This window comes from Apodemus sylvaticus, chromosome 6 (assembly GCF_947179515.1).
Source record: "Apodemus sylvaticus chromosome 6, mApoSyl1.1, whole genome shotgun sequence".
NCBI lineage: Eukaryota > Metazoa > Chordata > Mammalia > Rodentia > Muridae > Apodemus > Apodemus sylvaticus.
Window position 1 is genome coordinate 92,934,701 of NC_067477.1, and position 144,179 is coordinate 93,078,879.

General features: G+C 40.8%; 3 protein-coding genes and 1 pseudogene across 4 annotated transcripts; 2 read left to right on the forward strand and 2 right to left on the reverse strand.

Annotated features, from left to right (window-relative positions):
• The first annotated feature begins 13,709 nt into the window (after window positions 1-13,709).
• On the forward strand, window positions 13,710-19,617 carry LOC127687958 (HIRA-interacting protein 3-like; annotated as a pseudogene).
• Window positions 19,618-43,426: 23,809 nt separating this feature from the next.
• Window positions 43,427-90,707, reverse strand: Sh3yl1 (SH3 and SYLF domain containing 1). Its single transcript, XM_052186003.1, has 10 exons — window positions 90,240-90,707; window positions 82,775-82,885; window positions 78,680-78,793; window positions 76,689-76,753; window positions 65,980-66,092; window positions 64,529-64,657; window positions 62,652-62,814; window positions 61,902-61,980; window positions 46,597-46,653; window positions 43,427-43,776 (listed from the first exon to the last, which is right to left on the reverse strand). Coding segments are annotated over exons 1-10 (1,023 nt in total). The 5' UTR covers window positions 90,241-90,707; the 3' UTR covers window positions 43,427-43,585.
• Window positions 90,708-90,845: 138 nt separating this feature from the next.
• Window positions 90,846-105,365, forward strand: Acp1 (acid phosphatase 1). 2 transcript variants are annotated; one of them, XM_052186004.1, is made up of 6 exons: window positions 90,846-90,977; window positions 97,214-97,287; window positions 97,373-97,486; window positions 102,866-102,927; window positions 104,128-104,233; window positions 104,397-105,365. In XM_052186004.1, the coding sequence occupies exons 1-6, from the start codon at window positions 90,935-90,937 to the stop codon at window positions 104,472-104,474; spliced, it is 477 nt and encodes a 158-aa protein (XP_052041964.1). In that variant the 5' UTR covers window positions 90,846-90,934; the 3' UTR covers window positions 104,475-105,365. The 2 variants fall into 2 exon arrangements, with proteins under 2 accessions (XP_052041964.1, XP_052041965.1); XM_052186005.1 differs by lacking the exon at window positions 97,373-97,486 and adding an exon at window positions 97,525-97,638.
• A 1,062-nt stretch (window positions 105,366-106,427) lies between these two features.
• On the reverse strand, window positions 106,428-116,151 carry Alkal2 (ALK and LTK ligand 2). The gene is made up of 5 exons (XM_052186006.1): window positions 115,346-116,151; window positions 113,346-113,399; window positions 113,185-113,265; window positions 110,264-110,329; window positions 106,428-107,084 (listed from the first exon to the last, which is right to left on the reverse strand). The coding sequence occupies exons 1-4, from the start codon at window positions 115,599-115,601 to the stop codon at window positions 110,265-110,267; spliced, it is 456 nt and encodes a 151-aa protein (XP_052041966.1). The 5' UTR covers window positions 115,602-116,151; the 3' UTR covers window positions 106,428-107,084; window position 110,264.
• Between the last annotated feature and the right edge of the window lie 28,028 nt (window positions 116,152-144,179).

Sequence of the window (144,179 nt, forward strand, 5' to 3'; positions counted from 1 at the left end):
GATCCTTGCATGTGAAAATATAGGGAGGGAAAGCAACTTGTACGACTTTCAAGACATAAGTCATGAAGGATGATGTCTTTATTTCTTAGTTTGACGATGTAATATAGGAAATCAAATTGCTGAGGCAGAAGACATTTTTGTACTCTTGGAGGATATAAATACAAGTTTAGAAGCATAGATTACAGTACTATTTTTGGTGGATTGAGAAATCATTTTGAATTCACGGGATCTTTTATCTTCAGAACAAAATTAGGGAGGACTCTTAGGGAGTCCTAGGGAGACACAGGTGCATTGTGGGTCTGGGAAAGGGAGGGAGCATCTGGACTCTGTCAATTAGTCTTCTTTAGCACCACAGTACTAAATCTTCCTGAATTCCTTGGCACAGCTCTCTGAGGGCTCCAAAGAACAATCTGGATATTTAGCAAGATGCTGTGGATTTTTTCTCAGATCTGTCTAAACACTATAAACTCTAATTCTGATGTCTCATTTTACTGTAACTGTTGGTTCTGCAGTTTCAAATTATGGCTTACTTTGGGAGATCTTTTAAACACTAAAGTAACTTTGTCTGAGAAAAGATGCTTTTTTTTTTTTAAACTCTAGAATGATTCTAGTGAATAACTTATTTGAGAACAACTGGTCTATTCATGACCAATGGAATGAGTAACTTGTCAAAATGTTGTTTGTCCACAATCTAAAGTATTTGCTTGTATCATCCAAGTCTCTACTTATCCTTGCTTCATAAGAACAACCTGAGTCAAGGTCATGTAATCTTTCCTCAGTTGAGTTCATACAGGCTTCTTGTCAGGCACCAACTCTAAAAGTTTCCCAAACTTACCAAATAGCACTACTGGCCAAAGACCAAGAATAAATTATCAGAGCTTGTGGGAGATGCTTCAGACTCTAGTTATAACAGGTTCTAGGAACAAGCAGGCAGTATTTGACTGGACAGCATGGGAGGTGATGGCCAGACTTAATGTCTTAGATGCTACATATGGTGTAATCACTATTTTCTATTTTTTGCATCTTAAAATAATCAAATTCATAGGATATAAAAATAAGTCCTGAACCTTTCAAAAGAAGTAATAATAGCTTTATTTTGGAAAATAAACTTAATCAAATAGTGACACTTACTTATACTGAAGAAGAATGTTATTAGCTCCTTTGTAGCTCATCCCTGATTCACTGATAAACTACGACTAAGCACCAACCATGAGGGTAATCCACTGCCCCCTCATTTTGGTTGAGATTTAAAGTGGGGGAGTCTGATTTGAAAAGGAAAGACATAATTCACTTGTGTAACTGTTTCTGTTTCTAAACCCTTGAAATTATAAAAATCGTGAAATCAGTTATGCATAGGAGAAATGATAGAAAACATACAAAGACAGGATGCATTAATGGCAAAGAGAAATGTGAACAGAAAGATATGTAAAGGAATCTCTGAAAGATACAAATCAAATGACATTTGACTTTAACGAAGTATGGTACAGGAGAGGAGTGATTAAACAAAGCAGTCACGTCCTGTGATCAAGGATGCCCACCCACCAGGATGGGTCTCATCGCATTGTACATATGCTTAAAGCCACATCCTTAAAAGAAGAAATCTAAAATCTAAATACCCAGTTACAATGGGGTGACATTGATAGTATACTCACATAATAAATACAGTTACACCTAAGGTTAACCAATTGTTGCCTTAAGTAACAACAAAAGTTGTGCCAGCGTACAGATGACTCAGGAAATTGCATCCCTTGGAGCCCCTGAGGACTGTGTAACAAGTAGGCAGCTCCACAAAAGCACATGTAAGGTCCCTAAGCTCCCTAAGTCCAGTGAGCATCCTTCTTCCTCCAGGCAGGAATGCTTCAATTCAGAGAAAAGCAGTACACAACCCTCCTCCTGTGCTGTGGGCACCCAGCAGACACCTCAGGGATAAAGGAAGCTGCTGGTAGTAAATACACTGGAGATGCCTGCACTGGGACCCCTTGTCATTCTCTGTATTTATTCATTACCTTATGGTTCTGGGGACGCCAGACAGTACACAGCTTTTGCAGCAGCCACACTGCCACTACAATCTCTCACTTGTGTTGAGCAAAGAATGGAATTCATTTCTGCAGGTGGGAGACATGGCCTTGTCTCCTCTCATGAGGAATTCATGAATATCTAGGATTCAGTAAACCATGTCATTTTTCTTTTCTGATAATATAAGGTCTCTGAAAATCCCCAAAGATATATGGATCCTCCCATTCTCAGGCTATGAACAGGTAGCAAGGATAAAACATGACAAGTGAAATTTTTCATGATGTCACACTCAGTGGCCCAGAGTGTTGCAATTCAGAACATAAAAGCAGAATAACTAGTAAAATAAGATCAGTATTCTTGCACTTTATCCTTTGGGGTTCAATGCAGGAAGCCCCATGAATTCAGGGTTTGAGTATGTGGAGCTAGATCAGACAAACATAATTATCTAGATGGCTCCTTGTCCCTATTCTGCCATCATGTGGCCAAATGTGGAATGTTCTCTGAGGAACTACAATTTTTAACAAAAGTAGAATTCCAGGGACTGAAGGACTACCATTACTCTAAGAAGATAGATGTTGCTGTGTGCTGCTGGTACCAGACATCACTATAAACATTGGGAAAGAATCGCAGCTTCCAACATGTATACCTGTGAGATGCACCTGTGAGTGAGAGCACCTGAATATTTCAAAAACACTTGCCAAATTAGACAGACATAAAGAAAGTGGAAAGAATATCTGTTTTGAGCCACCATGAGCCCTTCTCTAGAAAGAAGACAAAAATGTGATTGAAAAGCTATGACTTTGTTCAGGGTTCTTCCCATGGAAATATTTTGACAAATCTTTCTTTCTGTTGTGAAGAAGACTGTGGCCTACATGGTTTCACACTTGTCCCTCACATCACTCCACCCTGCACTTGACCTCTGACGTGACGCTAATGAAGCATAAAGCACAGGATCATCAAATCCTGAGTGCACCATGCAGGAGAAACCCAACGACCTTGGTGTGAGATGGCCGTTCACTTGCAACACCAGAAGCATTATGCATGAAACAAACAGACAGTAAGGCTCCCCTAAAACTAAGAACTGATTTTCAAAAGGCAGTACTAAGAGAATGAAAAGAAGCTATAGACATATATAGACTGTGACATACATGAGTAAGTATGCTGTCCTCAGTAGGGTTACCACTGCTGTGAAAAACATCATGACCAAAAAGCAAGTCAGGGAGGAAAAGGTTGACGTGACTGACATTTCTGCATCACTGTTCATTTTTGAAGGAAGTCAGGATGGGAACATGAACAGAGCAAGAACCTGCAGGGAAACTGATGTAGAGGTTCTGGAAGGGAAGCTGATGTAGAGGTTCTGGAAGGGAAGCTGGTGTAGAGGTTCTGGAAGGGAAGCTGGTGTAGAGGCTCTGGAAGGGAAGCTGATGTAGAGGTTCTGGAAGGGAAGCTGATGTAGAGGTTCTGGAAGGAAAGCTGATGTAGAGGTTCTGGAAGGGAAGCTGGTGTAGAGGTTCTGGGAGGGAAGCTGATGTAGAGGTTCTGGAAGGGAAGCTGATGTAGAGGTTCTGGGAGGGAAGCTGGTGTAGAGGTTCTGGAAGGGAAGCTGATGTAGAGGTTCTGGAAGGGAAGTTGATGTAGAGGTTCTGGAAGGGAAGCTGATGTAGAGGTTCTGGAAGGGAAGCTTATGTAGAGGTTCTGGAAGGGAAGCTGATGTAGAGGTTCTGGAAGGGAAGCTGATGTAGAGGTTCTGGAAGGGAAGCTGATGTAGAGGTTCTGGAAGGGAAGCTGATGTAGAGGTTCTGGGAGGGAAGCTGGTGTAGAGGTTCTGGAAGGGAAGCTGATGTAGAGGTTCTGGAAGGGAAGCTGGTGTAGAGGTTCTGGAAGGGAAGCTGGTGTAGAGGTTCTGGAAGGGAAGCTGGTGTAGAGGTTCTGGAAGGGAAGCTGGTGTAGAGGTTCTGGAAGGGAAGCTGATGTAGAGGTTCTGGGAGGGAAGCTGATGTAGAGGTTCTGGAAGGGAAGCTGGTGTAGAGGTTCTGGGAGGGAAGCTGATGTAGAGGTTCTGGAAGGGAAGCTGGTGTAGAGGTTCTGGAAGGGAAGCTGGTGTAGAGGTTCTGGAAGGGAAGCTGGTGTAGAGGTTCTGGAAGGGAAGCTGGTGTAGAGGTTCTGGAAGGGAAGCTGGTGTAGAGGTTCTGGAAGGGAAGCTGATGTAGAGGTTCTGGAAGGGAAGCTGATGTAGAGGTTCTGGAAGGGAAGCTGATGTAGAGGTTCTGGGAGGGAAGCTGGTGTAGAGGTTCTGGAAGGGAAGCTGGTGTAGAGGTTCTGGAAGGGAAGCTGATGTAGAGGTTCTGGAAGGGAAGCTGATGTAGAGGTTCTGGAAGGGAAGCTGATGTAGAGGTTCTGGGAGGGAAGCTAGTGTAGAGGTTCTGGAAGGGAAGCTGATGTAGAGGTTCTGGAAGGGAAGCTGGTGTAGAGGTTCTGGAAGTGAAGCTGATGTAGAGGTTCTGGAAGGGAAGCTTATGTAGAGGTTCTGGAAGGGAAGCTGATGTAGAGGTTCTGGAAGGGAAGCTGATGTAGAGGTTCTGGAAGGGAAGCTGATGTAGAGGTTCTGGAAGGGAAGCTGATGTAGAGGTTCTGGGAGGGAAGCTGATGTAGAGGTTCTGGAAGGGAAGCTGATGTAGAGGTTCTGGAAGGGAAGCTGATGTAGAGGTTCTGGAAGGGAAGCTGGTGTAGAGGTTCTGGAAGGGAAGCCGATATAGAGGTTCTGGAAGGGAAGCTGATGTAGAGGCTCTGGAAGGGAAGCCGATGTAGAGGCTCTGGAAGGGAAGCCGATGTAGAGGCTCTGGAAGGGAAGCCGATGTAGAGGTTCTGGAAGGGAAGCCGATGTAGAGGCTCTGGAAGGGAAGCTGATGTAGAGGCTCTGGAAGGGAAGCCGATGTAGAGGCTCTGGAAGGGAGCTCCTTACTGGCTTGTTCAGCTTTCATACAGAACTCAGGACCACCACCCACAGTGGGCTGGGCCCTCTCTATCAGTCACTGATTAGGAAAATTCCCTACAGGCTTGCCTACAACTCAAGTTTATGGAGGCATGACTTTAGTAGCCATCACAGATGCATATAGAATAAAGTCAAAATACAATGTATTAAAGAATTAATACAATATTTTAAATAGTGAAAGAATAGAAGGCCATGCACCACACAGTGTTCTGCACTGAATGTGAGGGGAGCTTCTGTGACCTTCTGGGCATTATCAGATCTAAATATGCCTACAGAAAGAACTAAACATAATACTCTTATCTATTAACATCAAGGTAGAACTAATGATTTTAGAGACTATTAAATAAAACCTTACCACTAACACTCTTCCAGAGATAAGAGGAAGCTTTATCATAGTAAGCTCCTGAAAATAATGTATTCAAGAGAGGAAAAAGACCACATCCATCCATATATAATGCCTATACTGAAATTACCTCAAATCATTTTGCAAACTCTTGGCTCAATAATCTCCTAGGTGTGCAGCACGGCTAATTCATTAGTTTTTTTGCCTTGAGTCTGAGTGCGTGCTTGCTAAGAAGTGTCTTGAGATTCTGCCACCAGAGGGTGCTAGGAGACTGTTAGGGAACAGGAATAGAGAGGTCTGTGGGCATTATGGATGGACTCTATTTCTACAAATAAAATATAATAAAACACGATCTTATACTTTTTTAGTGTGAAAATGACATAAAAATAACATAAAATGGCCTAAAATAACAAAAAAGAATTTGTTTGAAACAAGCAGAAGATAGTTTTTCTTCCATCACTGCAGAAAACCTGGGGTTCCTTAAGGAGATTAGATGGGACCTGCTTTGGCTCAATCTTTAGTGTTTACTTAACATGTACAAGGCCCTAGTTCCACTCCAAGACCGTAAAATAATAATGATCATTATTGTGATAATGATAACAGTATTGTGATAGTTAAATGATTTCTGAAGTGGATTACAATTTTTAAACATTTAAGCCTGTCACTCTACTTTTAGTTATAAAACAAACAAACCACCACCACAACGAAAAGGAACCCCAAAATTTCCAGATCAAAGTGAAAAGACCAAAGTTTCCCTTAGAGTATTGCTTTCCCTTCCCAACAGCCTGTCTAGTCCATGGCCACTGGTAGGTAGATGATTAGCAGGAGAGGAAGGCGACTTGGTGTTGTTACAGCACTGAGGGATTGTCCCAACCTATAAAAATGCAGCATGGCATTGTGTACCTAAGACCCAATTTGTCATCCAAAAGCCTTGAGACAGGCATCTAAAACAGAGGAATTCATCAAAATCTTCTGATTGGCTATTCCTTATGTCCTACAACATGCTACACTCATCAAGTAAGTATGGGAGAACCATAGCTGTGGGGCAGTGAACAGTGCCAGGAAACTTGGTAAGGGTGAGCAGGTTGGAAACCCTGTAACCCAGAGGGGATGGTAGGAACTTCACCTGCTTCCAACAAGGCCCCTGTCATGTGACCACACTTTCTACAGAGGAATGTGACCTATGTTCATGTAGATCAGAACAGAGTTCTTCATGCTAATGAGGTGCCTGGAGGAGGGTTTACCCAATAAGCTTCCCTTCCTGGACATTCCTTCCTGTAAAAGGTCTTTAATCTCTGGTCCACCCTGAGGAGGTGCCAGGCACCCATTTTCCATGATGAACAATTAATAAACAGTTTGGAACGAAGGACTATCCCTCTCCTCAAGAACAACCCTGGGGAGCATGGAGGAAGCCTTTGCCTACAGAGCTATACCATCTAAGTCTTCCACAGAAGGCTCCTCTGGACACCGCTGAGCTAAGCTGATATTCCCCATTCCCTGCCCTGGGCTCATCCTCAGCCCGCAGGCCTCCTCGGTTCTCTGCTCCTCCGAGACTTCCAGTGGCATCTGGATGTCCAGGAGTTTGGGAGCCCCTGGCCCCAGGCTCCTCATCCCAGGCCCATGGACTCCCAACCCTCTGCTCCTGATTCCTCTGCATGGTTTCTAGTGGTGACTGGACACCTGAAGTCAGGGAACCCCAGTTTTGGCCTCCCATATTTAGACTATATTTCCCCACCCACTGAGTGGTATATTGGTGCTTCCCTTGAGCCCAGTACCTGACCCTGGCACAGGGTAAATGCAGTCTAGCGTTTCAGGATTTTGCCTGCCCAGTGGCGTTTTGACACCCTAGCAGGAGGTAGAACCCAGAACCATTCAGAGCCAGAGCATGCCTCTGGATAAATGAAATGGTCTAGACCAAGGTATTACTTAGTGTCTGAGAGGCTAACTCTAAATGCAAGACCACGAGAGAATCTTTACTATGACATCACATCGACTTTCCTTATTAGATCATCCAATGAACACCAAGGATGACAAGTATAGGCAGGAGCTACAACCACAGGAAAGACCAAAGTTGAGAAGCAGATAAAATTATATGTCAAAAAACAAACTCTCTAGCCACAGGAGAAACAAGTAAGCCTTATATCATTATTCACTTAGTAGTATTGTCTGAGGTTTCAACTTTATGAATATATCACTTTGATATGTTCTTAACTGTTGGGATCAACCATTGGATATTGGTTGACATTGGCTGATACTTAAATAGTTATTTTACATGTTTGACACATTATGTTGGTGAAAATAGAACACAGTTGATTCAAAACCTGCCAGCAAACAAGGATGAAGCAAGATGTGGAAGGTTGTATAAGTACACAATAATGAAAGATTATTATGAACATTTTACTGGTCTGAAGTTTACCCAACATGAATCTCCTAAGAGAATCTGGAGATGGAGCTTTGGAAGAGAAGCAGAGCCAGTGAGGATCTATAAACAGAAGTAAAAAAAGGAGAAAGTTAAATACAAAGCCACACGCCTAAGAGGTTCGATGTTGTAAGAACTAGTGCAGTTAGAGAACATCATGTGAATAGACTCTCAACTGACCCACGGGAACGTCTGTGACACCAATTCCAAGAAGGAAAAACTTGAAGTCTTGTGAATGTGAGCAATCAAGTAGCAACCCAGAAATCTACACAAATGCCCACGGTTAGAGTCTGAAATGGATTTATACCCCCATGAAGACACAGGTAGGAAAGGGTTTACTTTTGTCCGATGTGTCTGGGGACTAAATCAGCAATTTTTACCTGCATACACATATGGACACACACACACACACACACACACACACACACACACACACGGACACATGCACATAAATTCACACAGGTGCACAACCACACATTCACATCCACACACACACTATTGCACACCTATTCATGCCCACAAGTGAAGGATAAGCAAGTAGCCTGCTGGCTGGAGGACTGTGGGACAAGCGCTTTGAGACCTTTCCTTGCCTGAGACAGGATTCTATCCACATACTTCTGACCATGTCCTGTTGGATCTACTCAGTCACCTCAGGATAAAAGGATACTTTGGATGCATGGGCAAATGATTTTTTAAAATTTGTTGTATACAGCTCTCTGAAAATGAGAGAGGCATTTCTCTTGTGTGACAGAAAAGATGCACATGCTGTGCACGGATAGGGCAGATGCTCAAGGGCAGCTCCCATGTTTTCTGATGTCTGCAATAAATGCATGTGAAGAGTAAGACCACTGCAAACCAGAAAATGCACCCGAGGTATAGCTCCTCTATATAGGCATCCACTGCGTCTGAAGAAACCTAACACCAGGTATCCTCCTTTGAAAAAATGGATGAAACATGCACCTTCCAAATGAAGTTTATTCAGCCTCATTGAAATTTCCATGAAGTACTTCCCTCCCCCTTTCATGTCTTCTGTTCAAATAGCAGTTACTTCCTATAGAGAGGTGGCATGGTTCTCTTGCAGTATCTTGACTAACTCTGAGGTGGTTGTAGGTTGTAGAAGGATGGTCTCTTCTACCTCTCAAATATTTTGATTCCTCCTTCTCATGGCCAATACTGAAGCACCAAGAGGCTAGGCTCTGGCCCAGATGTGATGGAATGAAGCTTTTTTTTTTTTTTTTTTTTTTTTGTGGGCCCCATGGTAGTCACAATGTTGCCCAATACGGTGGCCATTATAACTGTGATCTGACTTTCAGTTAGATACCTAATCACTTTTCATTCAAAGTGTTAGGATCCTCTAGCATTTTATTAACAAAGTTATGTGTTTTATTATATTTTATTAACATGCAATATGTTATTAACAGAATTATAAGTTTTGGAAATGTATAAAGGAGGAGGAAGATAAGGAAGACAAGGAAGAGGAGGAAGAGGAGGAAGAGGAAGGAGAGAAAGGAGGAGGAGGAGGAGGCTGTTGTTGAAACATTATGGCACCTGCTGAGAAAGAATTCCACAGAATCCTTGCACACTGGGTTTACTCACTAACGATGACTGAATATAAACCCTGTAGCTAATACTTCCACAGGAATAAGAACATACAGTAGTAATCCCACCTGGAAAGAGTGTCAATTGAAAATCTTGTGTCCTCTAATTTTAGAGAAAGTATAAGTTATATGGGGAGAGGGTCCAAGCCTTTCTGCATGGTCTTTCTGCATGGGGATGGAGAAGGATCCATGAATAGACAAGAAAACACACCAGCCAGCACCTGAAAGCTGTAGGAATCCCAGCACCAGAGATGAGTCTTGCTACTGTGAGATACCATGACCTAGACTTTATCAACACTTCACACTAAGCAGACTTCAGCTAATGCCACATAGCTCATGCAGTTTCTAAGTTTTCCGTTTTTGAAGTTCTTTGAGAAAACTGGGACAAGGAACTTGCCTACGGGCATGACCACCCAGAAGGCCAGGCCTGCAAATCTCTGCACCATCACCTCGCTCTTAAAACCGTGTTTAGATTTTATAGATTTTTTGCTAGATTTTGTTATGTGAGAATTGTATACCGAAAGGTTTTAATTAAGGATTTTTGAATGCTGTGTGAAGTGTTCACTAGCCTGATCTGTAACATACACACATACGCAATTAAACTTGTCATATCATTTATTTTCTCTAAAAACAAGCCTCTCATACAAACTGCACGTGTAACTTTTATTTAGACTCCAAGGTCGCTTGTAGCTTAATGTCATGTAAACAAAGTTCTCCAAAATGCTAAGGTCATTGTTTGGAGTTGTGAACTCTGACAAGCTAAATCTTGACATCTAGATATTGAGCAAACAAAGCCGCCGCCGGCCTGAGGACTTAGGGGCCAGCTGGAATACAAACCACTGAGCCACAAGCGCCCAACACAGCTGGGGAGACAGACACCCCCTTCACCTAGGCATTTAGGTCTGACAAAGGCATACATTTCTGTTATGAGGGAAGTTGCAGAAGGGCTGTCTTGATGGAATCTCTGAGCAGGGTAGAAACCTTTAAAGAATCTGTATTCAGAATTAGCTTGATGGAAGTTTCAAATGGGATATATCCCAGGCTTGCTCTAGATATCTGTCTCCAGGTCCCCTTGCCTCATTCCCCTGGAACTATAGATACTGATTCCACACACACCTAGTTGTAAAAGAAAGTATCATGAGTGAGGTTTGTATATGATCTTCCAAAGAGCATGGATGGGAGCTCTTCTGAAGGACAAAAATGAACACCACAGTTATGTCACTCACCAATAGAAATGTGGCCCGAGGGGCTTGGAAGATTGCTCAGTAGTCAAGAATGGATCCTGCTCCTGCAGAGGACCCACATTCAGTTCCCAGAACCACTTTGGGTGACTCAGAACCATCTATAACTCCAGTTCCAGGGGATCTAATGTCGTCTTCTACACTGCCCAGGTAGCTATCACCACTCACAAGTGCACACACACACACACACACACACACACACACACACTTAAAAATAAAAATTAAAAAAGAAATGTGTCTCAAGCATAAAAACATTTTTTAATGACATAAAGCTCACATAACCCATTTTGAGAGGATAAACTAGCCATAAAATGGTCACTTACCACCCTGTAAAGAGGGCGGCTGGCCACGAGTCTATAAGCTGCCAGTGAGCACCCACTCCTGAAAGGTCTCCTTTCTAGAAAGGAGGCTGCACTCCGGCTTACTGATAGCAAATGTAACATGGCAAAAGAGTGGCGTCTTTCATGTCTTTCAGAGTGAGGTCATCAGAGAGAGATGAACTGCCAGTGCTGCTTCCTGCCTGCTTATTTAACAGAGGCAGATGTCTTGTTGCCTACAGAGGAGCTCTTAAGGTGCCAATCTTCAGAGACTGTGTTCTGCCTCCAGCCAGGCTATGGAGTTTTGAAAGAAAACACTGAAAAGAATTCAATGGCAGCTTTGTCTTGAGGTCAAAGCTCACAGCTGAGCTCTCTACCTGGGTTTCCAAAGTCAGAGACCTTGTTCCAACTGGTTAAGCCTCGGGGGTAATTGTCTGTGTCTCATTAGGAAAAAAAAATGCATACTTCTGCCCTGGGTTCTTACTTTTAAAGACTGTCTACTTAGTACCTAGGGGGAGATGTGTCTTCAATAGATTCTTTAATGATTTATAAAAATAATACATATCCACAAAAATGTAAAAAGACAAAGAATGAAATGTTTAAATAACCAGTAGAAAGAAGTGGTTGTTTGAGGTTCTCTGAGAAAGCATTTAAATTTACATCATGATTGAGGGTTGTAAAATTAAGGAAAGGGACAAATTTAAAGGGGAATGATTAAAGCTGGTAAAAATGAGATCAATAAGTATATCTATATATCTCTATCTCTATCTCTATCTCAATCTCTATCTCTATCTATATCTATCTATCTATCTATCTATCTATATATATATATATATATATAACCAAAGAAATATACAAAAAAAAAAAGGAACTTTCATTTCTTGATCAAATGTGACCTCAAGGCCACGTGTCAAGTTTTAGAACAGACCTAAGATGCAGGTTTGGGAATCTCTTGCTGTCATCTATCCCTGTGTAGTAATACCCATCAAAAGACCTGCTTGCATTACACAAAAAGGAGAAATCGTATAGAGTAGAGCGATGAATGATGCCATTTTGTTAAATTCACCTAGCAATTTTAATTAGAAAAATCTGAAAGTTCCTGCAGGCTCGATGAGGATTTAAAGGGGAGGCCTCTGGACTTGCTTCCTCCTGACAAATCTGTGTGCAAAAAAGGTGAGTGTCCTCAGACCCAGATCCTCACAATGCTGTCCCTACCCATGTTTCCTTATCCACTAAAGATCTACGATGTGTGAAAGAAAAATGCACCTGTATGTAGCAGACGGATATTTTCCATGTTTTCTTTTCCTAAATACGTAGGAACTTTCACAGTATACTGAGAATAATAAAGAAAAAACAGATTAAATTTCTTGGGAAGGTGGATACAGCTCTGTGTGAAGGCTTCTTCTGTCTTCCAATGGGGACTGGAATATCTGAGAGGTCTGAAATCTGAGATACCTAGTGCCTGGGGGACCTGGGGATGACTAATTCCAAAAGGAGTTGTACCCTATGATCCTTTGGATACATGTCATGTGGAGAATATTTGTTCCTACTGGTGCTGAACTTTGCACATTTGGTAAAGAAACAATTGGGCGATCTATGTGTAAGAAGGTTTATACAGTTTTGCCTTAATGTTTGTCACTTGGCAAACAGTGCTTTGAGGAAGACATAAGGACAGACAGGCACATGACAGTGCCCCTTTATACAAAGCGCAGGGTGGGATACAGGTGCTACCTGGAGTGATTTGATTTAGTGCACGGAGAGGGAAACCTTTTAAAATGTGAAAAATCTACTTCAGTTTAAAAAGAAACATGAGGATGGCAAACCAGTGTGATCAATCACATTATATTAAATAAAAAGACTTTAAGACAAAGCAAGTTTTAAGTATAGTTATACATTTCCAATTCAGCCATTGACTGTATTGCAAACATGTATATACTAAGAGTAGACAACAAATAATACACAATACTTCATTTCCTGGTTAGATAAGTAGGTATGGCTTATTTACTCTTTTCTTTAATAATTAAGATATTAAAATATGAGTTATGCTAAAAATTGTTTTTAAAGGGGCACAAGTTTCACTTGCTACAATAAGCATCAGGGAAAAATTACAGAGTTTTTTATTCATTGCCAAAATTAAAAATCCAATTGCATAAAGTTTATTTTTAAAGAATATTTATAAGTGGTCTAGGGAGATATTTTATTTTCACTTTCTTAAGTTCAGTACACATGTCAAATATTATTGAAATGAGACTAAGTTTGTTGTTTGCAAACAAATTGCACCTGCATGTGACCTTCTTATCACTTGCTGATAAGATTTTAAAGCATAAATGAAGCAAGCTTATATCTTCCTAACATATCAAAATTTTCCCTTAGAGTCAGGGTTGAAGGTTTTGTTTGGTTGATTGGTCTTCTTTTTTTCTTTTGAGAAATGCTGGTCAGAACCAAGAGGTGACACCATTTCAAAAACATTAGAATGGTCAGTTTCAGAGATAGAAAACAAGTATAAAAGTGTAGGAAAATTAGAACCATCTTCACTGCAGGTGGAAATTTCAATGGTACAGCTGCTACATAAAACTAGAAACCCAACTCCCTGCCAATTAAGCAACCACTATCACATGATCCTATAATTCCAGATCTTAAGGCGGTATTTGCATATCTACATTCACAAAAGCCAGCAGATGTAAGCAATTCAAGTGCGCCGAGATGGACGGTGAAGAGAACACAACACACTAGATAGAATACTGAGCAATCTTAGAAATAAGGCAGTTAGAATAATTGGCAACATGGAGGATGCTGCCCCTCCTGAAGGACATAGTGAGGTGAACGAGTCACAAATGACAGATACCACACAGGACTCCATACGAAGGATCCTAAGTAGTTAAATGCATGAAAATGAGGAATGGAAATGTGATTAAAAAGAACTGGAAATAAGGAGAAAAATAAGTGTTTAATGAGGCTAACATTTTAGTACTAAAAGATGAAGCTCTGGTCAAAAAAGGGTCTAGAAATCTGGGTATAATAATGAAATGTAATTAAAGTGGATGGAAAGAAAGGTCTAAGATAAACGCTATGTTACATGATTATAAATGCAGTTAAAAAAAACCCCCACAGAACTCTAAAACTGCAAGAGTATGTTAACACATACCCAGTCTAGTCAAAGCTGCAGAGTGTCAACTTGTAAAGACTGTAGCATAGCTGATGGTCTCTCATCTCAGTTCCAGACAGCCAGTCCTCTCCCCCTGTTCCCATCCACCACAAGGGAGAACAGCAGCAGGCTATTTCCAGGAGAAAGATATATGAGCTGGAGGTTGCTTGGTCTAGCAGCACACAGCACCTCTGTGGATAGCAAAGAAACCAGAGAACTGAGCTGAAGGGGACACAAGTTTGACTGTAATTGTAATGGCGCAGCAAGGAGAAAAGAATATGGCCTTTGTTTGACATAGTGGCAACACCGCCCTAGAAGGAAGGAGTATTTCCCATGCATCTCTTTATTCAGACTTCTGAGTTTCATCCTCTGCTACGGAACCTAGGCATTTGCTATGTCAGAGACCTCATGTGGTGCTTTTTTTTCCCACTGAGTCCTTACAGGGCCTCTATTTGTTTGCACACATTCAGCCCTTCCCCATTTTCACCAAGTAGCTGAAGACAACATAGACAGAGTAGCCGGAGACTTGAGACACATTTTCTAATGGATAGTCATTGTGATGTCTACTGATTCAGTGGGTTCTTCCTATGTTCTAGTGAAGCTTAGGGTCTTTTCTTGGTTCCTGGGAAGGTGGTTATAAAGATGTGACTTTCTGGGGAGTGGTCATTGACCCTGTTATTTAGATTTGTTTAGGTGTATCTTTTGGCTCCCGTGTGTCCTGTGTGTCCCCTTTGTACTATTTTGAGAACTGTGCTGAAGCATCCATCCCCACAGTACTTTGTGTTTGGTGTCAAGATTCCACAGAGCTCTGTGAAGAATTTGAAGCCATGATGGGTACACTGGTGCTCCTTCAGCCTTTCTCATCCCCCTCCAGGCTCAGGGCAACTATAAATAGGACATATAACCAAAGTTCTGTCATTCAGAATTATGAATTCCTCTTGGGGACTCCTCACCCCCAGAACATCTGACTTCTAATGTTTTCTAGCTTTGGGGGATGCAGAGAAAGAGATGCTTATTTTAGATTAAAAAAAAAAACCTTCCAATTTTACATGGTCTTGGCCCTTCTCCTGTCTGTATAGTCATTTCCCCCCATAACCAATAATATTCATGAGGTGAATGGGGGAGTTGATTTAAAAAATCTGGGAGATATTTCATTTCTTTCTAGCTGATAGCTCGAAAGCAAGAGAGAAATGACTTCTATTTACTGACCCAGTGGATAGCTACATAGGCTGCACCGGTGTTGGGGGAAAGGAAGGACACAATGGGCGGCACATGTCAGAGTCTGTTCCTGTCCGGTTAGAGCATCAGCAGGTTACTAATGCAGAAGCTCAGAACAGAAGGGGCTGGAAAGAGACACCATGCCCTCCAGAGAGGTACATGGTGAGTGCATGGACAGCATTCATAGCCTGTGTTTCCCCTGCATGCATGTCTGACACATGTGCTGCATCTACAGATATTGTATTGAACCTTAAAGATAATCTGATATAAAGATACTATTATAAAATAATTCAGAATAATTTTACTTATTTTGTTATTCTCTGCCTTATGAAAACACTTGTGTTTTTCCTTTATTCCTTTATTCTGCATTCCTATATTAACATGTATATGAATGTATACATATGTATGTATATATGTATACATACATATATAATGTTTTATCTTATGTAATAAATATTTAGAAAAATATACTGAGATATTCAATTTACTTCTATTACATATATTTTAGTGTATTGCTCTGTAGTTAGGCAAATGTACAAGGATTTTTATCTTTCTGTTCCTCTCGTGTCATGTGATTTGTGGCTATATGTTTAAATGTGGTATCAGTCTCCCTCAACTAAATATTTGTAAATGTATACATTACAGAGTTCTCTCAAATACTATTGAAAATCAAAAACCCATATCAACCTTACAAACACACTACCTAGATGACCTTAGTTAGGATGGTCAGTCAGTGCTGATTTCAAAGGTAGAAAAGACTAATTTTTTGATACCTATAGTTACATCTGTTGAGTAAAAGACACTTGATAGTTAAAGATGTTTTTAAAAGATGTCCATATTTCTGCAGGGATACAATATTGAGCTATACTGTAGTGTGCTCTTCTCGACCAAGGCTCTTGGGTACAATGTCCCGGCACTGTTTTTTTAATGTTGTTTTTTCAGGCTCTTCATTGTAAGTATAGCTTGCCTGGAGGCACTGAGGAGAGATTTGTGATTCTTTGGGAAATGTAACAAATAAAGCAGAGCAGATAAAAATGCTGCCTATAGCCAGGCAGTGGTGGCTCACGCCTTTAATCCCAGCACTGGGGAGGCAGAGGCAGGAGGATTTCTGAGTTTGAGGACAGCCTGGTCTACAGAGTGAGTTCCAGGACTGTCAGGGCTTCACAGAGAAACCCTGTCTTGAAAAACCCCCAAACAAGCAAACAAACAAATCAAATCAAATGAAGCTCAAGCAGAGGATGGACTTGTTGGTCATCAAAGGGAGGAGAGGCCCTTGATCCTGAGAAGGCTGGATGCCCCAGTATAGGGAAATGCCAGGACAGGGTAGAGGGAGTGGGTGGGTTGGTGAATAGGGTGAGGGGGGATTCGATAGGTTGTTTTTGGAGAAAAAACCAGGACAGGGGACAACATTTGAAACGTAAATAAAGAAAATATCTAATAAAAATTGGATAATAGAAAACACTATGGTGGGCAGATGCCCACCGGGGAGGAAAGCTAGACTCTATCAAAGTGAGGCGGCCTTCCTGCTCCCTGCAGTCACCCAGAGAGGAAAAGGTTCTGCTTCAATTCAGAATCCGGCTCTACACCATCCAGTCCAGACAACCAAGAAGGCACGCCCAAGGAGAGCATTACAGGAACACAGTTGAGAGCACAGACGAACAGCTAACAGACCTGGGTGCAAAGATGGCATTGGAAGAGAGCAGCGAGGAGGAAGCAAAGGGCCCTGTCAGATCAGGTGAGGTTTGGGAGGCAGAGGACACTGAGGAAGAAAGATGGTGCCAGAAATGAACCCACACACCTATGGCCACTTGATCCTCGACAAAGAGGCTGAAAACATCCAATGGAAAAAAAGATAGCCTTTTCAACAAATGGTGCTGGTTCAACTGGAGGTCAGCATGCAGAAGAATGCGAATTGATCCATCCTTGTCTCCTTGTACTAAGATCAAATCCAAATGGATCAAGGACCTCCACATAAAGCCAGACACTCTGAAGCTAATAGAAAAGAAACTGGGGAAGACCCTTGAGGACATCGGTACAGGGAGAAAGTTTCTGAACAGAACACCAATAGCGTATGCTCTAAGAGCAAGAATTGACAAATGGGACCTCATAAGGTTACAGAGTTTCTGTAAGGCAAAGGACACCATCAAGAGGACAGATTGGCAACCAACAAATTGGGAAAAGATCTTCACCAATCCTACATCAGATAGAGGCTAATATCCAATATATATAAAGAACTCAAGAAGTTAGACTCCAGAAAACCGAACAATCCTATTAAAAAATGGGGTACAGAGTTAAACAAAGAATTCTCACCTGAAGAACTTCGGATGGCGGAGAAGCATCTTAAAAAATGCTCAACTTCATTAGTCATTAGGGAAATGCAAATCAAAACAACCCTAAGATTTCATCTTACACCAGTCAGAATGGCTAAGATTAAAAATTCAGGAGACAGCAGGTGTTGGAGAGGGTGTGGAGAAAGAGGAACACTCCTCCATTGCTGGTGGGGTTGCAAATTGGTACAACCACTCTGGAAAGCAGTCTGGCGGTTCCTCCGAAAACTGGGCACCTCACTTCCAGAAGATCCTGCTATACCACTCCTGGGCATATATCCAGAGGATTCCCCACCATGTAATAAGGATACATGCTCTACTATGTTCATAGCAGCCCTATTTATAATTGCCAGATGCTGGAAAGAACCCAGGTATCCCTCAACAGAAGAGTGGATGCAAAAAATGTGGTATATCTACACAATGGAGTACTATTCAGCCATTAGAAACAATGAATTCATGAAATTCTTAGGCAAATGGATGGAGCTAGAGAACATCATACTAAGTGAGGTAACCCAGACTCAAAAGGTGAATCATGGTATGCACTCACTAATAAGTGGTTATTAACCTAGAAAACTGGAATACCCAAAACATAATCCACACATCAAATGAGATACAAGAAGAAAGGAGGAGTGGCCCCTGGTTCTGGAAAGACTCAGTGAAACAGTATTCAGCAAAACCAGAACGGGGAAGTGGGAAGGGGTGGGAGGGAGGACAGGGGAAGAGAAGGGGGCTTACGGGACTATCGGGGAGTGGGGGGGCTAGAAAAGGGGAAATCATTTGAAATGTAAATAAATTATATCGAATAAAAAACAAACAAACAAACAAACAAACAAATAGCTGGTTACAGGCATAAAACAGAGACACAGACCAATGGCAAAAAAAAAAAAAAAAAAAAGGACAGAAGGGCGGGGCTAGAAAGAAAGCCGGGGCCAAGAACAAGTGAGCATCACACAAAGCAGATTGGAAGCAGGCAGGCTAGGGAAGAGAGTGGAAGCACTGAGGAAGAGGCTGTACAGAGCAGAGCAAAGGTGGAGGGAACCGCAGGTACTAAACACTAGGAGGAAAGTAAAGACAGCCAGGAGAAGAAGAAAGAGCACGGGGAGCCCAGACCAAGAAGCAATAAATCGGGAAGAATAGCCTGGGAGAGAAAGAGCTGTAAGCAGAAAATCAGGGCTGGGAGGCTGACCAGAGGCTTGGCAGACAGTGAGGAGGAGGGTGGGCATGCGCGCAGAGGTTGGGGGATGTTGCGGGGGAAGGTTGAGCAGTAAGGAGTTGGGACAGCATTGGGAGGAAGAAGAGCACTCAGCGAAGAGAAAGAGCAAGGACAGGACTTGCTCTTCCAGACTGAGAGTGGGAGAAGGCAGAGCACAAGCAGTGGGGATGATGCTAAGAGCACGCAGGTGCAAGCAGCTGCTCCAGGCACTACAAAGACAAGCAGCCTAGACAGCTGTAATGGTGACAGTGGCATGGAGAGGGGAGTGAGTGACTCTCAGGAAGGACAGAACACCAAAAAGGAGAGGAAGAGCCGCTCTACCAAGAAGAGCTCCAAGAAAGGCAAGGCTTGGTGTTCCTGTTCCTCATCAGATGCACGTCCAGAACCCACAGACCAGAAGGCTGGCTCCGGTCGCTGTGGAGAGGATCACCCAGCCGTGCTTAAGCTAAAGCGTTGTATTTGGGCTTGTGGTGCCCGCTGAAACTACAAGCGGCTAGACTCCTGTAGCTCCCACAAGGAGCGCGTGAGTGTCCTCAGGGCAGAGCTGGAAGCATTGGGTGTGAAGGACAATCCTTCCTTGGAGAAGCGTGAGGAGCATCAGGAAGAGGCAGCTGCAGGGACTTCCTTGGACATGAAGACAAAATGCCTAGAACCCTTCAGAAAAAGGAATCTCCCCAGGGGAGCTCTATCACCTAACCCTGGACTCAGAAGAGGTGCAGCCATGCCAAGCTCCCCCAGACTGGTCCCATATGTGTGGTGTCATTAGCAGTGATGGTGAGAGTTGCTGAACCCCATGCCCAGAATGGACCTTACCCTGTTATACAAGGGTCTGTAGCACTGAAGTAGCACTCAAAGGCAGACTACAGCCACAGGGATCTAAGTTGTTGGCACACTACTCAATTTCATGGTCCCTATAAGGGAAGTGTGCATACTACTACCACCATCACCACCACACCACCACCAACACACCACCACCACCACCACCACCACCACACCACCACCACCACCACCACCACCACCACCACCACCACCACCACCACCACCATCACCACACCACCACCATCACCACACCACCACCACCACCACCCCACCACCACCACCACCCCACCACCACCACCACCACCACCACACCACCACACCACCACCACCACCACCACCACCACCACCACACCACCACCACCACCACAGCACCACCACCACCACCACACCACCACCACCACCACACCACCACCACCACCACCACCACCATCATACCACCACCACCACTACCACACCACCACTACCACACCACCACCACTACCACACCACCACCACCACCACCACCACTACCATACCACCACCACCACTACCACACCACCACCACTACCATACCACCACCACCACTACCACACCACCACCACTACCACACCACCACCACTACCATACCACCACCACCACTACCACACCACCTCCACTACCACACCACCACCACTACCATACCACCACCACCACTACTAACACACTACCACCACTACCACACCACTACCACACCACCACCACCATCAAAATAATAAGAAGTAACAATCCATGGTCAATAATATCTCTCAACACCAATGGACTTAACTCCCCAATAAAAAGATCCAGGCTAACAGCATGGATGGGAAGACAGGATCCACCATTCTGCTGCATATTAGAAACATACCACAGCAATAACGATAGATATTACCTCAGAGTAAAGGGTGGGAGAATAAGTTTTCCAAGCAAACAAGAAGCAAGAAGAAGAATAGCCGTTCTCCATTTTATCTAATAAAAAAGACCTTCAACCAAAGTAATCAAAGGAGAGAGTGAAGGACATTTCATACTCATCAAAGAAAAAAAATCTATCAAAATGATACCTCAATTCTGAACATCTATGCTCCAAACACAAGGGTGCCCACATTTGTAAAAGAAACATTGCTAAAGCTTAAATGACACGTCAAATTCCACACATTAATAGTGGGTGAGTTCAACATCCTACTCTTATCAATTAACAGGTCATCTGGAAAGGAAAAAAACAGAGAAATAATGAAACTAAGAGACATATGAATCAAATGGACCTAAGAGACATCTATTGAACACTTCACCCAAACACAAAAGAATGTACCTTTCTCTCAGCACCTCATGCATCTTTCTCCAAAACTGACCATACATTCAGTCACAAAGCAAGCCTTAACAGATACAAGAAAATTGAAATAATAATGCCTCGTATCTTATCAAGCCACTATGGATTAAAGCTGGACTTCAACAACAACAGAAAGCCTACACACTCATGGAAACTGAACAACTCTCTAACAAAAATTGCATGGGATTGGTATTGGAAAGGACAGCTTGATCAATGGAATCCAAATCAAAGACCCAGAAGTAAACCCACATACATATGGACACTTGATTCTTAACAAAGATGCCAAAACCATACAATGGAAAAAAAGTATCTTCAATAAATTGTGCTGGTCTAACTGGATGCCTGAATATAGAAGAATGTAAATAGATCCATATCTATCATTCTGCACAAAACTCAAGTCCAAGTAGATTGATGACCTCAACATAAAACTGGATACATTAAGTCTAAGAACAGAAAGTGGGGAATAGCTTTGAATGTACAGGAAACAACTTCCTGAACAGAACACCAATGGCTCAGGCTCTAAGATAAACAATTAATAAATGGGACATCATGAAACTGAAAAGCTTCTGCAAGTCAAAGGGCAGTGTAAATAGGACAAAACAGCAGCTTTCAGGTTGGGAAAGGATCTTCACCAATCCTACATCTGATAGAGGGTTAATATCCAAAATACATAAAGAACTCAAGAAGTTAGACTACAATAACCCAAATAACCCAATTAAAAATGGGGTATGGAGCTAAATAGAGAATTCTCAACATAGGACTCTTGAATGGCCAAGGAAACTTAAATGTTCAAAGTCCTTAGTCATCAGGGAAACGCAAGTAAAAAATGATTCAGAAATTCCATCTTATGCCCATCAGAATGGTTAAGATAAAAAACTCAAGTGATAGTACATGCTGGTAAGGATGTGGAAAAGAGGAACACTCACCCATTGCTGGTGGGAGTACAAACTTGTATAACCATTTTGGATATCAATTCAGTGATTTCTCAGAAAACTGGGAATAGCCCTACCTCAAGACCAAGTTATACCACTTCTGGGAATATGACCAAAAGATACCTCACTATACTACAGGGACAAATACTCAACTGTGCTTATTGCAGCTTTATTTGTAAGAGCCAGAAACTGGAAACAATCTAGATGTCCCTCAACTGAAGAACTTATACAGAAAATGTGGTACATTTACACAATAGATGACTATTCAGCTATTAAAAACAAAGATATTAGGGCTGGAGAGATGACCCAGTGATTAAGAACACTGACTGTTTTTTCAGAGGTCATGAGTTCAATTCCCAGCAATCACATGGTGGCTTGCAACCATTTGTAATGGGATCTGATGCCCTCTTCTGGTGTGTCAGAAGACAGCTACAGTGTGTACACATAAATAAATTAGTAAATAAGTAAATAGATCAATCAACCAACCAACCAATCAATCAATCAATCAATCTTTGGGCTGTAGAGATGGCTTGGTGGTTAAGAACACTGACTGCTCTTCCAGAGGTCCTGAGTTCAATTCCCAGAAACCACATGGTAGCTCATAACCATCTGTAATGGGATCTGATGCCCTCTTATGGTGTGTCTGAAGACAACTACAGTATATTCATATAAATAAAATAAGCAAATCTTAAAAAAAACCAAAGACATCCAAAACTTTGTAGGTAAATGGATAAAACTGAGAATATCATCCTGAGTAATGTAACCCAGACCCAAAAGGACAAGCAAGGTATGTACTCATTTATAAGTGGATATTAGTCATAAAATACAGGATACCCATGCTACACACTACAGGTGCAAAGAAGCTAAACAAGAAGGAAGGCCAAAGTGAGGATGTTTAAATCTTACTTAGAAGAGGAATAAAATAGTCATAGGAGGCAAATGGACGGAGGGAAATGGGAAGGACAGAAGATGGGGAGAGGAATGGGGTACTTTCAGGATCAGGTGTGGGGAAGACAGGAGAGACGGCCAGATGGCATAAAAATGAAAGAAAATTTGCAGCTGACAGGGGTGGGGGACTGCAGGCATCTTGAGGCTGTGCCAGAGATCTGGGATAGGGGAGGCTCCCAAGAATCAGTGGGTGTGTTCTTAGCTGAGACTCAAACCCCGGGGATATGGATCCTGAAGTAGCCACCTCCTGTAGTCAGTCAGGAACCCAAGTGGAGTGACAGAGACACCAAACCACCCACAAAACTTTTGACCCCAAATTTATCCTGCCTACAAAAAATGTAGGAATTGGGATGGAGCAGAGACTGAGGAGATGACCAAACAATAACTGGACCAACTAGAGACCCATCCCATGGGAAAGCACCAGGCCCTGACACTATTAATGATACTCTGTTATGCTTGCAGACAGGAGCTTGGCATGCCTACCCTCTGGGAGGCTCCATCCAGTAGCTGACTCAGACAGAAGCAGAGACTCACAGCCAAACATTCGATGGAAGTTGGGGACTCCTATGGAGGAGTTGGGGGGAAAATTGAGGGCCCCAAAGGGGATAGGAATTCCACAGTAAGACCAGCAGAGTCAGCTAACCTGGACCCTTGGGGGGCTCGCAGAGACTGAACCATCAACCGAGGGGCATCTGTGGGGTAGACCTAAGACTCCCTCCCCACCTATGTAGCTGATATGCAGCACGGTCTTCTTGTGGGTCCTGAACAACTATAGTTGGGGCTGTCTCTAAAGCTGTTGCCTGCTTGTGGAATCTATTTCCCTAACTAGGCTGTCTTGTCTGGCCTCAGTGGGAGAAGCACCTAGCCCTGCAGAGACTTGATGTATCAGAATTAAGGGGGGGGGGGGAGGATTCTCCTCTGTTAGAGGACAAGGGGAGGAGCTTTGGGGTAGGGACTGTGGGAGGGGAGGACAGGAGTAAGGGACAACAATAGGGATGCAAAACGAAAGTGAATAAAAACAAACAAAAACCCTACAATAAACCAGACTAAATACCAACCAACCAACCAACCAATCAACCAACCAACCAACCAAAGAAACAATAAAAATTATTTCTACTTATGTTTCTTTGCTTTTCTGTTGCTATGATAAAAGATGACTAAGAGCAACTTGGGGAGAGAAGGGTTTATTTAATTTTATAGGTAATGTAAAAATTTCCATCACCAAGGAAAGCCAAATCAGGAACCTGGAGGCAGGAACAGAAGCAACAACCACAGAGAAATGTTGCATTGTTTTCCATGGTTCACACAGTCTACTATCTTCTGTTTTTTTTTTTTTTTTTCAAGATAGTGTTTCTCCATGTAGCTCTGGGGGCCTTGGACCTTGTTCTGTAGACCAGGCTGGCCTTGAACTCAGAGATCCACCTACCTCTGCCTCCAAAGTGCTGGTATTAAAGTCATGTGTTACCCTACCATGTCCAGTTCAGTTTAGTGTCTTAAACACCTCAGTACTATCTGTCCAGGGATAACACTGCCCAAGCAGGCTGGGCCCCTCACATCAAGGATTTATTAAGAAAACACCCCACAGACAGGCCCACATACCAATCTCCCCCCCACCCCCCATTCTTTCTACTTTGCCCAATATACACCTTTCTGGCAGGGGCCACCTAAGATTTTTCAGATGTAAATATCCTTAGTCTGGGCTATTGTTTGGAAAACCATCTGCCCTGAAAGGGAGTTGACTAGAACCTGTTACTGGAATTTCTGGAATGCCTTTTCTACTGTAATAGCATAAATGGTTGACGCAAAGCAGATTTTTTTGCTATATGATGGATTCTTTTTTTTTCTCTTTTTTTTATTCGATATATTTTTTATTTACATTTCAAATGATTTCCCCTTTTCTAGCCCCCCACTCCCCGAAAGTCCCGTAAGCTCCCTTCTCTCCCCCTGTCCTCCCACCCACCCCTTCCCACTTCCCCGTTCTGGTTTTGCCGAATACTGCTTCACTGAGTCTTTCCAGAACAAGGGGCCACTCCTCCTTTCTTCTTGTACCTCATTTGATGTGTGGATTATGTTTTGGGTATTCCAGTTTTCTAGGTTAATAACCACTTATTAGTGAGTGCATACCATGATTCACCTTTTGAGTCTGGGTTACCTCACTTAGTATGATGTTCTCTATCTGATAAAGGCAAATAAATCCTCAGCTGAGGTTCCCTCATGACTCCCCAGCGACCCCAGTTTGTGTCAAGGTGACAAAGCCTAGTCACAATCTGATATCAGTACCAATAAAATAAAACATGATATAAAATTTTACATAAAAACTTTTGCTGTACAAACCAGTGACACATCAGACCTTTATACATGTATTTTCTCTACTGGTCTCCGTACACAGTTTCACTCCATTTCTATCAGCTTGCAATAGAGGTCCCTTGGTATACTGTGAGTTTTCTAAATGCTTGTCATAGTCTTTTCTTTATATTCTTTTTTATTTGATATTTTATTTATTTACATTTTAATGTAATAATCTGCCTTTTCCCAATCTGCCCCCCTCCGGAAAACTCCTATCTCATCCCCCACTCCTCCTGCATCTATGAGGGTGTGCCCCCACCCACTCCCTGCCTCCCGCCTCTCAAATTCCCCTACACTGGGGCATAGAGCCTTCACCAGACCAAGGACCTCTTCTCCCATTGATGCCCAACAAGGCCATCCTCTACTACATATGTGGCTGGAGCCAAGGGTCCCTCCATGTGTACTCTTGGTTGGTGGTTTAGTCCCAGGGCTCTCTGGGAAGTCTAGTTGGTTGATATTTTTGTTCTTCCTGTGGGCTTGCAGACCCCTTCAGCTCCTTCAGTCCTTTCTCTAACTCCTCCATAAGTAGTATTACATGATGCTGTTCCACTGTGACAACCACAGTTTCTGACATATTTCATGCTAAACATGTTACCACATGTGCTTGTGATCCCATAAAGCAGCATTTCTTGAATCTTGAAGTCCCCCAATCTCTGTATTCCCATATGCAAAGTTGACTTTGAACTTATCATTTCCCAGATAACACATGTAATTAAGAGCATAAATTCAGATAAAGTCTGCTTTTTTTCTGGAGGAATGCACTCCAGTAGAACACCCAGGGTCTTTAAGGTGGTATTTGATTGTTCCTTGCTCATTCAGTGGGAGGAAGACGGCATGGTCATTTCAGAATAAATAGGGAGAAAGTAACCATGTCTGAGTTCCTCAAATAGGCACCCAGATAAATTTCTATTGTTTTGTTTCATTAATTTGGTTCTCAACTTCTTTGCATGATGCAAGGTAGAGACTTGCTTCCCTGGATTGAGCAGCGTGGACCTATCTAGTGAGTTGTATGAGACCTCTAGGGGAGTAAGTTACACTAGATACTGTTTTTATCCCCAGAATATCACATTCTTGGGGAGATAGAAAAGGTGAAAGAGTGACTTTCTGAGAGATTGGTGATGACAGAGGCACACCGAATGCCTCAACAATGGGCAGACATAGACCTGGAGAGATGTTAAGGTGCCCTGAGGACCACCAGAAACTGGATGAAGCCCAGTCATATTTCTTAGCAAGACACCATAGAACACCAGATGATGTATCTCACATCGTCTTTTAAGCTCAGAAGAGGGACAAACATGTGGATAGCTTGTTTCTTTTTTTTAATTTGATATATTCTTTATTTACATTTCAAGTGATTTTCCCTTTCCTACATCCCCTCTCCCCGAAAGTCCCATAAGCCCTCTTCCCTCCCCGTGTCCCCATTCCACCCCTTTCCACTTCCCTGTCCTGGTATTCCCCTACACTGCTGCACTGAGCCTTTCCAGGACCAGGGGCCACTCTTTTCTTCTTCTTGGGCATCATTTGATATATGAATTGTGTCTTGGGTATTCCAAGCTTCTAGGCTAATATACATTTATCATTGAGTGCATACCATGAGTATTCTTTTGAGACTGGGTTACCTCACTTAGGATGATGTTCTCCGTTTCCATCCATTTGTCTAAGAACTTCAAGAATTTATCATTTCTAATGGCTGAATAGCACTCCATTGTGTATATATACCACATTTTCTGTATCCATCTGGGTTCTTTCCAGCTTCTGGCTATTATAAATAGGGCTGCTATGAACATAGTGGAGCATGTATCCTTATTATATGCTGAGGAATCCTCTGGGTATATGCCCAGGAGTAGTATAGCAGGGTCCTCCAGAAGTATCATTCCCAGTTTTCTGAGGAACTGCCAGACTGATTTTCAGAGTGGTAGTACCAGTTTGCAACCCCACCAATAGTGGAGGAGTGTTCCTCTTTCTCCACATTCTTGCCAGCACCTGTTTTTTCCTGAGTTTTTGATCTTATCATTCTGACTGGTGTGAGGTGAAATCTCAGGCTTGTTTTGATTTGCATTTCCCTGATGACTAAGGATGTTGAACATTTCTTTAGGTGCTTCTCAGTCATTCAATATTCCTCACGTGAAAATTCTTTGTTTAGCTCTGTACCCCATTTTTTAAGGGGGATATTTGGCTCTCTGGAGTCTACCGTCTTGAGTTCTTTGTATGTCTTAGATATAAGCCCTCTGTCAGAAGTAGTGTTGGTAAAGATCTTTTCCCAATTTGTTGGTTGCCTTTTGTCCTTTTGAAAATGTCCTTTGCCTTACAGAAACTTTGTAGTTTTATGAGGTCCCATTTGTCAATTCTTGATCTTAGAGCATAAGCTATTGGTGTTCTGTTGAGGAAATTTCCCCCGGTACCCATGTCCTCAAGTTTCTTCCCCAGTTTCTTTTCTATTAGTTTCAGTGTGTCTGGTTTTATGTGGAGGTTCTTGATCAACTTGGACTTGAGCTTAGTACAAGGATATAAGAATGGATCAATTTGCATTATTTTGCATGCTGACCTCCAGTTGAACCAGCACCATTTGTTGAAAAGGCTACCTTTTTTTCCACTGGATGGTTGTGGCTCCTTTGTCATAGATCAAGTGAAGATAATTTTGTAGGTTCATTTCCAGGTCTTCAATTCTATTCCATTGATCTACTTGCCTGTCACTGTCCCAATACCATGCAGTTTTTTAAACACAATTGCTCTGTAGTACTGCTTGAGGTCAGGAATACTGATTCCCCCAGAAGTTCTATTTCTGTTGAGGATAGTTTTAGCTATCCTGTTTTTTTTTTTTTTTTTTTTTTTTTTTTTTTGTTATTCCAGATGAATTTGAGAATTGCTCTTTCTAAGTCTATGAAGAATTGAGTTGGGATTTTGATGGGATTGCACTGAATCTGTAGATTTCTTTTGGCAAGATGGCCATTTTTACTATATTAACCTTGCCAATCCAAGAGCATGGAAGATATTTCCATCTTCTGAGGTCTTCGATTTCTTTCTTCAAAGACTTGAAGTTCCTGTCATACAGCTCTTTCACTTGTTTGGTTAGAGTCATACCAAGATACTTTATATTGTTTGTGGCTATTGTGAAGGGTGTCATTTCCCTAATTTCTTTCTCAGCCTGCTTATCCTGTGAGTATAGGAAGGCTACTGATTTGCTTGAGATAAATTTTATAACCTGCCACTTTGCTGAAGTTATTTATCAGCTGAAGGAGTTCTCTGGTGGAGTTTTTTGGGTCGCTTATGTATACTATCATATCATCTGTAAATAGTGATAGTTTGACTTCTTCCTTTCCAATTTGTATCCCTTTGACCTCCTTTTGTTGTCTAATTGTCCGGTCTAGAACTTCAAGTACTATATTGAATAAATATGGAGAGAGAGGGCAGCCTTGTCTAGTCCCTGATTTTAGTGGGATTGCTTCAAGTTTCTCTCCATTTAGTTTGATGTTGGCTATTGTTTTGCTGTATATTGCTTTTTATCATGCTTAGGTATGGGCCTTGAATTCCTCTTCTTTCCAAGACCTTTAACATGAAAGGATGCTGAATTTTATCAAGTGCCTTTTCAGCATCTAATGAAATGACCATGTGGTTTTTTTCTTTGAGTTTGTTTATGTAGTGGATTGCATTGATGGATTTCCATATATTAAACCATCCCTGCATCCCTGGGATGAAGCCTATTTGATCATGGTGAATGATCATTTTGATGTGTTCTTGGATTCAGTTGGCAAGAATTTTATTGAGTGTTTTTGCATCAATATTCGTAAGGGAAATTGGTCTAAGGCTCTCTTTTTTTGTTGGATCTTTGTGTGGTTTTGGTATCAGCTAAATTGTGGCTTCATAGAACGAGTTAGGGAATGTTCCTTCTGTTTCTATTTTGTGGAATAGTTTGAAGAGTATTGGCATTAGGTCTCCTTTGAAGGTCTGATAGAATTCTGCACTAAAGCCATCTGGTCCTGTCCTTTTTTTGGTTGTGAGATTGTCAATGACCATTTCTATTTCTTTAGGGATTATGGGACCATTTAGATGATATATCTAATCCTGATTAAATTTTGGTAGTTGGTATCTGTCTAGGAAATTGTCCATTTCATTCAGATTTTCCAGTTTTGTTGAATATATGCTTTTGTAGTAGGATATGATAATTTTTTGGATTTCCTCAGTTTCTGTTGTTATTTTACCCTTTTCATTTCTGATTTTGTTAATTTGGGTACTGTCTTTGTGCCCTCTGGTTAGTCTGGCTAAAGGCTTATGTATCTTGTTGATTTTCTCAAAGAACCAGCTCCTGCTTTTGTTGATTCTTTGTATCATTCTTTTTGTTTCAACTTGGTTGATTTTGGCCGTGAGTTTCATGATTTCCTGCCTTCTACTCCTCTTGGGTGTATTAGCTTCCTTTTATTCTAAAGCTTTCACTAGTTAAGCTGCTAGTGTATGCTCTCTCCAACTTCTTTTTGGAGGCACTCAGAGCTATGAGTTTTACTCTTAGCACTGCTTTCATTGTGTCCCATAAATTTGGGTATGTTGTGCTTTCATTTTCATTAAATTCTAAAAAGTCTTTGATTTCTTTATTTCTTCCTTGACCAAGGTATCATTAAATAGAGAATTGTTCAGCTTCCATGTGTATGTGGGCTTTTTGTTGCTATTGAAGAGCACCCTTATTCCATAGTGATCTGATAGAAGGCATGGAATTAGTTCGATCGTCTTATATATGTTGAGGTCTGTTTTGCGCCCAATTATATGTTCAATTTTGGAGAAGGTACCATGAGGTGCTGAGAAGAAGATATATTCTTTTGATTTAGGATGAAATGCTCTATAGATATTAAATACATTTGGTCCAAAACTTCTGTTAGTTTCACCGTGACTCCATTTAGTTTGTTTTTCCATGATCTCTCTATTGAAGAGAGTGAGCTGTTTAAGTCCCCCACAATTATTGTGTGGGGTGTGATGTATGCTTTAAACTTTAGTAAGGCTTCCTTTATGAGTGCAGGTGCCCTTGTATTTGGAGCATAGATGTTCAAAATTGAGGGTTCTTCCTGGCAGATTTTTCCTTTGATGAGTATAAAGTGGCCTTCTGTATCTTTTTTGATGACTTTTGGTTGAAAGTCTATTTTATCTGATATTAGAATGGCTACTGCCACTTGTTTCCTGGGACCATTTGCTTGGAGAACTGTTTTCCAGCCTTTTACTGTTAGGTAACGTTTGTCTTTGACACTGAGATGCGTTTTCTGTATGCAGCAAAATGTTGGGTCTTGTTTACGAATCCAGTCTGTTAGTCTATGTCTTTTTTGGGGGGGGAAGGAATTGAGTCCATTGATGTTAAGAAATATTAAGGAATAGTGATTATTGCTTCCTGTTTTTTTTTATGTCATTTTTATGTTTTTGTGGTTATTTTCTTTTGGGTTTGTTGAAAGAAGATTACTTTCTTGCTTTATCTTGTGTGTAGTTTCCCTCCCTTTGTTGGTGTTTTCCATTCATTATCCTTTGAAGGGCTGGATTTGTGGAAAGAGACTGTGTAAATTTGTTTTTGTCATGAAAAACCTTGGTTTCTCCATTTATGGTAATTGAGAGATTTGCTGGATATAGCAGTTTGGGTCAGCATTTGTGTTCCCTTAGGGTATGTGTGACATCTGCCCAGGCTCTCTCTGGTGAGAAATCTGGTGTAATTCTGATAGGTCTACCTTTATATGTTACTTGATCTTTTTCCCTTACTGCTTTTAATATTCTTTCTTTGTTTAGTACATTTTGTGTTTTAATTATTATGTGACAGGATGAATTTCTTTTCTGGTCACATCTATTTGGAGTTCTGTAGGCTTCTTGTATGTTCATGGGCATCTCTTTAGGTTAGGGAAGTTTTCTTTAATTTTGTTAAAGACATTTACTGGCCCTTTAAGTTGGAAATTTTCCCATACTCTCTCTCTCTTCTATGCCTATAATCCTTAATTTTGGTCTTCTCATTTTGTCCTGGATTTCCTGGATATTTTGGGTCAGGAGCTTTTTGCATTTTTTCATTTTCTTTGACTGTTGTATCAATGCTTTCTATGGTATCTTCTGCATCTGAGATTCTCTCTTCTATCTCCTGTATTCTGTTGTTGATGCTTGGACCCATGACTCTTGACTTCTTTCCTAGGTTTTCTATGTCCCTAGTTGTCTCCCTTTGTGATTTTGTTAGTGTTTCTACCTCCTTCTTTAGATCCTGGATGGCTTTGTTTAATTCCTTCACTTGTTTTGTTGTGTTTTCCCTTAGTTTTAAAGGGTTTCTCCCTGTTTACTTGTGTTTTCCTGTATTTCTTTAAGAGAGTTATTTATGTCCTTCTTGAAGCCCTCCATGATGCTCTTCATTAGCATCATGACCCTGTGATTTTAAATCCAAATCTTGCTTTCCCGGTGTGTTGGGGTATCCAGGACTTGCTATTATGGGAGAATTGGGTTTGGATGGTGCCATATTGCCTTGATTTCTGTTAGCAATGTTCCCACGTTTGCTTTTTGACATCTGGTTATCTCTGGTGTTAGTTGGGCCTGCTGTTACTGGCTGGAGCTTGCCCCTCCTATCTGCCTGCGGCTGTGCTGACTGTCTCCTCCTCACTGGCTGCTGGGTATACAGCTGGCTTCTTGCACTGTGCCGGCTGCCTGTTCCTCGCTGGCTGCTGGGTGTATAGCTGGCTTCCTACACTGCTTGGAGATGGAGTGCTGTGGCCGAGGGTGTTCCTGATCTGGAGGTGGAAACCAGAAGGCTCTTGCTAGCAGCCTTCAGACTGGATCCTCCGATCTGCAGGGCTGGTCTCACCTGTTCAGGTTGCCTCTTCCTTGCTGGCTGCTGGGTGTATAGCTTCCTGCACTGCTTGGAGATGGCACGCTGTGGCTAAGGGTGTTCCTGGTCCGGAGGTGGAAACCAGAAGGCTCTTGCCAGAGGCCTCCGGACTGGATCCTCCCTCTGATCTGCAGGGCGGGACTCACCTGTGCAGTCTACCTCTTCCTCGCTGGCTGCTGGGTATATATGGATAGCTTGTTTCACATTAACACTCCCAGATACAGTTCCACCTTGTTGCTTAGTAATTCTCACACCTGTATAAGAACATGACCTTTGCCTTTGTAATTCTCTGCAGTTTTTACAGAGCTTTGACTGACATCTGGCATATAGTAGTTATGCGACAAACACTTTTTGATTGAACACATAAGATAACAGAGTAGCCATTTAACCCAATAAATTCTTGAATTAAACTCTTAAAGTCTAGTGGTCTTGCTAAATGTATGGATATAGGATTGTAGCATGGGTATTTATAAGACACTTTCCTTTGTCAGCTTGGCATTAGTTTAGTCAAAGGGCACTTGTGTTCTTATGATCTTTCAGTTAACATGCCAGTTAGTTCTGAGACTACAAGGACACAGCTTGCCTCTCTGTAAGTTCCTTGTTGTTGTTGCTGCTGCTGGTGGTGGTAGTAGTAAAAGACATGGACAGGTCCAGGAACAGAAGATGGAATATGTCTTAAATGTAGGTCTGCTGGAGCAGAGCAGCTCTGAAGGGAAATGTTCCCTGACATGAGAACCAAAGGTATCCAGAGATCACTGAGGTGTCAGGTCCCAAACCAAGAGCCCTGCAGGATGCTCTGTGTCCCCTGTATGTTGTTCTGTGTCCCCTGCAGGATGCACTGTGTCCCTTGTAGGAATCTCTGTGTCCCTTGCAGAATGTTCTCTTCCCCCTGTAGGATGCTGTGTGTCCCCTGCAGAATGCTCTGTATCCCTGCAGGATGCTCTCTGTGTTGCAGGAAATATTAAAAGGAGCCTCTCAACTCTCCATGGTGTTGCCAGATTGCTTCCACTCTAGTGCTGGCAAGACAGGTAACTGGCAGCATAGGACCACGCTTTCAAGATCTGCCGGCCTAGCAATATCTAACTCTATGTGCCTGCAGCGTCCCACTATGTGTAACCCAGCTCCCCAGCAGTCCTGCTGGCCTGGCCATATCTCTGTGGGTTCATCTCCCTAGTCCACTCAAAGCTCCACACACTCATCCCATGGTCTGCCACCATTCACTACCCAATTCCCAGGTAGAGACATGACTCTTAAAGCTTATTTAGTTAGCCAATTAGATTTATGTGTATTGAACTCACAATTACAAGATGCCAATGCAGTAAAAGCCTTATCCCAATATTTCTAACCTTATGAAACATACAGAAAAATGTCACAAGTCATTGTTCATCGACTCCTGCTGCAACCTCTGTCCTGCGTACCCGTGGACCTACTCCCTCTGCAACTCTTAGCACTGTCCACTTTTTCCTTGTCCAATCACAGACTTTCTCTATCCTGATGTAATGTTATAGGAAAGCTCCTGTAACACTCTGTTCCTTATAGAGTACTCTATGGTCCTGCAGAATACTCTGTGTCCCCAGCAGGATACTCTGTCCCCCCGGAAGGATGCTCTATGGTCCTTGCAGAATACTCTGTGTCCCCTGCAGGATGTTCTGTGTCCCCTGAAGGATGCTCTGTCTTCCCCTCCCCAAGGATGCTCTATGATCCCTGCAGAATACTCTGTGTCCCCTGCAGGATGTTCTGTGTCCCATGAGATAGATATCTAGGATTTTTATTCTAGAAAGTTATAGAGACATAGATAGTGTTGGCTTTGCTCCTAGTTGGAGCCTTAGCTATTGGCTGTGTTTGGTGAGTTGTTCACATGTCCACAGTCCAAGTCTGAAATGCTTTGCAACAATAGCATGCCCATTAAATCACGGGCCCAGTGCTTGGTAAGAACACCTGTACACATTAACCTACTTTATACCGTTTTCAAACGGAAAGACTTAAATGCAAGAATGGCAGGTCCTTCATGAAAGGCACAGAACTAGCAACAGTCAAGCTATACACCTGATGTTTGAATCCTCAGTATGCCAGTCCATTAATGCCATACACCTTGACACGAACATTATGTGACAATGTATAACTTAATTCAAGATCAGAGATATGTTATATAAAAATCTTATTGGATAGTGACTAAGAGCCATCTTGGGCTGAGTGGAGCTCCTTATGGGTTTGAATCCAGGTTACAGGCTTGCTCTGTTCATCCCCTCCTAGAGTTGAGATACTGCAGTCATGCTTCCTCACTACTGACATTTGCGCAGCTGTCTTGTACCTGGTTAGCTGTGAGGATTTAATGGGAGAGTGGTTGAATGGAAAGTACTTAGAAAATATAAAATGCATGGATCATATTTTTATGATTTAAATAAGACAATATTTCATTTTTTACATATCAAAAATTCTCACCATTTAAAATTATCAAACAATTCTATAAACTTTAAAATGGTTTTAATTGAATTATTTACTTCTTTCTTAATACGATATGTACAGTTTAGTAAATCATGCCAGTTAACTCCATAACCAGTACCCACACCTAAGGAGAGTCAATTAGATATTGATCTAGGTCGGAAATTATCTGAATAAAAATAAATGTCAATTTTTTATACAGTAAACCAGATTGTCCCAGTTGCTCCGCTGTTATAAAATACTCTGACAAAGCATCTTTGGGGGAAAGGGTTTGTTTTGGCTTGCAGTTCCATCTACACTGAGTCCATTATGGAGGGAAAGACGGCAGTAAAGACCAGAAGATGCCTCTTCCCCACCTCCTCAGAGGTCCATAATCTTCCCAAATAGAACACTGGGGACAAAGTGCTCAGATGCAAAAGCATATGTGGGGCATTCCATGTTCAAACCAGAATACAGATAAAATCTGGAATCAAGGCTGGCAGAAATTCTGGTCATGAAGTAGTATGTGTACACAATGGATGTGGCTACCCAGAGTGGAAGGCTACTTAAGACGGGTTTATTTTTGTTTACAGTGTGTATCAAAGTGTGTGTGTGGGGGCTTTACAGGGAGAAACATTCAACACCAAAGCACACAAGTAGGAAGATTGCAAAGATCCCTTCAAGACTAGCCGTAATACCTTCTTACAGACTCCTTCCTTCTTTCCCCTTTCTTCCCTCTGTTGATCTGTGAGTTTTAATTTACATTGAAGACAGCTTGTTTTTACTACTGGGGTATTTGGAACATTGTTATAGAATAACATAAATATATATGACAGAGCCAAACACCACAGTGTCAGTGGCCTAGCTAGCCAAAGATTAACCTGGTATTGCCATGAAACAGAGACAGATCTCAAGGTACAAAGTGCAACAAATCAGGTTGGATTACTTTGGCTGGTGCTATCTAAGTATCTTGAGAGGGTACCAGTGGAGACCATCAAGTAGTACAAGTGGGAATCCCGGGGAGGGCACTGGCTGGGAAACTAGGGAAGGTATACTTGGCTACATTGGAGGGTATTATAGGTAGCTTGGGAGAGCACTAGCCATGTACCTTTGGAAGATAATGGTCAGAAATCTTAGATAAGCAGTGGTCAGAAGTCTTGGGAGGGTACTATCAGGTTGAAAACTTACCAGGGTATTACTGGTCAGGTGCTCTGACAAGATGCTAGTTATATGATTTTTGACTGCGTATCAATGTCAAATTGTTGACAAAATTGACTCTGATAAGAAACCAGCATAAGAACTCTGTGGTAGTTTGAATTAGAATGGTCCCCATAGGGTTATATGTTTGAATGATGGGTCACCTGTTAATAGAACACCTCAAGAAGAATTAGGAGGGGTGACCTTGCAGGAGTAGATGTGGCCATGTAGGAGGAGGAGTGTCGCTATGCTTTGAGGCCCAGAGCTTTCTCTTTCTGCTTGCTGCCTGCAGTCAGGATGCAAAGCTCTCAGTTACTTCTCCAGCACCATGCCTGCCTGCTTGCCACCATGGTCCCTGCTATGGTGATAATGGTCAGACTCTCTGAATCTCTAAGCAAGCCCACAATTAAATGCTTTCATTCATAAGAGTTGTCTTGGTCATGCTCTCCCTTTACAGCAATAGAATAGTCCTAAAACAGAATCTATTTTTCAATTATATATATATATACAAATCTCCCATATATATATGGGAGATTCTTTTTTAAAATGGAAATACAATTAGATCACTTCCTTCCCCCAACTCTTCACATTCCACCCCTCATTACAACTCCTTCCCAAACTCCTGGCCTCCTCTTCTTTGTTATATAGGTATATATAAACATCTAAATATAACCCACCCAATAAATCCATTCAGTTTTGCTTGCATGTACATAATTTCAGGGATGGACACTTGGTATTGTTTAGTTAATTATGGGGCACCTCCCTGGGTGCTCCTGCTCTTGGCACCTATAGGGGAAAATTCTTAAATCCGTTTCCAGTTAAACATCCCCAGTTTTGAACACTAAGAGAATTTTACGTACAATGCTCACCGACTATTGTGATGGCCTGGTGGGCTAATAGTGCTATATTTGCCTGAGCTATCATTCATTCTGCTATTTTCAAGTCAGTGTGCACTATTAGGGGTCTCTTCTATGTTACAAGAGGATATTTTCATTGTTTAATTTCCCAGTCTGTCTTTAAATATCTCTTATAATTATCATGTTGACTTGTACAAAATAACTTCTTCAGACCTAAGTCTGACATGAAATTAAGGCAGACACTAAGTTTGAATCTTAATTATTATAGTCTTCACTTATAAATGTCACACTTAGAAATGAGCAATTTTCTTGTTTATAGGATTATAGCATTTTCATCATAATTTAATCCTTTTGCAAGTTATTTCAATTTAAATTATTTCAATTCAACTCAACTAGAAGTGTGAAGAAAATTAGAAAATAATTAAATGTAGAAGGAAGTAGGAAAGGGAACTTGGAGGGAGGATGGGAGGAAGGAGGGGGCAATTTGCTTTGTCAGAGGAATGCTGTACATCTAGTAGAATTGCCCTCATCTCAGAAGGATTTTCCACCAAGAGTGTGCCTGGGAAGATGAGTAATAACCCAGTGGTACAAAGGCAACAGGATCAAAACTAGGCAGCACCTTCCTCAGACTCCCTGGAAAAGAAGCCCTTGAGTAACACAGGGGTCCCCTCATCTTTCCACTACAAGCCTGACAATGCTCAAACATGACATTGAAAATGAGACCCCTGGATAATAAATAATGCCCAGTGTGCCTTAGTTTCTTTTCTATTAGTGTGATAAAATACCATGACTGAAAGCAATTTTGGGAGAAAGGGTTTATTTTAGTTTATAGCTTACACTATGAAGGGAAGTCAGGACAGGAACTTGAGGCAGGAACCTAGAAGCAGGAATCAGAGATAGTGCAAGAAGCTACTTGTTTGCTTGTTCTCTATTGCTGGCTCAGCCTACTTCTTATACTATCTAAGACCACCTGCCCAGTGCTGGCACCACACACAGTGGTAGACTGGGCCCACCCACATCAATCATTAAGCAAGAAAATGCCCCCAGAGTCTTGCACACAGGCCAATCTGGTAGGGGTATTTTCTCAGTTGGGGTTTCCTGTTTCCAAATGACATTAATTTGTGTCAAATGGCCAAACAACAAATCAAAACAAAAACAAAAACTCAAAAAAGTAAAACAAAACTAACCAGAACACAGGGTCTTCAATTTACGTTTTATCTTGTTCTTATTTCAGCCACAAAGAATTATACTTTCTGTGTGCCTCTTTGAGCATTGCAGCTAACAATATGACCTCTTCTGAAGTGGAAATTGTAAAGTATTTCCCAAACTTCTAGGTTTTGGGGTCTGAAGTCAGGACCTTTCCTGAGAAACCCAATGCATCCAGAATTCTAGTCTTGTAGGCCAGACTTCATTCCAGTGACAGCTGACCTGCCTGACACTTTTACATGAGACCACCAGCATGTGTTTATGCTGTGCACTGAAAAGCAGCTATTTAGATAGGCCTCCATGGCAGGGCTGGCTCTGCACAGACCAAGAGGAATGAATGTCTGTAGGAAATGTAATGGATGAAACCCAGGTGACCTGGGTCTTGATCCTGGTCTCTGCTTCCACATGGGCTGTCTGGGAGAAGAAGCAGCACCTTAGAGGTTGAGTTATCACTATTTCTACAGAGAAACACCCTTCTAAACCACAACAACTTAGGGCCTTCAGAGGAACTATATATCTCCTTGGTGTGGTGGAGTCATAGCCTGTGGGTTGGCAGAACTATATTTAGTTAGATGCTGCTGTCATTCTCTGGTGATCTGGACTTTGTCAGCATGTATGCCCCCCAGTAGCAAAGCAATGAGCACCATATTGCCCACCACCCTTGACTATCTATGTAGCCAGTGAGGTTGGTGCTCCCAGGACAGTGACTCTGCCTTTGTCCATCCCTTTTCCTGAGTCACAGCCGTAACAGTAGGTCTACGTTTGTTCACTAGGGCTTGTCAAACAGACCTCTATGTTTAAAGAACTTTTCTTATTAATAAATGATATCTCTTGGACAGACTGGCCAGATGCAGCCCTGTTATCAGTTTGAATATATGGTTTCCTTTCTAACATTATGTAAGCGAGAACTCTTCCACCCACACCCTAGTTCCTGAAATAAAGACTCTGAGATGTAATTATATATGAGTAAATGTCTAGGCCATAAGCTTGGGCTTGTTCCCCAACTAGCTCATAACTTAATTAACCCATCTATTCTATTCTATGAGTACCACATGCCTGGTTACCTCTTCTCAGTTTTGTGCGTCTGTCTCCTCAGAATTCAGGGTGAGTCTCAGGGTCCTCTCTACTGGAACCCTCCACCTCCTATTTCCTGCCTCAGCTCATTGGCCAATCACCTTTTTATTGACAGGTGATGCTTCCATACAGTACACAAGAGATTCTCCCTACAACTATATACTTTAAAAGTGCAATTAAATGACACATGATTTTATACTCAGATTTTATTTTCAGTAATATAAAATATTTCTGCAAGTTATTAATGAATCCCCAAATTTAACAGATACACTTTGGTGTGGTTATCACCAAGCCAATGACTGTACCAACCTCACTAAGCTCATTTAATAACCAGGTTCCTAAGGCAGCTCTCAGAGCTACTGATCTGAGTTTTAGAAAGTCTGTCTGGACTACATTCATCAGCTAATCCTTGGAAGGAACAGTTTTATTTCCAGACTGTCTAATATAAAGTCAACAGTTTTCAAATGTAATATAAGCTATTTTAAAATTTATTGTTGCCTACAGTTGGGCAATGAATACCTTTGGCACTAAAATGAATAGTCTGTACAATTCTTGAAGTTTTAGACCAATTAGAGTTTGTTCACACTTTTCAAATCCTAAGCATAAAAATCAAACAAGCTTTCATGAGATTACAGCAAAAGCTTTCAAAGTTGCATAGTTCTACTTACTGATTTTGCCAGCAGGATTTATCCTGAACATTTATTCATTCCTTCCTATGAGTGTAAGCATGGAAGTTGGCCCCAGACTCTGTACCTGCCTCAGAGCCTTTGCCAGTGCCAACACTGGTGCTTTCCCACTGGGGCTCTAACTGGGATGCCCATGGTGAGTCAGGGAACTGCTGTGGCACCCACATGAAGGCATTGCTCATTTCTGCATGAGTTCAGAACTCTGAGCCTACACCGACATCTTTTTTCCCACATAAGGAATTTCTTCTAGTCCTGTTTCTGACTGGAGCTGTGCACAGGTGTAGATCTGCTCCCTCAAAACAAATCCTCTCTTGGTTTCCATCACAAACTACACAGCAAATATTTCCAGATTTTAATATTGACTCCAGATCTTTCTACTTTATTACAAACCTACTTGGATGTGTCTGGTGGGATCCCTAAAATTAACATGATGAAAAAGGATAAACATGTTGTCCTTTGCCGGGATCTAAATTTAGCTGGGTGGGATCTTGCTCCAGAGTCACTACTCCCTTAACTCAATTTAATATTCTTAAACACAGGATTCAGCTCTATTTCACTTCCTGGTGCCCTTTTAATACTTAAGCCATACATTTATTATTTTTCTTCTTATCAGCTTGCTATGCTTGTTTAAAACGTTCTTCATGAGACTTAACCAGAGAACAAAGTCTCTGCTGGGCTTTTTGAGATTTCCTTTGTCAATGCAATTAATATAAATCTCTTTACTTTAGACTCAGGTAGGCTCTTTATACAAGGCAACAAGAAGCCACATTCTTCACCAAAATACCACAGAAACAGTCTCTAGGAAACATTCTGAAATTCTTCTCCACTGAAACCTCTTGGGCCAGGTCTGCACAGTTCAAATCATATTCAGCAACCAAGTCTTTCATATTCCTTCTAGGATAGCCCAGTAAACCCCACTTAACACATTCCACTGCTTTCCAAATCCAAAGTCCCCAAATCCACATTCTTCGAAACAAAAGCATGGTCAGGCCTAGCACAGCAATACCCCACTCCTGGTACCAACTTATTAGAGTTTTACTGATGTGAACAGTAGCAGTAAAACATGACCAATGCAGCTCTTTTAAGACAACATTTAATTGCGGCTTGATTACAGGTTCAGAGTTATCATCAAGGCAGGACCATGGCAGCATCCAGGCAGGCATGGTGTAGGAGGAGCTGAGAGTTATACATCTTCATCTGAAGGATGCGAGCAGAATATTGACTTCCAGGCAGTTAGGGTGAGGGTCTTAAAGCCCACACCTACAGTGACACACCTACTCCAACAGGGCCACATCTTCTAATAGTGCCACTCCTTAGGCTAAGCATATACAAACCATAACATCAACATTGTAGAGTAATTAAATCCACTTAGAGTATATCTTACTTCACATACCCATAATAAGGGTGAAAATACTTAAAATCTATGCCTCAATGATTTTCAAGAACTGGACATGTCATCACTCAGTACAGTCACCACAGTGTACAAGAAATCCGAGCTTCTCTACAGAGTTCTCTTACTCTTTCTTTCTTTCTTTTTCTTTCTTTCTTTCTTTTTCTTTCTTTCTTTTTCTTTCTTTCTTTCTTTTTCTTTCTTTCTTTTTCTTTCTTTCTTTCTTTCTTTCTTTCTTTCTTTCTTTCTTTCTTTCTTTCTTTCTTTCTTTCTTTCTCTTTCTTTCTCTCTCTCTCTCTCTCTCTCTCTCTGTTTTTCTCTCTCTCTCTTTCTTTCTTTCTTCTTTCTCTCTCTCTCTTTCTTTCTTTTTTTTTTTTTGAGGATGCTTTTTTTAAAATTGAGTATCTTCTTCATTTACATTGCCAATGGTAAAACCTTTCCCAATTTCCCCCCTCCCAAAAGCCCCCCTCCCCAAAGATCTCCCTACCCCTCATCCTACCCCCTGCCTCCACATATATGCCCCTCTACCAAACACACTTCCACCTCCCCTCCCCCCATCTGTTTCCATTTGTTGGGGCCTCTATTGAGCCTTTACCTGACCAAAGACCACTCCTCTCACTGATGTCCCACCAGGCATTCCTCTGCCACATTTTTGGCTGGAACCATGTATACCCCTTGGTTGATGGTTCAGTCCCTGGGAATCTTGGGGTGTCTGGGTGTCTGAAGTCATTGTTCTTCCCATGAGGCTATAAACCCCTTCAGCTCCTCTGGACCACCTCCCAGATCCTCCGGACCACCCTCCAGATCCTCCGGCGGGGATCCCAAGCCCAGTCCAATAGTTGGTGGCTAGTTTCTGCCTCTGTTTTTGTAAGGATCTGGCAAGGCCCCCCTGGAGACAGTCATGGCATGCTCCTTTTGGTACATGCTTCTTGTCGTAGTGTTGGGGTTTGGTGTTTCTTTCTGCCACATATTCCAGGGAGGGTCTCCTTGGCCATCTTTGTTGGATCCATATTCTTCTCCCAAGTGCTAGCAATAATATTCTTTATTTTATTTACCAGTGTCTAAACCTATTGCAGTTTCTTAGTTTTGATTAGTTTTTATTGTTCTCCATCTCTGTTAGGTGAATCTCATTCAGTTTTTTTCCCCCAATAAAACATGTGGTCTGGAAGCACCTGTGGACCAACCCACAAGTTTATCTGTCCATATCTTCACTTGATCTATACAAGCTCTGTAGCTCTGAGACACTTCCTCCAGACAACACAAGGCCTGTGGGATCTGAGATTCCAAGACGGAGCTCAGCATGGGAAATAGTACTCTAACACTCTGCACTTAGAGAGGCTGGGTAGGTATCTGAAAGAACATATCAGAAAATGAACTCTAGGAGGCCAAGTCTGCCAGTATTAGCATTGGAAGGCATATTGAACATTGTGCTGCCTGTGCTAGTGAGCTATCTCAGCACCTAACACAGGAACTGAAAAATAAGACTCTTCCCCTTTACTGTGTCTTCCTTATGTGGGTAGGCAGAGAGGTCACTAGGAAAGGCAGGATTTTTTTGTCATGTAAGGAAATGTAACATTAGTTGCTAATATTTTGCAATTTCTTTATGTGCTCTGCACTGCTCTAAGCATTTTATGTCATCATCAGCAGTGGGGAAACTGAGGCATAGAGGTTGGGTAAATTATTCAAGATCAGTCATGAAGGCTGGTCTGAGGCTTGCAAATTACAAACTATGTACATTTCTTGTATAGTGCAAGTATTCACTGTGCTTTATAAGATATTTGATCTTGCTTACTTCAGAGGAGGACAGGGAGTAACCCACTTCCTGCCAGTTCCATAATGTCATGATGATACCCATTCCCAAATGAGGAACTAACCGGGGAGAAGTAAAAGAAATATATTTGATCATTATTTTCTGGGACATCTTTTATGGGAGCCTCCAGACTGACTTATCCTTAAGTTCCATGATAAATGGACAGCTATGCATAACTTCAATTGGCAAATGGCCACTACCTGATACTCCCTGCCTGTGCCTGGCTCTTATGATTTATTAGGCAAAGCACATCAGAGAATTTCTTTATAGTTATTTCCAAGATGGAAAGGTGGAGGAATGGGGGAAGATTGCTATTTCTAGGCATGAAGATTTGCTTTGAGAAGAAGAGGTTCGAGTTTCTATGATATCTCCTGGGGTGAGAGAAACTCTAATTTCTAGGGTTTGTCTTGGGAGAATGGATTATAAAGCATGGCAGGGTGGGAAAGGTCGAACACAGACCTCCCTATTGAAGACTCTGAGGCCCCTGTCCTCTGTGTGAGCCTCCTATTCTTTATGTTCACAAGCTCATTTAAAATCACCTAAACCTTGTTAAATGGTGTTCAGAGGTTGATCTATGTTCATATAAAGCAAGTGGCCTTCCTTCTCAGATACCCTTTGTTTATACCAAAACAGAGGTAGAAAGAAAGAAGTTAGAGTCAAGGCAGGGTCTGATGAACACCAAAGAATCATGCCCATAAAAAATGTCGATGGTAACTATAGAACAGTTTATCTGATTAAGTTAACACAAAGTGCTTAGTCAAATGTTAATTTAACCATTTATTTATATGCAGAGAAAATATTTTACAACTGGATAAAAACATTTGCAGATCAAGGGTGTGTTTAAACAGTTTGAAGTAAATAGTGAATCCTGTCGGTGTAGAAATATTTTTGTGTAATTATCAAATAGCAAAATAGTATGAACTTTAATTCATAGTTACATAGTTGGCTGGAAAAATTCCAGTTTGACCTCGAAGTTTTCCTTCCCACCAATCAAAATTTGAGTCAGTCTTTGATATGACTATGATTCTGTCTCCTGCTTGAAAATTCAAGTCCCCTGGCTGTTGTCCTTCAAAAGAGTATAATGCTGTCACTTCTATTGGCTGATTCAAACTGCCTAAAACAAGAAAATATAATCAAATTATAAATATTTTAGGAGAGAAGCTGAAGTGTGAGCTGGTAAGATATAAATTGATGAGTTAGGGTTTGATTTTTGGCTCCCTGAAGGGTGTTACAACCCACACTGTACAATCTCTCAATATTCACAATGTTAACCTTAGAATTCTCTCCTTTTGAAAGATGAAGGGCCCAAGAGAGATATCTAGGATCCACATGACAGAAAGAGAGAACTGACTCCTGCAAGTTGTCTTTTGGCCTCCATACATGCTACATGTTGTGAACACTGTGTTACAATGGGATCAGAGCCATGGGGTTATAGCAGGAAACATGAAAACTGAGAACAGCAGGGCCCAGCTGAGCCAGGAAAAGCCAAAAGCACTAGGCTCACCAGGAAAGACATTTAACATATTTTTTATCTACATGATAATACTTAAAAATTTGATTACCTGGTTTCTTGACAATGTTATTATATTTATATAGAATGGCTAATTCCACAATAGTTTATAAACTCAGTAGCATATAATTTAATGATTTCAGTGGCAAATTTAGAACATTAAATTAATAGCTGTTTAATCTTTGGCCTCAGTGTGTTCAACCCACTTTTAAAAAAGTGCTTAATTCTTTCATGATAAATTTCTAAGGAATATTTAAGTAAAATGAATGGAGAAATGATTTTACTAGAAAACCATGGGCTGTCAATGGCAATGCTTGGTCCCACACAGACTCTACTGGCTTCTCAAAGTCTGTCAGAGACCAAAAGCATGCCATTTGGGGCCTCATGAAGCCGGAAAGTTTCTGTAAGACAACAGACATAGTCAATAAGACAAATTGGCAAATTACAGATTGGGAAAAAATCTGATAGAGGTCTAATATTCAAAAAAAAGAATTCAAGAAGCTAACCACCCCCCACCAAAAAAAAAAAAAAAAAAAAAAAGAAAACCCAAAACCCAAATAACCCAATCAAAAAATGGCATATAGAACTAAACCAACAATTCACAACAGAGGAATCCCGAATGGCTGCGAAGCACCTAAAGAAATGTTCAAAGCCCTTAGTGATCAGAGAAATGCAAATCAAAATGACCCTGAGATTCTACCTTACACCAATTTAAATGGCTAAGATCAAAACCTCAGGTGACAACACATGTTGGAGAGGATATGGAGAAAGAGCAACACTCCTCCATTGCTGGTGGGATTGCAAACTGGTACAATCACTCTGGAAATCAATCTGGAGGGTCCTCAGAAAATTGTAAATAAATCTACTTGAAGACCCAGCATCATCACCCTTTGGAATACACCCAAAAGATGCCCACCATGCCACAGTGGCCCATGTTTCACTATGTACATAAAGGCCTTATTTGTGATAGCCAGAAGCTGGAAACAACCCAGATGTCCCAGGACAGAAGAAATGGATATAGAAAATATGGTTCATTTATACAGTGGAATACCATTCAGCAATTATGAACAAGGAGTTTTTCAGGCAAGTGGATGGAACTAGAAAATATCATCCTGAGTAAGGTAACTCAGACCTAAAAGGACATGCATGGTATGTATACACTAATAATTGGATATTAGCCAAAAAAAAAAAAAAAAAGAAAAGAAAAGAAAAGAAAAAAGAAAGAAAGAAGGAAAGAAAGAAAAGAAAAAAGAAAAAAAAGAAAAAGAAAAGTACAGGATACCCAAGATAGAGTCCACAGAACGCGAGAAGGTCAACAAGCTGAAGTGCCCAAGTGAGGATGCCTCAGTCCCACTTGGGAGGGAGAAGAAAGCTATCAGAAGTGGGGGAGGGCAGGAGGGACCTGGGAGGGAGAGTGGACTTGGGGGTGGTGAAGTCAGGGGAAGTCAGGGGAAGAGGGGAACATGATCCGGTATTGGGTGAGGGAAAAGGACTGAAACCCTGAGGGTTAGCAGAAAGAATGGAAACAGGCAATCTCAGGAGTTAGGAGGTTGGGGGCACCCTCCAGAATGCACCAGAGACTTGGGAGGCAGGAGACTCTCAGGACTCAAAGATGAAAAGCCCAACAGTAAGGAAAGATAGCAGGAAGACAGGGCATCAAGTGAGGGAGGGGGGTGCCATCCCACAGTCACAACTCTGACACACTATTGTTCCTGTCTGAAAGAACTGCAGGGATGGACACGGAGAGGAGCCTGAGGCCCAAAGTGGGATCCAGCTCACAGGGAGGCCCCAAGGCCTGACACTATTACTGAGGCTATGGAGCACTCACAAAAACTAACCTATCATGACCGCACTCTGGAAGACCCAACAAGCAGCTAAAAAAAATCAGATTCAGATATTTGCACCCCACCAATTGACAGAAGCTGCTGACCCCCGTGGTTGAATAAGGGAAAGACTGGAAGAAGCTGAGGAGGTGGGCAACCCTGTAGGAGGACCAGAAGTCTCAATTAACCTGGACCCCTGAGATCTCTCAAACACTGGACTGACAACTAGGCAGCCTACATCAGCTATTATGAGCATCTCCAACATATATACAGCAGAGGACTGATGGGTTTGGGTTCAGTCAGAGAAGATGCACCTAACCCTCAAGAGACTGGAGGCTCCAGGAGTTTAGAGTCTTGGGTGGGAGGGCGTGGGGAGGAGATATGGAATGTGGGGCAGTTGGAGGGTGGACTTGGGGGCATCAGAATAAAATCTGGAGTGTAAAAAAAAACCAAAAAAAGAATATTTACAATTACACTTTTTAAAAAAAATCTCAGAGTTATGAACCCTTCCCAGAGATTTTCATAACCCATCAAATTAACTGGAAATTATGTGACTATAGGGTGGTTATATGTAATTTTTAAGTAATAGCTTTTTACTTACCAGTTTTCTCATGATAGCTAGAAAGCTCAGGATATAGCTTATATTCATTTCTATTACCTGTTAAAATAAAAATAAAATGGAGGGATTTTAAAAGCTTATTACAGTATATAAAATACACAAAACCATCAAATCCTGACCTTGTTTACACTACTGGGCCAGGCTGTAAACTGAGAGATGCCCAAAGCTGTACAAAAGGTCATTACGAGGCATACGAAGCTGAAGTGCCTGATACTAGTTCATGGTCTTTGCACATCTCTTCCAGAAGCAACCAAAGAATACCTTAGTGAGAAAGGTTACAGGCCCACACAGCGATCTCTAAACATTCAGACTTCACACAGATGAGCCACTGTACAGCCTCTGATAGATACCTGAAGTTCAGGATGGATTTAAAGAGTCATAAGGTATATTACTGTATTAAACAATCATATTTCTCCTCCTGAAGTAGAGACTATAAACCACAGGGAGCTGAATCCCACTATGGCTGACTAAGGACGATCAGCAGGCCTTTCCCAGTAGAAAGAATGCACGGCACCCACTTTCAGCCCTCAAACCATAGTCTCACACTCTCAACTGGGCCTGCTCTGAGGAATTCCTCCTGCACCAGAGGTCTGGAAATTTCCTCCTCTCCATATGCCCAGGTGGCCTCATGCACTCTGAGGACACAAACATACCATGAAATTCATAAATAGAAAGACACCGAAAATGCTATCCACATGAGAGAAATTACAGGAACCTTGAAAGAACCCACTTGAAGAAACTGAATAGAAATAACTTTGGGTAGATTGCCAGATATTAGACAGACATACTCCAACTAAGATTTCCTCAACTCTGAGATGGAAACAGGAACCATCAGTCTACTCTACCAGGAGAGAAATCTAGAAACAAAATAAACACAAACAGCAACAAAAATGAAACAAAAACTAACAAGACAAAAGAAACTAAAAATTTTGCTAAAAGACATAAAGTAAACATCTCTACCAAGAAAAAGCATAAGAGCAGAATATGATACTGCGAACTTAATATACAAAAAAGATAATAGATGAAAATCTAAATTTTATAGAGTGAATAAGAGTATTTAACATTGTTTTAACTTATATATTAGGAGATGAAGGGAAAAATTGATAAAATGATCTCAAAATATTTGAAAAATAAGTATACCTGAACCAGACACTAACACTCTCATAAGACACTCTAAGGTGGGCTGGGCAGTGGTGGCACACGCCTTTAATCCCAGCATTTGGGAGGCAGAGGCAGAGGCAGTCAGATTTCTGAGTTCAAGGCCAGCCTGGTCTACAGAGTGATTCCAGGACAGCCAGGACTATACAGAGAAACCCTGTCTCAAACAAACACACACACAAATAAACAAACAAACCAAAAAACTCTGAGGTGCTGAATAAATTATTTCAATAGAAGGTAGAAAGACCTCCTTAGTCACGATTTTAAAAAAATATGAATTTATACAAAGTAGAAGACAAATGTATTTCACTTAACAATTAAAACTTTTGCTGGGCAGTGATGTAATGCACCTTTAATCTTAGGACTCAGAGGGCAAAGACAGGCGGATCTCTGTTCAACGCCAGTCTAGTCTACAGAGAGAGTTCCAGGACAGCCAGGGCTTAGTAAAATACATGAACATATACCTAGAATAAATGCAGAATACACCAAACCCAATGACAAAGCAACAAGAACACATTTTTTTAAATAGTTTTAGCAAGAAAATAAATATCCCAATAGGAAAAACACTGACCAATAAAAATGGAGAGTTTTTCATTAAAGAATAAATCTAAAACACCAGAAAATATATGAATCAAGGATTCAAATTCACCAACATATAGGGATGAATGAATATAATCCTGTTAACAAGGAAATAAGTCGTCCTTGCTGGAGAAACACATTAAGATGTTACAACATAAACAGAAGAGAGGCATGCATGCGCTGAGAGAGACTGTGATAGATAATATCATAGTGGGTCTGTATTTGAAGAGGAGCATTACATGCTAAAGAATGTATCTGGGTGGAGATATACATGGTGTGGAACTTCTATGGTGAGAAATGTACATAATCAGAGTAAGTGAGGAATCTGGGCTAAGAAAATGGATTTGAAACATAAAAGTAGGACTGGGACAAGCCTGTTATCCTCATGAAGAACATTACTATTTATTCTAGTCCTCCTTCCACTAATAGTAGTTGCATTTTAACATGCAATGTTCTTCCTATACCAAAAATTCTTGAAGGGCAAGATCCAAGGTACAGCCAATTTTATGTTACAGTCTATGAAATATTACACACTGTAGTATACATTTAATACAATCTATTTGTTAATAAACTAGATACATGAAAAACACAATTCTAATGATAAATGTCCTGAAAAAGTGATTGTACTAGTTCACCTTCTACTTTTGTGATAAATAATAACCAAGCCAAATTTAGGAAGTAGAGGATTTATTTGGTTTATGCACTCTTGGTCACAGTCTACCATTAAGGGAAAGCCAGGAAGTAGACAGAAGCACAGACAGGAACCAGGGAGGAAAGCTGCTTACTTGCTTACTCTAGGCTCACATTTAATTGCCTTTCTTATACTTCCCAGGTCCACCTGTCAGGGGTGGGACTGGTCACAGTGTGGTGGGCTATACTATGTTGATAATCAACCAAGAAAATACCTCATAGTCATGCCACAGGCCATTTAATATTCTCCATTCTCAGATATGCCTAGGTTTGTTTCAGATTGATCAAATATGACTAGAACACGGACCCCCTTCCTTTCCTGCTAACATCATTCCCAGGCCTATCTCTGGTCACGTAGGTTCTGCACAACCTTTCTTTGGTCAATTTCCACAGTTGTAAGCAACACCAGTCTTCTATTTGCAGGCTTAGCTCTTCCAGTTTCTGCAGCAGTCCAGCCTGGGGTAGGCTAGCATGGCATATCAAACAACAGTAGAGGTCCATGTGACCAGGTCACAGTACAAATACTTCATATAATGACAGGTCAACACAGTATGATCTGTGCCCATAAACCCACTGACCCCATAGAAATGTTCTCTGAATTATTTAGATGAACTCTAGGATACAGATATTTGAAAGAAGAATCACAAACTTCACCAAAGAATTCAAGAACTATAAAGAAAATATGAACAAATAGGTCAAAGAAGTTAAAGTGTGTAGCAATAAATACCTGAACAATACCCAAGAAAACACAAATATATGAATAAATGAAATGACATATAAAATTCAAAATTAGAAAATCGAATTCAGTAATGTGATAGAAATCCTGAAGAGAACTCAAGCTGAAATAAAGATGGAACTAGAAAATTCAACAACACAATTAGTGCAGGGGGAAAGCCTTATAAGTAGAATGGATCAAGGAGAAGACAGAATATAAGTAGGAGAAGATAAAGTAAATGGACTGGACCACTCAAGCAAAGAATATGAAATATTTAAAAAAAAAAACATAGGAATGGAACATGCAGAAACTTTGGGACACCACCACAAGACTAAGTTTTTAAATTATAGGCCTAAAAGAAGAATGCCAGGTCAGTTCATATACCAGATCCTCAACGGGATCATAGAAGAAGGCTGAAAATTAAGGGAAGGCATACTCATACAGGTAATAAGTAGCACAGTGAAATGCCCCACAGCATATTATAGCTGAACACCAAGTATACTGAACAAAAGAGGATATACTGAATGCAAGAGACAAACCACAACTCACATAATACAGGAAAACCCATCAGAGTAACAGCTGATTTTTCAAAGAAAACTTTAAAAGTCAGAAGAAACTGGAGCAATATAGTTGAGGTTCTAACAGACCATGGATGCTAACCTAGACTACTATACCCAGCAAAAACTATACCATAGTTAAAAGGAAAAGGAAAAACATCCCATGACATAAACAGAATGCAAGAATTAATGTGCATAAAACTAGCCTGACAGAGAATACGGGAAGTAATAATTTGGACTGAAGAGAGGAATGATTATAGCCAAGATACTATAGAAAGAAAACAAATAAAGCTAAAATTAATGAAACACAAACTATGACTAGGAACAAAAACAGGAAAAACCACCAACAAAATAACAGCAAGCAAGACACATCTTTCAACAGTAACCTTAAACACTAATTGCCTCAACTTCCTAATCAAAAGACATAGGCTAGTTGGACAGATTAAGAATAAAAATCCATTTATCTGTTGTGTACAAGAAACTTATCTTACCTTCAATGATAGGCACTACCTTAAAGGAATAGGACTGAAAAAGTATGCCAGGCAAATGGGACCTGAAAGCAACTTGAGGGCTCACTATTCTCATACCCGACAAAATAGATTTTAAACAAGTTAATCTGAAGAGAAAAAGAAGAATGCTTCATTTTTATCATGAGTATAATTAACTCAGAAGACATTACCACCCATATTTGTGTGTGTGTGTGTGTGTGTGTGTGTGTGTATCTGAAACTCTGGAATATCCAATCTCACAAAAAGAGTAAAGTTGGAATTAAAGACACAGATTAACTCCAACTCACTAATAGTAGGTGATTTTAATACTAAACTTTCTCAAAAAACAGGCCACCTGGACAAATGAAAAAAAAAAAAAAGAAAGAGAGAAACATCAAAACTAAATGACATTATATATCAAATGTACTTAATAAAAAACTATATAATATTCAATCCAAACACCAAAGAATATACTTTCTATTTAGCAGCACACAGAAGCTTCTCTGAAGTAGATCACATACTGGGAAATAAAAGAAATCTTAAGAAATTCAAAAGTTGAAATAACTCCCTGTATCTGATCTGACCACAACACAATAAATCTTAAAAAACAACAGCAAACAAACCTCTAGTACTTTCACAAACTCATGGAAATTAAACTACACATTATTTAATGATAAATGGGGTCAAAGAAAAAAATTTAAATCCTAGAATTAAATAAAAATAAAAACAAAATACAACCAAGTCCCCTGGGACACATTAAAAGCAGTCCTAAGCCTATGAAATTCAACAATGATCAGCATATAGCAAGATATATGTCTTGGTGAAACCAATAGCTGTCTAACTGGACTTAAAACCTACTTAAAAGAGGGAATTCATGACTAGGATTGCAAACCTGGTGGCTTAACTACCTGTGGTTTGTAAGATCACAGATCTCAGAGGAGTACCTACAACTATAATAAAAAAGGATGATCCCTAACTGTATTCTATAAACTTATTCTACATGGAAGTGTAGTTCTTTTGCTGTAGAAGACATGACAGGAATCTGAATTCAAAATTCAGAGAAAAAGTAACTATGAGATGCTTAGCACTTATTGATATATTTACAACATATCTCCTATACCTAAGGCTCAGAGAATATTGTCAAAGAGGGAGTGGAAAGCCAGAAAAACTGGGATATGTGCTGAAATATTGTATCTTCTAGATAAGACAGGGAAGGCATACCCACAAAATCTCAATATATCTGCTTAACAAGACCAGTAAAATGATAACAAGACAAGAAAAATGATAACACCTATAGAAATACCAATGTGGACGAGGGAAATCACACAGGTACTCACTTCTATCTGAAAAGCTATAGACAATTCATGGTTGCTGAGGAGAATTAGTCTTCCACAGAGATGAGCAGCCTAAGTCAGACTCTGCAGGCTGCATTTCCATATTTATTTGTATATATAACAATAATGATAAAAGATTAAGAGCCAATACATTTGAAAGAAAGTGGAGGGCAAGGAGGAAATGATGTGGAGGGGTAATGTGATTATATTAATTAATTTGAAAGACAATAAAAAAGAAAAGCAGTCCTAAGGGAAATTTATAGCTCTAAGAGCCTACATTAAAGTATCAGGAAAAATACAAATAGCTGATGTAATAATGCAACTCAAGAATTTGGAAAAGCAAGAATAAAATAAACTCAATCCAATAGATTACAAGAAATATTAAAAACTGGAGCATAAGCGGGGCAGTAGTGCCCTATTCTTTTAAACCCAGCACTTGGTAGTCAGAGGCAGGCTGATCTTTGAGTTGAAGGCTAGCCTAGTCCATAAAGTGAGTTCCTGGACAGCCAAGGCTACACTGAGAAACTATGTCTTGAAAAATCCAAAGCCAAACCAACAAACCAAGTAAACAAAAACCCCAAACCAGATCATAAATTAATGAAACAGAAACAAATAAAATAATACAAAGAATCAATAATCTAAGAGCTGGTTTTGGAGAGGATAAATACCATTGACAAGCCCAATTAAACAAAAGAAAGAAAGAGATAACCCAAATCAATAAATTGGAGATGAACATGGAAATATTACAACAGATGTCAAAGAAACTCAGATTATATGGAAATACTTTAAAACTCCATAGTCTATTATGTTAAAAAAAAAAAAAACCTAATCATACTAAGTGAGGTAACCCAGACTCAAAAGGTGAATCATGGTATGCACTCACTAATAAGTGGTTATTAACCTAGAAAACTGGAATACCCAAAACATAATCCACACATCAAATGAGGTACAAGAAGAAAGGAGGAGTGGCCCCTGGTTCTGGAAAGACTCAGTGAAACAGTATTCAGCAAAACCAGAACGGGGAAGTGGGAAGGGGTGGATGGGAGGACAGGGGAAGAGAAGGGGGCTTACGGGACTTTCGGGGAGTGGGGGGGCTAGAAAAGGGGAAATCATTTGAAATGTAAATAAATTATATCGAATTAAAAAAAAAAAGGAAAAAAAAAACCTAAAAATGAACAGATTTCTAGATTCATCCAAATCATCTAAATTAAACCAAGAAACCAACATCCTAAACAAACACATAACCAAAAAGGAGACCAAAATAGTAATGAAAAGCCTTTGGTATTAAACAACAACAACAACAACAACAACAACAAAAAGTCCATGCCAGATGGATTCACCACAGGAGTCTACTAGACTTTCAAAGAAGATCTAAACTAATGTTTCTTAAATTATTAAAAACAATAGAGACAGAAGGAACACTTTCAAACTCCTTTGACAAAGCACATATTACTATAATACCCAAACTAAATAAAGACACGACACAAAAGAAGATGATAAGGCAATATTCTTGATGAACATAGACACAAAAATACTAAATAAAATACTTCTGGGACAATTACAGGATTATATAAAAAAGGCCATCCAGAACAATCAGGTTGGCCTTACCCCTGAGATACAGGAATATATTTAAGTCAATAAATATAACAAATCATATAAATGAACTTAAAGACAAAAATCACACTATCATCTCAAAAATAAGACCTCGACAAAACCCAACATGCCTTTATAATAAAAGTCCTAAAATAGTAGGGCAAGAGGATAGTACATACCTGAACCTAATCAAGGTTATAAATGATAAACCCATAGCCAACATCCAAATGTAGAAAACTTGAAGCAACCTCATTAAAATTAGGACTGAAACATGTTTGTTCACCATCCCCACTTCTTTTCAATATAGCACTTGGAACCTGGCTAGAGCAATAAAACAAGAAAAGGAAATTAAAGGGAAACAAATAGAAAAATATGTCAAATTATCCCTATTTATAGGTGATTTGATATTACACATTAAGAAATCCCCAAAATTCCACCAGAAAACTTATAGAAAAAATCAACACTTTTCAATGAAGTGCTAAGATACAAAATCACCTAACAAAAATTAGCAGTCTTTCTAGATATTAGTTAACAAACATCCTGACAGAGATCATGGAAACACTCTTGTTCACATAAGCCTCAGGGAAAAGACAAAAGCGTAACCAAATAAAACTCCAAACAGAACTAAAGAAATCCACCATCCAATTCTCTCCCCATCCTATCCCCCCACCAAAAAAAAAGAAAAGAAGATGGAGAGATGGTTGAGAGGTTAAAAGTGCCAGCTAGCCCAGATCTGAGTTTGACTCCCAGTTTGCACATGGCAGCTCACAACTGCATGTTCCCTCCCTTCCCAGGAGTCTAACACCCTCTTCTGGTCTCCTTGGGTACTGTCCACATGTGTCACACACACATACATGAAGATAAAACACATAAGATAGGATGAAACAATTAAACAAAATATCTAGGAATAAAGCCAATTAAGAAGGTAAAAGACCTCCTACAATGAAAACTTTAGATCTCTAGAGAAAGAAGGAGATGAGCACATCAGAAGCAGGAAAGACTTCCGCATTCACGGACTGGTAGAATTAATATTGAAAAAAAATCCTACCAAAAGCAATATATAGATTGCTTTTGATTCAATGCAAACAAAATATATATTATATTTTCATAGAAATTATGGGGGGAAAGGTCCTAAATCATACATAAAGAGCCTGGAGAGCCAAAGCAATCCTGATTAGAAAGACTGGACGAGTAAACATACCAGGTTTCAAGCTCTAGTCAAGAGATACAGAGATAAAGACAGCATGGTACCAGCACAAGAACTGACATGTAAATCAACTGAACTGATGACCTAAATATGTGTGTGCATGATCATGGCTATCTCATATTTGACAAAGATATCAAAAATACACACTGGAAAAGAGACAGCTTCTTTAACAAATACTGTGGTAAAAACAGGATACCTACATTTGGAAGGATGTGATTAGACTTGTGTCTACCATGATGCACAAAAAGGGACTTCGTATGCATTAAAGATCTCAATGTGAAACGTGAGAAGCTGGCGATGCTAGAATAAAACAAAGGCAGAGCCTACGAGATGTGTGTGCATGGAAGGACTTCCTGACTAGGACTGCATTGGCCCAGGAGTTAAGGTCATCAGTTGACATCTACGATCTCATGAAACCAAAAGAGTATCTGTATAACAAAGTAACAATCAAGAGAAGGCCTACAGAGTAAAAAGAATATTAGCTAAGCATCCTACAGACAATTCATATCTAGAATAAACAAAGAACTCAAAAAAAAAAAAGAATAAAGATAGCAAACTACCCAATTAAAAATGGGCTAAGGATCAAAACAAAAAGTTCTCAAAAGAAGAAATAAAAATAATGGTTAAGAAGTATCTTTAGGTGTTCAACATTCTTAATAATTAGAAAAAACAATTAAAACTATTTTGATATTCATCTAACTCCAGGAAGAATGGCCAAGATGAAGAAAACAACTGCAACAAATGCTAGAGAAGCTGTAGAGAAAGGGGCCCCCTTGCTCTCTGTTGGTAAAACTGCAAACTGGTACAACCACTATGCAAATAGTGTGGAGACTATCAAAAAAGCTAAATGTAGATCTACCATATGACCCAGATACTTTTTGGCATATGCCCAGAAATAAGGGAACTCACAAAATTTACAACTAAACATATGGAATGAAAAAAAATATGACACTGGATGAGGTAGCCCATACCCAGAAAGACAAATGTCACATAGTTTCCCCTCATTTGTGAATCCTAAGATGAGAGGAAAGAACCTGGATTTTTCCTTTGACCAGCAAGTAGTGACCTTCCATGTCTCTTTTGATGACATTAGGTTGAAAGTCAATTTTATCTGAAATTAGAATGGCAACTCCAGCTTGTTTCCTAGGACCATTTGCTTGTAGAATTGTCTTCCAGCCTTTTACTCTAAGGTAGTTTTTGTCTTTGACATTGAGGTGTGTTTCCTGTAAGCAGCAAAATGTAGGGTCCTGTTTACGTAACCAGTCTGTTAGTCTATGTCTTTTTATTGGGGAATTGAGTCCATTGATGTTAAGAGATATCAATGAGTAGTGGTTATTGCTTCCTAACATTTTTGATTTTAATTTTATACGTGTGTGGTTATCCTCTTTGGGTTTGATGAAAGAAGCTTAATATCCTGCTCTTGCCAGGGTATAGTTTCCCTCGTTGTACTGGTGCTTTCCCCCTATTAACCTTTGTAGGGCTGGGTTTGTAGAAAGATATTGTGTAAATTTGGTTTTGTCGTGGAATGTCTTGGTTTCTCCATCTATAGTAATTGAGAGTTTCGCTGGGTATAGTAGTCTCGGCTGGCATTTGTGTTCTCTTAGAGTCTGCATGAGCTCCGCCCAGGATCTTCTAGCTTTCACGGTCTCTGGTGAGAAATCTGGTGTAATTCTGATAGGTCTTCCTTTATATGTTACTTGCCCTTTTTCTCTTACTGCCCTAAGTATTCTTTCTTTGTTTAGTACATTTGGGGTTTTGATTATTATGTGACGGGAGGTATTTCTGTTCTGGTCCAGTCTGTTTGGAGTTCTGTAGCTTATGCTCTAAGATCAAGAATTGACAAATGGGACCTCATAAAACTACAAAGTTTCTGTAAGGCAAAGGACACCGTCCAAAGGACAAAATGTCAACCAACAGACTGGGAAAGGATCTTCACCAACCCTAAATCCGACAGAGGGCTAATATCTAATATATACAAAGAACTCAAGAAAGTAGAACCCAGAGATCCAAATAACCCCATTAAAAAGTGGGGTATGGAGCTAAACAAAGAATTTTCACATGAAGAACTTTGGAGAGCTGAGAAACACCTTAAGAAATGTTCAACATCATTAATCATTAGGGAAATGCAAATCAAAACAACCCTGAGATTTCACCTCACACCAGTCAGAATGGCTAAGGTCAAAAACTCAGGAGACAGCAGGTGTTGGCGAGGATGTGGAGAAAGAGGAACACTCCTCCCCTGCTGGTGGGATTGCAAGATGGTGCAACCACTCTGGAAATCAGTCTGGCAGTTCCTCAGAAAACTGGGAATGTCACTTCCTGAGGACCCTGTTATACCACTACTGGGCATATATCCAGAGGATTCTTCAGCATGCAATAAGGACACATGCTCCACTATGTTCATAGCAGCCCTATTTGTCGTATCTAGAAGCTGGAAAGAACCTAGATGTCCTTCAACGGAGGAATGGATACAAAAAATGTGGTATATTTATACAATAGAGTACTATTCAGGCATTAGAAACAATGAATTCATGAAATTCTTAGACAAATGGATGGAGCTGGAGAACATCATACTAAGTGAGGTAACCCAGTCTCAAAAGATCAATCATGGTATGTACTCACTGATAAGTGGATATTAGCCTAGAAACTTTGAATACCCAGGTCATAATCCACAAATTAAATGATGTCCAAAAAGAATGGAGGAGTGATCCCTGGTTCTGGAAAGACTCAGTGCAAGAGTATAGGGGAATTCCAGAACAGGGAAGTGGGAAGGGGTAGATGGAAGAATAGGGGCACGGAAGAGGGCTTATGGGACTTGCGGGGAGTGGGGACCCAGAAAAGGGGAAATCATTTGCAATGTAAATAAAAAAATTAAAAAAAAAAGAACCTGGAGAGACCTGCTCTTAAACCAGGAAGCTAAATAAAGACTATGGGCTGGGCAGTGGTGGCACACCCCTTTAATCCCAGCACTTGGGACATCGAGGCAGGTGGATTTCTGAGTTCAAGACCACCCTGGTCTACAGAGTGAGTTCCAGGACAGCCAGGGCTACACAGAAACCCTGTCTGGAAAAACCAATAAATAAATAAGTAAGTAAGTAAGTAAGTAAGTAAGTAAGTAAATAAATAAATGAAGGAAGGAAGGAAGGAAGGAAGGAAGGAAGGAAGGAAGGAAGGAAGGAAGGAAGAAAAAAGGGACTATGGGATGTAGGAGAAAGAACTCTAGAGAGTAAGTTAGGAGGATATGGGTACTATGAAGGGGGGCATGGGAAAATGAGGTAGGGGAGAGGAATGGAGGAAGGTTAAATAACACCAAAGATGTTGGAGCCAGAGAGAAACATTCTATTTTGTACAAACACACACACACACACAAACACACACACACACACACACATTTATAGTTTAAATGAAGTTATGCCACTCTGGTGTAATAATGATCCCTCCAAGAGCCATAGACTCACTAACAAAACCCCAATGCTAAGCATGGGGGCCCAGGGTAGTCCAAGAGCACCCAAAACATTACAGGCTATTTTGCCCTTTGTTGCCTCCTAGAATTTAAAAGTAAGACACTACTGTTGAAGACACCACAGTTTGGACACAGGACTTGGTGGAATGGAGCTGGAGTAAACCTAATAGCCTCCTCCCTGAGGAATACCTCTGCAGAACTGTAAGGTTCTATACAAGCTACCAAGGGATAAAGGAGAGCCTTGCCTAACTGTAACATCTATGGACTAAAACAATGACCACCCTGGAAAGATGTCCCCAGTGGTGCAATAGTGGTTCTTACAGCTAGTGGTAACTAGCAACCATCTAGTTGGACTTAACCTTGTTCAACAGGAGGGAATTCATGCCTGGTACTGGAAACACAGTCAACTACCCATAGCCAGTGAGGCCACAGACCTTATAGAAGAGTCTACTGTTTCTAAATTTTCTAAACCAGTATAAGTTTTTAACTGTATTATAAGCACTTTTCTTTATGTCTAGAGATAAGTATAGTTCTCGTTAGTCATCAAAGATGCTATTTGTAGCAGATGGAAACCATTATAGCGATAGCTACAACTGGTCAGAATGTAGACAATGACTGACTGTGGGGTACTCAATCCTAGGTGACATATCTACAATACTATACAACACAACACAATACAATACAGTACAGTATAGTACAGTACAATACACTACAAAACAATACAAAACAATCCAATCCTTCTGCCCTACAAACAAGGCACTGGGAACATCATGGAAGAAGGGATGAAAAGATTTTATATATACACAATGGGAAAGAATGGAAAGGATGTAAAGATTATATATATACACAACACATATTTATATGCATATATACATACATATTTATATATCATCTTTGATAAAAATAATGAGGAAGAGGTTATAAATTTGAAAGGGAATTGGGAAAGCAGGAAGAATTAGGAGAAAGAAAGGGGTGGAAATGATGTAAAGATAGTACTCATGTATGAAAACCTTAATTTGAGAATTGCTCTTTCTATCTCTGTGAAGAATTGAGTTGGGATTTTGATGGGGCTTGCATTGAATCTGTAGATTGCTTTTGCTAAGATGGCCATATATTGATCCATGAGCATAGGAGATCTTTCCATCTTCTGAAATCTTCTTAGGTTTCTTTCTTCAGGGACTTGAAGTTCCTGTCATATAGATCTCACTTGTTTAGTTAGAGTCACACCAAGATATTTTACATTATTTATAACTACTGTGAAAGGTGTTGTTTCCCTAATTTCTTTCTCAGCCTGTTTATCCTTTGTATAGAGGAAGGCTACTGATTCGTTTGAGTTAATTTTATATCTAGACATTTTGCTGAAGTTGTTTATAGTTGTAGGAGTTGTTTGGTAGAATTTTTGGGGTCACTTATGTATACTATCATATCATCTGCAAATAGTGCACACATTTGTATACTATCATATCACCTGTAAAATAGTGATACCATGACTTCTTCCTTTCCAACTTGTATTCCTTTGACCTCCTTTTGTTGGATAGCAAGAACTTCAGGTACTATCTTGAATAAATATGGAATAACAAAAAAGCCAAGGATAGTGAAAACTATACTCAACAATAAAAGAACTCCTGGGGGAATCACCATCCCTGACTACAGAGCGATAATGATTAAAAAACTGCATGGTATTGGATCAGAGAAAGACAAGTCAATCAATGGAATAGAAATAAAGACCCCGAAATAAACCCATATACCTATGGAAACTTGATCTTTGACAAAGAAGCCAAAACCATATAGTGTGCAGATGGCATTGATCTTTCTTGTATGCTTATCTGTTATGCCCTTTTTGAAAATATCATATTTGTCTTCAAATACAACTCTGGTAAAACTTTCTGGGAAACAGATTGAGAACATTTCTAGACAAGGAAATGGCTCTGATGTCTGCAGCACCAAACTGCCCTGGCCCTGGGGGCCAAGCAGTCAACCCAGGCACAGCGGGTCAAGGGGTTCTGGGTGTGAAGGCTGACTGCCTTCGTTATTCTCTGGGAACTCTTAGCCAACCCACAATGAATGAGCTGTATCAGCAGATATTTCAAGCAGGAAATGTTTTTTTGAGAAACCTGAAGCTTTAGTAGTTAAGAGAATTGAAGACCCCAAGGAAAAGAAATACTGGGCCTGGGTCACTAAGGACAAGGATGCCCATAGAAAATACGAGGGGCAGGATAGAGAAGAAATAGTTGGGTCTACTGGATTAGTGAGCTGACCTTCCTGGAACTGATTCCCCTTGGCATTGCCTGACTAAGGAAACTATGGTACAAGTTCTAAGAGATAGAATTCAGGCTTGTGAAGGAGCCCTGGGGGAAGCTGTAAGAGGAATTAATATTGCATATGGAAAAGTTTGAAAAGTATTGCAGAAATATATATTTGAGTGAGCTTAATCAAGAGATTTTGCAACTTTAAGACAAATTAAAAATATTACCATTACCCTAGCCTGTTTAGCACCTTTCTGTTCTCATGCTAATACTGTAACCTCAAGCTTCTGCCCAGATGACCTGTGAGTTGGAGGTTTTTCTGAGAGTTAGAGGTTAATGTTTAACTTGCTTTAGCAGACACTGAACTGTGACTGTGTGCGCACTGTGCTTTCTGATGGCATAGCCACATGGGGGTTTCCAGGAGAACTAATGAATGGGCTTGGGGAAAATAATGAAAAGGCTTTTGATTATGTATTATTGTATAACAAGGAAGTGTGTCACCAACAAAAGACTGAGGTGAACTCAAAGAGAGAAAAAGACATGAGAGAGAGAGAGATAGATAGATAGATAGATAGAGAGAGAGAGAGACTGAATGCTGTCTCCAAGTGCAGCTTCAGAACAGCAATGAGTCACCTGTCAGTTTGCACCTTCATCATTGCCCGAGACTGAGTTCATGCTGATCCAATCCTCCCACTCTTAAGAATCCCCAAATGACCGAGGCTGGTCCTCAGCATAGTTGTACCTAGTTCACTTTGTGAAGACCATGTACTTCTAAGTATATACAGCAAAATAAATTGAATTTTTAAAGATTCTTTTGCTTTTATTCTATCCATATGAATGTTTTGCATGTGCACTGCCCACAGAGACCTGAAGAGGGTGTCCAGTCTCCTGGAAATAGTTACAGAAGTTTTGAGCTGCTATGTGGGTGCTAGGAATAGAGACAGTTTCCTCTGCAAAAGCACCGAGTGTTATTAAATGTTGAGTAATTTCTTAAGTCCCATATGATAAAAAATTAAATATAAATATAAATCTCATTGTAGATGTAAGAAAATGCCTTATTAATGAGAGGCATCTTCACAAATTACAACAGTGAAGACTCATGTATGAAAGCCTGAGTCATGGTTTAGAAGATGCTGAACCTTCATTTTTCTCCTAAATGTTCTTCTATTTGATATCAAAATATAACAAAGGTTAGCTATTTTCTTAATACTTAATTATTTAAATACTGTTATATTTAAACTACAACAAAGCACTTACCCTGGGAGCCAGCATTCAGCTCCACAGGTGGGCGGGTTTGCTGTGGCCTTGATGATGGTTTTGGAGGTAATTCTTTGGCCTGGGTGGCATAAGAATAAATACACAAAATTTAAAACTCTACTTTTACTGATGATAATAAGATGGTTTTGTTTCTAATCTGTTCATCATTTACCAGGTTTCTGCCTTTGTATTTCTTAACAGGGCTCCCAAAAGTCCTATGTATGGTGCAGGATGGGAGACTCTAAAGTGGGCTGACCTAGTACACTCTAGCACGTGAGCTCCTCCCCCTCTGACATGTGTGTGTGTGTGTGTCTGTGTGTGTGCGCGTGTTCTAGTACACTCTGACACTTGAGCCCCTCCCACTCTGACAACTGTATGTGGTCTGTAGGGGGCTATAAGTCCAGTGATACAGTCACAGGAAACAGTCATCAGAGAAAGGCAGTGACAACTTAAACTCTACACTCCAACTCTACTCTGCACAACAGGAACAAGATGGGGACCAAAGAAAGAAAGTCACAGCTGGAATTGGTTCTTCAACATTACCAGATTTCATCCTAAGAGACATACAATTACAGAAGACAAACTATTCTTAAAATCTCTACCTGTCAAAACTCTAGGACATTTCTGAAGACTTTTCATAAATCATAAAGGCATTTCAGTGTATCACTGGGACCCTGATAGCAGAGATAGCATATCCTAAGACAGAACCCCTGTGTTCTCTGAGAGAAACAAGAAGCCTGGACACGGCACCTTCCTCTGCTCCCGTGCGACTTTCCTCAAATTGATGCGCTGCCCTTCAGTTTCATACTTTTCAGTGAAGGAATTAAGAATTTCATAAAGGTCTTCAGCTTGAGCGGGCTGTGGAACATCTCCAAATAAAATGTCATAAGCACGAATGTCCTGACAGTAAAATCTAGGAAATACAAAATTAAGAACATTTCTGTAGCATACAGAGCTGCTTTGGAGGTAAATACAGCACATTGACATACATAGACTCACCCCAAGCTCACTTTCTAGGTTAATAAATATAAATATTGATATGTACTTTTCTTCATATACGGAGCATGTCACACAGACAGACACAAATTACATAGAAATACATAAATATATAAGGTACACATATTCCATAAGCCTTATCTCTATGTTTTTCTAAAAAAGAAGTCCTATACATAGCTTTGTGATTTCTTTAAAATGTTTGTTTTAACTGGAGGATTTGCAGTTGATTAAGAGTTTTTTTTTTTGTTATAGTTTACCTAAGATTTAGCTGAGGTTTAGGAAGAAAACTGCCAAAGACCTAGAATTAGGAGTTTCTTTCTTTTCTTTTTTTTTCTTTTCTTCTTCTTCTTTTTTTTTTTTTTTTTTTTGGTTTTTCAAGACAGGGTTTCTCTGTGTAGCCCTGGCTGTCCTGGAACTCACTCTGTAGACCAGGCTGGTCTTGAACTCAGAAATCTGCCTGCCTCTGCCTCCTAAGTGTTGGGATTAAAGGCCTGTGTTACCACTGTCTGGTAAATTAGGAGTTTCTAAAAGCATTCTTAATTTCATGAAAACAGAAGTGGACAGACACATCATTCTTGCTTCTATATGATGTCTTTGGCAAACCTTAATTTCCCTTATCAGACTAGCTCTGTTTTATATGCAAGGTAGCAATATAATATTGTACTCTTGGGAAAACTGGTATGAGTCTGGTAGGAGCATTTACTCCAAACTCAGTGGAGTGTCTGTCCACACTGGCAAGGCCCTGTATGTCACTTAGACTCTGGGCCCCTTGGGCTTGTGATTCTGTAGTCTGCTGGGTCCGATCTCTAAAACTCACTTGAGGAAAAACTGTCCAGAAACAAGACTAAGGAAGCTCTGAGAGAGCAAAACAAATTTTACAAAAATAAAATTGGATTTTGAATCAAAATTGGTCCCATCTGGTATGGACAAAGACAATGCAGAATGTGGTGATAGGAAATCTTCCATAGTGAGGTACTTCTGAGTGACCCACAATATTATTTGCTGTGTTCACTACAAGACATGATAATGTCATATTGTTACTGAGTAAATGCTGCCTGGCCAACAACTTATGGTTGTGCTTATTACAATGTCAAGCAGAAAAAAATGCATTTGCAATTGAATATATGCCATGACTATAATATTATTTGGCAAAACAAGACTGAGGCGAAAGAGGAGGTAGTTGAAAAGTATTAGTAAGAAAAATGTATCATGCTTTATTTTGCCTAAATTTTATTTTCATAAGCATATACTACTTTTCAAAATTTTTAATTACTTTATTATTATTTTATGTGTTTTTGCCTGGGTGGACTTCATGCTTGTCTGGTGCCCTCAAAGGTAAGAAGAAGGTGTCTTATCCCTTGGGACTGGAATTCGGCTGGTGGTTGTGAGCCACCATGTGGGTACTGGGAAACAAACCCAGGTCCTCTGTAAGAGCAACAAGCACTCTTCACTGCTGAGACATCTCCCCAGCCCCAAGCAACACTAATTTCATCTTACAAATTTTAAATGTAGACCTTGTTGCATTTAAATGAATAATATAAGTGTACTTGTAAATTCTTAGATTATGACAACTTTTGAAGTATTCTCATCGTGTACTTCAAAAAAATCAAAGTCACTCCATCTGAACTTACTTCCGATTGGTTTCTTTCCTTTCAATCAAACAGCTTCCTTCTAGGGAAATACCAGCAAAGAGGCCCCTGGATTTGCAGTATGTGAAGACGGCTGCAGAGCTCCTCAGGGACACGTTGCCTTCCAGGTTCCTACAAAAGATGTCAGAACGAACCAAAGTGACTGCTCATCACTGGCACTTAGCCATAAGGCCTGTCTTCCTGGGCCGTGGATTTCCTTGGCTGAGCTAGAGTTTTAATGTGGCTTGAAGAGGAGGCAGCTGTGGGAAGACATATCACATGACAGGGCTATAGAAGAGCTGATGGTCTGGTAGGACTACACAGGAGAGAAAGATCTGGAAGTAGTCCTCTCAACTAGAGAGGAATGCTGAATACAGATTCTTCTTAGAGCATTTCAGATGGCTTACAGTTTAACTTCCATAAGGAGGCTTAACTGTAACTCTCTAGTGTGATTACTAATGTAAGAATACCCTTTCAAAACAGGTGGTGGTGAGGATGTGGAGAAAGAGGAACACTCCTCCACTGCTGGTGGGGTTGCAAGCTGGAACAACCACTCTGGAAATCAGTCTGGTGGTTCCTTAGAAAACTGGGCATGATACTACCGGACGACCCCACTATACTACTCCTGGGCATATACCCAGAGGATTCCCCAGCATGTAATAAGGATACATGCTCCACTATGTTCACAGCAACCCTATTTATAATAGCCAGAAGCTGGAAAGAACCCAAATGTCCCTCAATGGAGGAATGGATACAGAAAATGTGGTATATATACACAATGGAGTACCATTCAGCCATTAGAAACAATGAATTCATGAAATTCTTAGACAAATGGATGGAACTGGAGAATATCATCCTAAGTAAGGTAACCCAATCACAAAAGAACACTCATGGCATGCACTCACTGATAAGTGGATATTAGCCTAGAAGCTTGGAATACCCAAGACACAATTCCCATATCAAATAAAGCCCAAGAAGAAGGAAGGAGAGGCCCTTGGTCCTGGAAAGGCTTGTTGCAACAGTGTAGGAGAATACCAGGACAGGGAAGGTGGAAGGGGTGGATTGAGGAACAGGGGGAGGGAAGAGGGCTTATGGGACTTTAGGGGAGGGGCATCCAGGAAAGGAGAAATCATTTGAAATGTAAATAAAAATATATCAAATTAAAAAAAAGAGAAAGAAAATCAGTGTTATAAAACACTGCTCAATAAGATTCAACCATTTCACATTCTAATGATTTACTTTAAGAAAAATTTATTCCAGAACACTTATACCCTTTATCAGTTAATAAAACTTGACAATACTTATAGAAAATTTTATGTCAATTCAACAGAAATCATGGCCTGTGCTTATGAAAAAAATTTAGAAACTATGTGTGTTCATTTTAACTTCAATTTCTTCTTAATGTAGAAAAACTATGACTTTTTTGTCTTTAAAGTTTAGAATATTTTACTCACCTGCCTAAGGGCCCAACTGCTACAGTAAAATTCCCTCCAAGGGTCAGGTTTCCACCCTTTGCGAAGGCTTCTACTGCTCTGTCATAATTCAGAATTATCACCAAATCTGATACCTGAAATGTAGAAACCCATTCATTTATAAACAGTCACACTGCCTGATGAAGTGGTATACATGTTCAAGCCTAGCACTTGGGAGGTTCAGGAAAGAATATCTCTGTGTGTTCAAGGCTATCCTGCTAGCTAATTCCAAGTCTACTGACTCAATAAACAACACTTCCCTTTCCAAGAGAAAAAAACAAAACCAAGACAACCATTCTTAAACAGTACAAAAATATAATAGTGAAATGGTGACTTAAACTCAGCTATAATGTAAACTTTCAAGGTAGATAAGAAGCCAGATATGAAAGGGATCCTAGTACTTTGCATAGATAAGGCCAGAAGCCAGCCTTGTACAGGTAATTACGGCAAATACCTGTACACTAACTGGCAGTTCAGCTAATAATGTACCCATGAGCCTACACGCTGAAAACCAGAACAGATCAAAAAAGGTAAAGACCAAATGGCCTCTGGTCTCAAAATACAAAATCTTGTCTCATAGAATGCAGACCTGGGATTTCATACCAGGCTTCATGTCTGAGGTGACTTCTACCCTAACTCTGTAAGGGCTGTATACTTAACACCCTGACACTGCATAGTAGATATTTAAATAGTGTTAGTTGGCTTTTGTTAGTAATGCCCAAGGAGACTCAAGCTTAGATTAATACAACATAGAGTTTGTTTTCAAATTCATAATGGCCACAGGAGACCCAAAGTTAGAGAAGAAAAAGATTATCACCTATCACGTGGAGGCATCACTGGGGACAGCAGTGCTGACCCTCACTTCCCTCCCCTCATGTTGTGATACTTTAGGTGGTATAGTGTTCCAGTAAGACCTTCGTAGGTCTTAACACAGAACCCACCTCTCCCAACTGTCATGAGGATCAGATATATACACCATCTGTATCTGTAAAACTGAAGGTAGAATGGCAGGTGCTAAAAAACTAGGCTAAAAGTAGAATATAGTTGGGTGTGAATGCCACTAATTCTCAAGTGTTGTGTCATCTTTGGGGAAATAATGCTGATAGATGCTCAGAGCCTGGCTCCTTCTTTATAATGATGTCATGTTCACATAGCCACCCTCCACTGTGTGAGGAAAATAAATTAATGAAGCCGATATGGCCACATAACAGGCCAAGCAGATCCTAAAAGATGCCTTAACAGGCTTAGTTATTTAAAATTTTCTAAACGTTTTCTAATCAGTGTTTCATTTGATGTACAGAAAAATCTTGTCATCAAAACATCCCTGATATAAGTAGTTCTTGATAAGTATGGAACTCTTCTCAATTCTTGCCAACTGTTCAGTGAAAACTCCCCCTCCCCCTTGGCAGTAAAAGTGACACTGTCCTAAACAGGACTTTGGCCAGGTAAATGGACAGACTAAAGCCTAAAGGCAGGGTTTGTTTACTAGAAAAGCAGATTTCCTAAGGCCCATTCCTATTTGCCAGAAACCACCCTAAGCCCTGTCTTATCGCAGGATTTTAAGTTTTTTTTAAAATTTATTTAATTAAACAGAAAGGATGATATGTTGCAGGATTTCCCCTGTCCAATTACATTAAGGCAGCAGGAGACCTGTGATTGGACAGGGAAAAGGGAGGCGGAGGTAAGAGTTGCAGAGATCTCAGGGAGAGGGAGAGAAGGTAGAAGGCCAAGATGGAGGCAGACATGAACCAGCGTGACTTTAACCAGCCACAGGTAGTTATGATGTCATAAAGTTAGAATAATTGGGATATCATCATTTGGTTCTGAAATTACTGTATTGGCATCTTGTAAAATGAGAATTTATTGATACATAAATCTGATTGGTTAATTATAAGCTTTAAGAGTTTTGATTCTACCAGGCAAATGGGTGTTGTGATGGCTGACTGACAGTCATTATGTGAGCCTGGTGGCCGTGATCCACCAAGGGACTCGGAAGCTCTCGCACAAAGAGACAAAGATGAGTTGAGATAACCTGGCTGGAGCCCTGTGGTTCCCCAGTTGATGACGGTAGTACAGGAAGCATGCCAGACTTTTTTTAAAAAATATTTCTCACAATACTTTACTTCCTCCAAAGGTCAACTGCCTTAGGCAAGGACACTTAGTCAAGCCAGACAGTCTGTATCAGCATAGGTCCTCACCCTGCTGATTACCATATAAAACCTGCTTGCTTTCTACCATTTTCTTAATTGCCCTCTTTCACCTCATCCTCTGCCCCAAGACAGTGTAGGCTCTCTGATACCCAATAGCTCTGCCCAGGGACTGGCCTCGTTTCTCTGCATCATTACTTATACTAACTAACATAGTTAACTATGCAACTGATGATTGCAGTGTTGAATGACAAGATAGTTTAACATCTCTATTGTTTTTTGCCTTCTACAGTGTCTCATTCTGCAGCCAATGCAGGCCTTGGATTTACAATAGTCCTGTCTTGGTCTGTTCAATGCTGGGATTTCAGGCTTGTTCCACTATACCTGATAGCATTCCTTCTGGCCATTTAAGCACTTCATGCTGTGATTATATAACCACGTCTCATAGGCACTGAAGGTAACAAAATATCCTTGTATTGTTTGGTACATTCACACTCAAAAAATGTAAATTTCTCTCCAGAGATGCTGTACTAGTTGCTGCATACTGTTTAGAGTAAGCACTGAGGGGAAAGGTTTCCCCAATAGAAGTATTGCAGTCAGGATCCCCGATAGGGGAGCTAGAGAAAGTACCCAAGGAGCAAGGGGTTTGTAGTGTCATAGGAGGAACAACGATATGAACCACCCAGTACCCCAGAGCTCCCAGGGACTAAACCACCAACCAAAGAGTACACATGAAGGGACTCATGGCTCCAGCTACATATGTAGCAGAGGATGGCCTTGTTGGATATCAAAGGGAAGAGAGGACCTTGGTCCTGAGAAGGCTCAATGTCCCAGTATAGGGGAATGCCAGGACAGGGAAGCAGGAGTGAGTAGATTGGTGAGCAGGGGGAGGGGAGATGGGTTAGAGGATTTTCGGGGGGTGGGGTGGGGGAAGGACCAGGAAAGGAGAGACAACATTTGAAATGTAAACAAAGAATATATCTAATAAAAAAGAAAAGAAAAGAAGTATTGTGGTGTTAAGAAGAAAAGTATTCTGGCAGTCTGGAGCCAAGGAACACCACAAACTCACACTGTACAACAAATCTCACACAAGAGATTTATTGGGAAACACACAAGAAGTGGCTGTGTTAGGCTCTGCTAGGGAGAGAAGGCATAGGGACCTGAGCAGGACACAGGGTTTCTTGGGGGTGGAGTTTCTTGGGTGAAGAGTAGGGCTGGTGGGATTTTTAGGTCAGGGATTGGTAGGTTTTTGAGCTCAGGAATTGGCAGGTCTTGGTGGGCTTTCAAACTTGGAAGTAAGCTCAGACTTTTTACTCTACACTTATAACCACACAGGACAGTTAGGTAAAGAAAAGAAACTCTGAGAGGCCACTTAAGAAAAGTCAGTCTTCTAATTTTCTATCTGCTCTGTATTTGGTTTCTCTTAAGAGTAAGATCATCCTGTGTTCTTTTTGTGATGCTACTAATGAAAAAGATAAAAGCCAAACAGATTTCTATAGCTGAAAACAAAAAGCAGAAAGTCTTCCTGATGAAGGCTGGGCAGTGGAGCAACACTGAGGCAGTATAAGAAGGCACTGGAGAATCTGATAAAGTTTGAATGGCTTACTCCTCCATTGCTGGTGGGATTGCAAACTGGAAAAAACACTCTGGAAATCAATCTGGAGGTTCCTCAGAAAATTGGAAATAGATCTACCTGAAGAACCAGCTATACCACTCTTAGGCATATACCCAAAAGCTGCCTCACCATATGCCACAAGGGCACGTGCTCTACTATGTTCATAGTAATCTTATCTGTAATAGTCAGAAGCTGGAAACAACCCAGATGTCCCACAACATTAGAATGGTTACAGAAAACATGGCTCATTTAAACAATGGAATACTATTCAGCGATTATGAACAAGGACATTATGAGTTTTGCAGGCAAATGGATGGAACTAGAAAATATCCTGAGTAAGGTAACCAGACCCAAAAGGACATACATGGTATGTACTCACTAAAAAGGGGATATTAACCTCAAAAGTACAAAATACCTAGGATACAATCCACAGAACTCAAGAAGGTTAAGCAGAAGGGCCGAAGTGAGGATGCTTCAATCCCAAATCACTGGAGGCAGAGGAGCAAGGGACTTGGGTGGAAGAGGGGAAGGGGAGGGGAAATGGGGAACATGATAAGGTATGGGGGGGGGGGACAGAAGAAAAGCCCTGGGGGTTAGCAGAATGAAAGGAAATATGCAACCTCGGAGGGTGGGAGAATCATCTAGAAAGTACCAGAGACCTAGGATGTGAGAGGACTCAAAGACACCTTAGATGAAATGCCCATTAGTGGGGAGAGGGAACTTGTAGTAGAGTCCACCTCTAGTAGAAAGACAGGGCATCAAGTGGAGGGATGGGGTTGTCATCCTACAGTCAAAAACTATGATCCAGAATTGCTCCTGTCTAAAAGAAGTGCAGGGACAAAAATGGAGAAGAGACTGAGGGAAAGGCAGTCCAGTGACCAGCCCAACTTAGGATCTAGGTCAAGGGGAGGCTCCAAGGCTCAACACTATTATTGTTGCTACAGTGTTTACAGACAGGATCCTAGCAAGGATGCCCTCCAAGAGGCCCAACAAGCAGCTGAAGGTGCCAGATGCAGATACTTACACCCAACCAATGGACAGAAGCCAGGGACCCCTGATTAGATAAAGGCAGAAGTATATAAACTTATGGGCTTTGCCTTTATAAGTCTCTGTTTAATCTAATTCGGTGGCATTCTCTGGGAATCCTGGGGGTCGTCCTGGCCAGTGTCCATCTTCCTAACCAGTATTTAATAAAGTTTGCTTCAAATTTGGCTCAAACATTGTGGTAGTCATGTTACTTCCATCCGGTGGGATTAACAATGCAAAGACGACTCTGAGATCAGCTGCCTAGAAGCAGCAGAAACTACAAGAACTGCCTGGAATTGAGTAGTCCTTTATTGGTGCAGCTGTCCTTGAGCTATTTCTGTTCCTATAGCAATCCCTCGCCCAACCCATATTACTATAAAAGAAGGTAAAACTCATTGGTTCACTACATTGGGACTTTGGTCTGTTGTGGATTCCCTATCTGCAGTAAGTAGACGAGTATTACATTTCCCCAGGAAAAGCTTCGCCACACAACACCTTAGTCATAGTCCACAGAGGCCAGACTTGTCTTCTTTCCATTCTCCCAACCCCTGTTGACTCTGCCTGGAAGCTATGCAACTTCCCTGCTGATCTTGTTACAGGGGTTCATATACCAAACTCTGAGGCAGTGGCTATTCTCATCACACAAACCAGATATAGGGATTGCCTCTCAACATCTTCCAGTCCTCACTCAGCTCTGTCCTTGGAGGCTTAAAGATTAAACTCTCATTTCTCACAAAGTCTTCTTAATATTCTCTGTAAATGGCTGAGTTGGTTGGTGCTCTAACCCTTACCAAATTCCAATGACAGCAACTCAGTGTCTGTTGTGAATTCTGTCAGATTATTCTAGAATAGGCTGGAAGCAGCACTCTTTCTTTTCTTTTCTTTTTTTCTTTTTAAAATTATTTATTTATTTATTTATTTATTTATTTATTTATTTATTTATTTATTGTATGTGAATATACTGTAGCTGTCTTCAGACACACCAAAAGAGGCATCAGATCCCACTGCAGATGGTTGTGAGCCACCATGTGATGCTGGGAATTGAACTCAGGACCTCTGGAAGAGCAGCAGTCAGTGCTCTTAACCACTGAGCCATCTCTCCATCTCTCCAGCCCAGCAGCAGCAGCAGCAGCAGTAGCAGCAGCAGCAGCAGCTGCAGTGCTGTTTTCTGGGCTTTGGACTTCACTGCCATTTTCCTATAATGGATGTATTTACAACATATCCTGTCATTATTATTCTTATACTACTGGCTTTCGAAGCTGTGCTTCTCAGAAGTCAGATTACCCATTAAGAAAACAATGGGAGTGAATGTTGTCATCTTTGAATAAATGTGTGGCAAACCATGCTGCCTGGGTCGGCTTTGTGTGTTTGTTCATTTGTTTGTTTTATCTGCAGAACTCTCTATTTGTCTAGAGTGTTCAGGAAGAGCTTTCCTTGAGGACATAAGCCTGCCTGTTGAGCTGGGTACAACAGGATAAATTAGATGTAAACTTACTTTCACCACTGAAGCCTGCCACACCTGTGCTTTGGTGGGGACAGGGAGGGCTGCTCCACAGATCTCTTTCCTTGACACAAAAGGTCCAATTAAAAGCCCATCTGCAGACACCAAACCCGGACACTATTGCTGATACCAAAAAGCACTTGCTGACAGGAGCCGGGTAGAGATGTCCTCTGAGAGGCCCTGCTAGCACTTGACTAAAACAGATGCAGATACTCACAGCTCACCATCAGACTGAGCCCAGGGACCCCAAAGGAAGAGGAGTCAGGCGAAGGACTGAGGAGCTGAAAGGGCTTGCAACCTCAGAGGAAGAACAATATCAACTAACCAGATCTCCTCAGAGCTCTCAGGGAATAAACCATCAATCAAAAAGTACACACGGAGGGAACCATGGCTCCAGCCACATATGTAGCAGAGGATGGCCTTATCTTGTGTCAGTGGAAGGAGAGGCACTACTTGGTCCTGTGGAATCCTGATGTTCCAGCACAGGAGGATGGTAAAGGGGTGAGGTGGGAGTGGGTGGGTGGGTGGGTGTAGGAGCACCCTCACAGAGGCAAAGGGGAGGGGGGAAGGGATGGGGAGCTTGTGGAGGAGAAACTGGGAAGGGGGCAACATTTGAAATGTAAATAAATAAAATAACCAATAAAGAACTGAATTTAATGAATAAGAAGGGAGGGGAGTCTGATGTAAACAATTAAAAAAAAAAAAAGATCAGGGATATTTTTTTCCATACAGAAGTAGCTTTGAATCTTACTCAGAACAAAATATAGTTTGGGTATCTCTAAAATAAAGAAAGAAAGAGCTCTTCTGCCTGCTGTGAGCAGGGACATATAATCTTGCTGGCAAGATTAGGTCTAATAAAGTCCAGGCCTGTGGGGCAGGGCAGGGGCACAATGACTCCAGACTTAGTCACCACAACAGGAGTTAGAGTGTGGGTAGGAGTGGAAAGCCCTCTTCCTTCTTTAGCCCCTGATGCAACTCCCAGCAGTCCTCAGGAAGACTTGACAGCTGGTGAGGTTGGGGGTCCCACCTCAGAGTGGTCACAGGGAGAGTTCCTTAGCCTGCAGGGCTAGCCAGGAGACTAGAGATAAAAGCTATGCTGGGTCTTAATGCCTGCTCTTTCTATGGGCATTTCCAAGACTGCTTCTTCTGAGATATGTATTTTTCTTACCTAGGACTCCTTCGCCCTACTCCTGTGGTCTGCCTTTAGTTTTGCTCCACTAAACGTGGATGATCTTCCATTGTTCCTACTTTCTAATTATAAAGACACATCAAGCTAAGGAAAAAAAAACCCAACTTTTCTAAATCCCTTTAGAGGACTGGGTTTTGTATATAATGTTTTAACATATACAGTAAGTTTTAAAAGGGCCAAAGGGAAAAATAGATGAGAGGTTTTACTGGCAAAGGAAACAAGATCTCCATACCTCATGGAATCATTCTATTATCCCGTTACTTGATGTCTTGCAGGGAGAAAAATACACACCAAGGTTTCAGGCTGTCAGTCTCCAGCTGCAGACAAATGCAAACTCCTTATGGATATGTAGATCCCTAGCTTCAGGCTTATAGGGAAATAAGTGTCTTTTGGGTATGGATAATACTGAAAAATTCTCATATGCTGTTGCAGTTCACTGAAAAGTTGGCTCGCCCAATTCAGACCCAACCATGTTTATATCAAAATTTCCTACAAAGTGTCTGTTGTCAGAGTCATTGTCTCATGATGTCTCATGTTGTCAGTTGGCCCACTGTGATAGCGAAGAGAACAGAAGGGCCTAAGAAAAAGGCACTGTGTGCTTAAGAACATCTAAGAGATTAACTATTTGCAGATTGTGGTTACTATTATTTATATCAAAGGTGCTTATGATAATGAGATGTCCATACATGGAAGGGATAACAAGGGACTCTCTGTCTAAAATCTTTCAAACAAAATTCCAGCATCACAGTCAGCTAAATTCTCTTGGATGCTGTAAACACCAATTTACCATACATGCTCTAAAAATCATAAAAACTTTCTTGTATTTTCTCCAACGTTTATTTGGAAACTTATAAGGCCTAATGGCTTATAAGTATGTACACAGGTAATATCAATTCAGTACATTACTCCATGTGTACAATTTAGATTCAACTTTTTTCTTTACTAATATGATGTTGTACAATGTCTTTTCAGCTGAATAACCACCCGCTTGAAATAATCACAGCTAGACTTCTTAAGATATTCATATTGCTCCAGGGAAGGAGGTGATAGACAAGGCCCTTGGACCCTCACATTGGTATTCAGTCCCTCCTCTCAGTAGTTGCATGCAATCAGGCCCTAAATTCATAAGGCCTTGGGGTTTTTCAGGGAACTAGGAAGTACAGGTTAGGGAAACTCAGAATAAGGGGCAGTGCTGGGGGGGTGCAGTGTCTTCCTGTACAGCTATGGGGAAGCTGTTATGTGCACTAGGTGATGACTCCAATGAGAACAGGTATTTACCACTTAACTCCCCTTCCCCCTAGGAAAAAAATTCTTACAGCAAATGGTAAATTTGTGTTTATTGTTACAGTTCCTAGTGTTTAATTTTTTAATTATCTAATCAAGGGTATTTATATGCAAAGGTTAAGATGGCTGGACATTTTTTTAGAACTCAGAGAAAAGTATGACTTGTCATCTAAATCTACAACGGCAGATGTTTAGTTTGCTGAGTGGTTTTACCTTATTTGGTCTTTACAAATAATGTTCACCCAGCCAAGGTCATTGATATCTCTAAAGCTCTTACTGAGATGTAAACGTACTTTCTCAGGCTCAGGGAAACAACCAAAAAAAGTTACAAAGCACACATATTTGAAGTTGTATCTCTGAAAATAGATTAAATGATACTAATAAAGATGGGGGCACATCCGTAAAAGTTCAAAGCCCAGTACAGCAGATCTGAATATATTGTATAGGGATGCTGGACAAGCAATGGAGAGGAAAATAACAATTACTGTACACTCGGCGTCTTCCAAATTCACAGATGGGGACACTGTAGCCCAGTAACTTTGTCCTTAAGCCTGACGGCTGACCAGTATGGTATCTGCGGCCCAGCTCACCCAGCCCTGCATGACCATGGCTTCCTTCTCTAGTGGAAGCTAATCCCAGGCATTTTCCACCCACGGCAACAGGAACAGGCTTTCCCTTACTCTGCATGGAATTCCTGGGGAACTGTTTGTTATTTAGTATCTATATTTTAGGGCATCTGTTTCAAAAAATACTTTAAAAAGAAGCACTAAAAATACTAAAGACAGTACTTAAGATGCAATAAGTAACTCTAGATAAAGATTCAAAGCCATATTTAATAAACTAATAATTATCTTTTTTGTATGTTAGTGAAATAAATTCTAGAATTCATTTTATACCACCATCGATATAAGCTTTGTGATCCAAACTTTGTAAATGGTAAAATTAAAATAAAAAGATTATAACATATCATTCCAAGAGCTTTTTTATGCGTGTCGGTCTATTTGATTATTAGTATAAGCTAAGGGAAGGCCATTTCATCTCTGTGTTGTAGATGAAGAGAGTGCCTTCCAACATCACACAGCAGGCGGTGCTCTGCTTGTCTGAGCCAGTGCCACCCTCCCCCATAGCGGAGTTCACCCAGTAACCCATGTTGCTTTGAAAACAATAAAGTATAGCATTCAATAAGATGTTTGTTTAATGTCCTCATGTTTCATTACACTTCTTTTTCAAGGCTATTAAACTGGAAAAGAAAATCCCCAATTTCTAAAGAATGATCTTGTAGGTCTCCTTTTTGGTCTCTACTTTTTCTTTTTTTGAAATTTAAGCTACCTATTACTAGTTAATCTCTCAACTTGTTCAAAACAAATGCTACTCGACCTGATGCTCAAAGCAGGCTCACATGGAGCTGGGGCAATCAGAGGGCATAGGGACTATAGAAATGGTAACGTGTAAAAAGGCGACTGGGAGTTGTGGAAGAAGAGATGGAGGCTGGAAAAAAGAGGTGGGGTCAAAAGAAGAGGGCTGGGGACATCAGAACTGGAAGTCTTGGTAGCTTATCTGAGGAAAGGAACTGCCACAAGAAGGTGCCAGAGGCCACGGCTGCTGGGAGTAGCACTTCCACGGTTTGGAAGTGGATTCTACTGTCTACACTGCATATGAGACCTGGAGAAGCAGAACTGGAACCATTTGTGTTCATGTTGTCTTGGATATATACAACAGTTAATATAGAAGCTGAAAGACAGACAAGTTCACAGAAAGGGAAGGAAGGAGGTCAGAGGAGAGGAGGGGAGGATAGAGGAGAGGAAGCTGGAGGGGAATGATCTGACAGGTGTAAGAAGGAAAATAAGGGCCCTAAGAAGCTTCTGTGCCATGACGCTGAGCCTGGGCTACCCTTAGGGATTGTGACAGTGGTGTGGACAGCCCACTTACCTCTATTCCTATTTCAAATCCTCCACCAAGCCCAGCTATCCCAATGGCTGAAGGTGCAGACCATTCTGACAAAAAACAAACAAACAAACAAAAAAAAACCAAGAATATTTGAATATGTAAAATGTGTCATATGAATATTAAGTAAAAGAATACTTATTTTTTAAAAGACTCATGAATCTTATACTTTAAAATCGTTTCAAAGTTAAACGTTTTTAAAAAGATACTAAGTATTTACCAAGAGTGTCACACTCACAAACCCATGTAACTCACACTTCCCCTAATGGCTCACATATACCTAAACTATGATCTCATTATCTACTTAACATATACAACAGTAAGAATTTAACTATCAATATTTTTAGAACTTAACTGCCCAGGTAGGGTCACAATGGTGTCAGATATAAGAGATCTAGATTCAAGAGTGTTTCAATGAATCATGGGGATGGGGGCTGGTAATGTAACTCTAAGTTGTTGCTGTCATATATTGTTTTGGTATCTCCTGTGCAAAAGAAATTTCTTTTATATTTGTAATCTATGCACATTATTTTTCTGTATAGAAACAAATAAAGAAAAATTATTTTTAGCTTGGTGTTGAGTGGTTATCTCTAAAGGATGCTTCGATGCTGGCTTCCTTCTGTGGGGAACTCATCCTAGACAAGTATTACTGATGGATACATCTAGAATTAACCTGTTGGCCTTGGAAGAGCTTAGATTACAGGAATCAGTGCCTAATAATCCTGAAGCCGCTTTTCAGTCCTATGCTTGGCAATGCCTATCTTACAGGCCTGTTCTCTGGGATCAGAAACTTGCCTTGCCTTTTTTGGGGCAGCCTTTCTGTTAGTTTCAGCAGGTGGATAGCTGCTTTTTTCTGGAAGATGGTGGGGGGGGGGAACTAAGCATTTGAAAACAAAAGAAAAATGCAGTGTGGTGGAGAGCAGGGACTGAGAGGTTGGTAGGCACAGACCCTTACGGTTAGGCAACCAGTGACTGTCAGTGGAAGTGGACGGATCTGTAGAGCTGCTGGCGGACCCCAGCCCTCCCACTGTGTTTTGTGTTACTGCTGAGACTCTGCCCTTGAGCATCTGAGCAATATTTCATAGAAAGGGCTTCATATTTTTCTAACTTTAAAGACTTAGGATTTTAACTGAATTGATTGAAATTAGCTGAAATGGTTACATGGTGAGAGTTTTCATTAGAGGGTCTATAGAAGGAAAGTGACTGGATACAGCACTGGAGTTATGCTGTACCCCAACACCAAAGGCAATCCTGAACTATGAAAAGCAGACCCAAAACTGTGGGAAGATAACCCTGCTGGCTCTGGGGACACCTGCAGGAAACAATGAATTCAATCTAGGGATAAAGGATGTGTTTACTGACACCTGTGCTTAGGACCTGGAAGTATAAATGACACTGTTAAACTAGTTATTGACTAAACAAAGTGTCTCCTTACATGAAGAACAACACAGTTCAAACTGAAAAGGCACTTTAGTTGGTTCTGACATGTGATTATGTTTTAAATACTAGTATAAGACTTTTAAGATTAATAACAAACATAACAAATGTATGTTGAATTTGTCTCATAAAAATCAAATTACAGTTTTTAAGTCCAAAAAAACAATGTTACAATGCTCTCAACATGACTGCTGGGAGGAGGCAGGAGGTCTGCAAGTGTCTTCTAGAGAAACCAAGATGTTTAAAAATGACATTCATACACAGAGGAAACTTGCTTTTCCATGGAGCTTAGGAGTTAATAAGTGTGTAGCATGTTCAAGAAAGGGTTCTGTGGAAGGCCTACAAAATATAGTAGTCCAGTCAGACATACCTTGAGTAATAACCTAGTAAATATCTCAGGATAGCTCTCCTGCTTTTCTTGACACATACTACATGTTTTAGAAGAAGCACATGTGGAATGTGCACTGGTCATACTCCCTATGAGACCAAGACAGATGCAGAACACAGGAGATGTAAGGTCTCTACCAGTGTCAACTTACTTCCATCTGGAAGACGTGCCAGGACAATCCCGCTGCCTCCCCTGGCTGTGACCAGAAACCCGGCTTTAATCACAGACAAAACTGCAAGACCCTTTGCTTTTGCAATCACATGGGCTGCAAACAAACAAAGTAGCAATGACTAAAAGACAGTTTGTAACAGAGCTTTGACTTTAAATATACATAGCTGAAATCATTATTTATTACTATGAAAATTTAGATTTGACAAAATTAAGTGATTTGCCATTTCAAAAGGTTTTTAAAAACTCATAATCTGTTTGAACAACCATTTATAGTGAAATTCTAATTTTATGTATAAAAATAGTATTTATATTTCACAGTTCATGACATAAAATGAGATTATAAGTGAATGTATCTACTAAAGGTACAACCTCACCACAATGTGAATTTCCTTACATAATAGCTTATTTTTCAAACTTATGTTTCAACCTTTCAAAGATATCACTGGAAGGCAGTTTAAGCTCAGGTGTGGAAGCACACACCTTTAATTCTAGTACTTCAAAGGCAGAAGCAAGAGGATATTTGAGAAGTCAAGTGTAGCCTGGTCTACATAGTGAATTCCAAACTAACTAGGGCTAGTGGGACCCTGTCTTCCAAACAAAACAAAACCAACCGACCAACCAACCAACCAACCAACCAACCCACCCACCCACCTTTCACAATAGCCACAAACAATATAAAGTATCTTGGTGTGACTCTAACCAAACAAGTGCAAGATCTATATGACAAGAACTTCAGGTCTCTGAAGAAGGAAATCGAAGAAGACCTCAGAAAATGGAAAAATCTTCCATGCTCGTGGATTGGCAGGATTAATATAGTTAAAATGGCCATATTGCCAAAAGCAATATACAGATTCTATGCAATCCCCATCAAAATCCCAACTCAGTTCTTCACAGAGTTAGAAAAAGCAATTCTCAAATTCATCTGGAATAACAAAAAACCCAGGATAGCTAAAACTATTCTCAACAGTAAAAGAACTTCTGGGGGAATCAGTATCCTAGACCTCAAGCAATACTACAGAGCAATAGTGTTAAAAACTGCATGATATTGGCACAGTGACAGGCAAGTGAACCAATGGAATAGAATTGAAGACCCAGAAATGAATCCACACACCTATGGTCACTTGATCTTTGACAAAGGAGCTGAACACATCCAGTGGAAAAAAGATAGCCTTTTCAACAAGTGGTGCTGGTTCAACTGGAGGTCTGCATGCAGAAGAATGTGAATTGATCTATTCTTATCTCCTTGTACTAAGCTCAACTCCAAGTGGATCAAGGACCTCCACATAAAACCAGTCACACTGAAACTAACAGAAAAGAAACTGGGGAAAACCCTTGAGAACATGGGCACAGGGGAAAAGTTCCTGAACAGAACACCAATAGCTTATGCTCTAAGATCAAGAATTGACAAATGGGATCTCATAAAATTACAAAGTTTCTGTAAGGCAAAGGACACTGTCAAAAGGACAAAATGGCAACCAACAAATTGGGAAAAGATCTTCACCAACCCTACATACAATAGAGGGCTAATATCCAAAATATACAAAGAACTCAAGAAGTTAGACCCCAGGGAACCAAATAACCCTATTAAAAATGGGGTACAGATCTAAACAAAGAATTTTCACCTGAAGAAATTCGGATGGCTGAGAAGCACCTTAAGAAGTGCTCAACGTCATTAATCATTAGGGAAATGCAAATCAAAACAACCCTGAGATTTCACCTCACACCAGTCAGAATGGCTAAGGTTAAAAACTCAGGAGACAGCAGGTGTTGGTGAGGATGTGGAGAAGGAGGAACACTCCTCTACTGCTGGTGGGATTGATGGTACAACCACTATGGAAATCAGTCTAGTGGTTCCTCAGAAAACTGGACATGACACTTCCAGAGGACCCTTCTATACCTCTCCTGGACATATACCCAGAGGATTCCCCAGCATGTAATAAGGACACATGCTCTACTATGTTCATAGCAGCCTTATTTATAATAGCCAGAAGGTGGAAAGAACCCAGATGTCCTTCCGTGGAAGAATGGATACAGAAAATGTGGTATATTTACACAATGGAGTACTATTCAGCCATTAGAAACAATGAATTCATGAATTTTTTAGGCAAATGTTTGGAACTGGAAAATAGCATCCTAAGCAAGGTAACCCAAGCACAAAAGAATACACATGGAATTCAATAATTGATAAGTGGATATTAATTAGCCCAGAAGCTCTGAATACTGAAGACACAATCAGCATATCAAATGATTCTCATGAAGAAGGACCTCAAAAAATGGGAAAACCTCCCATGATCATGGATCGGTAGAATCAATATAGTTAAAATGGCCATTTTGCCAAAAGCAATATACGGATTCAATGCAATACCCATCAAAATCCCAACTCAATTCTTCACAGAGTTAGAAAGAGCAATTATCAAATTCATCTGGAATAACAAAAACCCCAGGATAGCTAAAACTATTCTCAGCAACAAAAGAAAGTCTGGGGGAATCAGTATCCCTGACCTCAAGCAATACTACAGAGCAATAGTGTTAAAAACTGCATGGTATTGGTACAGTGGCAGGCAGGAGGATCAATGGAACAGGATTGAAGATCCAGAAATGAACCCACACACCTATGGCCACTTGATCCTCGACAAAGAGGCTGAAAACATCCAATGGAAAAAAGATAGCCTTTTCAACAAATGGTGCTGGTTCAACTGGAGGTCAGCATGCAGAAGAATGCGAATTGATCCATCCTTGTCTCCTTGTACTAAGCTCAAATCCAAATGGATCAAGGACCTCCACATAAAGCCAGACACTCTGAAGCTAATAGAAAAGAACTGGGGAAGACCCTTGAGGACATCGGTACAGGGAGAAAGTTTCTGAACAGAACACCAATAGCGTATGCTCTAAGATCAAGAATTGACAAATGGGACCTCATAAAATTACAAAGTTTCTGTAAGGCAAAGGACACCATCAAAAGGACAAATCGGCAACCAACAAATTGGGAAAAGATCTTCACCAATTCTACATCAGATAGAGGGCTAATATCCAATATATATAAAGAACTCAAGAAGTTAGACTCCAGAAAACCAAACAACCCTATTAAAAAATGGGGTACAGAGTTAAAACAAAGAATTCTCACCTGAAGAACTTCGGATGGCGGAGAAGCATCTTAAAAAATGCTCAACCAGAACGGGGAAGTGTGAAGGGGTGGGTGGGAGGACAAGGGGAGAGAAGGGGGCTTATGGGACTTTCGGGGAGTGGGGGGCTAGAAAGGGGGAAATCATTTGAAATGTAAATAAAAAAATATCGAATAAAAAAATGAAGTGTATAAAAATAATAAAAAATATTAAAAAAATAACAAAAAATATTTATCCATCAACACTCATGTTTGACTCTGCTTTGGTACCAAAAAATCTTGTTTTGGGAAAGATAATATTATATAGTCACCCTGTTTGATTGCAAGGGAAAATATGGGCTCGATGAGATATGTTAGCCTGTATGTGAACATAGGATTAAAGCTACAGGGTCAGCACTTGTTATATATCATTACAGGAGCTGCTGGATTTGTATTAAGCTTTGGGTGTAAAATAACAGTGTCATTTATAAGAACAGAAAGCCAGGTATGGTGTTCATCAGAATTATGGTACCAAATTCTCTCTGGTGTCTTTTGCTTACATGAAAGATGTTACTTGTAAATGCAATTTTTTTTTTTTTTTAGAAACACCATGAAGTACTTTAGAAAGCTTACATCATAAAAATGTACCTGAGAGATTTGCTATTGAGTTTTGAAAAAAAATCTGTTTGCAAACTGCCCCAAAATTGATTTTAAAAGAACAGAGTTTAAAAGGCTAAACGGAGCAGGGACTCAAAGTTAGGCTGGTAGTTTTAAGTGGAGGAAAGCAAAGTGAAGGGAGATTCCTCTGCTGATTGGTTGGAAGACTGTCTGTCCTCTGAGATCCTCTGCTGATTGGCTGGAGGAGTGCTTACTAGTGTCCATAGGGCACCTATGCAGACATAGGGCGCCCATGCAGAAACACTAAGCCTTGCAGAAAGCAACACAGAAAACAAACATATGCAGACATTTACCTACCAGGAATGATCTTATCAGGTCCATTTCTAGACGTTATTTCTGTGAATTCTCTTAATATTTTGGCAGCCTTCTTTGCTTCTGATTTCAGATTAGAAGGTATCGGATTATTCACTGAAAGAGTAAAGAACATAGTGCAGTGGTGAAAAAGAATCTAGTTTCAGGCTGGGCAGTAGTGGTGTATGCCTTTAATCCCAGCACTTGGGAGGCAAAAGCAGGCGAATTTCTGAGTTCGAGGCCAGCCTGGTCTACAGAGTATGTTCCAGGGCAGCCAGGGCTACACAGAGAAACCCTGTCTCGAGGGAAAAAAAAAAAATCTAGTTTCAGAATATATTTCAATTTCACTTTTCTTTCACACAATTAAGTATTTAAAGTCAAACTCTACCAAAGGGAATAGCTTCTGGTTCTCACTGACATCTCATGGCTATGTCCTAAAGCTAAGAAATCTTGCAGATAGCTAACACTAAACACTCAAACTCTCATCAATTATGAAAACATGGGATCTTGGGATCCTAGGCAAAAGCCGGCTGGCCTTCTCTCCTCATTAAAAGTGTCAATAAAAAATGAATTTGAGGATTAACAAAAGATTTATTTTATAATTGCGTTTAATAGATATAATATTTGATACAGTTGGCTTTTCTCATCAGAAATTTTGGAAATGGCCAACTGTCATGAGTAAAATTCTGGGATGCCCAGAAACTGAGTTAATATGCCCAGTAATATATGCCGGCTCTTATGTAACATTTTACACTCCCAATGTAAATGTGTTTTGTTGTTATAAAAGAATACATGCAACTCTTGACTCCCACATGCTGGAGAAGGGGGACCATTCTCTTGTCTTGGGGTGAGCAATCTTAAGTCCAGGTGAGTGCAGCAGCTGTGGTCCTAATCTGATTGTCGGTGGTCAAGTGCTTCAGATAGAAACTGTTGATGATATCCATGCTACCATTTCATCTGGTAACGTGACAGCACGAATGATCAACTAGTAGAGGGGGAAACCTTTTATTTAGCAAAGTATATAGCTATCTAAGAACATAGTATGGATGCACATTGGCATCTGGTATGCTTTAAATATGTAATTTATTTTAGAGATAGAAACTGAAATAAAGTCATGGCAGAGTCTTGCTTGTTTTCCTTAGAAGATAACAGTTTGGCTCTTTTCAACTCAACACAAGCTCGTTCCTAAGAATAAAACTTTGGGAAAGTCTATCAATGACACTTTTGGATAGAGGGTGCATTTCCAAATTGTAAAAGCAAAATGAAATGTATATGTTGTGTATGGTATTCTTTTAAAACAAGTATCCTCACAGTATGTACGGTAATGTGCATTTTAAAACTCAATTTTACTATAGAATATTTAAATACTGGTTCTCAAATTTACTTGTCTAGCTGATGACTTTGTATAATAGTTCACTTCCTTTAAACAATTCCAGTTTGCCTTTCCCATCTACAGCATCAGTAAGATTTGTTCTGCTATATCAGTTTTATCTATTTGAATTTCATGTGAGAGGAAAAAAGTTTTACCTTTTTTAACTCCCTTATTTGATACACTATAAAATAAGTGGGAGTCATCAGCTTGTGAAATTATATTTGAAATGGTCAATTAACTTATCAGTTTATGCATGTTGAACCATCCCTGCATCTCTGGGATGACGGTTACTTGATCATGGTTGGTGATTTTTGAAGTGTTTTTGGATTTGTTTTGCAAATGCTTTACTGAGAATTTTTACATCCATTTTACATGGAAAATTGGACTGTAATTCTCTTTGTTGGGGTCTTTATATGGTTTGGGTAACTGTGGGCTCATAAGATGAACTGGCCAATGTTCCTTCTATTTCTATTTTGTAGAATAATTTGAGGAGTATTGGGATTAATTCCTCTTTGACTGTCTATAGAATAGAATTCTGTACTAAACAAGGCTCTGGGCTTTTTTATGTTTGTTTAGATTTTTTGGTGGTTGTTTGTTTTGTTTTGTTTGGGAGACTTATAATGACTACGTCTATTAATATCATTATGGGTTATAGGTTTGTTTAAATTGCTTATATGATCATGATTTAACTTTGGTAAATTGTATATATCAAAAAGTTCATCATTTTTTTAAGTTTTCCAGTTCAGTGGAGTACAGATTTTTTTAAAGGCATGTCCTTTATGATATTCTGAATTTCCTAGGTGCCTGTTATGTCCCACTTTTTATTTCTAATTTTATTAATTTGGATATTTGTTCTCCAATCTTTAGTTAATTTAAATAAGGGTTTGCAATCTTAATGATTTTCTCAAAGAACAAACTGTTGACTTCATTGATTCTTTGTATTGTCCTCTTTGTTTCTATTTTATTGATTTCACCCTGAATTTGATTATTTTTCTGTTTATCCCCTTTGGGTGTAATTTCTTCCTTTTGTTCTAGAGCTTTCAGGTGTTCTGTCAAGCTGCTAGTTTGCGATTGCTCCAAATATTTTATGTAGGCACTTAATGCTATAAACTTTCCTCTTAGAACAGCCTGTGTTTCCATGAATTCAGGTATGTTGCATATTTATTTACACTCAATTCTAGAAAGTCATTTGTCTTGACCCATTTTTTAGTCAATCGTGAATTGTTCAGTTTCCATGAGTTTGCACACTTTCTTTCATTTCATAGTGGTCTGATAGGATACAGGGTATTACTTAAATTTTCTTGTATCCATTGAGACTCTGAGAATACGGTCAATTTTAGAGAGTCTGATGAGGTGCGGAGAAGGTATATTCGTTTGTGTTTGGGTGAAATGTTCTGTAAATATCTGTTAGCTCCAGTATTTTTGTCTAGTTTTTGTCTGGACAACCTATCCACCGGCAAGATTGAAGTCTCCCACTATCAGTAATGTGAAGGCCAATATGTGGTTTAAGGTATACTAGTGTTTCTTTCACAAAAGTGGCTATCATCGTGTTTGGGCAGAGAGGTTAAGGATTAGAATGTTATCTTGGCAGAATTTCCCTTTGATGAGTATCATCGCCCATCTCTTTTATTAGTTTTGGTTTGAAGTCTAGTTAGTCAGATATTAAAATATCTACACCAGCTAACTTCTTGGTAATTTGGTTCTTAGTTTTTGGAATAATTCCTTCCATATTTTTACCCTGAGGTGATGCCTATCCTGGACATTAAGGTGTGTTTCTTCTATTAGTTTGTTTTAGAGGGGAATCGAGACCATTGTTGTTGAGAGATATCAATGACCAGGGATTATTGATTCTGATTATTCTGTGTGTGCTTCCCTCTTTTGACTTGTTCTACAGTTATTTATTTCTTCTGATTTTTTGAGTATAGTTAACCTCTTTAGGTTGGAGTTTTCCTTCTAGAACCTTCTTAAGGTCTGGATTTGTAAATAAATAGTATTTAAATTAGTTTTTTTTTTTTAAATCATGGACTATAAATCCTTTATGGTGACTGACAGTTTTGCTGGGTATAGTAGCTGAGATCTCTTAGAGTCTACAGCACATCTGTCCATGCCCTTCTGGCTTTTAGAGTTTCCATTGTGAAGTCAGGTATAATTCTAATAGGTTTGCCTTTATATGTTACTTTGTCATTTTCCTTTGTAACTTGTAATATTCTTTTTATGTTCTGTACATTTAGTGGTTTGATTATTATGTACTGAAGGGACTTTCTTTTCTGGACCAATCTATTCAGTGTTCTATTTGCTTCTTGTACCTTGATAGACATCATCTTGTTTAGGTCAAGATAATTTTCTTCTATAATTTTGATAATATTTTCTGTGCCTTTGACTTGGATTTCTTCTTCTCCTCTATCCCTATTATTATATTTGGAATTTTCACATGTGTCCCAGATTTCCTGGAATTTATTTTCAGGTGTTTTTCTAGATTTAACATTTTCTTTGACTGGTGTATCCATTCCTTCTATTGTATCTTCAATGCCTAGATTCCCTTTTTCATCTCTTGTATTCTGTTGGTGATGCTTGCCTCTGTGATTCCTATTGAAACATTTTGCCCACTTAAAAATGTGCATTGTCTTGTTTTGTAAATCCTTACATATCATGGATATCTTTTAAGTTTAAATACGAGTTTTGCATATGTGCACATGCATACATATTTTGAATATTTTTCAAAATGGTTCACCTAACCCTTTTCTCAAATCGTGTTTTCTTACATCAAGGGTTATCCCTTCTTATAATGTATTTTAAGATTTTCTCCCCCATTTTGGTTCACAAATTCCAGATTTGTTTGATATTTTTTCCCAAATGTGTCACTAAGGGTTTGACTCTTGTCTCTCAGCCCACACTACCTTTTGCTTCTTTCTGAATTTTGGTTATTGATTCTTCAAGTTCATGATCTTATTTTTCTTTCAGATCTGCTCTTCAAACAATAGTAAACTCTTCTCTCAAAGTGAAGCTTTCAGCTTCAACTGTTGTGTTTACTTCTCCCCTTTCCATTTCTATCCTGGTGACATTCAGGCTATCTTTTAAGTCCTAGAACACTTTGGATGTCCCCACCTGCAGCCAAATCCATCTATTTATCATCTATTTGCTGGACACACAAAGGAAAGGCAGACAACCCCCACCCTCCCGGCCCCAAGCATCTCCAGGGTTTCGGCTTAGCATATTCACTTATAATGGAATTCCAATCAAGTTTCCTTGTTATGGGTTTCCCACTTGAAATGATGTTCTTCCAGAGACATTGCACCTTGGAGACTTGCATTAGACTGACTTCTGCCTTGGATTTGCTAATCTCTATGCACCTCTAGCAACGAATTTGGTTAATGTGCTAGTTAGTTTTAACTTTCAACTTCACACAACCTAAAATCACTTGGGAAGACAGTTTTAAAGAAGAATTATCAAGATCAGGTTGTGATGTGGACATGTCTTGACTTAGTCATTATGGGTGGTGCCATTCCTTAGGCAGGGGGTCCCTGAACAGTGAGAAAGAAGAAAGTGACTAAAAAACAAGGAAGCAAGATTTCATGCATGTGTATCACCCTGCTCTCGACTATAGATATGATACAACAAGGTGACTTCTCTATAATGGTTTGGAACCTGGAATTGTAAGATGAAATGAGACTTTTCTCCTCTAAGATCAAGATCAAAGCCCCCTCTTTCTATTAGAGTACTAGATCATAAGTTAATGCCATCAACGATGTCTCAGAGACATTAAAAGTTTTAAATAAACAAAACCAAACATCAACAGAAATATAAAAAGTACATATATGGGAAAAGTGCATCTAGAAATGGCTTTCTAAATTTTCATTCTGCATTAATCCATGCCTTAAATTTTTAATTTACAAGGGTTAATTTACTTTGATAAGATTCCATTAGAAATCAAAGAATAAGAACACAATAAGAAATAAGAACTATTTTTAGAAGAGTTGATAAAATCTTACCACTCTGCCCCCCACCCCCAAAAAGGTTAAGTCTCTCAAGAGGCTCTGAAATGTTGTCTTTCTTGTAAAGCACAGTGTCAAACACTGTTGTTGACATTTTCTACCTTTGTTTCTAGATCAGGGTAGTCTTTCTGGTGCTTGACTTTTGACTACTTAGTCTTAGGGAGACCAAGTTTGTCAAATCTGTAAGTCACAGTCCTCATTCCTAGCTAGACTATTAACCTCCTTAAACAAAATTTACAACCAAATTATCCATGTGAACCCCATTGCTTCGCCCCCGTCCCCCGATGGCTTTGGATGGGGACAAAGAACCGGAAGCAAAGGGCAGACAAATCTTTGCTTTGTACCTGCTTCCCAGAGAGATTCAGGGAAATGTGGGATTAGGACAAGAGCACAGATGCATGCATGCTTTGTGCATGTCATTTAAAAAAGGGAAACAAAAATAAATGAAAGTGCTTAAGCCTTAAACTGTAAAGAGCCCTGTCATTTCACAACACCACTTGCAAATGAGTAAACAGACAAGAACTCTTCATAGTCATAATGTATCAATTTAAAAAAAAGTAAATATAATCAGAGTTTAAAAATGTTTTTGAAAGGTAAAAAAGAGAAAAGGTAATATTGACTCATTTCACAGACTTTGAACACAGTGAGCCAATAACCAATTCTCTTTAGTTAATGCAATAAACAGGATGATTGTTATCACTTAGTCTTTTATAACCTCCAACATGGCAATTTGCAAACAACCAGATGCTGCTATGGCATTTCAATAACAGGCTTCAAAGCGGAATAAACAGCACCTTTAACCCAGCCCTGTTATTCTCTAAACTCTGTGTACATGTTAACACATTAGTAATCGAAGCATTTCCTCATATCTCAAGGAAATACCTGGGCCAGCAGGAATATAGAACTTGCTCACTTGGTAAACAGAACGGGGCAAAGCTTCTGCCACAGGGCAGGGCATTCCTCCAGATGGAGGTGGTTCCTTCAAGTCTTAGTCAGAGTTTCTATTCCTGCAGGAAACCATGACCAAGAAGAAAGTTGGGGAGGAAAGGGTTTATTCAGCTTACACTTCCATATTGCTGTTCATCACCAAAGGAAGTCAGGACTGGAACTCAAGCAGGACAGGAGGCAGGATCTGATGCAGAGGCCAGGGAGGGATGTTACTTACTGGCTTGCTTCTCCTGGCTTGCTCAGTCTGCTCTCTTCTAGAAAACTGTACTACCAGCCCAGGGATGGCACCACCACCCTTGATCACTAATTGAGAGAATGCCTTCTAGCTGGATCTCATGGAGGCATTTCCTCACCTGAAGCTCCTTTCTCTGTGATAACCCTAGCCTGTGTCAAGTTGACACACACTTCAACTTGACACACACAAACAGGTCACTATTAAGCCTGGTCTGCCTTGGTAGGGCAGTGGTAACATTTGTTGAAATGAAGACGGAACATTTTGCCAGGGGAGAAACCTGCTTCCTATTGTTACCTATTCCTATTGTTTAGAGCACTAAAAAGAACATACAGGCGCTATATGCCAGAGAAGCAGCAATTAAATCACCCTCTACACTACCTCTCTTTGTAAGGTACTGCAGAACTAAAGATACCGTGATATCAAAGACCTGACACCTGGAAGCCCCAAACCCATGAGTCCCTCCCCTAGGGGACTATCCCTTTCCAAAGATCACATTCCCACAAAGGCCCTACACAAACCCCAGCCCTGCACCTCCCTCATCTGTGTCAAGTACACAGGATGCCAATTCTCAAAACAATGTGAAACCAGAAGATGGTAAAACATCAGATATTAGAAAAAAAATAACAAAATGAAAGTCAAGTCTTCAAAACTGGAAATGCAAGAGGAATTTTTTTTTTTTTTTTCTGCACTGAACTGGAACGAGTTTGTTTAACAATCAACCAAAACCTTTAATGACCAGGAGTGTAGAAACTAATCTTGAGTTCTGAGGATTAGCAAGAAAGGATCCGTGCAGTATGATCTTGATGGCTGCGCCTAGACAAACCCAGGGACTTGTCTGTTTTCTCTCCTCTTTCATAACGCCCATCGCAAGAGGAAGAGTTGCCGCGGTACCGACACGCCCCAGCCGCTTAGACCCTTACTCACTGGTGCCGGCCGCTCCGCTCCGTGCCCAAGCTCCTCACTCCAGTTCAGGAAGAGGAAGGCGCTCTCCTTGGTCCGCCTCCCCGACGGGACCCGCCCAGCGGGCGCACACCTGACCCAGGTGAGGGAATAGGTGTATGCCCTGTTTTTGCCAACGCGATCACTGGCCCTATACCCTTGCTCAGAACATAGCTCACCAGCGTCCACCCGCCTCATTCCTTTGGAGCCTTGTAAATCAAGCCCTCCTCTTAATCGGGAAACCCACTGCTAAGTACTGTGGCGCGGCCTAGGGTCGGTGGTCCAACTGGATAACTTAGCATGGAAGGGCGGGTAGCTCCGATCTGAGGAGCCACCCTAGGAGGGTCTGCAAGCCGCTATTGTGGAGCTCATTGGCTGCCCTGGCACGTCCTAATCCGCCCTGCTCAACACGGTGCCACCCAACCTGCTCTGTGGGTCGCCCCGCGTTCACCCCGCCCTCACTCTTTAGAGGTGTGACCGAAGCAGAGCTCAGAGGGAATGCTGGACGTGGGTTGCCAACCCCAACTCCTAGGTCCAGCCCTCTAGGCGACTTCTGGCCCCGCCTCTGGCGGCGTGCGAACGTGGGGCGGCCGACTGCGCATGTCCACGGCCAGACCCTTGGCCGTACGCATGCGCAACTTCCCTACGCGGTTTCTGGGCGCCAGGGTCTGCACGGAAACATGGCAGAGGCTGAGTCCAAGTCAGTGCTGTTCGTGTGTCTCGGTAAGGACTGGTCGACTTAAGGGTCTTTTTCTTTGGGACCCCGAAGTGCTCTCCGTGTTAAACTTCTGAACAAGAGCACTGGGCAGAGGGAAGCAGATCAGAAGGCCTTGGCTGGGCCCGCGCCTAAGAACATACTCGTTTGTCTGACTTTTTCATACGCACCCCTGTCTTCTGGTTCTCCTCTGAACCCAAGACCTGTGTAATTTTGTCCCAGATCATGCCCCTGTCCTCCTGCCTTTCCCAAGCCCATGTCACCCTCCCAAGTGTCCTTCCACCACAAATCTTTGTGCTACTCCTCTCTCCCAAGCCTGAAGGTCCCTCTCACTTGTTCCTTCTCTTTTAGGTCTGAGAGTCTCCCATCACCTGCTGTGGTAGTTACTTCCGTATCTCTGTGCTAAAAATAGCTAACCAAAACAACTTTAGGGAGAACAGATTTGTTTTGACTCCGTTTCAGAGGTTCAGGCCCGTTTTGAATGATTGTTGATTCTGGTCTTGTGAAGCAATGCATCATGGTCCATCAGGGTGGCCAGAGCTTGAGACAGGCTCCTTGCTCCATGTGGACCGGACTCACAGAAAGGGAGACACGGAGGTAGAGAGCAAGACAAGTGTTATACCCAAGAGCACGCATCATGATGTATTTATTTTCTTCTGCTCAGCCGCACATGTATTTTTCATTATCTTCCAGTAATTTCCTCATATTGTGAATCTACTGGAGTAAACCAGTGACTAGGTCCGAACCTTTATGATCAAATCCTCTTGGGATGTGCCATCTCCAACACTGAGAGTTGTGTTTTTCTACTCAGTCAAGGTCACAGTGAAGAGAAGTCCCCTTCCCTGTCATTCCTCAAGCTCTTGTCCTTCGCCTAACCTGTCTTCCTTCCTCTGAACCCTCTGACCTGCTAACTGGCCCAGATGGCTTCATATCTGTAGTGTGACTCTCTAAGCTAGTCTCTTCTAGAACAGCTGGAGTTCTTCCCCCACCCTCTCATTGCGCCAAGGTGAGCCTAGGTGACCATTCTGTGACAGCAGTGTCCCAAACAGGTTTGTTTGATGTCATCCTTGGGTCACGGTTGCTGTGATTCTCAGCCAGTCTATTTAGGTCTCTCTGAAACCTTGGTTTTTAATCCCTGGGACAATTTCTCCATTTTGCTACATGAAAAACAATTTGTTTGTTTTTAATAAGATGAATAATCTTTCAAGTACCTTCAAACACAGAATTTTCATTCTCAGAATTTCAACATTGATTCTCCCTTGCATACTATGTAAGTCTTTTTTTCAGAATTCTTGCCTCATTGCCTCTGCCCTGAGGGGCAAGGGTTAAATTGTCAACAGTCCAGTTATTTGTCTTTTGCCCTCTGCCTTTCCTACAGAGTGGCACTCCTCTTTAGTCTAGAGTCTACCAAGACTTTCTGTCCACCTCGCTTTATTTTTCCCACCCACCTGTGGGGACTACCCTTAAGAAACTGTTGGTGTCCTGTGCCATGATGGTGTGGTTAACTTTATTGGGCACTTTAGTGTTGGGTTTTGCTTGAAAAGCCTTATATTTTGTAAAGCCAAAATGAAGAAAAGAAAGTCAAGGATTTTCATCTCCATTAGTCACTTCCTTTTATCCCCCATACGGATATTTTATTTCATAAACTGCATTTTTATTTGACAGCCTGTTGAGTTCTTAGGAAGAGTTATCTGTCTTGTGGGCAATAGCTTTTTCCCCTTTATTTTTCCACTTTCAGTACAACGTAGTGTGTGTGGTATTGCAAGATATCTGTACTAGGTAATTTCTATGAAGAGCAAAGTAAAACTTCAGCCTTCTTTCGTGTTGCTTATTATAGTTATCTGTGCTGGTATATTGCACCAACATGACTTTTAAAGGGACGTACATGGTTGCATATGTTTGACTTCAATATAATTCATTATTTTGTTTTTGCCACTGGAGATGCACTCAGTGGTAAACACTGCAGATGACATCCTTCTGTTCTGAAGCCGGTACTTCGGTCACCACAGTCAAGGAATGCCAGTGGCTTCATTCAGTTGGTGAGGTGTTCAGGATGAGCTGAAGCAGGGGGGAGCAGGGTGTAGTTTGTAGTCAGGACTCACCTGGAGGTGAGCAGTGAGCAGAGACGTAGCAAGGCATGGAGCCTGTCTGTACTCAGTAAAAGTTGTAACCAGAAAAGCTGTGGATTTGGAGACCAGGCAGCCTTTCTCAGCCACGATTGCTTTGCCCATGGTTGTATCATTCTAAATACATGGGGAGAAATTCGGTTCTTACATACAGCAGATACTCTAGGGCAGGGATCTACATACTCTGTAAACTGGAAGTGAGTCCCTAAACTTCATGTGGTGAAAACTTAGTGTAGCCATAGATTGGTCCTGTTCAGTAGAGCTCGATCCTGGACCACCAGCATTGGGACTTGATGCAGTTTTCACGTATTACAAGATTTTCTGCATTTGCATTATTTTTAATGACCTAAAACTAAAAATTTGGTTAACCCTTTGGGCTGTATGTAAGTGTGGTAGGCAGGAGTGGTTATTTCTGGGCCCCTATTGGGAGTATAGATACCATAGGAGGCTGTATGAGGACTTGGGTGTCCTCTGAGATAAGCCATGGGGGCGTCTGGAGCAGAAATGGGGAGGATATAATTTGTTACGTCTGCACTGTGGAGATTAGGCTGCCCCAGGAGAGGCAGCCAACACCTTCAAAGTAAGATGTGCTGCGGTCAGTTGCTAGTCCAGGGAAATGTGAGGATGGTACAGATGCATTTCACCAAGGGCCCCTTTGCAGGGTGTGAGTGAATATGTTAAACTGAGGAAATGGCCCATGCTTCTACATCGTAAAAGAAACAAGACTGTTACTTTGTAGTTGATGATAGTCTTGCATCTTATTTTTACCACTTTGGTTACTTCTAAACTTCCAGAATAATGATGCTGGTCCTAACCTGCCCATCACTATGACTATTTGGCCTGGATATATGATGATGTGCCAAAAGCCTTTTGGTTAGTGAGACAGTGCTGATGCCAATCCTTATGGGAAACATCAGGCTGGGGAGATCTTAATCAGCAAAGTCCTTGCCTGGTAAACATGAGGGACCTGGGGTTTATTCCAAGAACCCATGTTTAAATAAAAGAAAAACAAGACAACAACAAAAAAATTGTACATGGTAACATACTTTTATTATTCCTGCATTAGGTAGAGAGAATTGGTTGGGTCCCTGAGCCTCATGGCCAGCCAGCTTATCCTACCTACTAAGGTTACTCTAAACTAGTAAGAAACCCTCTCTCAAAAAACAAAGTGGACAACTTGTGAGGAACACTACCTGACATTGTCCTCTAGTCTCTGTATGCAGCTGCACGCTTGCATTCCTGCACCCACACATACATAGAAAAACCAAGCAGAAATTAGAATGAAGAAAGGAAAACCTTTACAGCCAGGACTAGCATATGGAGGACATTTAAAATGAATTCCTGTCTTAGCTTTAATGGTTAATTGATAAGACTGTTATTGTTATTAAACACACACACAGTCTCTCTCCCTCTCTCCCTCTCTCCCTTTCTCCCTCCACCCCCCTCTTTCTCTCTCTCTCTCACACACACACAGAGAGAGGAAGAAGCCACATACTTAGTTTTGTAGGTATGGAAGGATTCCCAGTCATGGCAGGAACTGGCCCAGGGCCAGAGCATCCGTGTTTCACCACATCTTAGAATGTCTGGTTGTGCAGCAGAAATCAGGTGATTTTGACCTCTCACATACAGTTTCTTGCTTGTTTAATTTTTTTCTTAATGCTGAAGCTTAGGTGATACACCCAAATATGGTATTTTGTCTTGCTGTGCACCTCAACGACATCTCTCTTAGCCCATGCCTTCCCACCTCTTGTCCCTTAAGCCAAGCACAACTGCTCTAAGATAGGACATAGAACTTATAACTCCTCTAGTTTCCTGTATTAAATCTGAAGCCTAGAAATATTATGTGTTCTCCCTTAAAAGCCTGTGTGCCAGAGTTGATCCCACAGGAGGAGGAAGGTGTGAGACACAGGCAAACCTCACCAGCTTCCTGCAGGTCTCCCTGCATTTGTTTCCTTAGGACAAGCTGCTTTGTTCAGTCAAGTTCTTATCAGACTTAGTCATAAAACTATATATGCTAATTTTCATTTGACAAATGGGAAGTAAGATAGTTTTTTCCACCTCTTTGCCTTTTCAATCTGAAAGTTTTCATGTCACATAAACTAATTAAATCTTCTGTGTTTTTCTCCTATAAATCTGCTTATCAGAGTTGTCTGAGGGTGATTTCAGTGTGGGTGAGGACAGGAATCATACTTTAGACTGTTTACCATTGACTTTTTCATGTAACTTCCTAGAGTCTCACTGTCCTCTACCCTGAGCTCTTCTTAACCTCCCACCTTGTAAGAAGACGCTGTATCTCAGACAGCTTTTGATCTACAGGCCTGCCGTGGTACTTGGCTGAAAAGCAATAGGCGTACGAAATAAATGTGTTTGGTAAGCCACTTTGCCAGAGCCTTCAGGTTGTTCTCCCTGAATGCACCAAGTACAGACTCGGCGTGGGGTTAGGGCCCTGCCTTCTGTGTGTAAACCTGTACAGGGGCCACCTTCCGGTCCTCCCACAGTGCTGCTTAAACGTCTTACCCTGCCAACGGCGGCTCAGGCTTCAGCTCCCTGGCATCTTCTCAGTTAGCTTTGTGGAATCTTTATGTTTCTCTGGTCTTGTACCATTACAGCACTTGTTTATCAGCATTCTCCTTCTTCTTCCTCCTCCTCCTCCTCTTCTTTTTCCTCCTCTTCCTCTTCCTCCTCCTCCTTCTCTATTATATTATTATTATTATCATTATTATCATTATTATCATTATTATTATTATTATTATTATTATTATTATTATTATTATGTCTGCTTGCAGAGCTAAGGTACCATTAGCTTTCTTGGTTCTTGTCCTGATGGGCTCTTAGAAAGTCATCCTTGGTTACCCTGGTATTTTCTTAGAGTGCTGGAGTATCTGTTAACACCTGGAGGCCCCATAGTTAGTGTTTTTTGGGGACTATTTGGTCCTGAGTCATCATCCCCTGACATTTAACTAGGAACTGACCATCAGTACTATGCTGCGCTTCCTGGCCTGGCAGTAGTACTCTCAGTCTGTTGTCAGTCAGTGACAGGAGGGTTCGGTGTCCCTGAGGACAAGAAGACTTAGTATTTGGTTCCCCCAGAATAAATTTTCCCTTCTTCCATCTCTCTCCAATCTATCTTTTTATGAGTTACAACTATATTACTTAGCTGAATTCCATAGTCGTTCTAAGGAATCACTAAACCTGACAGTCAGGGGAGGGAAGGCAGACTTGTAGCCAACTAGTATGGGGCTCCTGACCTATCTATCGATGTCAGAAGTTGGGGCAGGTAGGGCAGACCAGAGAAACCTCTCCTTTCTCCTCTAGCTGACTAACTCTTGGGGATCAATAGTCTTGGGAAAGAGCCTTTACATGTGATTACTCAGTAAAGCTTGTGTTGAATTGCCTTGGGGTTTGTTTTGAAGTGTTACTAATCTTTATCATGTATGATATACTTTAAAAATGCCTATTTCTGTTCTGTTACACTTTATTTTAAACAAAGCTGATTGCAACTTATTTCATTGATTTCAAGATTTGGTTTTGGTTCATTGCTAGTGAAAATTGACTTGGATTTTATTTGCTTTCTTTTTTTATTAGATATTTTCTTTATTTACATTTCAAATGATACCCCCTTTCCTAGTTTCCCCTCCGAAAACCCCCATCCCATTCCCACTCCCCCCTGCTCACCACCCCACCCACTCCGGCTTCCCTGACCTGGCATTCCCCTGCACTGGGGCATTGAGCCTTTATAGGACCAAGGGCCTCTCCTCTCATTGATGCCCAACAAGGCCATCCTCTATTACATATGCAGCTGGAGCCATGGGTCCCTCCATGTGTACTCTTTGGTGGTTTAGTCCCTGGGAGCTCTGGGGTGCTGGTTGGTTCATATTGCTGTTCCTCCTGAGGGGCTGCAAACCTCTTCAGTTTCTTGAGCTTTACTTACCTCAGCCATTCTGTCAGGACCATGAATCTGGTTTGATTAACTATTCTGTCCAGGAATCCTATACTGCCTTGCCAACCTTAGGTGCAGGCACTGGGTATCCTCTTTGGGAGAGGTCCACCCAGGAATTTGTATCTACCTTTCTGCCACAGCTAACAATCTCTGTATGTCTTCTCCTTCTCTTTTTAAGGTAACATTTGCCGGTCACCCATTGCAGAAGCAGTGTTCAGAAAATTGGTAACTGATGAAAAGGTTTCAGATAACGTGAGTACCATTCAATAGTGTGAGAAGTCCAGGCTGCGTGCCTTTGGGCAGCAAGGAGCCAGAACACTTCTTTTCTCTCCTGCAGTGGAGGATAGACAGTGCGGCTACATCTACCTATGAAGTGGGGAACCCCCCTGACTATCGAGGGCAGAACTGCATGAGAAAACATGGCATCCACATGCAACACATTGCACGGCAGGTACCGTACTGGAGCTTGACATATGTTTTGTGTTACAGTGGGCCATTGACAGCAGCGCCGTTTCCGACTGGAACGTGGGCCGGCCCCCAGACCCAAGAGCTGTCAGCTGCCTAAGAAATCATGGCATTAGCACAGCCCATAAGGCAAGACAGGTAGAAAAGATCTTGTTTAATTTCTACTACATAGAATTCCATAACTTGAGTCTGACCACCCTCTGTGTTGCGGAATGTATTTGGTTGGGGTCAGCTAACTTGCTGCCTGTATAGTTGTGGAAGATTTCGATGACCTTGTTCAAGTACAGATAAATGGGTTAAACCCCAGTGAGACAGTGTTTGCTGTGAGCCAGATCTGGCTGTGGTCATCTATGTTACCATGTTCAGGCTTTTTGGTTAGACATATTTCTGCTTATGTTACTAGGTTATTAGTACATATAAATGTCTTTTTTGCTTTGAAGTACCTTAAACATATAGAAGAGCTCTGTTGTTGTTGTTAACACTTATATGTCTTTAAGACTATGGAATTAAAAGCAAAATCTTCAGTTACAAAGGTAGTGTTGTATCCATGTAGTAGGAAGATGGCAGCTGTTGTATTTCTTTGTGTCCCTTATTAACATTAAGTTGTTCATTTACCTTTTTTGTTGCTGATCTCATTAGGCAGATCATTTGTTCATTTAGATCAGTTTAGGCTTTTGCATATGTGGCCAATCTGCCACTGTCTGGGAAACATGGACTTGCTTTGAGTGGTCAATCGAAACTGTAAGACATATGGTTCTTTTTCCTCTGCTCAGCGCGTAACAAAGGCAAATGGCATATTTTAAATTCCTAGACCTTGAAAAGCAAAGTCAGAAACTTCCTCCAGAGCAGTTTTAATGATTAGCTTTAGGAGTCGGATTTCCATAGAATCTTTGTTTCTTTTATTTTACTGTTTTTAAGAAAAAAGTTCTCAATTGTTGCTTTTTATCGTCTTTGGTTGTTCAGTTCCAATGTACTAGTAAAGAATACGTTGTACATCGATAGCACATTTTCCTTAGTTTACAGGTTCTTTCTCTTTACTAATTGTTTTTATGTAAATAACTATTTTAGTACAGTTCCTAAAATTTTATTTTTGTAATCTATCAACTTAGATTTGTAAATGGCACATGGCTGGGATGCTAGCTCTTAAGCTCACATAGCAGTGTCTTGGAATAAGAGCTTTTAGCATGGCACATTGGAGAACCGCCTTGCTGCTTAGGTGTCCCTGTTCAGTGTCCTTTCACCAACTTCTCCATGGGCTGAGCCCAGCACCGAGGTTACTTGGCCGCTTCTCCCCTCTCATGCAAGGGTCACCCCCAAAGTTTCACTGTGTTTTAACATTATAGGAGTAGGTCATTTGCATTCTGTGATGTTGAGTCAGGGTCATAATGACACTTGAGGCAGTCCTTGTGGTTCAGCCCCCCAGGCTGGGGTTGCAGGTCCATGCCGTGTCCCTGGCACAGCAGTGGGTCCATGTCGCTGCTGAGTGTCACAGCAGTTTGCCCTGGGCAGGGTTAGGTGCAGTATAGTCTACCTGTTGTACCTCTGCTGGGCATGTGGGCGGCTCCTGTTGTGAGCGTCTGTGGGCAGTGGCTCTGCAGATGGAGCCATCTAATGGTTCATAGCCAGTGTCTGTACCCATACCTCACGGGGCATGTCTTCTTGTCTTTAAGAAGTGTGTGTGTGTAAAAAATTGATAATATCTCCACTTTGTTTGGAAAATTGATCTGACTGATTGTTTTTGCTGGTTTGTTAATTTGAAATTTTATCTCTCTCTCTTTTTTTTTCTTCTGGATGCTGTTTTTCTCCTATCTGCTGTTAAGCAGCTTTGCTGTGGGGACCAGAGCACACTCTCTGAACTGAGACTTGGGGCCTTTTTAACCAGTTTTGGGAAATTAGGCTTTACTTTTTTTCTGAGAGGCAGCTTTCATGTGTATTGGACATAACGTCTTTGTGTTCTTCTCTCCTGTTTGCATCCTGTTACTCTGTTTTTATCGCAAAGTTTCCTGCTGACCAGGTCTCTGTTCTGCTAAAGTTCTTACTGACATACTATTTTAAGTTTTACTTGTTCTTTTTGTAATTGTAGTTTTCTGGTAAAACTTAGCCTCTTACAGTTTTTTGGACATCATACTGTTGTTACCTATTACTTATAATTTACAATTGATTCTTTGACAGTTTCATACTTGTGCATAACATATTTGCTCCTATTGACTTCTGTTCTCTTTTATCTCCTTTCTCCTCACCCAGATTCTTTCTTCCTGATATACCTTTCTCCTACTTGTGTGTGTGTGTGTGTGTGTGTGTGTGTGTGTGTGTGCCCATTTATTCCACTGATTAGGATTGTTTAATTAGGATTGTTGGCATGCCTATGATGTAGGGCTATTTACTGGACAGTAGATAATTTAGCGCTGGCTACACCAGTGAAGAAACATACCTCAGCTAAGGGTAAGACCTCATGTACCCCTCCCTCATTCTTGTCAGAATGTTGTTGGGCTTCATGCTTTCATGAAGGTAACAAAAGCTGTTGTGAATTCACAAGTGAACATAACTTAGTATTTTAAATGAGGTCTGCTATGCCTTTCTGCATCATTTCTGAGCCTGCTCCCTTTCCCCTTTTTGGAGAACTGGGAATTACACCTTAGGTAGAGGACATGCTTATATGCAAGTGATCTGCTTCTGAGCTATATCCCCAGCATTAGTTTTTATTTTGACAATTTCACTCTGTAGCCTAGGCTAGCCTTAAACATGATTTTCCTGCTTTTCTTTCACAAGGAGCTGAAATTATAGGCCTGCACCACTAGGCCTGGCAGGTTAGCTTTCTTCATGATTTTGCTGTGTGGTGTCCTTTTGATTCTGTGTAAATAATCATTGTGCCTTTGAAAGATCACATTTTTATCACCGTTGCTGTGAAGATGCTGGTAGATGTTATCAGATACAGGATCTCAGTAGGATTGCAGACTCACAGTACCTCTGAGGACCCTGCTGCTGCTGGGCCTGAGGATGGCATGGACTGCTCACCTGCAGGGCAGGAGCAGCTCAGAGCATGGAAAGCTCGCTTTTCTTTACTGAGTACACATAACTTCTCACTGGTCTCTTGAGCTCTTTGCTCTGGCAGGAGAGGGCTTGGTCAAGTGGAGCAGCCTATGCTAGCTCTCATTTTCTGGGCCTGTGCTCTTTCAAGGTTCATTGTCCTGACAGGCCTGGTCCCAGTTTCTTCTACATTGTCCCAGGCATCAGGGCAGGTAGAGACCTGCTTTTCCACCATGGCCTTTGCCTGGCTTTCTTTGCTCTTGAGGAGGCTACTGGGCCCTTGGGACCATTGGCATCTCTGTCCTGGTGGCTCTTTGTGCAGGACTTAGTGTGCGTTACAGCTAACCTCTAACCATTGCCTACTCGGTTGTGGTTTAGTATCAAGCACTAGTACTCCAGAGTGATCCAAGTCCTTTGGAAGCATTCCTAAATTGCACATAACTTAACCTTACATGGTGTATCCTAATATAACTCAGTGCAGAGGCAAGTAAGGAAATCTGTCTGAGAGTGTCATTTCCTGAACTGAAAATTAAGACCACCTGTGGGCTAGAGCGATGTCTCAGTGGCTAAGAGTACTTCCTCCTCTTCCAGAGAGAGAGAGAGAGGGGAAGAGAGAGAGAGAGAGACAGAGACAGGGAGACAGGGAGACAGAGACAGAGACATCTTAACAAAAAGGCCCATAGCTATAATGGAGTTTTAATTTTTTAAAAAATAGTCATTTATTTTTATTTTATGTGTCGGAGTATTTTACCTGAAAGTATGCATATCACATTTGTACAATGCTTGCAGAAGCTAGAAGAGGGTGTCACAGTCCTGAAACAGTAATTACAGACAGTTGTGAGACATGATGATGTAGGTGCTAGGAACTGAACCTGAGTCCTTTGCAATAGCAACACATACCTTTAAGCATTGAGCTATTTCTCTAGTCCGGGATTTGCATTTTTTTTAAAATTAAGAAACATTTGATTTTGTTTTAGTTTTAGCAATGATAAAACCTCCTAAATGGACTGTTTGGAGTGGACCTGAGTACCTTGTGGGCTAAAGAGTTCTTGCCTATAATGACTTGAGAGAGAACTCTGGGAGGGTCCAGGCAGTGCTCACGGATCAGCAGGTAGGAACCAGTTGATTCCACACATAGCAACTCAGCTGGAGGTGATCGATTGTCTGTGGCTGTGTTCCTGCCACGATGCTCTAGTGACCCAGGGATTCTTAGGAACATGCTCATCATCTTGGAGAACAATCTTGGTTTCTGTGTAGGTTTTGTAATAATGGGACTAATTTGTCCTGTCTTTCACTGTGCATTTTTCATGACATAAAGTTCTAGCTGTTCTTCTTTCTCAGTTATTTTCTGTGTGATTTAACTATGTAAGTCATTAAGCAGTAAATTTTTTTTTAGGACAAATTAATTATAATAAGTCCCAAATGAATGCTAAGATATTCTTCATAACTTGAAAAAATAACATTTTATGTGATAGTATTTGTTTAATGTCTTTGAAATAAGTTACTAGTCTTGGGGATATTAAAACAATACAGTCCTTTGTGATTATTTAAATGCTATGCTAATATTATATGGAAGTGTATTCTAAAAGCTAAATTTTCTCAGTTTTAATAGAGTAACAAGCAAGTGACCATTTTTATTACTGTTTGGTTATAGACATTGTTCTTTTAACCCACGTGTTTCCTGGGTAGTCAAAATCTAGAAGGTAAATTTCTTCAACTACATTTAAGGGAGCTTACATGTCTTAAACTATGTGGTACCAGAAAAAAGTCCATCTGATGAAGGCCCACAAGACCGCCATGTTAGCTTTAGACGAGTTGCACTCATGGGTCCTGTCCCGGGGGGTGGGGTGAGCCTTGTACCCTTTGAGAATCAGTTAATCTCCCTTTTCTGAGGCCCTGTGTCTCTCTCTACCTTGCTTTGCCTGAGAGTATTTATTTTCCTTTATAGGGATGGCCTCCCAAGAACAAAGATATGTTCCTTTATTAATCTGGAGTGTGTTCCAAGGCCTAAGGCAGTCATGGAATGACGGATAGAGTAGAGGTGACTGTATGAAGTCATTGCAGATTATATCTTACTGCGGGAACAAAACTACAGCAAGCTTTATGTCCATGTTTTATAGTTATGATTATTTCAAAGAACCTTTTACAAAATTATTTTGCAATAAAGTTTTGGAAATACAATGATTATATTTTATCCCTAAATTGTGTATTTTGTTAAAATTTTAGTTGATAAGTGAACATAGAATTTAGTTAATGAGTTAACATGTAATTACATGTTTTTTTTTTAACTACAGTTTTGTATAGATATAATCACTTTTTTTTGACTTCTTAATTGTAGATTACAAAAGAAGACTTTGCCACATTTGATTATATACTATGTATGGATGAAAGCAATCTGAGGTAATCATATACATTTGCTTTTTTGATAGAAGGCTTCTCTGTGTAGCCCTGTCTGCCCTATAACTCACTCTGTAGACCTGGCCTTGAACTCAGGTACCTAGCTCTGCCTCCCGAGTGCTAGGATTAAAGGTGAGCACCACTGTGTCTAGTTTATGCAGGAATCATATTTTACACAGTATTTCTTTCCACCTTTCAGTTGTGATATAGGCCTAACAAGTTGTCCAGAATGACTTTCTATTGTTTTTAACAGTTTTTATGCACAAGGTCGGTTACAATCTACAGAGTTATTCAGGAGGGCCGAAGATCAAGAGATGGTTACCTCAGAGATCTGTTTACAGAAGTGTGTCTATGAAAGAGACAGTTCGGCCAGTTCATGAGTGGGCTTGGAGACAGCTGGTTTGGGGCTCTAGGTGTGGAGGAGATGCACTGGCCACTGATTCCTTTACTGCTGTAACAGATGAGGAATCTCTTGTATCCTATTGCCGTGTAATTGTTGCACTCTAGAGTAAGTCTGACAAGATAGACCTTGCTGGGTTTATGTTTTTTGGCTAACCAACACTGATGGGCTAGGGGTTAAGTAGCAATGACTGAGTCTGTAAAACTGATGTAGTCTGCAGGTCCACACCCCTCATCAGTAAGTTCACTGTATTACCAAAGAAGAAATTCAGGAACCATGGACTTAAATTACTTCCCTAAGTTCCTGGGCCAGATGGGTGTGGTATAGGAAAGCCTAAAACCATAGCTGCTGCCGCTGTGGTCCACGTGCTGTCCACTGAACTTAGTCGACCAACCACACGTGGTCCTGGCCTCGCTCAGCTGTCCTGAACTGAGTCCACCTTCCTCCTGTCTTCACTTGCCCTGAACATTGTCCCTTTGTCTTGGGATGAGGTACACTTGGTCTTTTGAGTTCTTTTCTGGCGTTTTATGTATCTGAAATGTTACTTTTATCATATTAAAACACATTTCACGGAAGAAAACTTAATTATTATGTAAGTTAAAGATACACATTTTGGATATCAGAATCAGTGCACTGTGGCAAATAGCTGCAGGAGTCCCATAGGTCTGCAGAGTGCTCTGTTTCATTTCAAATCAGGTTGTACTGTTGTATTTTGATAGGATATTTCATAAACCCTGAGCAGATGTCCCTGTTTAACTTAAAACCGTATATCAGAAATCTAAGTTCATGTTTCAATTTTACAGAGATTTGAATAGAAAAAGTAATCAAGTTAAAAACTGCAAAGCTAAAATTGAGCTACTTGGGAGCTATGATCCACAGAAACAACTCATTATTGAAGATCCCTATTATGTAAGTACATTTCAGGTTTGGAGCTTCTGTTAAGATGGGCAGGATGTATTCTGTGGTATTAAATGAGCAGGATGTATTCTGTTGTATTAAATGACAGGTTTGGGTCTTCTGAGGACACTGTTATCATAAACCATTGCTGGTTTTTCTTTTTATGTCCTTGCAGGGCAATGACTCTGACTTCGAGGTGGTGTACGAGCAATGCCTTAGGTGCTGCAAGGCCTTCCTGGAGAAGACTTACTAGCTGGTCCTAACCACCACCATTGAGCAACTCACTCATCAGTGCTTTGCCCAAGGGTGGTGGCAGTCCTTAGCCCCAAACCCCACCTCTCTTTTCAGCTGACTTACTGTATATCTTTAAAATAATTGTAGGTGGAAATCAGGCATATGTTCAGAAGGATAAAACATTTGAGTCAGGCAGTTTGAGGTGTGACTAAGCATTCTTAGACTAACTAAACCAGTGACCTTGCTGTAATTACAAAATAGTGGAACAAGCAAATACAGAACAAAAGAAAGCCCAGTGAAGTAAGAATGTCCTACAAGGTCCAGGTCAGCCTTTGAGCCCAGCAAGCCCGGGTAGTCTGGTCTGACTGGAGTGTCTGCATGGCCAGCAGCCAGTGGTGCTGTTTGCCTGCCGTATACCTTTCTATTCTAGACTCTTACTGTGACAATATCTCCATCCATGGCAGCCTTCCATTTAACATTGGAAGAGTTTAAACTCAGACACACTGAGGGTATTGAGGTATGTGGGAGAGGAGAAGCTGGACGTCATGATGGGCCTGGGCCTCCAGCAGGCTATCCTGGGCTGAACAGTGATATCCTGGCTAAAAGGAAAACAAAAATAACAACAGATGGGAGCAACAGACTGGTAAGGTTAACATCTTTAGTCTTGCTTGGTTTTTGTCTAGTTGCTTGAGCTTTGTTCCTATTTAAGCCATTTTGCTTCTTTAAAAAAAAAAAGTAAGTGTGCTTAAATATGTGTTTGTAAGTGTACTCTCATCACCAATTTACAGTTACAGGCAAGAATGAGTAATTTTAGTGTCTGTTCAGAAAAAGGACCTCAAATTTATATGGATGTATGTCAGAAAGGAACATGAATTCAACTGGGAAGTTACAAATACAACTGAAATACAAATCCGGTGTCTGCCTGCTTTCTTACTGACAAATGGACAAGATATCTAAAGCGTTGCCTCCGTGTGCCTTTTTATTTGCTCCAGTGTGAGGTTTGGGTTCTTAGCCTCTACATTAGAAAGTAAAGTGATGAGAAATGTAACCACATTGTTGTGATGGATGGTGATGGGTGTGTAATGAGAGATTCCAGGAACTATCCTTGTCTTTGGGCCTTCTTCATGTAGCTGGTGCCTCCTACCCGCTTCCTAGCTGAAAAGGTAATAACTTTTTTTTTTTTTAGCCTGTCTTAGCTCCCCAACCGGTGAGCTCCAGTCTTGCAAACTTTTAGTTAGAAGAGGCATCCCGATGTCTGAAAGGAAGAGACCTGGGAATATGTAGGTATCTGCTTGGCCAGGGGCCACTCTCTCTAAGGAGGACAGCTTAAACATGACTCTCCAGAGGAAATCAGCTATCCCAACACCCTCTTACAGAAAGGCCATGATGTCCCAGCAAAGGCAGACCCTTTAACTGCCTGTTTCTGGCTCTGGTGGAGTTTGGATCAGAATTTTCACAAAGCTAAAAACTAAGAAGGGAAAGGGCAGGTAGTCAGCCACAAGGAGGAAATAGATTAAGTCAGAAGCTTTACATCCTGCTCCAGTAGTTGCTTCAGAATCTCAGATTTCTCTTTCAGGTCATAAGATCCTATTGTTTTCTTGAAATTTTACATGTGTATCTTACACACAGATCCTTGAGATGTGGGGTTCTGGTGGCTGCTTTGTTCTATGGTTGTCCCAAACAGCACAGTGTGTTTATAAGGGCTCATGAACAGAAAAACTTAACTTTTTACATTCAATCAAAATTACATTTGTTTAAAATATAACTATTAAATTTTAAAACTGTTCTCAGGGCACTTCATGGTTTGGCATTCTCTTACAATCAGATAGAAAAGGTAGCTGTGGAGTATTTGGAGTATATATGGCTAAATGAGACTAAACGATCAGGAATTTATGTCACTCAGTGCTTAGTCACATCTACGTGTGTGTGTGTGTGTGTGTGTGTGTGTGTGTGTGTGTGTGTGTGTGTGTGGAGAGAGAGAACATTGTGTGTGTATATGTTTATATGACATTGTAATAGAAGAGTCATTCTGAAGACTTTATTATTCCAAACACTTCATTTATTTCCTTGTATTTATCACAGTATTTACATATTGTACAATACCTGGAATGTACTTTAACATTTACAGAGGACAAATGGGACTGGCCTGGGCATATCCACAGATACATATGCCACTGTCTTCAACACAACTGAGGTTTTTTGGTTTTCATTAAAATTTTTCATGCAGTTCCAAACTATACTTTGGGATTTTAATTGTAGAATACAAAATGTCAAATCATACTATATACTCTATGAAAATACAGTTTAATGTTCTGCCTATGTTTCTAAAGAAATATTCCTTGTGGTTCCACCTAATCTTAAAAGGGAAATACCTCATTTTACAGAACAATACATCAAATGTGGAGTGTTGTCTGTTCTTACAATCTAAGAGTGGCAAATATCACTGACAGATACACACTGGTTTGCTGAATGTATATTTGTAAACTGTCAACAACATAGAAAATGCAAAGGAATTATGGAAGAGTGCAAAAATAAATCTCTGTCCACAGGAAGTGGGCATGAAGATGGTTCTGTTCTGTTGGTTTCCAAAGGCACTTTTCAAGGTTCCTGGTGTGTCGCTCCTTTGCAGCTGAAAACAATTACACTTGATTTCATACAGCTACCCACTTATTATTACCAATTCTAGAGGATGTGGTGCATTCAACTTTAGCAATATTATAACACATTTATAAACAAGGAGCCTGTATTTCTCTTACTTTGGAAGTCTGGGTCCTTTCCCCACTCCCACCTTGAATACAACCCAGTTCTGTAGCTGCCACGTGCTCAGTGTGCCTGAGGACGACAGCCACCATGCATACCTGTGAATAAATACTTGCTCAAGTGAAGTTTAGTGCTTGGTCTTGCATGTGTGATGGGACTCTTGGGTGTTATTCTGTCAACAGATTTGCAGCTGTGTCACTGCTGGGAAAGAATTGGCTGCCTCACGCTGCTGTGTTTGCTGCCTCTCACCGCTGTGTTCACATCAGGGTTACCAGGCCATTCAGGCTGAACCATGTGTTTGTGCTCATGCCTATAACACATAGCTGCGAGCTCAGGCTTTTCATTGACTGACCCATAGGTTCAGTAATGAGGTGTATGTGCCACTCGGAATATGCTTCCTCTGCTGAGAGGATGGTGACTGAGTTTCCCCAGGAAAGTTCATGAATTTGCTCATTAGTTTTCTTATAGGACTTGTAAAACCTGCCCCTTAGGCTCTGGTCTAGAGCCGGGACAGGAATCTAGTCCAGTAGTCTTGAAGCTAGAAAATGAAGCCTGGATAGAGTAGAAACCTGGTGTGGCTACTGAACTAGCGGAGCATGTGTTCAGGGTTTTTCCCACTGTAGTGAGACACTGCTTATTCTGGCCCTGAGGGTCTGCGTGCCCTGAACCAGTCTACAAGGTACAGAGATGATGTAAGTCTTTAAAAAGTTAATAATAAGCAATAAAAGTTTTAGACTAATAGTCAACACAGATACTAGTGTTTTGAACTGACATGCACACCCATATTTTGGCCAATCTGAATCTATCCCATTTTGGACATGTGACTGTTGAGGCAGGTGGTCTTTGGTGCAGAAGTTTGGGAACACAGATCTTCCTACTGTTACTGTTGCAGTATCCTGTCAAACCCACACTGGATAATGCAGAGGGTGGAGCAAAGGCCAGTGTGGGACCTGTGGCTGCCCCATGCCGTATCTAGGCAGCATACTTGCCTCTTCCTTCATGTTTTTTCTGTAATCTACTGTATTGGGCAAGCTCGGGTGTGCTGCTGAGGTCTGGCAGACAGACAGACAGAGCAGGCACTTAAGAACTGGTGGTGGTTTGTCTCTGGGAAACTGAGTCCTGTGCAGGAGCCGCCAGCCGTCAGGAGGCTAGATGGTACCAAAGGCATGAAAGTCATTGGGATAAGCTGGACTTTCTTTCCTAAATTTGCAAGTAAATGGAAATACTTCCCAAGTGACTTCCTAGTAAAGGTGGTGACACCTCTGCAAAGACAAATAATGGAAGTGAGGTTTTTATTCCTCAGCATGTGTGTGTGTGTGTGTGTGTGTGTGTGTGTGTGTGTGTAAGAGAAGACACTTCTGTGTGCCATAAATACAGTGGGTAAGAAGATGGAAAATGTTGGAAATAAGGGAAGTGAGGACAAGCACTTCTCAGCTGTGGCATAGAACACCTGCTTCCTCCAGAGGGAACCGGGTGTGTGCACAGCCCTGCTGTTCTCCACTTCACCCCCAGTAGAGAGCCTCTTGCTTTTAGTGGCTCTTGCTCGTGATAAGTCAGTCCAGACTGAGGATGTGGTGGCCAACACTGAGGCTGCTGTGTACTGGCCCTATTGACCCAGCCAGGTCCAAGGTTTGCCACACTTGACAAACCTTGTGCACAGTGTTGCCTTTGTACTGAGCATGCCTGTATATGAAAGACTTGTTCTTATCCAATTTTTATGAGACAAGCAGCTACTAAAAAGATGTGACATTCACTTTTTTTTTTTCCTTTTTTTGGTATTGTCTGGATAGCAGGCATGTTTTCTGGGAACAGCCATTTGCATTCAGGAAGTAGATCTTATTGGTGGTATGAATTCCCACCTAATAATGCCTGGCATACTTATGATGTTAAAAAAGCACAGAGCTGATTAAATTAAAGTTCTGTCAATGTGTTGAAAATGAATAAGTACTGTGAAATTTGTGTTGGGAAGTGATGCTGACTTCCTCCACTGAGCTGAGAGCCTCAGGAGTCCATGTATAGTTACAACCTGATAGTATGTTTACATTTCTGCCACCAAATATTAGTATTGACACTCAGAACCATCTATGTTATCTATGTTACGTTTTTGTTATAATGATAAGACTCTAAACCTTTACAAAATATGTCAAATTGGTGTGGCTGTGGTTAGTAGCAAATAGTATAATCCAGCTTAAATAGGACAAAACCGAATCAAGCAGAGCATGCTAGGTTCAGTGGAGCATGCATAAGCATGACAAAATGTTTTTGTTTTACTAAGGTGCAAAAGGAATGCACACCTGACAAGTGTGTTTCAGGGTTCTGTGTGTGCATGGGGTAGGTATACGTGTGTGTAGCTATGGATGCCCCTTGTATGCATACAGAAGGTAGAGAAGGGTGGTGAGTGTTCTGGGATATAACTCTACCTAAGTCCTTCAAGACAAGGTCTCTCACTGAAACCTGTGTTACATTCCTCATGGGTAGCCACTGCAGCTCTGGGGTTACATGTGGCGGTAGCCATGTTTTCTGTTTTATATGACTAAGGGATTTCAGCTCTGCGCCCCATGCTTGCATTGCAAGTGCCCTTGCCCTTTGAGGTATATCCCCACCTCCCCCTGCTTCAGTGTTTGGAATTGTTTTTTAATGGGCGGATATGCAGTGTGATGTCGGCTAGCGGGGAGCCACAGTTCCTAGCCTACCATATTTTCTATGTTGTTTATTAAATAAAATCTGAAGGACATTTGTGTCCAATCATAAATGTCAGTGACATAAATGTTGAACCTGGAAATCAACAGCAATAGGTTGAAACATGTATCCTGAACATTACTGCCTGTGCTAAAATCAGCTAAGTGCTAATATGAACTTCCAGTAACAATGTGCACTACAGATAGCCAGCAGGGGGAGCCTTCTACTCACAGCCAATGTTCTGAGGTGAGTTGGCTGTCTTTTGCTCAGAGTGAGGCTACTGTAGAGAATGCATGACTGAAGTTTTATGACCTAAATAGGTTCCTGACACACGTGGTGTGTGGCTACCACGATTGTTTGGGAGCTTACCTTATCTCTCCATGCACATGGGACTGACAGCCAGCCGAGTAAGTAACCTGGCACATCTTTTATAGTCTGCAGTAAAAACAAACCGTGGACCCTTGTCAGTTGTCTGCACAACACTAAAATTAAACAGGCTGTTTTTTGTTGCTTTGTTTGTTTTGCAAGTATATAAAACACTAAAACTTTTTTAAAAAAATATTCTTAAGTCCCTAGAAGCAATAGAGTCTTATCTGGAACCATGAATTCTAAATTGCTTACTTTCTTGTTATTATAAGCAGAAATAAGATGGGGGCTATGGAGGGGACAGACACAGCATCCTTTCAGCTGTGGCTGCCAGGTTCACAGAAATGCCACGAGTGTTGCTTCTAGTAAGATAGGCTTTTCACATGCCCCTGAATGCTCATTCAGATTCTATGCAGACCAAGTCTCCACCTGAGATGAGCCTTATACAGACTTTTACAGTGATGTTTGAAAGGAAGTGGGTCAAGGGGATCTGTATGGGAGGCTATGCAAGATGCAGAGGCAGGAGGATAAGTTCAATGCTAGTGTGGGCTACTGGATGAATTTGAGGCCATCCTGAGCAACTTAACACGAATATGTTCCAAAAAGTAAAAAGGAGAAATGGGGGGTGGGGGAAGGTAGGTGCAGCTCTGTGATAAAGTGCTTGTGGGAGAGCCTCTTGACCCCATCGTCAACAGTAAAGCGGGGGGGGGGGGGTGGGGTGGATTAAAAAGTAAAATGTCAAGTGCAATAAGAAAAAGTGTAACTGTCTAAGAAAAAGGTAATATTTTTTCAGTGCTGCCTGATAGTCATTGTGGCTTCCACACTTCATTCTTCTGCTCCATCAAAAAATATGTAGGAAGACTCAGTTATCTAAGCTACAGGAGAATTTCCCCAGGACAAAATTATGTGAAAAACTTCCATAACTAATGATTTACTGCAGTTTACTTCTCAGGAAGTATTTACCGTCAGAGGAGAATCTGAATGAGTAACAAGGACAATGGTCACACATCCCCAAAGTCACCTTTGAAATGTTTATGGCATATATACTTTTGGTTCAAAAAGGAAGAAGAGCTTAGCTTGTTTGAAGTTGATCTCCTAGAGTTTTACTCTATGGCTTTCTTGCTCACTGTTTGGACTGTGCTTTTCCTATATAGGATCTATACCAAGGTGGAGTAGATTGTGAGTCCAGGAGGGACTTAACTAGCAAACTGTAGATACTTACATTTGTAACCTGCAGAGATCCTAGCTGTTCTCATCTCACTCCAAGTCTCAAACAATATCCCACAACCAGTAATGGGCATGCAGGTAGAACACATTCTGCTTATTGGTAAGAAGAGAGACTTGGTTTTCATCCCGCCAAGCTAGTGTGGCTACCTAGTAGCTCTCTGGTCCATATTGATTCTCGCGCCCCAGGATTTCAGTGAAATTCTGATCATCTTAAAGCATCCCGGCAGAGCTACCTGCTGCCCTGTTCTTCGTGGAAGAAGAACTGGAAAGGGGCTAATCTCAGTGCACAAACATGTCAGCCTTTCACCTCTGGGGATTCAGCTTGAGATGTGACCAAAAGTCTCTATATTATTACAAAATGATACGACAGTGTGGAGCCTAGTACAACTCTCTGGGAGGAGCTTGAAGAGACTGTACAGTGGTGCATGAGCCTTGAGCCTGGTCTTGTTGATGCCCCTGTGACAAGCCACTCAAATCCTGTCTTCTACTGTCTAAGTGGATAGGTTTTAATGCTAGAAGGTCATGTTCAAATTTAGAGTCTAGAATCCTATTGTATGAGAATATTTATTATAAAATACACACTTAATAAGGAACGTCCTATGGCTTCAAGAAACAAGTTAATTCTCAAACAGAAGATAGTTGCAGTGCACAAGAGAGCAGGGGAGATCATGATTGAAGGGAACTTATGGCGAGTTCAAGTGGGAAATCAAATCCCACAGGAAGCATGTCTGCTCACCTTGGGCTTCAGGCCTGACTCTGTCTGATAAGCGCTACTGAGACAGCCTTGCTGGGCCAAGACCCACAGATGTGAGGGCATGAGCCTACCTAGCAGTGTTTGTCACACAGAAGCAGTCTCTAAGTGACAGGCATCATTATTCAGAAGAGCTCTGCTGCCTAAGTAGAAAAAAAAAAAATACTGCTTCATGTAACCGGTCGATCTGTGGCAAGCCAAAAGGCCACTTCAGTCTGCGGACTGGCCTGAGGTCCTCTGTCGTCTGCCAGGAAGATCCTGGTGGGTTGACTGGGCTTTTCTCATTTCAGTTTTAAATCAAGCAAAGGTCATCATCCCATTAAAAAACATGGTTTATGAAGAGTGTAAGGAATCATTTTGGGGAAGTGAAATATATCACAGCAGATAAATAGATGAAGCTTGTTGAAAATGAAAAGAAATTTAAAGGAAAGGCATATGAGAAACGGAGACAATATATGAGCTAATGTCACTGTGCTGAAGGAGAGCAGCCCAAAGAACAGCATTTGTGTTAGCAAAATCCTTGGGTGCTGAGGGCTTTATTATTGACGGGATGAAAACCATACTCATCAGAACCATGGAGATGGCTAAAAAAGTTTGACCAAGAAAAACCTCAGGGCAGCCAGGCTGGTTATGCCCCAACACTCTGATCACCAGCAGACACCTAAGCAACTCATGCCTGACGGGTGTGATGTTCAACTGAATAGAATATAGACTTGGTTCATAAACAGATGAGGCTATGAATGAAAGGGGTCAGCCCATTGCAAGGGCTGATTACATCCAATGGGTTATCATGAGTGGCACTGGTTGTTGGAGCCATCGGGTCCAATGTCTGGGCATCATGCCGCAATCCAGTCAGGTGGGGACACTCAGGCCCCCCCACCTGTCACACAGCAGACCCACTGCACTGTAAGAAGAGTGGCGTTCTGTCTACTGGGTGCTCACTTACATGCAGGGATGGTGCAGTCTCTCGTGTTGTGGTAAAGTCTGTGAAAGTGCTTGCTGCACTTCGGACTGAAATAAAGAGGACCTGGAACACAGAGGAAGAAAGTCACAAAGACTCAGGGCACAAAGGAGCAGGGAGGGAAGAGGACTGAAGGGGACACACACCTGTGAGATGTTTCAGAAACTTGTCCTTCATCCTTAGATCTCGAGGAACAATCTCTACGAGGGGTGAGAAATCGTATTACTTGAACAGAGCACCTATGAAGTGTGGTCGTTAAGTGAATGCGGAGGAGATTTTGAGAACTGCATTATCCACACTACAATGCACTTGATAAAACAGGAGAACACTTGGTAGTTGCACAAAATACAATGTGGGCACTTGGCTTGGGACATGATTTTTTTTTCCCTCAAGCAGCATTAACTACTCTTAAAGCCCCAAATATTACCAGTCTATTCTCTCTGGATATAGTAAGTCAGAGGCCACAAAGTTACAGGATGACAAAAACAGTTTTTTGGTTATGTCCCAATGGATGAATCACTGGTACACACTTTAATTGGAAGAACTTTGAAGTCAAATTCCATAGCATTCAAAAGTTCAAGAAATAAGCCTGAACCTTCAGCTCCCAAAATGTGTCACTGAACAATGTACATCGTAGGTGATTTTTTTAAGGATCACATTTCTTTACATTTTCCTGATAAGCTGGTGTGAATAGATGAGAATATACATCACATTCGTTTATAAGGCAAAGGAGGGCCCTAAAGGACGGTCTTCACACACCATTTCGTAATCATGACTTGAGTGGCACCTGCTCTCCAGCAGTGCTTGGTCCCTGATGTGTTTTTTCTGAGTTTGGATATTGTTTTTGCTTCATTTCTCAGCCTCTTCAATCATTTTCTATGTCTCTGACCCACATGAGGCCAAGTAGTTTCTTCTATGATTGCATAATGTCACATTTTATTTTACCAGAAATACTGTTCTCTGTTTTCCCAAGAGCTGAAGAGAGACACTGGCATTGAGTCTTCCGCAAGGGACACGGAGACGACTCCCCAAGGTCTTTCTTCGTGCACTCCTTATTTGAGTCAGTTTACACGAAAGTGACCCTATCATAGTTGACCTAATTGTGTCAGGAAAGCATTAAAAGCTTGTATGCTTCCCTGAGAAATTCCCACGGGCCACTCTGGGAAGGGCTCCATCAGGGAAGCTCTGGCCTTTTCTGCCTCTGCTGGAAATGGTGGGCTGGGAACCCTCCCCTGTGAAGAGCAGGGTGTCCCGAACTGGGCACCAGCACATCTTGGACGTGGATTAGGACTGCTATCTTAAAGGCTCACACACAGCTCTTGTTTCTGCCAGAATTTTTTTTTTTTTGATTGAGAAACAAGCAAAAACAAAACAAAAAAGACACACTCACAAAAGCCCTCAGTTAGATTTTAAATTGATTTATCTTTAAAACCTATGTTTCTGTAAAACAGTTCTTAAAAATATTAATATAATGTGTCTTTCAGATACGGAAGTTAGCCATTCCATCTCACTGTCAAGATCCACTTTTGCTCCTCAGTGCACACTGTGGCTAGAACTCTTTCAGGACCCACAGTGACAGGACCCCACTCACTCTTCAGGTCATACTGCTGGACAATCCCACATCGTTGGTTTCTCAGGTCCATATGTCAAGAGTCATTCTCACCAGTTCTGTCAGGTCTACATTGCCAGGACCTCACCCCCTCCAGTTGCGTGGTCCAAATCCTTGACCCTCATTCACTCTCTACCTTTAGGTTGGCACTGTCAGACACCCACCGATTACGGACTCTCCGTACCCCTCGGGTCTACACTGCTGAGATACTCACTTTCTGTTCCTCATAGTCTACACTGACCGGACCCTCATCCAGTCTCCACTCCACTGGTCCATACTTGCCACAGCTCAATCTTATTAACTTCTGTACTTTGTGGTCTACGCTGCTGCTGCGGGACACTCCCCCATTCTGTTTCTCAGATGCACACTGCTAGGGCTCCCTCTTCCACACTCTGACCCGGTCTACACTGCCAGATACTCACTTTTTACTTTCTGCCTTTCAAAATCTATGCTGCCAGAACCCTCCCTTACTGTTTCATATTATGGTCTACACTTCTGGATTCTCACCCTACCAGGTCTACAACGAGGAACACTCACCCACTCTCTGCTCCTCTTGGTCTGCCCCATAATCCGTGGCCTCTCTGCGGCCCAGGGCAAAGTCGGACTCGCCAAGGAGCTGCAGCCTCTTGGAGTCTCCTATGTGGAATTTCTTCAGCTCCTGGACCAGCTCAACTAGCAACCTCAGCAGCGTCTGCCGGTCTGCAGGCCCCCTGGGCTGCGCGCGTCCCCGGTCCCCCACCGTGCTCAGCAGTAGCAGCAGCGCAAGGAGCAACGGGCGCCCGGACGCGCGCATGGCCCTGGTGGCCTGTGTCGCGGGTCTTGGGACCCGCCGCCCCAGCAGCCGGTGCCCAAGTTTCCCGCACACGGAGTCCAGGCGCAGCCTGCGCCCTGCACAACTTTCTTTCACCACGGGGACGGCGCGCTGGGGTCTTTGGACGCCTCTTTGAGCTGCGAGGCCACAGGTGACGCCCGGGGGCTGCCGAGGTCCGGAACCACGGAGCAGATGAGCGGCCCTGGACTTGAGAGGTCGGGGCACCTGCCAGAGGTGGGTCCTGCACTGCCCTCGGGCACCTGCTCCCACGCCGTGGATCCCACGTCGCCTTCGAGCACCTGATCACCAGCGGTCCGGTGTCTGCCGCGCTCCTCGGTCCCCCAGTCCCAACACTACTTCACGAGCTCCAGCCCGACTTGTCCAGCGCAGGGACACAGGACGCGCAGCTCCTAAGGGAACAGCGCTCACCCCGCTGCTCCGAGTCCTGCTGTCCTCGGGCGCTTCTTATCCCCGCGGCCGCCGACGTCAGGCGGGTCCCCCGGGTTCCGAGCGCCGCTTTAATTAGAATCACCGAGCGCCGCTCTGGGGCGCGGATATTCGTCAGGCCCCTCCGCCTCTCTCATCCCCTCCCCTGTCCCCTCCTGGCCCAGTCTTCAGTCTCCGCCCCTCCCTCACGTCTCCACCCGCGTCTGGTCTCCCCCTCTCTTGTCCTTCCTCTGCCTCTCCTGTCTCCCTCTCCCGCAGTCTGTTTCCCTCCGTTCCTGTCACAAGTGACAGGATGAGCAGAAACGCCTTTACCGGGAACTGGGATCTGTTTTTGTCTAAATGTAGATCTTGGGTTATTTAAAAGGAGCTGTTTATTGCCTCAACACTGAGTGTCATCTAGGGTCCGGACTTATCTGAAGAGGGATCTGCTGAACACAGGCCGGTCTCTGGTTCTGAAGAAGATGATGGGAGCAGAAGCGCCTTGCAGAAAGCCCCACACTTGAAGGGACCCAAGCAGCCTGTGAAAGTTCTTAGAGCAGCTTCACTGCTGTACCACGCTGGCCCCTGGGCCTGGTTGGCTCCAGAGCTCTTGCCACTCAAGCTGCATCTTTAAGAAAGTTTTGATCTTTTGGAAATAGCCAGGCACATTTGCAAAGGCTCAGCAATTTACTTGCTTGATTTTTTTTTCTTCTTGTGATAAGTATTACCAACTGCACAGTTTCCCATCTCATTGGTGCTTTCTGGGCAGGAGCTGGAAGTCCTCCAAGTCGGAGATCACATCGGGGAAAGGTGTTCTTAGTACAGCATCAGAAAGAGAGAAGGCAAGCCTTAAAAGCCTTGATCTTTAACCCACAGCTGCTCAGGCTGCTGCGAAGATGCAGCGCTTTACAGGTGCACACCTGCACTGGCCAAGGGTGAGGCAGGGATCAGATCGCCTGTGCTGAGCCCCTGCTCTGCATGGTACTTGAGTTCTAACTCTATCTCCTCTCTCCACCACCTTCTCCCTCCCGTCACTGGTTCTGTTTCCCTAGAAGATCAATTGTCTGGTAGAGTGGGACCAGGAGCTATGTGAGACCCTAAAATGTGACCCCCTTGGGTGATGTGTCTATCTATCTTTAAAAGCAAATAATTTGATTTTCAAATTTGAGTTTCTTTAAGTTTTGGTTTAGGTTTTTTTCCAGTTTATTTAGTTTTGTTGCATGCAATATAGTTGAAAGGCATAGGATCCTGATGAAAAGCATTGCAAGACGAAGGGAGACATCATGAGAAACAGACCTTAAGCAGATAAGATGAGCTACTTCTCCTTTCCTCCTTTTCTCTATCCATGTGCAAAGGGACATGAAGTTCTTCTGGCAATAGGGAGTCCAACTGCCCCACCGCTTTCTCCTCCAGCAGCTCAGCGTCCACCTTACTCTGGTATCTGCACTTCTATGCACCACTAATCACAGTGCGATGGAAACGTAGAGAGTTTCTAGTCATTGTAATTATATTTTGCTTAATCCCATACTATTTTAGACTTATCTAGACCTTTTTAAAATAGTGCTTCACAGAATCAGAAGCTTCAATTTTACAGAAACATAAAACAAAATAACAACGATGGAAAGGAATCTGCCCCTTCAAATTCTACCAGCACTAGTGTCTTGCTGGCGAAGAAATTATCTTTCTGTGGTTTTCTGGTTGTCAGTGAGACAAATAGAGTCCTTGTGGGACTCCTCTCCATCACCCAATTGTATTGTGCTTAACTCAGTGCACTACAGAGATAGCTGTGTGCACAAGCAATAGAGAAAATGTGTGTTTGGTTGGTTTTAGGGCATGAAATCTGACAATCAAAGATCAGACAATTTATGTGTCTTGTTGAATCTTGTATGGTAAAATGACTCCAAACACTCTTCATTTCATGCAATATAAATATTTCCAGACTTTAAATACTTACTTGAAAGAATGTATTCATGATCACTGTATAGTCATCTATTATATGTTATTGTCAAGATGAATACTGTGGAGTTCTCCTCTTACCTGAATGATGGGTCTTTTAAGCTCCTGGGTATCAAAGGCTGATTTCAGGACCATACATGCAAGTTCACCAGGACTTTGAATGTAGACTGGAATATTACTTGGTCACTTCAATTCTCTTTACATAAAGTCAACTTATATGATTGGACACTGTTCCTACAACAAACAACTTCCTGCAAAAAGCTGAAGGTAATTCACCTGAAGTCATTTCTACTAGCTTAACATCTATTTGGGGGAACGACAAGTTATTACATTTATGTAATTTCCTTCTAAATGAGCAACTGTCTACTGCTAGGATTTCATGAGCTAAAAAGAGGGGAATAGGAAGAAACTATATTCTGGCTTGTCTTGGTTTACTCTATTGCTGTGATAAAGACCATGATCAAAAGCAACTTGGGAAGGAAAGGGTTTATTTGGCCTCTGTATCCCTAGTCTCAGTCAACTGAGGAAAACCAAGAAATTATCTTTCTGTGGTTTTCTGGTTGTCAGTGAGACAAATGGAGTCCTTGTGGGACTCCTCTCCACACCCACACCTGGTAGGCAAGAAATGAAGCGGAGGCCATGGAAGGGTGCTGCTTATTGCCTTGCTCCACATGACTTGCTCAGCCTGATTTCCTATAAAACTCAGGACCACCTGCTCACGAGTGGCACTATCCTCATGGGACTGGACCCTCTCACATTAATCATCAGTCAAGGCAATATTATGCAGACTTGCCTATAGGCAATCTGATGGAGGCATTTTTCTCAATCAAGTTTTTCCCCCCTAGATAACTCTAGATTGTATTAAGCTGACAAAAATAATAACCAACACATAGAGACCTTCAGAGAACAGAGATGTTTATACTTTGATTCATAACAATAGCAAATTTACAGTTATGAAGTATCTATGAAAATTATTTTATGGTTAGGGGGTCACCACAACATGCTGGGTTAAAGGGTTACAGCATTAGAAAAGTTGAGAATTTCTACTTTAAACTTTCTTTTTCTCTCTCTTTCTCTTTTCCTCTCTCTTTCTTCATGGTATGGCATACATATAATACAGTTAAGTATAAACAGAATGTCTTACAATGAATAATCATATTTGTTTACCAGTACATTAGCTACTCAATAATCATCCCATTAGAAATATGAACAGTCCTCTTTCATAAGCAATAGTTTTATGGATTACAAGAAAATATAGAAATTCTGTTGATGTTTACTCTCAACATAAAGTAGTGTGCTAAGAATGTACTAGAAACTATATAAATATTTTAGGAGATTCTTATCACTTCAGATTACTGGGCCAATCTTCCTAACAAAAATGTAGTAATGTAATTCTCTAAGAATTCAGGAATGGCGTCTATGCAGAATTCTAAGTGTCTTTCTACCTCATGTGCAAGTCCTTTGCATCTTCCCATCCTTTGGTGCTTTATTTTTGTATCATGGGAAGACCCATGAGCCAAAGTTTTCTACCAAAATACTTGATACCATGACTGGTTTGCCTTTGTTCAATATTTCCCCATACACCAAGTGAAGAGAATGCTTCATGCTGGAAAGGCCAGAGGTGAGGGCGTGTTTCTTATTGGCGTAATACAACAAGGCTGGGGAGAGCGTCTCAAAACACCTTAGCATTCTGCCCTGCGGATACTTCAACCTCCCATCTTTCTATGGCAACATTTGTATGTATACATTAATCTTCAACATAGACAAAACCCATCTGTGATATAAAGGACTATTTGAACAGTGAAACTAGTCTACAGGAATATCTGAGCCCGATAGCATTTTATGTGCTCAGGACAACACCAAACTACTTACACTTCATATATTTTCTGCAGAAGGTAAAATATCTTGGTACGGGTAACACAGAGAATGATGCAGGGTCAGGTAGAGCTCTGAGAAGTGTTATAACAGTCTCACATATCAAACTCTGAAGGTTTGGGTTTGGATCATTTAACTTCCGACAGATCAATACATGGTAACAGTCTCGCATACACTCTGCTTCTCATTCAGTCTTGTTAAGAGGAGTATCTGGTACAGCTATTCAGGTTCCTCCTCTCCAGGATGTTAGATCTGCTTTGGATCCATGATTTAGGCCCAAGTAGAAGTGAAGTAGCTAAGTAGAATTTTCCAAGAGCGGGGCCTACTGTCGGTCTTTAAGCATATAGATCTTGGGCTGCTGGGTAAGATTAAATTCAGTATGAGTAAAAGGAATTTGCTGTTAGGACCCTCCTCCCCTTTCCCCGAAATGTTAAGTAGCCCAGGAATAAACCATTACCAAGCCCCATCTAAATTTAGAAACAATGCACTTTGGAGACAACAGAGGGGAGTGCAAAGTGCTAACAACGCTCAGGTTGGAGAGCATGGGCTTTACTCTGACCCCAGGGGCTGCTTCTCCCATTGGTGGAGTGATAGAGACCTGTGCTAAGAACAGAAAGGAGGGCCTTCACAATTAGCTTTTCCCCGTACTCCAGTCAGTCTGAGGATTCAGATATTCATGCTCTTTGTGTCTAGTGCTTTTTCTTTTCCTTTAAAAGATATTTTTAAAGATTGATTCATTTATTTACATACGTGAGTATTTTGCCTGGGTGTATGCACACCACATGCATTTCAGAATTCTATTCATTCGCATTTTAAGATTTATGTATTTTTCACGCTTTCCTTTTCTTCCCACTTCATGCTTTTATTGACTGGTCCCCTCTCACCTGGTCGCTGATCTCCCACTGACCTCCACAGGCCAGGCGGGGGCTCCCTTGCACTCTGTGCTTTTCCTGTCTATGGTAGGGCTCATCTGCTTTGCCCTGTTTGTGTTGTTTTTTTGTTTTTTGTTTTTGTTTTTGTTTTGGCATGCCCATTGCTTTTCTCTTTTCTTTTCTTTGTGGTACATGCATATAGGCATGTGCCAGAGCACGCACCTGTGCGCATGTGATGGCTAGAGAAGAGTGTCCGGTGTCCTCTCCACCACGTTCAATCAAATTTCTCTGTGTCAGGCTCTCTCACTGAACTTCTAGAGTCAGATTGGCAGCCACCACGCCCCAGTGAGCCTCTCAATTTTGCTTCTCGTCATTTTGGAATCGCAGGCATGTATGATTGTGCCAAGCTTTTTAGTACAGGTTCTGGGTATTTGAATTCAGGCTCCCATGCTTGTGTAATAGCTTTCTTACCCACTGAGCTATTTGCCCTGCTCCACTAAGTTGCTTTTCTGTGTCTTCCATTCAACTACTATTCTTTCAACCATAGAGTACTTGACTCATTATATAACAATGGCGCTTAGTTTAGTTATATAATTTAAAAAGTGAGTAAGTGTGTTATTGCTATGCATTCTTACTGATAGCAACAAATAATTACCAAGGCAAATATTTCTTGGGCACTATTAGAGAGCTTTTTATTACTAAAACAAATAATGGGGGATAATGAACTTATAAAGAGAAAGCTTTAGAGTTCAGACCATTGCTTTTGCGTAGATGGAAAAGGAGCACATCATGGGGGCACACATAAAAGAAGCATGCAAGGGACTGAACTGAACATCTCGGGGATAGAATAGAGTAAGATGCTGGCTCCCATGCCCCTCTCAAGGACACATTGACCCAAGACCTCCCACTAGACTTCATCTTTCGAAGAAAGCGCCGCTTCCCACTAGTGCAAAGCAGGTACCCATTCTTCAACAGATGACCTTCATGGAATGCTTAATATCCCAACTATAACAAATTTATGTGGTCCCCTGGTTTCCAAAGTTTCATAAACATCTCACAATTGCAAAACCTATTCAGTCCCTGATGCCTCGACAACTGTGTCCTCATTCAAAAGTAAAAATTCCAATTCCCATTCAAGATTCGAGACAAACTCAGCTTATGAAACAGTAGACAAAGAAGCCATGCCCCCTCTTCCATGCAAGATGTTGTAAGACCAAGACCAAATCACTCAAGACCAAAACAGGGAAGAATGCGGAGCAGAATGGAACAAGCCTCAAACAAGACCAAAGCCCAGAAAGCCAAATATTAAATCTCCAAATTCCATGAACCCCAACCAGTGTTCTCTGGAGTAGACATGGGCTCCAAAGAGTGATGGTTTTCTGCCCATGTGACTATGATCCCTGCACTCCACAGAACCTCTCTCAGCTCAACTCTACATTCTAGCTTTCTTTAGTAGATGTTCAACCTTTCTGGCACCTCTAGCTTCCTGGGGTCCCTGTTATTACTTATATTTCATTCTCATAGATACACAGTTCACCCAGTGAGGAAGTCCTACCCCACCACACACTGTGTGACCTCAGGCTATTTAAAAAAAAATCTCAGCAGGAACTATGACCCCGACTCTTGCATTCTGCATGCCTGCAAAATAAGTGTCATGGAGAGAACACCCAGGTTTGATGTCGAATGAGCTGGACATGGGTTCTCTTGAACAACAGTTGCAATGGCTTCTGCTGTCTGGATTCAACTGTCCAGACTCTATGGGCATGTAGGATACCCTGATTCTTTTACTAAAAGGCTCTACCCTGGAAAGTCTCCTAAACACTTCTGAATTTCTGCCTTTCTAAGCCTCTGGTGTTTGAGATCTTGCTGATTTCTGAGATACACTTGACATCTGACTCATGCAGAATGCAAGAGTCAGGGTCACGGGTCCTGCTGAGATTTTAAAGAAAATCCTGAGGTCAGGCAGTGTATGGTGGGGTAGGACTTCCTCACAGGGTGAATTTTGTATCTATGAGAATGAAATATAAGTTATAACAGAGACCCCAGGATGCTAGAGATGCCAGAAAGGTTGAATGAACATCTACTAAAAAAGTTTTCATGAGAAGAGTACCACTCATGACATGGGTGATGACTGAGCTTAAGCTCAGTGAATCAGTGTCCCAAGCCAGCAGTGTTGAGGACAAGCCTAAAGCTATAGTCTAGACTATATCTGTTGGATCTGGGTCAGTGGGTAAATTTTCATATATGTGGGTAATGTCTATTTCTCTAGTCTGAGGCATCAAGCAGGTACAATTAAGAGGACTTATATGAGGTATTCTGTTTTTTCTTTTTTTACCTTAGACATACTAGGAGTTTGAGTTTATTAGAAATGCATACACTCTGCTCATCAGACCCTTACCTCCAGTCACAAGAACATTTGAGCATAGCTTTTCTGCTTCTCTGACACATTCCCACTGGCTTTTTTTTTTTTTTTTGCCTTTTTAAAAATTGAATATTGTCTTCATTTACATTGCCAATGGTAAAACCTTTCCAGATTCCCCCTCCCTAAGGACCCCCAACCCCTGCTCCCACCCTTGCCTCCATGTATATGCCCCTCCACCGACACACTCCCGCCTCCCCCCTCAGTTTCCCTTTGTTGGGGCCTCTATTGAGTCTTTACCTGACCAAGGACCACTCCTCCCACTGATACCCAACAAGGCCTTCCTCTGCCACATTTTTGATTGGAAGCATGTGTATCCCTTGGTTGATGGTTCAGTCCCTGAGGAGTCTTGGGGCATCTGGGTGGCCGAAGTCATTGTTCTTTCCATGGGACTGTAAACCCCTTCAGCTCCTCCAGACTGTTATCCAGCTCCTCCATTGGGGACCCCACGCCCAGTCCAATAGTTGGTTGCTAGTTTCTGCCTCTGTATTTGTAAGGTTCTGACAAGGCCCCTCCAGAGACAACCATGGCATGCTCCTTTTGGTACATGATTCTTGTCGTAGTGTTAGGGTTTGGTGACTGTTTATAGGATGAATCCCCACTGTTATTATACAGTCTTTATGAAAGATCTACCAGACATTATTTCAACCCATTTGTGATTCTGTAGAAAAAACATCGTAAGCAGGGTGGAATATCAACAGCATATTTATTTATCACAGCATGAGAGGTGTGGAACATCTAAGATAATGCATCAGTAGCTTCTATAGTGTCAGGATTTTGGTGAGCAACTTCTTTTCACATATATGTGCCTTCTTGTGGCTTCCTCAGTGGTGGAAGGGGTAGGCAGCTTCCCGGGTTCTCCTTCACAGGCACAGCAAACCTGTCATGAGATTACTCTCATGACCACTTCAGTTTCCCAAGGTCCTTCCTCTTATACTGTTGCATTGAGAATTAGGTTTTAATAAGAATTTTTTGAACACACGAATATGCAGACTACAGCAGACCATCATGCTAGGATATCTTCTACTTTGGGCCTGCATTTGTTCTCATCTTAGTTTTTCTCTTTACTTAGTTCAAGAGCCCATTCCATGGAACCATGCAACCCACATTTAGAGTGGCCCTTCCAACAGCTATTGAGCTAAGCTAGAAACCGCTTCAAAGTTTGTTTTGCTAGATAATTCAAAATCTTGTCAAATTGACAATCCTAGCCACCACAGACTTTTTTCTTGAAAAGTCTATATTTTTGTACTGATACATCATTACTAAAATTTCAAACATGTTTCTGGTCTTTCAGATCACAATATTGGACTTGAAACTGCATTTATATTACAAAATAACAGTAGGTTCATGATGCAGAAAGTAAGTCCTTGGTATTATCCAGAATATGAGAAGCATGACTTGTCAGATACTGACCTTGATAGCTCAAATGTAATAGTGGCCATTCCGTTATCATGGCCAACCAAATATCCAGAGAGAAGCAACTCCTGATATTGATTGATGTAGTTTTCTGGATATTTCTTATCAGCGCATAATGATTAAACAGATTTCAAGGCACCAATTTTGCTCAAATTAATTGAACAAATTCTATTTAAAATGGTAGACAACTCCTCTTATTGCTAGTGATTATGTTCTTAGCCGGTTTTCATCATTATTTCTAAAGACAAATTTCTGATAATCTTCATCTAACATGAAGAAATTTTGTTTTTTTTTTTTTCACTAGGTTGAAATCAAAGAGGAATAGAAATAATGAAAAAAGTTATAGCCATTCAAAAGCTATAACTTACATTAAACCAATTTTTTTTTGTACATTGTATGTATAGGAAGTGAAAGCTCTTTATATGTTTGACATGATTAGTACATTTGTGAAAGAATAGCTTCTTATGTGGGGTGGGCAATTATAATTTCCTTCATCTTTTAAAATACACCATCATTGAGAAACTGTTATATCAAATGTCAGTGTCAACTCTATCAAGTTTTTTAGGGACATTCAGACACACAGGAGAAAATCAGCCATCCAGATGCCCAAGCGTTTGGCATCCATGACATTCTACTGTAGTGATGACTAGCTCCTCACAAAGTCATTTTGCTGAGCTGGCTCTGAGAATATGCCTTCAATTACCCATACCTATCCCTGGGAATACTGGTGAATTTTAGGCTGACATGATTCTTAAATGCGCTAACGATGTTTGTTGTTAAAAGAACCCATGGGTAACTTATTTTTAAAGCAAATAAGCATCTCATTAGGAAAATTTCTATCCTCTCTTCCTTTTTTGAAAAAAATCAAATCTATAATTTTTATGTCACTATGTATAAATTGATTTTAAAAACAACTTGTGGGTATTTTAGAATATTTTTATAACATATATTTTATGTTATATTTACTTTACAATACTATAAATATTAGTATTTAAGATTTCTCCTTGGCTCCCAAGAAAGAGATGCTCTCTTTAGTGCTATTGGATCTGCTTTCCCAAATCTACTTCAGGAAGAGCAAACTTCAGCTGAGCCATGGGTTTGGGGAAGATATGAGCATGCTGTGTCTCTTTGTTTCCCAGGAAGAATGCATTTTTCAGACCTGCATGGCTTCAATTCAATGTTTAGGGTCAAGAGCAGATTTTAACTCTGCATGTATTCTTTCTCATAAATGCATTTAAAAAAGTATTAACATCCTGGAAAGAACAAATAAATGGGTTTTAAATAGAACTCTACAAACACATTTCTGAACATTTCTTTCGTATCCAGAAGCTGTTCATTTCTCCAGAATGCTCTTGACGATTTGGTGTCTCCTGATGTTGGGGATGATGAGACTCTCGGGATCAGCAGGTTAGGAATGACAGCTTAGCCTTGCTTGGATGCTCTGGGTGAACCGAACCTTGGTTTCAGTAAGATGTTTAGGTAATTGTAAGTATGCTAATGGCAGAAGACTCTTTTAGGTCATTTAAAATAGGCTAAAGTATTTTTTTTTTAAAGAGAACAATTTGTCCTGGGTATGGTAAAGAGTTAGCTCCTTGACCTCTCTCCACTCTTTCTTCCCTGTATTGTCATGGCCTGATGCAATATTTTTCTATTCTTTGATTTTTCTTACTCCTTATTGAAAATTTCATATCATATACATTTTAATCTTACATTCAGTTGAGACAATATTAACTATATGCACTTCTTTTCTCCTTCCATCTGTATCTTGTTTTTATATTTTTATTTTTAAGACTTAAAATGAATGCATTCTGTTCAAGCCACTGAATCTGTAGTTTAGACTATAAATGATCTTAAAGTTGGAAATAAGTGATACCGTAATGGCTTTTGTGACAAGCAACAGAAAACTCAAAAGTGGTTTATAATTACACATAAAACACATGTGTGTGCCATAGACTCATACATGCATGGTGCCAGGAGGTGAGGGCCTGAAAAAGCCACTGTTTCCACCCTGTGGTTCAGACCTGCTTTTCCCACCTTGATATGGAGAGTCTTGATTCTTCTCCAACAGCCTTTGATAGGTACCAAAGATAGAGTCTGCAGGATGGTTCCAACTGTCTGCATAATTGGAAATTTGTTGGGTATCTGGTTTTGTCTCTCCCATGCCAATGTGTGTTAGTTATGTTGATGGCTAAGCACATGTCAACTCTAAACTGTTTGGTCAGTGCTCTGCACACCTAATTCTTGCAGAGAACATTTGAAGTTGCTTTAAATCCTGTTTTGAGGATTCATTCTTGCAATGGCAGCCTTAGTAATAGTGGCTGATTGAGCAGTAGGTTAATTCACTGACAGGTTAAAATCATTAGTGTTGTGTTTGCTAATACATTCCAGGAAACACAGTTTGCCTTCACTCAAACAAATATCCAATTATCTCTGATTTTTTTCTTGTCTATACAGATGTATCTTACCCTTATACCTTGCTTGGAGCTGTAATTTTACAGGCAGCACTTTTGTGTTCAAAAGCCTTTGTGTAAAATTCTCCTTTGTTTCTTGATTTAATGGGTTGATATGATTATGGGGCACTGAACAAGGCAGGACTCACACCTAATGAAGATTTTGTATGAACAGTCACTTGATCAACAGCAAGTTGGCTTTCTTTTTATTATTTATTATTGTCATGATGATTGATGATGATGATGACTGTGCTGATGACTCTCTCTCTCTCTCTTTCTCTCTCTGTGTGTGTGTGTGTGTGTGTGTGTGTGTGTGTGTGTGAGTGTGTGAGGGGGTATGATATGAGTGTGTATGTGGAGGTTATGAGACAACTCTGTGAGGCTGGTTTTCTCCATCAACCTTTATGTGGGTTTCTGGGATCAAACTCAAACAATGTGGCTTGTGCAGGCAAGTGCCTCTACTTGTCTATTTTTATTTTTAAATTGGGCATGGTTAAAAAAAAGTGTTAGTGTTTAACAGAGGTTGAAAATTGCTTCTATGCACTCATGTCAGAAAAGTTAGGACCACACAGCCAAGTCAGCCCAAACTAGGGGCTCTCAAGCAGCTTCCAAGGACTCTTCCATTTCTAGTGTATTTCAGCAAATGAGACAGACTCCAGGATTCCTGACTAGAAAGAATAATTCAGAGATAACGTGCCAGTAGAGTTGATTGGTTAAAGAGGGGGAGGAGAGTGGGTAAAATTTAAAGTTTCCATATCTCTTTTGCGCCTATGAACAGGGGTGTTGGAAATTGAGTGTCTAGGACATTAGCAACATGAACAAGATTCTGCCCTGATTCTATACCTGATATTATGCAATGTGAGTTTGCAAGTCTATTGTCAACAAAATCAATATTTTCTTAAATATATTTAATATTTTTCTCTTTTTTCTTTTTTCCCTCTCTCCCCTTCACTTCCTAATACAAAGGAAACTAGGGTTCTCCTTGAGTTCTAGCTTTGATAATAAAAGAATTTATAAACATACTTCTAAGGAAGGAAGCTGAATAGTTCTACTACAGTTTGAGAAACAACAACAATAACAAAAAATAAACAAATGAAAAAGGCAGAGGTGCTGTGTATCCAGATATATGTCAGGAGGAGGGAGAAGGAGAGAAAGCCATGGCTTTCAAATTTGGCACCTAGACATGATGAGAAATCTCAGAAAAGGCACACTTATCTGAAAAGAGATGAACATGCTCAGCCCTGGCTGCAGGTCTAGATACTGGTGTTTCAGGAGTAAGGCCTTGTGGTTAGAATAGAAATAGAGAATATACATATATATTATATATTAAAGGAAATATATAACATATATTATATATTAAAGGAATATATATATTAAAGGAAAGTTGCTTCTGAGAGTGGAGGAGAACTAATGGGCTATGCAAAGCATAAAGCATCATCAGGCCTAAAAATGCACATGTTCTCTATAGGACATTTACATAGCATCTCCCTGTCCTCTATTCCTTGGACTTTTTCTCAGGCAGATTGAGTATATTCCTACAAGTTGATTAGAAGCCACAAGTGCTAAGTTTTAAGAATTGATCAGCTATGTGATCAAAAGTATAAATATTAGCTCAATCATAAGAAATTTTAGCATTTAAAATCTCAGAGTAAATAATAGTGTCACAAATACACTTGACTACACATTGATCCTTTCATAGGATAGGCATGCCAAACTCCTGTCTGCAAGCATAACAGGGTATCATTAATAGTGTCAGGGATTGGTGCTTGCTCATGGGATGGTTCTCAACTCAGGCAGGTTATTGGTTGGCTCTTTCCTCAGTCTCTGCTCCATCCTCACTGCCTAAATTTCTTATAGACAGGATAAATTCTGGGTTGAAAGTTTTGTGGTTGGGTTGGTGTCTCTGTCACTCCATTGGGGTCCTGCTTGGCTTACATACAGGAGGTGGCCTCTTCAGGTTCCATGTCTCCAGTGTAGTGAGTTGCAGGTAAGGTCACCCCCATTGATTCTTGGTCATCTCCCTTTTCCCAAGTCTCTGTCTTATCCTGGAAATGTCCCCCCCCCCCATCCTCACCCCAGTTAGTTGCAGATTTCCATTCTTAATTTATAGCCTGGCTTATGCTACCTGGTTGTGATGTGTCTTCATTCCCATCTGGACTCTGCACTGGGCTACATGATGTTCTGGTGGACAGCAAAACACAAACTCTGTGTTTGTAAACATTTGTAATTTGGCTCAGCTGAGAAGTAAAAGGAATTGTGAAGATCAATATGAATTCAGGGCTATGTTAATCTGAGGAGTTTTTATGTCAGCTAGGGGGCTCTGCGTGATCTGTTAACCCTGCAGAAGCTCTATCCAAAAGGTAGCATTGAGTGTCTCATGAATGCATACATGATCTGCATATGTGGGAATTTAAAGAAAACAGAAAGATTGCAAAGTCCAATAAGAGTGCATTTCTGTCCATGTAGGCAGGGCTGTTGGGGGATCACCCACTTCTATACTCTTCTCTCTTGAGATTTACATCCCAGACTAAACTGTTCTTTCTCTTATTCATAATGTTAGCTTTGAGCCTGTGTTCTAGTTCCAAGCAGAGTTTGTGAGTTGGTACACAATAGTTATCCCTTGTATCAGCAGAGGTAGTAGGAAATTTCAAGGAATGCACAGTGGATTTGTCACCCCATTAGTTCCCTTGCTTGGTGGTACCTAAGGTTGAATCTGCTTCTCCTTGGGAACATCCTATTGCTTATGCTTATACTGGGGATGGGTTTTTCTTCTGAACTGAAAACGCATTGAGGCTTTGCAGCATAGGTACCAAGGTCACCTGCTGCTGTAGCCAGTCCTCCTTGTCCTTTCGTTCTTTGTAATGGAATGGACTTCATCTGGTGTTGGGGTGGGTTCCTCTGCACTGTATATACCTGTGCCATTAATGAGTTGTTGCTTTGGTTTCTCTTTTGATCCTAAGTTTATTTACCTTATATTTAGTTGACCTTTTGTTCCATGGGCCTTGTGAAAAGGATGCCTTTGAAGTGAGAAGTGAAGAGGAAAAGTGAACCTTAAAAGCCTTCTTCTCTCTTTCTTTCTTTTCTTTCTTTTCTTTTCTTTCTTTTCTTTCTTTTCTTTCTTCTTTCTTTCTTTCTTTCTTTCTTTCTTTCTTTCTTTCTTTCTTTCTTTCTTTCTTTCTTTCTTTCTTTCTTTCTTTCTTTTCCTCCTCCTCCTCTTATTTCTCCTCCTTCTCCTCCTCCTTCTCCTCCTACTCCTTCTCCTCTTTCACCTTCTCCACCCTCTCTCTAAAAGTATGGACATATAATTCTTTCTTTAACAAGTCTTATTACATTTTACTGCAATATGGTGTGATCTGTGCATGACAATACAGTAACCTGACTAGCTCCAGGAGGAAAGACAAAGTTCTTTTATACCCAGTCATTCCTGGGAAGACCCTAGATGCTGATCTATCACAAATATCTTATAGCTCCTGCCAATGTATCTGGGCTCCTCAAAGATGCACAGTGGGTATATAACCCTGATGGTAGGTGTGGCCACAGGATCCTGTGATTGTGAATGGTATGGATAAAATTTATAATCAGAAATATCAGTTGTTTTTTGTTTTGTTCTGCAAGTATCAGAACAGCAAGCATAGATCTGGTTTGCTTTTGATGTACTGCCTTATTTAGCTGGATGATTAAAATATAGTGTTATTCAATAAGTATTTTGAATGTTTAAGTCAATACTCTTATTTAATTAAAAATGAAGATTTTAGACAAGTCTGTAGGGAATATTTTCAATTAGAAAGTTTTAATTATTTTCAAATCAAAGCCGCTTACCTAGGTGATATTGAAGACTGTTTCCACAGAATGCTTTCTAACAGTGCTACAAGGTTGTCCAAAAAATTATCTGGAAGGGCTAATAGATTAAAATACGTTTGTGGAGAGAGATTTCCTTTGATTGAGACCACCAGCAAATGGCAGCGAAGACTAGCCTACGTGCCCAGAGTTTACATTTGCAGTTGAGGACCCAAAATGTCTCTTGCACGAATACTTTATAATGCTTAAGATCTAAATTATGGAATCTGCTTGTAATGTTATTTTTGACTCACTGGTGAAGAGATATTAATAGGACAGAAATGGGGGCTGTGGAAGGAGTTGGTTGCTTTTACCACCCACTTGGTCTGAGAACATCAAAAGAAAATTACATATGGATGCATTGAAAACTAATGGCTGTGCCCACCAGTCATAGGAGCTGCAAAGACAGGGAGAAAAGTTAGTTTCAATCCTAGAATGATGAAAAATAAGTTAGCTCAGCTGAGCTACATCAGTTAAGAAGACGTGGAGCTCTGGGCAAACTGAAGAAGGATAAAGAACAGGATTTGAAGAGTTTGCTGTGCAATGTGAGCCACCTGCTATAAGATAGTTCCCATCATGCTTTGAGTCATGGCTGACTCTCTGTAGGAGCTTGGCCTCTGGCTCTTGGCCTCGCTGGGAAATCTGAGGGCCCCCTTTGTCTATACTTCTTCTGCGCATGCTCTGTGCATTTACCATGAGTCATCATTCACCAAAGTAAATGCTGTTTTTCATTGTTTAGCTAAACTACTTTGTTGTTCAGACAGACCTTTCAACCCGCACAAGGGACACTCTGATGTTTTAACTCAGTTAAGGCATCTGTTGTGAAAGAATAAAAACCATCTGTTGCCATCAGCCCTGTTGTAGCAGAGGCTCTGCGAAGAGACTTAGGGGTGTGTGTGGCTGTTGCAGGGTGTTACAGGCTATTTGGTTCTGATATTGGAGTTGGCTTGGCATTTGAGTTTTGTATAAAGGATGCAAAAATAGGGAAGTTGGAGACATCTCAGAAAGCAGGTCTGGCCACTAGGAGCTGGAGGTTTATTTCCAACTGATAACCCTCTCATCGCCCCATTTCAGCCCCCAGGGGCCAGCTTGCATTGTCTCTATCATGTCTCTTAATAGAAAGATTGCCTGTGAAAGTGTTATCGCGTTAGAGACAGTGATTATCACCTAAATCCTTATCCACTTGAGGAGATGTGTCTGTCATTTTGGTAGAAGAGTTTTCCTATCTTTGTGGAAGGGAATCGCATTTTGGCTTGTTCACCCCTTAGGATTCAAGCTTCTTCCCATCACCCCTCACAACTTATCAGCTTTGCATTATAGAGATAAACCCTCACACTCAGAACGGCATACATTTGAAATCCAAGTCATGGTTGTAGTTGTGATAATGTGAGAGGAGAAGGTTAAGAAACCCAATTTTTATATTGTTTTCAGAGGAAAACAACAACCAGATGCTTGCAGAATTTGATGTAGGTGGGGAAAATAGTCCTGATTCAAGAAGCAAAAGTCAGCAAAAATTCATTTCTTGTCTTTGTTGAGTGAATTTCCCAGTCATGATGCAACACCAGGGCACACACACTCCTCTCAATATCTTAGTGTGAACTGTCAAGTGTCTGATAGAAAGGACAGACTGGCCATAATATGGCTCCCTTATATGTACATGTTTAAGGAACACTGATTGGATGAGCTTTATGCCATACAGCATTATGTCTATAATGCAAGACATCTGTTGAACGTGCACATGGGCAAGGACTCTGAGAGCTCATAAGACTTTTTGCTCATTGGCACCAAACAGAAGGACAAATCAAACAGATCCTCATCAGACCTGCTTGTAGCTTGCACTCTTCTTGCTTGTACCATTTCTGGTTCCCAAATAAAGGCAGAATTCCATAATCATGTGGCATAGCAGCCCACTGGCCATTTCTCTGGACTCTGGCCAAGTATCTCATGCACCAACAGTACTAGAATTTTTCATCCTCCTCTGGTGGCTTAGCAAGTGACAGGAAAAGCACCCAGATGTAAACAACACACTGAGCCAGCAGGAAGGCTGGAAAGGGTCCAGCCAGGCCCTCCAGACAACATTGCACGGTGTAAGGGACCTGGCACAATCCAGCCCCTCACCCTCCTGGCCAACACAACTGATACTGTACATGCTAATTACAAGAGGCCTGTTAAAATGTGAGATTCCACTTTAGATCAGACTTGACACATCAAATATCCTGACAAAGTTGTCTCCCAAGGGCACCAAGCAAGGGACTAAGCTATGAATCAAAGGTAGGTCAGGCTGTCACACCTACTTTGCTCTGAAGTTCTCAAGCACATGAGGAAGCACAGCTGAGGGGAAAACCAGACTTTTTTTTTTAAGATTTATTTATTATTATATGTAAGTACACTGTAGCTGTCTTCAGACGCACCAGAAGAGGACATCAGATTCTATTACAGATGGTTGTGAGTCACCATGTGGTTGCTGGGAATTGAACTCAGGACCTCTGGAAGAGCAGTTGGCACTCTTAACCGCTGAGCCATCTCTCCAGCCCCCAATGCCAGACTTTTTAAAAGTGTTGTTACTCCTAGAATTGGGCAAGATGGGATATAGTGCCTTAGACATTTATTGAAGTCTAGTCAGCAAGCACATGCTGGCTAAGTCACTGGGAGTTCTGCAATGGAATTCTTCTTATCTATCTATCTATCTATCTATCTTCTATCTATCTATCTATCTATCTATCTATCTATCTATCTATCTATCTGTCTGTCTGTCTATCTATCTGTCTATCTGTCTATCTGTCTATCTGTCATCTATCATCTATCTATCTATCTATCTATCTATCTATCTATCTATCTGTCTATCTGTCTATCTGTCTATCTGTCTATCTGTCTATCATCTGTCATCTATCATCTATCTATCTATCTATCTATCTATCTATCTATCTATCTATCTATGTATCTATCATCTATCTATCATCTATCTACCTATCAACTATCTATCTATCTACCTATCTCTCTCTCTCATCTATCATATATCTATCATCTATCTATCTATCTATCTATCTGTGTAAATAATTTTATATGTATATTAAATTTTAATACATAAAATATTAATGCATTATCACTTGTATGAATTCATATGCAATGTAAATCAGAGAAGTTTGAGTTTTATAGTCATAGACCTTCTTTTGATAAATTAAATTCAATATTCTTATGAAATATTTTGATCATATTATCCCATGCTACACAAACTCATCCCATATCTAACCCTTTCAACCTCCTTACATGCTTACAAATCTAACTTAGAGTTTTCTTTTTTGCCCTCAGTGACAGTTGGTATTGCCTAGCTGCTCTCCTCATGTGTGGCAAGTCTGCTTCTGTGTGCTTTCCTACTTTTTTATAATCTAAGTTAGTGGATAAAAAGAACCCATTTCTGAGACTTAGATGACCTTACTATGATGTCATCATTGGGAGGGGTCTACCTGGGATTTCAAGTACTCTCATGCTGGAAGGGGAACTGGATAAAAACCCAGTAGACAGCCACAGGTGAAACCTGTCTGTACTGTTTTGATTGTGAACTGAAGCTTTAAAGAACTACTTGGCATCTCCACCCTTCCTTGGAGTTCTCTCTTCAAACTCAACAGGATTGGTAAAGTGCTGTTAAGGTTGTGTCTACTACTATACCGCTTTGTGCCTTTTAAACCCTGTCCTGAACATTTTAAAAACTGTTACTTTTTGAGAAGAAGAAAAATGAAATTTCCAACTCTGAGATAATATGAATCTCAATTCCTTTTCCTAAACTTGAGTTGTTCTCCTCTTTCTCACCCAAAATGAAGAAGTAGAAATGGAAAGTGATTCTTCCCAGTTCCTGGTCTCTTTGCTTTCTCTAGGTCTGTTTCCTAGTGTGCATGTGCCACTCCAGCTACATAGCTGTCTTTGTATGTCTCTAAGCCTGTGAGGCAGAGCAGACTCCTCCACTCCTCCCTTGACTCTAAGGCTTTTGTGAGGCATATTCCATATTGGAGTTTATGTTTTGGCCATAACCAAACAGTCCAGTGTTTCAATGATCATGAATTCTATCTGCTCATTAGAGGCTCCAACATTTATAGGGTGTGATTGGACTTAAGTATGTGCACAGAGTATCTTGGTACAAGACCATTGAGAATCTCAGCTTTGTACTTTGGGGCAAGGTGGCAAATAATTCCCTCTGTGTAGTTTTTATTTTCGTGCATGTGAAGTGGAGGTACATGTGTCTTACCCTGCTAACTTGCAGTCAATCACATAGGAACTAGGCTGCTGTACCTAGATTACTCTCATGGAACTCATCTCTGGGGCTTTATATCAGCATAGACAAAGATTTCTATGTCCTAAATAGAAGGACTGATTACCCAAGGACACTGTGGACAGTGGGTAAAGTACTTGGAAGGGGATGGCTTGAGTGAGACTGGAGCTCTGTGTTCCAAGTCCTGAATCTCACTAGCCTGTGTGAGACCTAGGTATGTGTCACATTCCTAGTTCACCATGCTCAGCTACTGAGCAATAGAAATGAGGTTATTTAGTAATGAAAAATTCCTAACAAGGAGTCTAGCCTCCTTCCAACTTAACTCATCATCATAATCCTCATTCAGGTAAAAATATCTATGTTACAAGGGAAAACTTAAAATATGTTAGGTATTTAAATTTTACCAATTTGACACATCAAAATGCACTGGACTTTCAGAATCTACCACTTTGGGTCTCTCACTTATGTTTCATGACACACTTCTTTGCAATTTATTTTTATTTTTGGCTTATAGATACAGACACTTCAAAATGAACTTCTATGCACTTCAACCAGAGCCCCCAGGTTCTTTTTTACGGATCAGTCCCCAGAGCTTCACAGAGAATAGCTGGGGAAAATATTTTGTTTTTGGCTGAACATCTCTGTGACAACAGTGATACCCAGTTTTTATGTATCAAATTGTCTACATCGCATTGATTTTAGGATCATAACTGACTTGAACAAACATTGTCATTAACCCAGAACATATTTTGAGCAATAGAATTATAGAGAGTGAAGGATTTGTTTAAGCCTCTAGTGGTTGGATTTTGGAGTCCCTGTGGGGAAAGGACTGGGTGAACTCGGGCTTTGGATGCTGACATGATAGTAACATGGATGTGTGCCTCCTTGGTAGCCCTTTAATTGGCCGTGCTATGTGAAGTGCTTGCTCCCAGGTCCATGTGTAGAAGGAAGTGTTTTTGTTTTTGTCCCCAGAATTTCCTAGAGTTTACATTTGTCCACAATTAGACTCTATTTTTAAATGAGATGGAAGAAGATGAGGGTGATCAGGATAAAGCAGCAACATACCTAGAGGAATCAACATCCCTTAGAGCATTGTGTTGCTGGAATCACTTGTGCCTTAAGCTAAGCTTTGGTTTTCCTGAATGGCATTTATTGAGCAGCGTGGTTTTTATGCTTCCTGGGGACTTTGCAGCTTGTTACCTCATTCAGGCTTCTAGAGTAGTATCAAGTATCTAAGAAGACTTTGATTCCCACTAGGGCTTGCCTTGAGACTGCAAACTTTACAGAACCACCTAAAATGATCCCTGTAGACACATGTTGGGTGTTTGTGACTTCACAAAGATATAGAAGGAATTCAATCTTTAGCTGTTCACCTGGAGTAAGTTCTGAGGTCACAGTGAAGCAACCATACGCAAGGCTGGATAAAGAGACAGCTCTTCCCGAAAGCAAGTTGATGATTACAGCCTTGTTGGAGCCTCAGCTAATATCCCAGCCCTTTTCTTGCATCCAGATGCACAAACAATCATGGCTTGTAGATTTAGAAGCCAGAATATAGTATTTTAGGCCCCCCTAGCATGCAGAACCTAGCTGAACCAGAGACTCTCTGTATATGTTAAGCCCAATAGAAATATTACATTACTTGAAAGAGCAATGGCTTTTTCATGTCTACCTGGTACTGTTTTTGAAGGTAAGACTCAGAAACTCACACAGAGTTGGTACTGGTGATTTCTGAGCTCTCATGACTCATAAGCACACCATATCTGTTTGTTTTTTTTTAATTTTGCAAGTTTTATATAGAGTTCCCATAAATAAAACATTGTGCTCTGAGAGAGCAAGGGCATGCAGACAAAAGCAGCTTAGCCTAGCATAGTGCCTGGCACTCTAGATTTCCCAGTCTTCTTAGGAGACTTGAGTTTTACATTAGAAAGAGATGACTGGGCTCAAAAGTGTTTGCAAAACTATGTTTCTTTTCTTTTTTGCTTATCTTGAAGATTGCTTTTGTATAGCCCCCTTTCCTTGCCAAAAGCAAGGATTCAGGAATCCTGCCCAGGGCTGACAGCATGTGGCCATAGTTGAGAGCTCTTCTGCTCAGGATTGGCAGAGCTCTGTCAGCTACCAGCTCTGTATGGGGAAGAAGAGAATTTGAAACACATTGATGACATGTGCTTATGAGATAACACATCAAGTTTTTATACTTGGATATTTGTAGTTTAATGACCAACACTTTTGCAAATGATTCCCATCCTTTCCCTGGGAATATTTCAGTCTCTGCTAAGAGCAACTTAACAGAATCTGTAAATACATACCTATCTCTATGTATTTTTATTCCACTGCCATTAACCTTTTATAGTACTATTTAGACCCTACTTCTATATTTATTCAATAATAGATATGGCAGATATGGGCAGGAACATTGGTTGTCTTACCAAGAGGACATCAGAATATTGGAAAGCTCTCTGTATTTGAAAGAATGGGAGTAGTCAAGAACAGATAGAAGAGGGCAGAGCAGAGGAGGTATGTATATACATATATATATAGTTTAATTATATTTGTTCTACATAGGGAACAATGTTCCTCCCAAAAGCCACAGCTGGCCAAGTGAAAATCCCAGTGTCAGACATAGTTTACTTCCAATGGAGTTGCTGTTAGGAGCGTTCCAGAGTCCCTCAAAACAATACAGGAGAGTCCCATTGCTCATGTTCACCAGAACTTGAGACACTATTGCTGACAACATTACATACTTGGCTCATAGGATGTGGAGACATCAATTTAATTCTGACCAGGAGGTTTCTTTCAGACTGGCTAGCTTTTGTACAACCAGAAGGTACTTTGTAAATAAGGGAGTTCATTTATCTATGAACCATGTGATCTAAAAACACATGCTTATATGTCATGGATTCCTGTTTTGCCTTTTTTGGGATATGTGTGCGTGTGCGTGTGCGTGTGCATGTGCGTGTGCGTGTGTGTGTGTGTGTGTGTGTGTGTGTATGTGTGTGTGTGTGAATGTTTTTGTCTCTGCATCTATGTGTTCCCTTGGTGTTTTGTGTTTTTTGGGGGGAGTATTTTTTTCTGTTTGCTTTGTCCTATTCTAATTTGTTTGATTTTATTTTATAATATTGTTTATTATTTTTAGATAACCTATTTGTTTTCTAATTAAAGTGAGAAAGAAAAGGTGTGGATTTGGTTAGATGGGAGGGTAGGGAAAATATAGGAAGAGCTGAGAGGGTGGAACCATGCTCTGAATATATTATATAAAAACTATTTTTAATTAAAAAAAGAAATGATCCACTCCCTATGAAAGCAACAAGAGAGTGACAAACTGTTTTTTTTGTGTTTGTTTTTTAAAATATAGTTTAAGGTCTAGTCTATAGAAAAATTACATGCCTGGCACTATAATTCTCATCAAGAATTTATAGTTGAGCTGGTAGGGCCTGGGATAAATCTGCTATTATTTTGCTAAATCTCTCCTTATCTGTAGATTAGTGTAGCTCTCAGGTCTCATTAGAGAAGCTTCTTTGTGCAGTAGATGGAAGGTTACTATGAAATTCACCACTGATTTAAGTGCAGAGACTAAGTGGCTATGGAGTGCTAACTGAAAGAGGACATATTATTACACACCCCTCGAAGGCTTGGGTACCATTGCAGAAGACGGGATGGAAAGGTCATATGAGTTCAAAGTTAGGGAGGACCACAGCAATAGTGCCTTCAGGAGATGACAGGACCACTGCACCCATGAACTCAGTTGCTGTGATTTCCTGTATAAGATCAAGGAAAAAAAAACTTTCTAGCACAGGAGATTAGTTCCTAAACTGAGTCCCGAAACTGAGGTGCTACAGTTGACAGTTCCTGGGAGAAAACTGAGAGTTAGTTTTCTTTAAGGGTTTGGTCCCCAGAAGGTCTACAATGCTCTGGCGGATGGCCCATACCCATGAGTATATGATCATCACAAAGTGGTCTTAGGGGGTTAATAAAAATTAGAGGATAGAAATTTGGGAATGGTGGGGGAGATAAAAAGTATATCTGGAAGAAATCAGGGAAGAATGTGATGAATATGATCAAAATAAATGTGTTCACATATATGAAATTATCAAATGATTAATAAAATCATGTATTAAATAAATGTAATCAAAGGAAAATCTGAACTATGAAAATCTGAAGGGGGAAATTTGGGATGATATAAGAAGGCATAGATTCTCTTGAAAATAGGGAGATATCTGAGAAATCAGTAGTCTCAAAAACATCATCTTCTAAATCATATCTAACATTTACAAATCAGTGAGAGTCTGGTTTGACAGATTATCAGTAGACACACAATGTGGGAAAGTTTCAGGCAAGAAAACATTTGGATTAAATTAAATTGAGTCAATTGGATGAAGGCATATTGGTACAATCAATTAATTTAACAGCAGCCAGTGTCACAGCAAATCAATTCGTTTGGGCTATGCAAGTGCATTAGTTACTTTTCTTTGCTTCACCATAACAGCATAACTTCTAAAAGAAACTTAAGGGAGAAAAGGTTTACTTTTTACCCCACAGTTTAGAATAAATATCACAGCAGAGAAAGCATGGCAGGGGAAGCTTGCAGCAAAGTTTTCTTTTCACATATCTTTGAACCAGGATGCAGATAGCCAGGAGGGAAAAAGGCCAGCCTTTAATCCTTAAATCCCAACCTTATGGTTGTCAGACAGGCCTCCAGTCTATAAGGTTCTACAGTTTCCAAAAGCAGCACTACCAGCTGGAAATTAACTGTTCAGTCACATGAACCCATGGGGAGACTACATATTCAAACCATAATATTTAATTTAGCACACAAATTTGTAGTTCTGGTATGTGAAACTTCTGGCTTGGCCTGGGCTACCTGGTCTCTTGGTTATTTGTGGAACATGAAGGTCTGCAGATGTCCATAGCTAGTGAGAAGGTCTGCCTGATGAATCAAGTGGTAGCAGAGAGCCAACAAGATCCAATGGAGCATCATCGATCCCGTGTATCAGAAAAACAGAATGAACAAGGCAGCCTTAGGACTCGAGGTTTCATACACAATCACGGCAACGATGTATTAAACATAAGTTATTTATGTAAGTTATTTTTACTTCAAAGCAGAGATAATCAGAGCAGGTAAAACCATGAGACTTCGCTAAATGCTCCTCAAGAGACTTGATCAAAAACAAAACCAAGCAAACAACAAACAGAAAACTCAAGTTAGTTGAACAATATACCAAGAAATAAGTATAAATGACACGTCCCAGTTGGTCCAAACGGAGTAGAATTAGGGTCAATGCCCCTTAGAGACAATTAAAGAGGGGAATCTTAAAATAGCAAAATAGAGATGTAGGAAGACGCCATCCATAGTCACCAATAATGACGACTCTATCTGCAGAGACTCAAAAACTGCAAAAACAAGGGGGAAGGAGACAAATCCAAGATGATGGTGGAGATTATTAACATTCTGTTCTCAATAAGTGATAGAAGTAAGAAAAGAATTATAATACTCCCACATACTTGGACTTGAGCAACATACTTGTAAGTAACTCAAGGGGTCAATGACAAACACTAGGAGATTAGAAAATATTTTAACTGTAACCAAACAAATGTTGTGTTTAGGTAGAAACACCACTTTAAAGAGTAACAGCAATAAAAGAATGTGAACTTAACATTGTCCTATATTTCCACTTAACAATCTTGGGGGAGGGGAAGATATCAATTAAACCCAACCTAATAAAATACAGAGAATAGTAAAAAAACTAAGTAAGAAAATGACAAATAGAAACTAAAGCTAACCTAAAAGGCCATTCTTCAGAAAATGATACAATTTTCTTCACAAGAAAATAAAATAATAGAAATTAACAGTTTTGAAATGACTGAATAGAAATCATTTTACTATCTCTACATGATTCCATATGGGGATACTGTAAACAAAGTTACTCGAATAAATTTGATGGCCACAGAGATTGTTTGGTAGATAAGCTTATCATAATTGATACAAAAAAACCTGAATAATTGCATGATTGGTAATTATAACTGTCAATTTATTTGGACTGAGAAATGCATCATAACTTAGTGAAGTTTAGAGTGTGTATGTGTGTGCATGTGTGCATTTCCATAGGAGAATAACTGAAGGGGGCATACCCTGCCTGAATGTGTGTGGCATCTGAATGCATGTGGCATGTCTGCTTCATGTCTATTATGAGTTGTTAAACTTCCACACGTTTAGTTTCTCTTTTTACACACTTCCTCACCCTAATCACACAATCTTGTTCTCCTATTCAACCTCCTTGCTACGCACTCACCTTCTTTGACTACACCCTCTAGCTACCGTGATCCTCAGTTTCATCTCATTCCTAAAATGATGGAGCCACCTTGACTGTGAACAGAATCAACAAAGCCAGGGCTTGTAAACCAAAGCAAATAATTCTTCTTTTAAGATAATTTTGTCAGGTATTTATTTTGCCATAGCAACGAGAAAACTACCATACCACATAGGTAATAATGACCTTGAATGTTTGTGCTAGAAGTTATTTAAGCTCATCAAGACACTTTGCTGCAAAGATACTTCAAGGCACAATAGTAAAAGTGTAAAAGCCACAGAAGTTTATATGAGCTCTTTCTGAATATACAAAAGAAAAAGCACTTTCCAACATGATATGTCTCCAAACAGCTCTAGCAGCAGAGCAGGTCAAACCCATTCCCTTAAAGAAATGTAGGCTGGAATGGCTAGTTAGCATAGTCTCAAAGTTGAAATACACTAAATGTAAGAGAGTGAACATTATCAGGTGTTATAGGTCGCAGGAATGCAAGATTGTCAAATATGAAAAACCATCTCTGTTAACGTCATGTTAGCAGACTATAAAAGAAATCTACATGAACGTTTTAATAATTGCAAACAAATTAAAAACTCATTTGTGGTTTGTAAACTTTCAGCAAGTTCAAGAAGAGATTGCCAGTGGACTTCCTGGTTTGACAAGGGCCTAGTGAGAAAGCCCCACCTCCCTTCATAGTGAGCTAATGTGCTTTTCATCTGGAACCAGGAACAGGACACTGTGTTCTTTGTGACTTCATGTCAGCATTGTACTAAGTCTTCTGGTCAGTGTAATCAAACTTGATATAATAAAATGCACACATATTGGAAAGGAAGAAACAAATGTCTTTGTTTTCCTTTTATAATTGTTCATACAGGAAAAGTTAAAGAATTTACAAAATAAATTAAAAAAACAAGAAATGAATAACTGAAACATCATAAGATGCAAAACAAAAAGTTAATTGTGTCTCTATATAGTTGATCAATCAAATGGAGAGTGAGATGAACTTTATATTAAGATCAAAAATTGATATAAAATATTGAGAAGCATCTTATATAGAAATTGTCCAGATATGTAAGTAAAATCAAAGAAGGATGAACTCAATGAAAAGATGTGCCACTTGTTAAATCATGGAGACTCAAATGACCAAGGATTGAAATGTCTAAAAGTTGGCGTTTTAGCATCATAACAATATCAACCCAAATCCTGATGGGCTGCTTCAGAAAAATAAAACTTTGGTGGAAGTACAAAGGACTCAGAATATCTCAAATATTTTATAGCAATTAATAAAGTCAGAGACCATCTTAACTTATTTGATGACTTATCCCAAGATTTGGAGTAGCAGAAACGTGCACCCTAAGATTCTGTTGTTATCCCAGAATGGACACCCCCCAGTTACATAGGAGTTGTAACTTGAATTAGCATAAACATTCTAAAGAAGCTAAAAGGAAAGAGGAATATATTTTTAAATTGGTGCTAGATTTTTCAGAATATAGAAAGCACAACCTTTACCACTACTTCTCCCTGTACACATAAAAAATTAATCTTTATATGTAAAAACCCCAAACACTTGTAGAAAAAAATGGAGCATATTTTGGTACCTTAGAGAAGTCAGGTGTTTACCTTGTGAGAAACAGATTAGAACATTAAGTTATGTTGCATTATTCAGAAAATATAAAGGCTACTCATAGACTGGCAGAGAACATTCATGATGCTTATATTAGATAAAGCGTTTCTATATAAATTACATCACAAACACATTGAGTAGCTTATACCTCCATCCTCTTAAAGAAGACTGCGTATCCTGCAAAGATGTGAAAAGATGCTTGGAAAGAGTGGTGTGACTTAGATTCACAGAATGGTAGCATTTGTTGAAATTAAAAATCAAATCACCACACCTAAGATTGAGGTGGTTGTAGAAGCCTTGAACTCTCACACATTACAAGGCAGGGTTAATGACTTTAGAAACTGTTTGACAGTTTATAGCAAGGTAAGATTATGCCTGCTTTATGATTATGATGTTACACTGATATTTACCCAAGTGGTATAAACACATCTGTCTATGAAAAGACTTACAAACATTTTTAGGACCTTCACTCATCATTGCCAAGTTCTGAATCGAGATACCCACTGGCAGAGTGTTTATGGTGCAGCAGGCTATGACTGCTGGTGTGCACATGACATGGGGAATTCTGAGCAACATCTGTTGATGAAAGGACTTGGGCACGGTCGATCACATGTTGCCTTGACTGTTTCAGCAAAGTTGAAGAACTGGCCATCATGTTGAAAAGAAGAAGAACAGTGAGCCCATTTGAGCAGAAGGTAGCAGTGCTCTGGATATAAATGGAAACACCCTAAGTGCTGTGGTCACCAGATCCACGAAAATGCCCAGGCTTTGGCCCTGGAGTTGTGGATTTCACATGGAGAAGGCTCTGTACTGTGATTCAGTTAGGATAGAGTTCATCGAGCGTCTCAGATAATCTGAGTGAGCTCTAAGGGTAGGTACAAGCGTCCAGATGTGAGCAGACAAGCAGACAAAACTACAGTGGAGGGAAGAGAGGCTGATGTGCCTCATGGAACCCCGCAGGGTCAGGATGGTGCTGATAAAGTTGGTCGAGAAGGTAGCAGCACCGCAGGTCTGAAGAGCAAGGCTTTGCATCGCTGTGGCTTTGCCCGTGTGTCCGCTGTGGACACCAAACTGCTCTAACTGTAAGGTAACTGTGCCGTTTAAAGCTATGGATCGCAGTAA

Coding starts and splice junctions, on each gene's coding strand:
- Acp1 (XM_052186004.1), top strand. CDS start 90,935: ATGGCAGAGGCTGAGTCCAAGTCAGTGCTGTTCGTGTGTCTCG. Junction 97,288..97,372: donor ATGAAAAGGTTTCAGATAAC/GTGAGTACCATT, acceptor TCTCTCCTGCAG/TGGAGGATAGACAGTGCGGC. Junction 102,928..104,127: donor ATGGATGAAAGCAATCTGAG/GTAATCATATAC, acceptor TCAATTTTACAG/AGATTTGAATAGAAAAAGTA.
- Sh3yl1 (XM_052186003.1), bottom strand. Junction 64,658..65,979: donor GCAGTTGGGCCCTTAGGCAG/GTGAGTAAAATA, acceptor CATCTTTTGTAG/GAACCTGGAAGGCAACGTGT. Junction 46,654..61,901: donor GCTGAATGCTGGCTCCCAGG/GTAAGTGCTTTG, acceptor TTATTTTAACAG/GTAATAGAAATGAATATAAG.
- Alkal2 (XM_052186006.1), bottom strand. CDS start 115,601: ATGCGCGCGTCCGGGCGCCCGTTGCTCCTTGCGCTGCTGCTACTGCTG. Junction 113,400..115,345: donor CCAAGAGGAGCAGAGAGTGG/GTGAGTGTTCCT, acceptor CACCCCTCGTAG/AGATTGTTCCTCGAGATCTA. Junction 110,330..113,184: donor AGACTGCACCATCCCTGCAT/GTAAGTGAGCAC, acceptor TTTTTACTGCAG/ACTATAAAAGATGTGCCAGG.